The 144179-nt window shown below is 38.7% G+C and overlaps 2 protein-coding genes and 1 pseudogene across 2 annotated transcripts; all 3 read right to left on the bottom strand.

Moving 5' to 3' along the window:
* Positions 1-23786: 23786 nt before the first annotated feature.
* LOC113451726 (vomeronasal type-2 receptor 26-like) lies at positions 23787-125862 on the bottom strand. Its single transcript, XM_087917814.1, has 6 exons — positions 125518-125862; positions 34664-34949; positions 33389-34240; positions 26480-26707; positions 25278-25404; positions 23787-25197 (listed from the first exon to the last, which is right to left on the bottom strand). The coding sequence occupies exons 1-6, from the start codon at positions 125853-125855 to the stop codon at positions 24299-24301; spliced, it is 2730 nt and encodes a 909-aa protein (XP_087773940.1). The 5' UTR covers positions 125856-125862; the 3' UTR covers positions 23787-24298.
* Positions 114523-124821, bottom strand: LOC113451728 (vomeronasal type-2 receptor 116-like; annotated as a pseudogene).
* A 6528-nt stretch (positions 125863-132390) lies between the features above and the next one.
* On the bottom strand, positions 132391-142609 carry LOC113451729 (vomeronasal type-2 receptor 116-like). The gene is made up of 5 exons (XM_087917542.1): positions 142551-142609; positions 140835-141120; positions 133994-134221; positions 133382-133508; positions 132391-133293 (listed from the first exon to the last, which is right to left on the bottom strand). Exons 2-5 carry the CDS (start codon positions 140970-140972, stop codon positions 132395-132397), a joined length of 1392 nt encoding a protein of 463 aa, XP_087773668.1. The 5' UTR covers positions 140973-141120; positions 142551-142609; the 3' UTR covers positions 132391-132394.
* Between the last annotated feature and the right edge of the window lie 1570 nt (positions 142610-144179).

The following is a 144179-nucleotide window of genomic DNA, read 5'->3' as shown; positions in this document are numbered from 1 at the left end:
GTATGGCTCGGAGGGGTTTGGAGTGGGCAGTGGTGAGGTTGCAGGTATTCGTCTGTTCATGAGGGCGGGTTTCCAAATGGCTGGGAGGCGGAGGTGTCATCTCGCTTTGTTCATGCTGTGTGGCGTTTTTCTATTTCTATGGCTTCTCTGATTATTCTGCTGTTGAAGTGTTCGGTTTTGGCAATAGTTCTGGTATTTTTAAAGTTAATTTTATGTCCTGTGGCTTTGAGGTGTTGGACCAGGAAGAGGTCGCTTCTTCTTTTTTGATTGAGTTCTTATGTTCTTCAATGCGTGCACTAATTCTTCTGTTAGTCTGTCCAATGTATGTGGCAGGGCAGGCAGTGCAGGGATTTCGTATACCTCCTTGGTTTTCTAATTCTCGACTCTGTCTTTGGGGTTTCTTAGGATGGTGGATATTTTTCTGTTTGTTCAGAATGCTGTTTTAATATTGTGTTTTTGGAGGATCTTGCTGATTCTGTCTGTAGTGCCTTTTATATATGGGAGGAGGGCTTTGCCGTTTTCTTGTTCTCTGTCTTGGATTTTGGTTGGGGTTTCTTTTGGATTAGGTGGGTAATCTTGTGTCTTTGGAATCCATTGGCTGTAAGTACGTTGGTGAGGGTGTGTAGTTCGGCTTTTTGGTGTTGTTCATCGGCTAAGCATTTTGTTCTGGAGATGAGTGTTTTGGCTACGGAATTGATCTGTGCTGGGTGGTGGTGTGAGAGTGCATGTAGATAGCGGTTTGTATGTGTTTTCTTTTGGTAGATGGTGTGTCCTAGGGAGCCATTGGATCTTTTGTATACCAAGACATCTAGGAAGGGAAGTTGATTGTTGGTTTCTGTTTCCATGGTGAATTGTATCTTGGGGTGTAGGCTGTTGAGGTGTGTGAGGAACTTGTTTAGTTTTTCTTTCCCACGTGGCCAGATTATGAAGGTGTCATCTACGTATCTGAGCCAGAGTTTGGGTTTGTGGTCGTATTTTTCTAGAGCTTGTGTTTCAAAGTGTTCCATGTAGAGGTTTATGCGATGACAGGTGAGAGGGGTGATCCCATGGGTGCTCCTTCTATTTGTTTGTATTTTTGTCCATTGTAGGTGAAGTATGTATTGGATAGGTAGTGGTTGGTCAGATCTAGGATGTGCTTGGGGGTTGTATTTGTTTTGGATGGCTGTCAAGGCTTCTTTTATTGGTATTTGGGTGAAGAGGGATATGACATCGAAGCTTACTAGTAGGTCGCTGGGTTGTAAGTTTTGTTTCTTTATGATTTCGATGAACTGGAATGAGTTTCTTACATGTGAGTTGATGGATTCTGCATAGGGTTGTAGTTGTTTGGCGAGAAATTTGGCCAGGTTTTGTAGAGGTGAGCCTATGGAGCTGACTATTGGTCAGTCAGATACACAAAGAAGTGTCCCTGGGATCCACAGGGTATACCCTTCACTATGATCATCCCTATGGGATGGTTTAGGTTCGTTTGGACTGGCCAGAGGTGAAGATATCGGCTGCAATCTTAGAGCTCGATTGCAAACCGTACCGTCGCAACGCCAGTTCCTCCCCTCTCATAAGGAGAAACTTTCTGACAGTGAGAACAATCAACCCATAGAACAGCTTACACTTGGAAGTTGTGGGAGCGCCATCACTTGAGACTTTCAAGAAGAGATTGGACTGCCATTTGTCAGAAATGCTGTAGGGTCTCCAGCTTGGGTGGGGGGTTGGACTAGATGACCTACAAGGTCCCTTCCAACTCTGATTATCTTTATCTGTCTTTGCAGATTCTGGCTATCTGCTGATATTCTGCTTTAGTTGTATGTCCTTCTTTCCATTTTTTTGTACTTGTCCTTTTTTTCTTTCAATTTGTCAGAGAGATCTTTGTTTAGCCATGCTGGTTTCTTCTTGGATTTCTTGTTTTTCTTTCTCAATGGTATTGTGCTGGTCTGGGCTTCTATGATCATACTTTTTAGAGTTTCCCAAGATTCTTGAGTTGTTTTCCCCTTTAGGATTTTGGTCGATGGAATCTTTCCCAAATTCTCTCTCAGTTTATTAAAATCAGCTCTTTTAAAATCTAAGACTCTGGTGTCATTATGTTCTATTGCTTGTGTTTGTGTTATGTTGAATTCTAATACGACATGGTCATTCTCACCCAAGTTCCTGCAGTTTCAACTCCCTCTATCGCTTCTTCTCTGTTTGTAAGAATTAAGTCCAGTATGGCTGTCCCTCTAGTTTCAACCTCTACCTTTTGGACAACAAAGTTGTCAGCTAGGTTGGTTAGGAATTTATTTGATTTCTCACTTGGTGCAGAATTAGTTTTCCAACTGATATCAGGATAACTGAAGTCTCCCATTACTATTGTTGTGTGTTTCCTGAATATGTTTGTTAGTTGACTGGGAAAAAGGACATCATTTTTTTCTGCTTGATTGAGTGGCCTATAATATACACCTATGAGATTTTAAGCATACTATGTAATGGTAACCTAGATGTTGTTCAGGAACACTTCACTTGGAGGAGTGATATGCATTCAATCATGGCTCAAATACAGAACTGGGCTACCATGTCTGATATCTCCATTCCTGATCAACTAGCAAGAGACAGAGGCAGTCAGGTTCCTTCATGTCCAGCTAATGTTTTGTGAACAGGGAAATATTCACATTTCTAAAGACCATATGAATGGTCCTGAATGACAGGGGGGAGAGGCAACAGTCAAATAAGAAGAGCTTGAATCTTGACCAAGAAATATAAATTGAGAAAACATTTCAGAGAAGCCATACTATATCAAACAAAAAGAATGTAATAGAGGGTTGAGTACATTGCAAGATTCAGTTATTATAGCTCTTGCAATAAAATTAGTCCTGACTTACATGGTGTTGATTTCTCAGTGTGGTCTACCTTTTGGGACTGAAAACATCTTGGAGGTCTCTTCCTATGAGATAACACAGAAATACTTAAGTACAGGTGGTCGCTTGTTCAGCAATCATTTGAAATGCTAATGGTGCAGAATGTATGGTATTTATGACTTTCTTGAAATTCCAGGCATCACAATACCCCGGTGATCACATGATCACACTACCGGGAATTGGCAATTGGATTTCTGACTTTTGCAGCATCCCAAAGTTACATGATTTTGATTTGTAACCTTTCTTGCTGATTTTCCACAAGCAAAGTAAACGTGGAAGCTGTAAGAATGTTGGGATTTGTAATCCAAGAGCTACTTAAAAACCTGGGCAGTCCTTGTTTAACTGGGAACTGCTGGAATGGTCAAATGACAGCATACTTTATAATTGCACCACTTAGCAATGGAAATTCAGGCCCTAATAACCATAGTTAAGTCAGGACAATTTGTACAGTATAATAAAATACAAGACTTACCTTTAGAATGTAAAATCTAAAATTATTTCAAAAATTATTTTTAGAAATGAAATTTTACTACAAAATAAAGAGAATGAAAATACCCCCTTTTTAAGACAAACATAGACAAACAAAACATAAAAACATCAAGCCATCTTCCATATATATACATACAGTGTGTCGGTTGGTTTACAAATTGTTTTGTGCTTCCACTTCGTAGTCTTCAATTACAATTACATTGTATATATCCTCATACTGTCAATCAAATATTCCTAAATACATTAATATTATTATTAATCAATCATTTCACTATACTATTATTCATTCATGTTTTACAAGCTAACCCATATTTTATTTAATTTGTTTTGTGACAGTTCATATTATCATCTCAGATGTATCCTACAATCATTTTGTAGATATAATAAAAAATACATTTTTATATATTCATTATGTTCTAAAAATCTACATATTTCATTACCATGTTTTATTGTCTAACTATTGATAGAATAGATTCCAAATTTTATAAAATTGTTCATCATCTTATTCTCTGATTTCAAATGTCAATCTGCTCATTTCAGCACATTCCAATATTTTCTTAATAATTTCCTCCTGTGATGGTACTTTCTCATTTTTCCAGTTTTTGGCAAATACAATCCTAGCCGCTGTTAATACATTTACAATCAAGTATTTCAATTCTTTACTATATATTTCAGGTAAAATTCCCAGTAAAAATATCTCTCATTTCAAGTCTATATGCTTTTTGGTCATTTTTTCCAACCATGTGTGGATTTTAGTCCAATATTTTTTGGCATCTGCATAAGTCCACCACATATGGAAATATGAGCCAGGTACTTGATGACATTTCCAACATTTTTCAGAATTATTCTTGAACTTTCTTGCTATTCTTGTTGGGGGAAAATGCCATCTATAAACCATCTTATACAAATTTTCTTTATATGCTGTTGACAATGTCATTTTACAGTTTTGAGACCACAATTTTTGCCATTTCTCTGGATCAATCCCATATCCAAAATTCTTCCCCCAAGCAATCATTGTTTCTTTAACTTGTTCTTCTTCTAGTTTAATTTCTAATAGATATCCATACAATTTTTAATCACCTTTTCATCAGTACCTGTCAAAATCTTATCCAAATCAGTCAATTTATCGTAGAAATCTTCTTTTTTAGCATCTTTATCATACCTTGAATATAGATATTGGATTTTTAATACATCTGCCAGTTCTTCCCTTTGTCTTGATAACATATTCTTTGTCAAAATCTTAATTTTGTCTTTGTTTATTTTCAAACCAGCCACCTTCCCATATACCTCTATCTTTTCTATCAATTTTAATAATTCTTTTTTAATTTTCATCCCTTTTATGTCCTTTTCTTCTCTAATATTTTTGTTTCGCACTTCTGAGGTTAACACAAACAACAAAGGTGACAGTGGGCACCCTTGTCTTGTTCATTTTCTCATATCAATAGAGTCTGTTAATTCTCCCTCTATCATTGCCCTTGCTGTTTTGTTATGATATATAGCTTCTATTGCTTGGATGAATTTTTTACCAAAACCTATCTGTTCCAGCTGTAATAACATGAATCATCAATTCACATTGTCAAATGCCTTCTGTGCATCTAAGAATACCAAAGCCATTTGTTTTTCAGGGTGTGCCTCATAGTATTCCAAAGTGTCCAAAATTACTTTCATATTATCTTTAATTTGTCTCTTTGGCAGAAATCCATTTTGGCCAGAGTGAATAAAATTATTTAGGTATTTTTTTTAAGTCTTTCTGCCAATAGTGAATCAAAAATTTTATAATCTGCATTTAGTATGGAAATAGGTCTGTAATTCTTGATTTGTAATGGGTTGGCCTCCTCTTTTTGGAAAAGTGTAATATAAGCTTCTGACCATGATTTAGGTATTGTCTTCTTTGACATAACTTCATTCATAATTTCATCTGGAACGATTCTTGTAGTGTTTTATGAAATTCCACCGGAAGTCCATCTGGGCCTGGTGCCTTTCCATAGTTTTGCTTCTTAAGTGCTTCAGTTAACTCCATCATTATTATATTGCTTTCTAACATTATTTCAATCTCTTTAGGTATCTGAGGTAGGTTAGCATTCTGTAAGTACTGTTTAATTCTTTCATCATCATTCATTCATATTCTCTTGTGTATATAGTTTCCCGTAATAGTCTTGTATAATTTCCTTCTTCTCTTTACTTTCATAGCAAACTTGGCCTTGATCATCTATTAATTGCAATACTTTCCTTGATTCTTTCTGCTTTCTCAGTTTATACGCTAACCATGCAGGAGAGGGAGAGAGAGAAAAAGCAAAAGCCTACTCCCTTAAAAAAAAAAGGAAGGAAAACATTAATACTAAGGCTTTTCCTTTAAAATAGAATGCAAAAGTAAAAATTAGGCTCCAAAAGAAAAAGGAAAGACAAAAGCAGGTTCCAAGAGTCCAGAGATCCAAGTAACTATTACAAATAGTAAGCTGATAAGGAGGGGGTGTGAAGAATAGCCCAACTTAAAAAAAGAGAAAAAGAACACATTGCACCTATTTAGTTATCCAAGGCTTTCATTATTTTTTATATCTCTAGAACCTTATCATCTATTTTCTGTACACTTCTACACCAGACTTCAGGTACTGATAGAAACCCAGAAGAGCACCTGCAATAACACTCTCCCATGCTCTTCCCTCTATCTTATCAGACAGGCTCAGAGTCCTTGAAAAGAAGTCTTGAGTTCTTTCTCAGCTTTGTCTGTTCAAAAGAGAAAAAAAGAGAAACAATATTTCTAAGCCTCTAGTTGGCAGTGTTACAAAGTTTCCTCTGTTTCCACTTTCCCCCTCCTTTTCCAAACAGATTATTATAAAAACAAATTAAAAAGGAAAAAGGGTTTAGAAAAAAAAGGCTAAAGGGGGATCTCTTGCCTAAAATATTGTAAAGACAAAAGGGAGAGGAAACAAAAATGAAAAATAAGATAGAAAAAAAGACCAGTCCAGTTCAAAGTAAAAAATCGTATAGAAAGAGTCCAGCAAAAAAAGGAAAAAATTAATTTGACTTCCCATTTAAAATCGCTGCTTAATTACTTCTGTCTGAGATTTTACAGATTTTATCTTTTCCTTAGGGTGTCCTTTTAAATCTTAGAGTAAAGAAAAACTGGCACACTTCTCTTTCTATCCTCTTCTGTTTTGGAGCTGTCCCAACTTCAGCAGCTTTAATGGCTGCCTCTTTGCCACTGGCAAAAAGAGCTTTTCCTGGATCTACCAGGGGTTTTGCAGTATCCCTGGGATTGACAGGATGTGCTCTTTACATTCACCATCTCTTTGGGGTGGTTTAGATCCATTCGGACCATACAGGAGCAAAGATATCGGCAGCAATCTCAGACCTCCAAGATCGCATGCCGTATCATTGAGACACCAGCTCTGCCCCTCCCAAAAAGCTTTTGATAACTTAAATTGGCAATTTATGCTACAACAATTAAAGTGCAGAGAGTTTGGGTGAAAAATTTACAAATATGATTCAGATGATATATATTCTAAACAAATGGCAAAAATGATTGTGAATGGGGACTTGACAGAGAATTTTAATATAAGAAAGGGTACAAGACAAAGATGTCTACTATTCCCATTACTATTTATATTAATATGGGAAGTGCTAAACAGAAATGTTAGACAAGATTGACCCCTTCCTCTCTGTGGCAGCCCCTCAAATATTGGAACACTGCTATCGTGTCTCCCCTAATCCTTTTCTTCACTATACTAGCCAAATCCAGTTCCTATAACTGTTCTTCATATGTTTTAGTCTCCAGTCCCCTAATCATCCTGGTTGCTCTTCTCTGCACTTTTTCTAGAGTATCAACATCTTTTTATAGTGTGGTGACCAAAACTAGGTGCACTATTCTAGATGTAGTCTTATTAAGGCTTTATAGAGTGATATTAATTATCTTGATTGTATCCCTCTGTTAATGCAATTTAGGATTGCATTGGCTTTTTTGATTGCTGCCACACACTGCTTTAACTGGTTGTCCACTAAGACTCCAAAATCCCTCTCACTTGGTTTCACCCAGTCTATATGTGTCCTTTTGATTTTTCTTGCCTAAATGTAAGACTTTACTTTTCTCTACATTAAATTTTATTTTGTTAGATAGGGCCCAATGTTCAAGTCTGTCAAGATCCATCTGGATCTTGAGCCTATTTTCTAGGAGGTTAGCTATTCCTGCAGCCTAGTATCATCTGAAAATTTGGTAAGCTCCTTTTCTATACCCTCATCTAAGTCATTTATGAAGATATTGAAGAGTACTGGGCCTAAGATGGAATCTTCTGGTACCCCACAGCTTACTTCCCTCCATGTAGATGTAGAGCCATTAAGGATTATTCACTGAGTATGGTTTGTCATCCAGTTATGAATCCTTCTGGTGGTGATGCTGTCCCACATTTTTCTAGCTCACCAAGAAGTAGGATGTGTTCTACTTTGTCAAATGCCTTGCTGAAGTTTAAGTATATTATATCCACAGTATTTTGCTGGTCTATTAATTTAGACACTATGTTGAAAAATGAAATAAGATTGTTTTGGCATGATCTGTCTTTAACAAACCCATGCTAACTGTTAGTTATTACTTTACTTGTCTCTAGATGTTGGAAGATCTGTTTTTTAAATTATTTTTTCCAATATCTTCCCAGATTTTGATGTTAGGCTGATTTGTCTGTAGTTTCCTGGGTCTGTTCCCTCCCCCACATTTTTGAAGATGGAAACCACATCAGCTCTTTTCCAATCCTCTGGTAGTTTCCTGGTGCTCCAGGATTTTTGAAAGATGTGGCACAGTGGTTCGGAGATGACATCTGCCAGCTCTTTATAACTCTGGGATGTAATCCATCAGGTTCTGGTGTTTGCATTTGTCAAGATTAGATAGGGGTTCCTTTGCTATTTTTTTTATTTTAACTTTTATTTCTAGTCTGTCTTTTACAATTATGTTTTTGGTAGGTTTGGCTATAGTTTGTTTTTGCATGAAGATTCATGCAAAGAATGAGTTAAGCAGCTTTGCTTTCCCTTTGTTTCCTGTTACTTCCTTGCCGTATTCTTTGTGGACCAACTGTTTCCTTGATTTTTTTTCTTGTTATTTATATGTTGGAAGAAACTTTTTAAAAAATTATCTTTGACTTTTGTTGCAAGTCTTGGTTCATTCTGAGCCTTTGCTTTCCCTATTTATTGGACTGGAAGGAATATGTGCCTATTTCTTTAAAAAGCTATCCACTGCCATAGCCGAACCTCTAAGCATAACCTTTGAAAAATCTTTCAGGACTAGCTCCTTGCCTAACCTATGGTCACAAGCCATGGTCATCCCCATCTTCAAAAAGGGAGACCCCCAGCCTAGTTGAAAATTACAGACCAATCTCCTTATGCTGCGTCACTTGTAAAGTCATGGAATCAATTTTTAACCAATCCATTATCCTCCACTTAGAGACAAACAACCTACCCTCTAATAAACAATTTGGTTTCAGGAAAAAACTATCCTGTAACCTGCAATTCTTACACTGCAAAACCATATGGACTACACAACTCAATCAGGGCAAAGCAATAGACGCAATCTGCATATACGTCTGTAAAGCCTTTGATTCAGTGGTACATGACAAACTACTCCTAAAACTAAAATCTTATGGTATCTCTGGACACCTTCATAACTGGATAGAAGCATTCCTGTAAAAAAAGACAACAAATGGTCAAAATTGGAAGCATCCTATCAAATCCTGTAGCTGTTAATAGTGGTGTCCACCAAGGCAATGTTCTAGGATCAACTCTCTTCATACTCTACATAAATGACCTCTGTGATCATATTAAGAGCAACTGTGTATTCTTTACTGACAATGTAGAGCTATTCAACACTACCAACAATACTGCAACATTTCAAAAAGACCTCGACTATATATCAGAATGGTCAAACAAATGGCAACTTCAAATCTCAACAAATAAATGCTCTGTCTTACATATTGGCAAAAAAATAAATAAATCAGAAAATAGAATACAGGCTGAATAGTCAAGACCTCGTTAATGATCCAAACTCTGTCAAGGACCTTGGAGTACTCATCTCTAATGATCTAAGTGCTAGAGCCCACTGTAACTACATAGCCAAAAAGGCATTAAGAGTTGTTAACCTAATCCTACATAGCTTTTTCTCTGGTAATATTACACTACTAACTAGAGCATACAAAACATTTGCTAGACCAATTCTTGAATACAGCTCATCAGTCTGGAAAATCTAGAAAATCTAGAACTATGCTGCTTTTGGTCTGATCTAAGTACAGTATATAAAATCATACATTGCAATGTCCTACCTGTCAATGAATACTTCAGCTTCAGCCATAACAATACAAGAGCACACAATAGATACAAACTATAGTTAAACGACACCAAACTTTATTGCAGGAAATATGACTTCAGCAACAGTGTGGTCAATGTCTGGAATACTCTACCTGACTCGATGGTTTCTTCCCCAAACCCCAAAAACTTTAACTTTAGGCTGTCTCCTATTGACCTCACCCCTTTCCTAAGAGGTCTGTAGGGGGCGTGCATAAGCACACCAATGTGCCTACCATCCCTGTCCTATTGTTTCTTTTAATTTTTTATTTTTCTTATATGTATCCATATATTCATAACTATGTTTTTTACTTATACCTATTATCTTGTAAGCAATTTACAAAAATAAATAAATAAAATAAAAAATAAATAAATTCTGCCTCTTTCCATTTGTCCCTCTTTCCATTTTTTGTATGCATCCTTTTGGTCTTTCAATTTGTCAGAGAGATCTTTGTACAGCCATGCTGATTTTTTCTTGGATTTCTTGTTTTTCTTTCTCAGTAGTATTGTGCTGGGCTTTAATGAACATATTTTTCAGAATTTTCCAAGCATCTTGGGTTGTTTTCTCCTTTAGGATTTTCATCCAAGTGACCTTCCCATGTTCTTTCTTGAGTTTTTTAAAATCAGCTCTTTTAAAATTTAAGTCTCGAGTATCTTTATGTTCGTTATGTTCTTTTGCTTATGTTTGGGTTACATTGAATTCTAGTATGACAAGGTCCAGTGGGTCTAAGACCAATGGGTCTAAGCCTACATGGAGGGAAGTAAGCAGTGGAGTGCCACAAGGTTCTGTCTTAGGCACAATAGTCTTCAATATCTTCATTAGATGAGGGATTAGAAGAGTTACTTACCAAATTTGCAGATGAGCTGGCAGATATAGCTAACACCTAAGAAGATAGGCTCAAGATCCAGATAGATCTTGACAGACTAGAACACTGGGTCGTATCTAACAAAATGAAACTCATTGTAGAGAAAAGTAAAGTCTACATTTAGGCAAGAAAAACTGAAAGCACACATATAGACTGGGTGAAACCAGGCTTAATAGCAGTAACTGTGAGAGGAATCTTGGAGTCTTAGTGGACAACCAACTAAATATGAGCCAGCAGTGTGTAGCAGCAGCCAACAACCTAATGCAATCCTAAGTTGCATTAACAGAGGAATACAATCTAATACCACTCTATAAAGCTTTAGTAAGACTACACCTAGAGCAGTGAATCCAGTTTTGTTCACCACATTATAAAAAAGATGTTGAGACTCTAGAAAAAGTACAGAGAAGAACAAGCAGGATGATCAGGGCAAAACAATAGATGCAATCTACATAGACTTCTGTAAAGCCTTTGATTCAGTGGTACATGACAAACTACTACTAAAAATAAAATCCTATGGTATCTCTGGACAACTGCATAACTGGATAGAAGCATTCCTGTCAAACAGACAACAAATGGTCAAAATTGGAAGTGTCCTATCAAATTCTGTACCTGTCAATAGTGGTGTCCCCCAAGGCAGTGTTCTAGAACCAACTCTCTTCATATTCTACATAAATGACCTCTGTGATCATATTAAGAGCAACTGCGTTCTTTTCGCTGATGATGTAAAACTATTCAATACCACAGACAATACTGCTACCCTTCAAAAAGATCTTGACTGTGTATCAGAATGGTCAAACAAATGGCAACTTCAAATCTCAACAAATAAATGCTCTGTCTTACATATTGGCAAAAAAAATCCGAAAATAAAATACAAGCTGAATAGTCAAGATCTTGTTGATGATCCAAGCTCTGTAAAGGACCTTGGAATACTCACCTCTAATGATCTAAGTGCTAGAGCCCACTGCAACTACATAGCCAAAAAGGCATTAAGAGTTGTTAACCTAATCTTACGTAGCTTTTTCTCTGGTAATATCACACTACTAACTAGAGCATACAAAACATTTGCTAGACCAATACTCGAATACAGCTCATCAGTCTGGAACCCTCATTACGTATCTGATATTAGCACAATTGAGAAAGTCCAGAAATATTTCACAAGAAGAGTTCTCCACTCCTCTACTCATTGTAGAATACCTTATGCCACCAGACTTGAAATTCTAGAACTAGAAAACCTTGAATTACGCCGTCTTCGGTCTGATTTAAGCATGGTATATAAAATCATACATTGCAATGTCCTACCTGTCAATGAATACTTCAGCTTCAACCATAACAACACAAGAGCACACAACAGATACAAACTCAAGGTTAACCGCACCAAGCTTGATTGCAGGAAATACGACTTCAGCAACAGAGTGGTCAATGTCTGGAATACTCTACCCGACTCTGTAGTTTCTTCCCCAAACCCCAAAAACTTTAACCTTAGACTGTCTACTATTGACCTCACCCCTTTCCTAAGAGGTCTGTAGGGGGCGTACATAAGTGCACCAACGTGCCTACCGTCCCTGTCCTATTGTTTCTTTTATTTTTCTTTTATTTTTCTTATATGTACCCATTTCATGTATTCATAATTATGTATACACTTATACTTATTATCTTGTAAACAATTGACAAATAAAATAAATAAATAAATAAATAAGGGGACTGGAGGCTCAAACCTACGATGGATGGTTGCAGGAATTGGCTCGGCTAGTCTAGTGAAGAGAAGGACCACAGGAGACAGGAGAGCAGTCTTCCAATATTTGAGGGGCTGCCACAAAGAGGAGGAGGGCTCAAGCTATATTCCAGAGTACTCAAAAGCAGAGAAGGAACAATGGATGGAAACTGACCAAGGAGAGATTCAACCTGGAAATAAGGAGAAACTTTCTGACACTGAGAACAATCAACCAATGGAACAGGTTGCCCTTAGAAGTTCGGGAAGTGTCATCACTGGAGACTTTCAAGAAGAGATTGGATTTTGATTTGTCAAAAATAGTGTAATGTCTCCCACTTGGGCAGGAGGTTGGACTAAATGACCTACAAGGTCTCTTCCAACTTTGATTATCTGTTATCTTTCATTTTCATCCAAGCTTCCTGCAGTTTCTACTTCTTCTATCACTTCTCCTCTGTTTGTAAGAATAATGGCTGTATGGCTGTCCCTCTAGTTTCACCCTCTACCTTTTGGACAACAAAGTTGTCAGCTAGGTTGGTTACGAATTTATTTGATTTCTCCCTTGGTGCAGAATTAGTCTTCCAATTGATGTCAGGGTAATTGAAGTTCCTCATTATTATTGTAGTTTGTTTCCTAATATATTTGTTAGTTGGTTAGCAAATACGACATCTATTTGTTGTGCTTGGTTGGGTGGCTTCTGTACTATTATGCATACAGACTTACTTGCCACCACACTTGATTATGAAACTGATTCCTCCCTTCTTTCACGATGGCTGTTTCTCTGGATTTGTATATATGCAGAGATTGCAAAGCATGTGCCACAGCATGGACTGCATTATAAATATTGTAACTCTGACTACTCATTAGTGTTTCAAGCACAGGTGTGGGAAGAGTCTCAAGCCTCTCCTGTCCACTTCATTTCTTCTCAGTGGTCTCAGTTTTTGAGTTTGGGAAGAAACAATTGAATGCTTGCTCCCAGAAATCTTTTCAAAAATGATCATGCTGATTGTTATTGTTTGATTCAAGTTTTGAATAAAATCTTGGAAATCTTGGATGTGCTTTGTGTGAACTGCGAAGGTTAAAGCATCCTGTAGAAAGTGGATATCCCAAAATTTATGAATGGCAACTGAAGTGTAATCTGTCTGAGCTGTAATAAGCCAGATCTTATTCTTCTTTGGTATATCCTCCACTTCTGAAAAAGACTTCTCAGAACTGATACGGACTGACTTTCACCATATAAGATTATCACATTGGCTGTGCTGTTCATGAGAACATGGTATATATGTAATCCTTCATCTATGGTATCAGTAAAATATAAAGATAAACATATGCAATTGAAACATCTATGTGAGCCTCTGAAAACATATATATTTGTTTGCCAAGTTTTTAAAATTTATATATATTTTGAATATGGTGTATTGTCCTGGCATATCATTTTACAAAAGAAAGAGGAAAAAAGAAATAGTAACATATATACTGTTAGCAATAATAATAGTATAACAAAATTATTCTAACTGTTCCATATCGATTGACTTGAAACCCTGCATTCCTATTGGTTCAAATAACTGCTACCTGATTGGACAACCCGTGTGACTTGTGATTGGCTTGCAAGAGTCTGCCGCTATTGGCCGATACCAAGAGCGGGAGACTCAAAGCAAAGTCATTGGCCACTAAAGCCCCAGAGAGCTCTATAAAAGAGCTGCTGCAGCTGCTATTCTTCCGAACTGAATTGACTGATAAATAAAGAGCTGTTCTTACTGAACCAGAGTCTCTCGTCTTTGTGAGCCCAACCCTTCGAATATAACACTGGCGACGAGGATGGGATTGAGAAGACAACAAGACTAACCAGCACGTGGCAAACGGCGCAGAGCAACCACCAAGATGGCTAGCAACACCATGCCACCCGCACCTTTTAATCCAGCCACAGAGGACTGGGAGTCCTACATCGACTGGTTCCAAATGTTCTTGGAATGCAGCAACCTGAAAGACTCTAATGGCAACCAGAAACGGGCTGTATTCCTAACACACTGAGGACCCACTGTTTTTAAAATGGCCAAAGCTTTGGCAAAACCCGCAGACATCAAGGCGATGGACTGGAATGACCTCGCACCCATCCTCTGAAGCCACTATGCTCCAGCTGTACCCACACTCATTCGCCGGCATGACTTTTACCAAAGAGACCAGCGCGAAGGTGAGAGCATCAGTAAATTCATGGCTGATCTAAGGGACCTAGGAGGGTTGTGCGGATTCACAGACCTAGAAGAGGCCATGCAAGATTGTGTCATCCTCGGCCTAAAAGACCCCACACTACAAAGCAAGCTGATGGCAAAAGGTAGTATCTCCCTTGCTGACGCCGTAGCTGAAGCAACTGCAGCAGAAGCTACCCACAAATCAGCGGCTCGGATGCGATGATCAAATACAACTGACTGCCATCCTGTCAGCGAGACGGCCTCGACACCAGAGAAACACACCACCTCCACCCACCATGGCAACATTGAATCCCCCTCTGACAGTGACTATGAGGACGAAGAAATCCACCGACTTCAATCAGAATGCGATCGACGAGACCGGCGGGGCCGTAAGTTGCGGTTCCAGTGCGCCGGATGTGGAGGCGATCACCCCCACTCTGAATGCCATTTCCTTGATGCCATTTGCCAGCATTTGGAGAAGCGGGGGCACATTGCAAAAGTTTGCCGAAATAAATGCAACCACAGTCCCCGGCGCTGAGGCGGCAACCCTAGACGATGAGACGGCACCCCCCCCCAAAGCATCAGGATCACCAGACTGACAGTCGATGGAGTCAAGACGGCCGGACCAAACATTTCAACTAGGCGCCACAGAAAGAAGAAACCCATCAAATGGTTGTCATTGGCCATTCTTCAACCATAGTCGCCCAAAAAGTATGCATGATGGTATACATCAAAAACCAACCATGCTCCATGGAGGTAGATTCGGGATCCTACCTCTCTATGGTCTCCTGGCACACCATCAAGTGCCTAATACCCAGCATACGCCGACACGAACTAAGTGACCAATATCTCATTCTCAGAGACTACCAGGGAAACTGCATCCCTGTTACCAGCATCGGGCACTTCAAAGTCACATTCAAAGGCCACACCAACATATTGCTGCTCACCATCATGGACAATGACCACCCCAGCTTGCTCGGACTACAATGGTTCGAGCCGCTAGGGATTGAAATGGCTGGCATCCACCACACAAATGAAGAGGACTGGGAAACAGCACTTGCACGGGACTTCCAAGAGGTCTTTGACAACACCTTAGGCAAGTACAAGGGGTCCCCAATCTCCTTCAATCTTAACCCAGATGTCACCTCTATCCGCCTCAAACCGCGGTGAGTGCCATTTGCACTCAAGCCTAAAATAGACAAGCAACTAAATAAGCTCATCGCCCAAGGGGTATTGGAGCCTACTGACCATGTCTGATGGGAAACGCCTATAGTCACCCCAATCAAACCAGATGGCTCCATAAGAATTTGTGGAGACTATAAAGCTACCCTCAACCATGCCCTGCAGCAAAGTGCCTATCCTGTACCAGTAGTCCAGCACCTCCTGCACTCACTGGGAGGAAGCTGGGTATTTGCAAAGCTCGACCTGGCACAAGCCTATCAGCAGCTGCCGGTCGATGCAGTAACCACCGAGGCACAAATGATTGTGACACACCGGGGGACATTTAAATGCAACCGCCTCCAATTCAGCGTCAGCGTAGCGCGTGGGATTTTCCAAAGCCTAATGGAAAGGATGCTGCAAGGCATTAAGGGAGTAGTGCCATACTTTGATGATGTATTAGTGGCAGCAGCTAATAAAAAACAACTAGAAAAACGCCTGAGGGCAATACTCCAAAAATTTAAAGACTCTGACTTGAAAGCCAAAAAAGAAAAATGCCAACTATGCACTGAGAGGGTCGAGTTTTTGGGGTACCTCCTAGACAAACACGGAATTCACCCCACTGAGAAAAAACTCAAAGCCATTTCTCTCCCACAGACCAGCTGTTTTTTTGGTCTCTGCCGCACATACCCACACAAGAAAGACTCCCTGCCCAAGAGGGCAGCCCAGCCCCTGTGGGGAGGTGAATCTCCGGGGCCGCAGCGCAGGATTGGCCCACCTTGGGAGAAGTGCCCAGCTGTCATCGCTGCCTGGTGCCAGGCAGAGCGCGAAGAACTTCACCTGTCAGATGCACCTAGTGCATCTGACAGGTGGGCCTTCCTTCCCGGCAGCAGAGCTCTCACCAAGGCAGTGAATGCCTCCCTGCTGGACCCTCCACTCATCCTGCCAGGGCCGCGCCAGAGCTGTGTGGGCTGGGCAGAGCCAGAAAGCCACAGGTGCGTGCCCACCTGCCAAGCAAATGAGCCGGGCCGACCTCAGCTTGGCTTCCTTCCCAAGTCCCTCCAGTGTGAACCTGAAGGGGCCACCGGGAGAGGCTGCCTGAGGCAGTGATATCTCCCACCCATCTGCAGACAGGGAGGCGAGATGGTGGCAGTGCTGCTTCCCTGGCCGGTGGAGAGAGGTTCAAGCCGCCCATCCTTTCCACCCCTTGCCCAGCCCGTCCCCACCCCCATGCATCTCCAAATGCATCACCAGCTCCAAATGCTGCAGCGGGACAGGCATCAGGCAGAGGTGCTGACTCGGCAGGGCTCAGATCGGAGGAGGACGTAGCGCAGGCCATCACCTTGGCTCCCTGTCCATGGATGGGTGGGCGCTATCACTCCCTTGGGAGGCCTCTCCCGGTGGCCCCTTCGGGTTCGGGCTGGAGGGACTTGGGAAGAAAGCCAAGCTTGGGTTGGCTCAGCTCTTTTGCTTTCCTGGCTCTGCCCAGCCCACACAGCTCTGGTGTGGCCCTGATGGGATGAGCAGAGGGTCCAGCAGGGAGGTGCTTGCTGCCTTGGTGAGAGCTCCGCCGGGCTGGAGGGCCCACCTGTCAGCTGCGCTGGGCACCCCAGGTGAAGCTTTTTGCACTCTGCCTGGCGCCAGGCAGGGATGGCGGCTGGGTGCATCTCCCGGGGTGGGCCGATCCTGTGCTGCAGCCTCAGGAGATTTGCCTCCCATGTAGTGTTGGGCTGCCCTCCCAGGCAGGGGAGGCTTTGACGTACCGGTAGTAGGGTGTCATTTTTAAAAGAATTGGCTTTGCCTTTGAAGGTGAAGGGAAGGTGGCAAGAAGCCGAGGGTCTCCGCTGGCCTCCAGTTGCAGGGAGGAGCCCTGGCTGGCTGTGTGTGGCTGCGCCAAATGTCACGGTGTTGATCTAAATGCTGCAGCAGCAAGGGAGGGGAAAGCAATGGTGGTGGAAGGTCTCCCAATACGAAGTGCCCCACCAATGCCAAAGTCAACGCAGGCAACACCATATCCAGGTATGCAACAAAAGTACTTCCTAATGGCAAGCCCCCCTCCGCCATTCCCCCCCGCTTTGCATGTTTAATATAGGCCTTAATTTGGGGGGAGGGGCTTAATTTCATTTTATGCTGATGAAATATGCTGGGCCTTCCTATTGGTGGAGGCCGTATTGTTGGAGAAACACAGTAGTCTTGCCGGTACCAAATGCCCCCTATGAAACATTTTATAAATACTTTCCTTATTTGCACTATTGTCAGTTTATAATTGCTATCCCAAAGTTTTTTCCATTTATCTAATTCTATAGTATAGTCAAAGTTTTTTGCCCATACTATCATGTTTTTTTGACTTGTTCATCTTCCATTGTAAAGCTTAAAAAATAATTATATATTTTTCTCCTCAGTTTTTCATGTATCCCTAGTAACATCTTATCAAATGTTGTTGGTTCTTTATAAAAAACCCATGCTTTCACATCTTTCTCGTATCTTGATTGTATTTGCAAGTATGGCCACCAAGCTAAATCCACCCCTACATTTTGTAATTCCTGTTTAGTTTTAAGTTCCCTGTTATCATTTAGAATTGCTTTATAAAATGTAATTTTTCCATGTTCATAATATTTGGATGTATCAATGCTTCCATTGTAGAAAGCCAAACTGGTATTTTCCTATAAGTTTTGTGATTTACTTTTTTCATACTAAAAGTAAAGCATTCCTCACATGTCTTTGAAAATATCTATGTGAAGTACTGCTTCCATACCATAAAAAAGCATGCCATCCTAATTGAAGATTGTGTCCCTCCAATAATAGTAATATTCTATGCTTCAAATTTATCCATTCTCTTACTCATGTAAGTACAGATGCCTGGTAATATAGCTTCTAATCCAGTAGCTCCAAACACCCACTGCCTTTAAACTCAAATATTCATTTGAATCTTTGGGTATCATTATATACTGAAACATTATGCAACTAATTGTGTTTATTAGGAAATATCAACCAAGATGTCACTCTTGAAGTTTCAGTAAGTACATTTTTCTGTAAGTAATCTCATTGTGACTATTTCAAATTTGAACCTCAGTTCATTGTCTGGAATTTGGGTATCTTTTGGTATATCAAATAGCCTCAGCATCTGCTCAGACTTATGATTACTCATGCTATTATGCCAACATTATCAAGGAAAAACAATATCTAGGAATCTGAAGGTCTCTCCTTTTTACAGAGAGAAGCAAATAAATATCTGTGGAGCTATGGCAGAATGTTAATGTATATCTTCAGCAAATCTTACCTGAGGAACTTTGTAGATGCACAACACAGTTGCCATGTGAAGAGAGATATCAGGTGCCCCAATGACTGCAGCCAAGGTATTTGGGATCCCACACTTATAGTTAGGGATGAATTTGCCTTGAGTGAAAGGTAGAACCATTGAGGCAAAGTACGTCCAGCTTGGACTAAAATTGAGGTTAAAAATGTGGAAGCCCAGCGTGATGTTGGTTAGGATCTGGGGATTTTCATTAATCTGTTTTATAGTAAATGCTTAGGCCAGGATATGCTGGTAATTCTGAAAAAATATTCTGCAAAACAATTTTAAAAATATCTTTATAATTTTCACCATTGTGCTCTATTTCTGTAGAGATGTAGTTATTTCTTATCTATATGCAACTCTATCTCCTCCTTTATTTCATCTATTTCTTTTAAATAATTTAAATCCCTCTAGCTGTAGGTTTCATTTGTGGGTTTCATCCCACCAAGTTTTCATAATGGCAACAATATCATATCTACCCTCCTTTACTTGAATTTCTAATTTACCCTTTTTATTCCTCATACTCTGTTCATTGGTGCATAGACATTTGAGTGCATTTTGATACTGTCTACATAACCTGTGTTGTGCCTGACTGTCCCTACTTTCTTGCCACCTGTTTGATTAGTGCACATGGTATGGAATTCACTATTAAATGCTTGATTTTGCTTGACAGCAAGGTTGATAATCTTTCCCGCACAAAGACCTATCTTACATGCACTGATAACTCTATTAATTTTAGATTCTGGAGACAGAAATGTTCCGTATCAATTAATTCTCTGTCCCCACTCTTCACTTTAAATGTTTATCCAGAAAATCTGTGAATTTAATGCCAAGTAACTCAGTCCCTGTCTTTGATGGATGCTTTCTTTGATACCTATGTTCTAGTAGAGGGGTGTCAAACTCAAGGCCTGGGGGCTGGATCTTGCCGATGGGGTGCTTATAACTGGCCTGAACCAAAAATGGAGCTTGGAAGGCCACACATGGAATTGCCTCCTGTAGCCCTCTGCCAGTCAAAATGGAGCTCCATTTTCTCTGGCAGAGGCTGCAGTAGGCCATTGTGGCTGAAAACAGGGCCCAGGGGGCACAAATGGCAAACCCGAGCTTGATTTTCACTGGCAGAGGGATGAAAATGGAGCTCAGGAGCCTGTTTTTGCTGGTAGAGTGCTTGGGCCAGCACAGCCCCACTGACATGAATGACATCAATGTGGCCAGGCCCACCAGAGCCGCTGAGGTCAAACACAACCCAGATGTGACACCCATGTTCTAGTATATGAGAATGACCCACTACCAAACCACATCTTTTAAGAATAACTTATATGCAGAAGGAAATTGCTACATTTTGGTACCAGAAATATCAGTGAGAAAACTTATCATGGAAAATGGGTGCTTTCTCTTTCTTAATTGTAGTAACAACGTCATAAATTAAGCCATGCATACCTGTGTATTAATAGATATTTAGATGTGATTTGTTATAAATGGAGATTTGATCTCTATTTCAACTATTTCAACTTTACTAGGAAACTTGAAGTAAAGTATACTTTTACATAAAGTAAACCTAGACATCCTATTTTAGATATTCTTTTCTGGAGTTTTTGTCATTAGAGGAAAATATTTCAAGCTTCATGTGATTTACCAACAAGGTTCAGAATTTGACAATAAATTAATGATGTACTTACATAAGTCCGTCATGAAATGCGTGAGAAGGATCTTGAATGAAAGCAATCGGACTAGAAGATGCAAAGAAGGAATAAATAATGCCAGCAATATTAATGTCTCCAAGCTGATGATACGTGTACCGAAAAGGAAGAGGCTCCTGAAAGTCCCATTGAAGGCTAGGATTCTTGCACTCCACTTCAGGAAATGCTATTAATAATAACTTCATGAATACTAACATCTTCCATGAGTGTCTTCTTTCTGTGTACAAATGCCTCCCTCTACAACAAGATGTTTGAAGTAGATCAGACAGATCTGCCTTCTGGAGATGTTTTTCAGACAAAACTAGAGAGTGCAACCTAGTAACAAATCAGCAGACAGAGCTTTGGGGCTCCCAGCCATGACTTGGAATAGGTTGGAGACAATAAATACCATTTTTCAGTGTGAGTTGGTCCTATTTTCATAGAGTCCCATAGGATTTTGGAGAGATGAATTGGTTAATTTCATAATGATAGTGAGACAGTCACATATATGAACAAGTTCAGAAGAACAAGAAAAAGGCTGGGAAGATGAAGAAGAAGCCATCTTTAATAGACATATGATTTTAAATGAGAAAGAAAAGGGTAAAAAGGAGAAGAAAATGAAGAATTTAAGTTAAAAAAAACAACCAAGAAAGGGAAAAATAAGGTGAAAAATCGATATAATGTCAGAAAGCAACAGAAAAGAGGAATACAACAGAGAGAGGAGACTAAAAGGCTGGAGATTGAGGGGGGGGGGGGAAAAAAGTTAGATTTGACAAGGAAGGAAGGGAAAAAGTGAAGGGAAGTTATAAAGGCTTAAAACAAGATGCTAATAAACAGGTTTTTTTCAGAGATAAAGGGTAAAACAATCTAAAAAGAGATTCTGCAAAAGTACACAATATTGTATTGTAGTATTTGTATTTGAAATATGTGTTAATAGAATATTGTAGGGAATGTGTAATTAATGTGTAATTAGTTTAATTAACTAATTTGTTATGGAACATTATTTTTAATATACTATAAGATCATTATGTTTTATATTTTAAAATGTTATGTAGAATGTACTAAGCAGAATCAGAATAGAAACTATGCATTATTTTAAGTGTTAAATTTGGGGGGGAAATAGAAAGGTGTCATACTTCAACCAGTGATTACAGGAAAAAGTTTGTGTTAAAGAGAAAGATAAATGGATAATTGAAAAAGAACGGACAAAAGATACAAGTATAATGATTTAAATTGAGATTAAATAAATAAAATAGAATTCAGAGAGTGAAAAGAGGGGAGAAGATATATGGAAAATATATAATCTTAAATAAGATGAAATAGTATATAAGGTGAGCATGAATTTGATTTATGTCTGCACAAAAAGTTATAACCCGGGGTTAAGCCGCTTTCTAAAAAGAAGTTTTATGTTTTTATGTTATGTATTTTGTTAGCTTATGTTTGTTTATTGAGGATTAATGATGTTGGATAAGAACATATGAAATAGTAATAATATGAAATATAGTAATATGAAATACATGAAGGTATAAGTTTAATGAATAAAATTGAACAGAAATAAAGGAAGAAACAGTGAGAAGTTGGAAAAGAGTAATAAGATATGAAGTTGAATATATAAGATGCATATTAAATTGTGTGTGGAAACGTGATAATTTAGAACTATGTTGTACTTAAATGAGATGTCTTATTTGTTTTGTTAAGCAGTTTTTGGAAAATATGTTTTATGTTCTTATGCTTTATGTTTTGTTTGTTTGTGTATTCTCTTTGAAAATTAATAAAATTTGTTACAAATTTTTTTTTTTTTTTGATAATTTGAATAGAATAACGACAAATTTTATATGGCAGAAGTAAAAAACCAAAGTTGCTGCAACATGCAGCAATAAAGATGAATATCCTACCCAAATTACTATTTCTTTTTCAAAATGCCCCTATAAAACTAGAAAAATGTTTTTTGATAATTTGAATAGAATAATGACAAATTTTATATGACAGAAGAAAAAATCCAAAGTTGCCGCAAGATGCTACTGAAAGAGAACGATTTGGCCCACCCGACTGGGAGTTGTACTACAGAGCTGCAATACTAACATGTGTGAAAGATTGGATTAACCACAGAAATAAAATAATTTTGATATTAGAAGGCTAAAACTTATAGTCAGGTTGGCACACTTTCCTTTGGCAGGAGAAATCAAAGGGTTATAGTTATGTGCAAAGGCATAAAGTGAGACAGACTCTTTTAAACATATGGTATAAGATAAAAAGACAAATGTATACAGAAACACCTATCTGGCTATCAATATTGGAAGCATTGATGCATCCATCCCTCATGCATCAAGGGAAAATTATCACCTATGAAGAGATATTAAATGAAATAGGAGAACTACAAACTAGACAAGAGTTGAAGAACCAAGGAATTGAGGTGGAATGGTTTACCTATTTGCAACTCCAATCAAAATATTTAAAAGATGAGAATAATATTTAAGACAGACTCCACATTATTTCGTTGCTGTCTTCCTGACAGAAAGCATGCTTGATCTTCATGTATATATGCCTGGAAAATCTTTAGTCTTTCTGCCAAAATGGCAGCAAAGGGTATGTAATCCATGCTTAATAATGCAATTGGTCTATAATGCTTTGTATTTGTAACATTTTGACTCTCCTTTGATAGTAACACAATGTTGGATTCTGTCCACACCTGGGGTATTCCTTCCTTCCCCCATTGTATATCATTTACTCTGTTCTTCAGTGGTTGGAGAAGTTCATCCTCAAAGCACTTATAATATTCGCTCCAATATCCTTTGTGTCTTTTCCTGAGATTCTTTTCTTCTAAAAATGATTGTGCTGTATAAAATAGCCCCTCATTTTTAGATATCAATTCAGCCATGGCTCACTGAGTCACCTCATCAACTGACACTTAGAACCACTGTGTGCTTCTCAATCAAGTGTTGCAAAACTATCTACTCAAACAAACATAGGACCATTGAACCTCCAGTTCAACACAGTTATTCAAGGGTTTCAAAACTCTTATTTACTCAACCAGATTTATAATCATGAAACATGCTGTTCTAATCTGTCATTATACTGTATTGAATCTCCTAAAATGAGACTATTACACAAATTGGATATTAGCATGTATTGGAATTCTGATGGAATTTATTTGAATTTACTAGAATTATTTTTATGCCAGAGATTTCTTTGACCTTTGCTATTGAGAAGAAGGCATATGGCCAGCTTTTGAATTTACTCCATGTTTTGTAGGTGATGACTACAAGTGGTGCGCATGAGGGAATACACTCTGTCTGATTGCTTCAGAAAAAAAAAACCATAGAACTTCCCTGTTTAAACAAATTCTCATTTGTATTTAACTGCACTTCTTTTTATACATTCCAGTGCATATGTATTAAGATGACCAGTAAAGACAAATTTACAATGCACATTTAATCGATACATTTAGTCAGAGCTTTCCATAATATACTAAAATATGTCATTATATCAATAATGTCAATAAATATGTCAGTACATTATTTTGTGCTGTAATTTATATATTTTTATAGACTCCAGTTATAATTGCCTTCCAAAAGGAAAAACTCTTCCAAGGTATCCAAATCTCAGGGCACAAGGAAACACAGAACATCACTGTCTCTGTACATTGTTCTCTGACTTAAATGTCAAAGCGGGGAACTTTTCCAACATGTATATAAAAAGGATATCAGGCAATATTTCTTAAAACTTTTTCTTTATGAGCTGATGTTTATCATTCAGTTCAGGTCTCATCACAATGATAAAGCACTTGGGAAGAAAGATACACATTAATAATCCAGCACTGGAGGAGATCATGGAGAAGATCTCTACTGCCAATGTATATTTTCCCCTTGTGCTTAGATAGGTTGGAATAAAGCACAGCCAAACACTGCAGAAAACCAACATGCTGAAGGTGATGAATTTGGCTTCATTGAAACTGTCAGGTAAATTCCTAGCTAGAAAAGCAGCAGAAAAGCTAATCAGAGCAAGAAAACCCATAAAGCCCAAAACACAGTAGAACATGACTGAGTTTTCATTGCACTCCAGGATGATTTCTTCAGACATTGAAAGCACATCAAAATCTGGAAATGGTGGGGATGTTATCAGCCACACAGCACAAAAACTTAATTGAACAAGGGAACAGGATAGTAGAATGAAACTGACCATCCTTCCCCCCACCCATTTCCTCAATCTGGAACCAGGTTTGGTGGCCAAAAATGCTAGAACCACAACAAAGGTTTTTGCCAATACACAAGAAATTGCCACAGAAAAGATGAGACCAAAAGCTGGTTGTCGAAAGAGACAAACAAACATATTGGGCCTCCCAACAAATAGAAAGACACAAAAGAAAGCGAGGAGAAGAGAAATTAGCAGTGTATAAGTGAGATTCCGGTTGTTGGCTTTGACGATAGGAGTGTCTTTGTGTTTGATGAAGATTGTGATTACCAAAGTTGTCATTAAAGAAAAGCAAAGAGAAAGAACAGTCAGACTGATCCCCAAGGGTTCTTCATAGGACAAAAAAGTGATCCGCTTTGGAATGCACATATTTTTGCCAGGATTTGGATATTGATCTTCAGGACATGGAGAGCAGTCATCCTGGTCTGAAAAAGAACACAGTGCAATTGATACAGTTGATTGTAGACAGTCTATATACATAGGGTTTTATTTGAAGATTTCCTACCCTTTTCCTTTGATATCTTCCCCTCTGGACATAGACGACAATCATAGCAACAAAACCACTGTCCTTCTTTCTTGGCCTTGCTTTGTCCTGTCTTACAAGGATCATTACACAAAGATACAGGTAATGCCTATCAATGAATGCAGAAAAGTATTTTAAGATACAGAGAGGAAAGGAAGAGCTTGGAGAGTTTACGTGATGACCCGTAGTGTCTCAAAAATAACACAAAAACTCAAACAGGAACCAAGGTCTTGTAATGCCTTCAACTTAACTTTGCTGTTTTATTAGTCCCAGTTTAAATTCAGAAAGTAGATAATGAAGCAAAAGGAAACCAAAAACAAATCTCATTGACCAAGAGTTCCAAGGCAAACCAAGATAATTAATCACAAATTCCAGGAAGATAACTGGGGAGAGTCCATTGGAAGAATGCCAACTAAGATAAACCTCATCCAATGAAAGCACTAATTTGACTCCAGTGTCTGTGAACATGCAGTTCCAAACTCTTATACAGAGCTCACAGCTGCAACCTATGAGGAGGATCATTGCCCTCTTCTCCTGAGTAGACCATGTCTTTCCCTGATCCTTTCCTCCCTGCGTGCCCTAGGATGGATAGGGGATGGGCCTGGATCATCCTCTGATTGCTCAGCTGGCTTCTGCCCTTCCCCAGCCTCCTCCATCACTTCTGGAGCGACACTTCCACTCCCTGTTGGCTGTTCCGCCTCTTCCTTAGAGTCAGTCTCCACCAGGGGCATGACGGTTACATGGAATCAACAGATTAAAAAGAAAGTAATGTTATATCATAATTTTAGAAGTAGTTGCTCTGAAATTATAATTAATTAAATATCAACAATAATTGTATTTATGGCCATTGATAATCATGATCACCACTTTTCAAAGACAATTTCTGTGCTGGTTAGTTAAAGTTGGTTTTCACAACTTCTGAATTTTGAAGTCAGCAAACTGATGAAATCTAGCAGCTTTTACTTCAAAACCATGAAAACCATTGTCCATAATTAACAGGGAGCCAGGAAAGGATAAAACATTCAATAGCAATTGCTGGAAATGTTAAAAAAAAATAATCTTACTGATACCTTTCCTTCTCTAGGATATTTGTGCCTAGGTTAGTCAGAGATAATGCTCTGAGACTTTCATCAATACAGATATTTAAATGAAGACAGACATATCTAGATTTAAAAGAAACTAACCCTATTAAAGCCTAACGGCCATGTGATGGAATCCATAGAAATATTGAAGAACTTCTCTGCTGGAGCTGTGGGATCTATCACTCCAACTTTGATCCTAGCAAAAGATTGGTTTGGGAATGTGATCCAGTTGATAATATCAAAACCACCAATGAATTCTCCATTTTTATCAAAGGAGATCTTTTCACCAACACTGTTGTTGAAACTCACTCTTCTCAAAAAAGGATGAACCTGAAACAGAGGCAATCAAAGATGAACAAAGGGTGAAAAAAATTCATAATTGTATGTTTACAAAAACACATTTGAATGTTTTTGTAAACAAAGAAAATATAAGCACTTTTTTATTTTAGTTGTAGGCCAGTATCAAACAATTAACATAACAATCATTAACATAGAATTGCAAAATAAAGAGCCAGCAAAAAAAAAAAAAAAGCTCTGTAGCTTAATTGCGAAAGCTACTTAAGCCAGATCACTTCTAATAAATATATAATAAATACTAGGATGTATAAAACTACCATATACCATAAGCACCCATTTCACACACCACCAAGGTAATATTTTAAAATGCAACAAACTAGGCTTCAGCAGTGTGTGAACTGAGAAATAAGAAGTAGAAATGATTTTTTTGAAAAGGCAGAGAAAGTGCAATCATATTTCCTGCATTTGCTGGATTATGACAAAGCAAAAAGAGTTCCTGGAAAACCATCTACTTCTGTTTCATTCACCATGCTAAAACCTTTGATAATGTGGATCACAACAATCTGTGGCAAGTTCTTTAAAAATAAGGAGTACCAAAACTCCATACCTGTCACCTGAGAAGGCTCATGTCAGCTCTGCCTGATTTGGCTTGGCACCTCACCTGTTTCCTGCCATCAAAGGCCAGAAAGGGGAGGAGAAAGCTGAAAATTCTGTGTGTGTGTCTGTGTGTGTGTGAGAGAGAGAGAGTGTGTGTGTGTGATGGGAAATCAGGAGGGGAAAACAACAAGTGAGAAAGACCTGCCAGATCCTGTTTGTACCAGCATCCCAAGCCCAAGCAACCTGAGTAATATGCGGATTATCCCCCAAATTTTAAATGTTCTCAAAACATGCTGACAAGCTCTGTTTCACTGGAAATGTGTGCATCTGTGTGTGTGTAATTGTGGGTGAACCTTTTTTGTACCTGGCAAATGTGGGTGAATTCAGAGCTGGCTTGATATTGCTACAATCAATACCTCTAGTAAAATAACCAAATGGAGTTAAGGGGCTTTCTTTCCTAAGGGATGAGGTTGGGCCAGGTCCAGTGGTGGGCTGTTGGATGATCAGCGAGGTTTAGGTGAATCCCTAGCTCCACCCACCTACCCATTGTGCTATGCATTCCCTAAATAAGTAACTTCCCCCCAGTCTAGGCTGCCCAGATGATTTCCATGCTGCTCTGCTATACTCATTGGAGCTGCCTGAGTCAATTAGCTGCTGTTTGAAGCTGCATTTCAGCACTAAAGTGGCTCATGACCAGCAAACTCCTTGTCAATAAAAGTGTATCCCCCCCTCTGGGCAGGTCTGACATCTTCATGTTAGCCAAAAATCAACGGTTAGAACTGGACATGGGACAACTGATTGCTTCAAAAGAGAGTAATAAGGACAACAAGGCTATCAGTGGTGGGATTCAAATTATTTTACTACTGGTTCTGTGGGCGTGGCTTGGTGTGCGTGGCAGGGGAATGATACTGTAAAATCTCCAGTCAGAGGTGGTATTTGCCTGTTCTCTGAACTACTCAAGATTTTCGCTACCGGTTCTCCAGAACTGGTCAGAACCTGCTGAATACCAAAGCACATCTTGTGAAATGCTAGGCTGGATGAATCACAAGACAGAATTAGGATTGCTGGTGGAAATATCAACAACCTGAGATATGCAGACGATACCACTTTAATGGTAGAAAGTGAAATGGTTCCCTTTTTTTTTAAATTAAAAAATACTGTTCAATTTTTTAAATTTTTTTTTTAAAATTTTTATTTTTTTGTTAAAATTTTAATCTCTTTTCTATCCTTAAATATCATGTTTAATTTTAAATTCTTTTTTCAATTTTTATATCTTTTTCAATTTCTTTTTTCAACTAAACATTTGAAAAATATAGTTTACTTACTTTAATTCTTTAGAAATTTTTAAATTCTTAATGATCTAAGAGAAAAAAATAAAAAACCACTGAAAAAGAGGAAGACACTTAAAACAGGAAAGATAGTGATGAATTGTTCAAGGGAACAAAGAACTCCTGTAAACTTTTAGCAACAGGGAAAACATTTAATTTTTTGGTTTTTTAGCAAACCAAAAAAAAGTAACTGAAATAGACACTGACATATAGTGACTTGCAAATATGTTTCAGCTTATGCCCACATAGCTCAAATACTTTGACAACCTAATGAGAAGAGAGGACTCATTGGAAAACACCCTGATGTTGTGAATGAGTGAAAGCAAAAGGAGAAGAGGATAGCAAAGAATGCTGTGGTGGGATTCAACTAATTTAACAACTGGTTTTTTCTAATGACCAATCGGGCAAGGCTGGGGGTGGGGTCATGTGACTGAGTGGGCATGGCCAACTCCATGTTATTCATGGCAAGGTGTGGCAGTGTGACAGGCTGAAGCAGTGGTGGTGATCACCGGAACCTTAGACTTACCTTTGTACAGCAACAGCCACAAGTGATTGTCCAATGCCTTTTCTCTTTCTAGGTCTCACTGTGAACAGTCAGGGTTTTCTAAAATATTTTAGCAGCAGGAAATGGTGGGCAGTTACTTATGGCCTTTGTTGGTACAGATGGGCACAACTCCAACTGGAGACTCCTGTCTTTGGCTGCTGCTGCAGCTTTCCTTGCACAAACAGCCTGAAGCCACTGCCTCTTTGCTGGCTCTAACAGCCTGCAGCCACTGCCTGGGGGTTGGACTTAATGATCTATGAGGTCCCTTCCAACTCTGGTATCTGTGCTAATGATCTGGAGACTACAGCCTCTTTTCTGGCACAAACAGCCTGCAGCCTCTGCCTCTTTGCTGAGGTAAAGGGTCTGCAGCTGCTGCCTCTTTGCTGGACTGAACCAAAATGGTTTTGTGCCAACAAAGAGGCAGCGGCTGCCATCTCAGTTTTGGCTGAACAAAGAGGCAGAGGCTGCAGGCAGTTCACACTGGTAAAGAGGTGAAGGAAGGCTCACCACGCAGGCAGATAGCTGAGCCACATGATTGGTAGTGGATAATGGTTAAAGAAGGCTTGGCAGGGAGCTGCACTGTGTGGAAGGCTGGGGTGAAGGCAGCCACGTGGAAGGGGCTGGGCCAGGATTTCAGAATTGATTGCAGCCTTGCAGGCACATCAGGCAGAGATCAGAGCAACTTAGCTGGGCCAGGGGCATCGTATGAGATGCCATGGTGAAGGCAGGCAACCTGTCTGGCCCACAGAGACCATGTGGTGGAGACAAGTGAGGGAGCCAGAAAACAACAGTAGCTATGCTGCAGGAATGATTCTAGGCTCCAACCAAGTTGGGTGGGGTGAGATGAGGAGTGATGGGGCAGGGTGAGGTGGGGCAAGTCAGTGATGTGATTTGCCAGTTCTCCGAACTGCACAAAAGCAACCAGTTTTCTTGAACCTGCAAAAACTGACTGAATCCTACCTCTCAAAGAATGAGATGGCTAAATAGTGTCATCAGCACAATGAACATTAATTTGGGCAAATTTGGGAAGACAGTGGATGACAGGGGGGTGGGATTGGCATGCTATGGTTCATGGGATTTCAAGACTCAGACAAGACTTAGTGACTCGATACCAGTACAATAATTGGGGCAGTACAGCAACCCTTAAGTACAGGTGTTCATTGTTCAGTGACTGCTTGTTCAGAAACCATCTGAAATCGTAACAGTGCAGAACAAGTGGTACTTATGACTTCCTTACTGTGCTCATATGAACACAATCCTGGAAGTTAATAATTGGCCTCGATTTCTGACTGTCATGGCAACCTACAGTTACTTGATTGTGATTTACAACATATCTTACTGGGTTTCTACAAGCAAAGTCAATAGGAAAGCTAGAAGGAAATTGGCAGTAGTGATCACATGAAGTTCATGCTTTAAAAACTATGCAATCCTCACTTAACAATGGTAACTGGGGTCTTCCAGAACTGTTATTGCTAAACCGCATGGTCAAGGGATGTCACAACTTATAACTGCCTCACTTAGCAATGGAAATTGAACTTCCAAAGACCATAATAAAGCAAGGTCTGCCAGTTAAATTTACAACATGATGGAAGATAGATTTACTTTTAGAAATTAAAGTCTAAAATTAATTTTAAAAAGAATTTTAGGAAACTATATTCTATTTCAGAAATAAAGTCTCTAGAAGCCAGGGGTCTGCTACCTTAAACACTCAAAGAGCCATTTGGACCCATTTCCCACAGTAAAGAAAACACTAGGAGCCAATAATTGAACAACTGGTATGATAAGGTGGGAGTAACCCACTCAATGTACTCACTCCCACCCAGTCATGTCTACCCAGCCAGTCAGTAGGCCAGAGAACCAGTTGTTAAAATGCCTCACCTCTCTCCTCCCAGCCATTTCTTGCCACAACCCGCCCTGAGTGTGTTATTCAGCTTTCTCCCTCTCTCTATTTCTCTCTCTCTCTCTCTTTCTCTTGGTCTATCTGTGTCATTCTCAGTGTCTCTCTCTTATTCTGATTCTGGTTCTCCAGCACCTCATCTCTATCTGGGTCTTGCTGTCAGACAGAAAGTAGCAGGAAATGGCAGGCAGCTACTTCTGGACTTTGTTGGTGCTGGAAACACACTGGTCTGACGTGCAACAATTTCAAACCCCGCATGGCTTTGACATCAAAAGCCAGAAAAGGGAGGAGGTGGATCTCCCTCTCTCTCTCTCTCTCTCTCTCTCTCTCTGTCACTGTCTCTGTCTTTCTATCTCTCTCTTTCTCTGTCACTCTTTTTTTTCTTTCTCTCTCTCTCTTTGTTTTTCTCTTTTTCTTTCTCTTTCTCCGTTTCTCTCTCTCTCTTTCTCTGTCTCTCTTTGTCTCTCTCCATGTCTCACCATCTCTTTCTGTCTGTCTAACTCTGTCACTCAGTGTCTCTCTCTGATTCTGATTCTGGTTCTGCATCACCTCATCTCTATCTGGGTCTCGCTGTCACACCGACTGCAGCAGGAAATGACAAGCAGCTACTTCCGGCCTTTGTTGGTGCTGGAAACACACGACCTGCTCTCCACCCCAAGCCACTGGTCTGACCTGCAACAATGTCAAACCCCACATGGCTTTGTCATACCTGGGGGTGAAGGAACCCCTGAACTGGTACTGGGTGGAGGGAATCTAATGTTCAGAGACTGATGAATCAATTAACAGCATGCTGATGATCAACTGGTTGGCAGACAGCTGAAAATCATCTGGCATTGGGGAGGTGGGGCATCACAACACCAGCAGCCTGCTGGCTTGGTATAAAAAGTCAGTGACATCCAAGATGTGAGAACGAGCCACTGCCGCTGCTGTTACCAGGGCCAATGGGGCAGGATCACATTGTGGCTCTGCTTTGTAAAGGGCTCCAGGAGGAGGAGTGGACCCCGTCTCCTCCATTGTGAAGCACACCAAATTTCCTTGTGCTTTACAAGGTGCTGTATGAGCAGCAGGCAGGCCATGGAGGTGGCAACAGGAATTGTGTCAGGAGCTGCAGGGGAGGGCTAAAAGAGCTGCAGGTTGCTGACCCCAGAAATAAGTAGTGGGAATTCAGGACTGAAGGGCAGTGCCATTTCTTTTATTGGATACAGAGTCAGAGTCAACATCTGCAGGAGCTGCTGGAACTTGAAATCCAGCATTGATTGGATACATGATTTAATGGCTTAAATGTCCATCATTTGAAATTTATTATTTTTTCATCTCATGGGAGTTTATATATCTCACAAAAAGTAGGCTCAAAATATTATCCCACCTTGATCTTCTTTTATTAAGTGCACTGAGATATTAAAAAGACCTTCACTCCCTTCCCTTTTCCTCTTAGACCCATGTTCTTGGAAGCATATAAAGTTGCTCTCATTTCATTTGCTCCAAAAATAAGCATGTGTTGTTGTGAATAACTGGGTGTAGAAATGGTCTATGAAGAGGCCAGAACCCTATGCCTCATGAAAAGGGAACATCAGCCATGGTGACACAGTGGTTGGAATGCAGTACTACTTCTGCTGACTTCTGGCTCACTGGATCAAGGGTGACACAGCCTTCCATCCTCCCAAGGTTGGTAAAATGAGGACCCAGATTATTCGAAACAATATGCTGACTCTATAAACTGCTTAGAGAGGGCTTTAAAACACTGTGAAGTGATATATAAGTCTAAGTGCATATACAACAACCACAACAATACTAACAATAACGACAAAAACACAGCTTCAGCAAATGATGTGGAGGCAGTAAATCACCTCCTTCCATTTATTTATAGACTAAATTTATAGAAAAAGAATGGAATGTAGTGAGGAAGTGGAGTCCAAGGAAAAAGAGGATGCATTTCAGAGAAGTAAACGACAATTCAGTTTGGATATTATGTCTGAGAAAAAGAGGAGAAAGACAACCCCTCCCTAATAATTCATTGAGTAAATTTTAGATACAGATAATAGAGTGCTCAGATTGACAAGGTTTTATCTATAGGTATAAAACAAGAAGAAATCATCTTAGAATTATCATCTGTCATTTTTGGATTTGGGCTTGACAGGAAGTATATTCTAAGGAATTTTGTAGAATGCCCTTTACAATTTTAATATCAGCATATGAATATTTTTTTATTACTGAATACATTATTACATCTCACTTTTTGATTTTCAGGCATCAATATTCCTGGAGAATATTGTTTGCTAGAGTTTATGGACACATGATGCACAACTACAGATATATTGGTTTCTGCACTACTCTGATAACAGACTTACCTGCCACCACAATTGATTATGAAAATGTTTCCATCTTTCTTTCATCCTTATTGATACTCTGGATTTGAACAGAGAGAGAGATTGCAAAGCATGTGCCACAGCATAGACTGCATTGTAAATATTGTAACTCTGGCCACTCATTAGTGTTTCAAACACAGATGTGGGAAGATTCTGAAGCCTCTCCAGTCCAGTACATTTCTTCTCAGAGGTCTCCGTTTTTGAGTTTGGAAAGAAACAATTGAATGCCTGTTCCCAAAAATCTTTCCGAAAATGATCATTCTGGTTGTTGTTTGGATTCAAGTTTTGAAGAAATTCTTGGAAGTCTTGGATCTGCTTTGTGTGAACGGCAAAGGATAAAGCACCATGTAGGAAATGTATCTCCCAAGATTTTTGAATGGCAGTTGATGTATAATCTGTCTGAGCATTTATAAGCCAGATCTTATTCTTCTTTGGTATATCCTCCACTTCTGAAAACTGGAGTAAAGTTCTCAGATCTTGTAAGGACCTAATTTCACCATATAAGATTATCACATTGGCTGTGCTGTTCATGAGATCATGATATATATGTAATCCTTCATCTATAATATCAGTAAAATCACTGTTTAAAGCCACATTTGGTAACTCTGCTATGAATTCAGTGCAGATACCGTGCTTGGAAAATGTGGGGAGCACCTCCTGGAGGAATTTTTCTCCTTTTTCATCCTTTACTACAACAATTCCAATCCAGATCCATCTAAAATACAGCAGCAACTTCAGGAGGCCCTTGCTTTGGTGGGATTCATTTGGAAACATTTGTTGGAAGAACACTGCTTGAGTCTCTTTATCTATGACAGGAGCAAATCCATAGGTCAGCTACAAAAAAATAAACATATGAAATTGCAAACATCTATGTGACCTTCTGAAAACTTATACATTCATTTGATTCCTTCAGTATCTTTGACCTTATATACTGCAATTATGCAACCAGCTGGGTTTTTTTAGGAAATATCAACAAGATGTCACCCTTGTGGTATCTGTAAATACATTTTTCTGAAGTAGTCTCATTGTGAATATTTCAAATTTTAACCATAGTTTAGTGTCTGGAATTGGGGGATACCTTGCTGTGTCAGATATCCCCATTTCCTGTTCAGAATTACAATTGTTCATGCTGCTGCAATGATTCTATCAAACAGAAAATATTATCTAGGAATCTGAATGGTCACTCCTCTTTACAAAGAGAAGCATATAGATGTTTGTGGAATATAGATGATAATGTATATCTTCAGTACATCTTACCTGAGGTACTTTGTAGATGCACAATACAGTTGCCATGTGAAGAGAGATGTCAGATGCCCCAATGGCTGCAGTCAACATTTTTGCGATCCCACATTTGTAGTTAGGGATGATTTTTCCCTGAGTGAAAGGCAGCAACATTGAGGCAAAGTAAGTCCAACTTGGACTAAAATTGCTGTTAAAAATGTGGAAGCCCATTGTGACATTGGGTAGAATCTGGAGGTTTTCATTAATCTCTTTTACAGAAAAAGCTAAGGTCAGAATATGCTGGTAACTCTGAAAAACTATTCTGTAAGGCAAAATAAAACAACACAGTAAGAAAGGTTTGTTTCACATTATGTGCCTTGCAATCCTTCAGTAATGCATATTTTGTGGAAAGTATTTAATAATTCTTATTTCTATGTTCTACTATTATATGCAAAAGGAAATTGCTACTTTTTGGTTCCAGAAATATCAGAGAAAACTTATCATGGAAAATATGTGTTTTCCCTTCCTTAACTGCAGTAACAGCTTCATAAATAGAAGCATACATATATGTATATTAATAGATATTAAGATGTGATTTGTTATAAATGGAGGTTTGATCTCTATTTTAACTATTTCAACTTTACTTGGAAATTTGAAGTAAAATATAATTTACATAAAATTATAGACATCCTATTTTAGATATTCTTTTCTGGAGTTTTTGTCATTAGAGGAAAATATTTCAAGCTTCATGTGATTTACCAACAAGGTTCAGAACTTGACAATAAATTAATGATGTACTTACATAAGTCCATCATGAAATGCCTGAGAAGGATCTTGAATGAAAACAATGGGACTAGAAAATGCAAGGAAAGCAGAAATAATGCCAGCAATATTAATGTCTCCAAGCTGATGATAGGTGTACTGAATAGGAAGAGGCTCCTGAAAGTCACATTGAAGGGTAGGAGTCTTACACTCCACTTCAGGCAGTGCTATTAATAGTAATTTCATGAATACTAACATCTTCCATGAGAGTCTTGTTTCTGTGTACAAATGCCTCACTCTACAACAAGATGTTTGAAGTAGATTAGTCAGATCTGCCTTCTGGAGATGTTTTTCAGAAAAAAATTAGAGAGTGCAACATAGTAATAAATCAGCAGACAGAGCTTTGGGGCTCCCAGCCATGAGTTGGAATAAGATGGGGACAATAAATAATATTATTAGGTGGTCCTATTTTCATAGAGTCCCATAGGATTTGGGGGAGATGAATTGGATAATTCCATAATGATAGTGAGACAGTCACATATATGAACAAGTTCAAAACATGTGAGGACTTGGAGAGGCAGGAATGCATGAGCCACAAGACAAAAATAAAATAAAATCGTTAGATCCATAAAGTTAAATGGATATGTAAATATATGTATGTGTAAAGGCATTACTATAATTCTATTCCATTCCATTCCATTCCATTCTATTCTATTCTATTCTATTCTATTCTATTCTATTCTATTCTATTCTATTCTATTCTATTCTATTCTATTCTGCCTGTTACTCATTATGATATTGTAAGCATTCAATAATATTTAAAAGAGTCTTCACATTATTTCGTTGCTGTCTTTTTGACAGAAAGCCTGCTTGATCTTCGTGTATATACCTGTAAAATGTTCTTTAGTCTTTCTACCAAAATGGCAGCTAAGGGTTTGTAATCCATGTTTAATAATGCAATTGGTCTACAATTCTTTGTCTTTCTAACATTTTGACCCTCCTTTGGTAGCAACACAATGTCCACGTCTGGAATATTCCTTCTTTCCCCCATAGCATATCATTTACTCTGTTTGATAGTGGTTGGAGAAGTTCATCCTCAAACACTTATAATATTGGCTCCAATATCCTTTGTGTCTTTTTCTGAGATTCTTTTCTTCTATAAAAGATTGAACTATATAAAATAGCCCCTCCTAAGCATTTTACTAGCATCCCATACTGTCATTAAGCTTTTCGCTTTACCTATATTATTCTCAAAGTATTCTTGCAGTTCCTTTTTATAATCTATTAAAATCCTTTCTTTTTGTAGAATAGCTTCATTTAATCTCCATCTAAAACTCGAATACTTTGCTCTTAGAACCAGAAGTACAGTATTATGATCAGAAAAAGATTTAGGCAGAATGTCTACTTTCAGAATTTTATTTGTGAGATTTTTAGATATCAATTCTGCCATGGCTCACTGAGTTACCTGATCAACTGGCACTTAGAATCACTGTGTGTCTCTCATTCAAGTGTTGCAAAACTATCTATTCAAACAAACATATGACCATTGAACCAACGGTTCTATGCAGTTATTCAAGGGTTTCAAAACTCTTATCTACTCAACCAGATTTATGATCATGAAACATGCTGTTCTACTCAGTCATTATACTGCATTGAATCTTCTAAAAGGAGACTATTACACAAATTGGATATTAGCATGTATTGGAATTCTGATGGAATTTATTTGAATTTACTACAATTATTTTTTGTGCCAGATATTTCTTTCACCTTTCCTATCGAGGAGAAGGTATATGCCAGCTTTTAAATTTACACCATGATTTGTAGGTGATGACTACAAGTGTTGTGCATCAGGGAATACCCTCTGTCTGATTGCTTCAGAAAAAAAAAACATAGACCTTCCCTGTTTAAACAAATTCTTATTGGTATTTAACTGCACTTCTTTTTACACATTCCAGTGCATATGTATTAAGATGACCAGTAAAGACAAATTTGCAATTCACATTTAATCGATATATTTAGTCAGAGCTCTCCATAATATACTAAAATATGTCAGTATATCAATAATGTGAATAAATATTTCACTACTGTTAGGAATGTAAGTCTCCTAACAGTTATTTGGGTTGGAAATATATAAACGAGGATAGAAATTATCTTTAAGAGCATGCTAAAGCTGTAACTGGGTGTGGTTCCGAAAATGGCCGTAAGATGGAGCCAGAAACCTGGGTTGTTTAGAGTGCCTCAGTGAATCTCTGTTTCCTTCTGTTGGAGAGAATATTGCCATTCAGGGTTGCCATCTGGCCATTTTTCCGGCCAAATTCGAGACATGGCCATATAGAAGTCTGCTTGGCCTTGAAAAAAATGATGTCTCTGGCCAAATATATGTTGCTGGAAATTTGGCCGTATGAAAGTTGCTTGGTCGTGAAATGGAAATTTTGGCTGAATACCGGTTTTCAGTTCTGTGCCCACCAGCCCCAATTTGCGGCTATATGGCAGGTCTGACCTCATCCCCGGGGGTGGTGGTAAATCTTGCAGCAGCCTACGGGTGAGGGAAGTCTTCCCTCAGCAGTGACCTGAGGGAGAAAGGAACGTGGGGTGGGGGGAAAGCTCGCCTCAGCGGCTCCGCCATGAAGCGCCTCTTTCCGGCACGCCTCGCCTCACTGCTTTTTATATTTGCGCTTTGTGAAGGAATCCTTAAAATACCCCTCCAAAAAATAATAATAATGAAAAAATAAATAAATCATGGTGCCTTGGCTTGCTTGCCCCTTGGCCGAGGACCATGCCCGGAGCGGCATCAGGGAAGGAAATTCCTGCCCAATTAATCACGCCCGACCCTCCGTGCAAAAGCAAAAAAGCTCCTTTTTTTATTCTTGCAAGCTCCTTTTGTTGTTGTTGTTGTTGTTGTTGTTGTTGTTGAAATTTTCAAGCTCCTTTTATTTATTTTTGCAAGCTTCAGCATTTGTGTGTGTGTGTGTGTGTGTGTGTGTTTTGCAAACCGGGAACCTTTGCATCACTTTCTCCCCATTGCAATTATTCTGATTTTTTATTTTTTATTTTTTAATTTAATTTTTCCCTCGGTCCACCCCTTTCCTTGATTCTTGCATGCTCCCGCCACCTTTGGAAAGCAGCAAAAGCAAAAGATACCCCCATGGCTGGAACCTTGGCGGCTTTTTCTCCCTCTCTCATCTCTTTCGCTCTCTTCTCCTCTTCGGGCAGCATCTGTCTTCACCTCTGCCTGGCGCCTTTTGTCCTGCATCCTTCTTCCTTGGCTGACAGCTCTGCCTCCGCAGCCACTGCTGCAGCTGCCGTCGCCGAGCCATGGCCCCGGTGCCCCTCCGGCGCCCCTCCAGCACCCCAGACAAGCGCAGGACTGCTTTTAGGGGCTCCCGCGAGGGTCTGGTTTGGGATCTGAGCCCCTTCATTCCACCCCACTCCAGCTTTCGGCTCACATGCCTCTCTCTCACTCTTGCTCCTTTTCCCCTCTGCCTGGAGATGCACCTCAGACACGCCCTGCGAGAACCCCACCCCACCCCAACCTTCGTGCAAGGGGCACAACTTGGGGAATGAGAGAGAATGAGCCAGCAAGGAGGAGGAGGAGAGGCAGCTGAGAAGCAGAGCACAGGGAGCGGGAGGTGCTGGAGATGGGTGAGTGCTGCACGTGATCCTAAGCCCCCTGGTTGACTATTTTTTTTATGATTTGATTATTTAAAAACAGTTAAAAAAAACAAAAAAAACAATATATCCTCATGTTACATTGCATAAAAAAATTTGGCTGGAAAATTTGGCCATGAGAGAAAATAATTTGGCCAAGTTTGGCCGTATTTTGACTTGAGTTCAGCTAAAGAGCCAAGCTATGATCTGGCAACCCTGTTGCCATTCCTTCTAATGACTGTTACTGATCATTGATATAAGTCTGTTACGGAATGGTTTTTTGATACTGGACTTTGATATTTGGATTATCCGTGGACTGGACACTGACTGATTTACCCGTGAATGACTTGAACTGCTTATCTTGGACTTTTCTTAACTGTTTACTGGAAGTAAAAACCTACATTTTACTATACAGTGTATCTGTATGCTGGTTGTGTGTTATTCTTCACCACTCTCACTACGTCTCCCTGTATGCGCTCATTCTCCTAATGGGAAATTACCTCAACACTGGTTATTGGCCCAGGCCATACCAGGCCCAGATAAATGAGAGTTGGTGTGAATGCACAGTACTGTATACAGACAGCTGTTTACTGTTTAATTGTGGGTTACTATCCTGGTAAAAGATGGTACAAGACACTTCAACAAGTCTATCACTGATAATCCGGTTGGATCGAACAAACTATGTTTCCTGGTCTATGAAGTGCAGCCTACTTCTGCTTAGAGAAGGGTTATGGACTGTAGTTCAAGATCCAGAAATGCTTGGAAATGCTTGGAAATGCTTGGGATCCAGAAAATGAGGACAATGCTAAGAAGCTTGCTGACTTTAAATGGAACAATGAACGAGTTCTTTGTATAACTGGACTAACACTGAGTGACCAGCAGCTAGTCCATATTTGTGGAGAAGAGTCTGCTGCTATGTGTTGGTTGTATTTGAAGAGGATTTATGTTCGTGACAGTGTAGGTGCACACATACATCTTACACATAAACTGTTTAGAGCACGTCTTCTGAAAGGTGGAGATATGTTAGCTCATTTGAACTTCATGAAAAGAACGTTTCAAGAGCTACATGAAAAGGAACTGATATTTTCAGAGCTGCATCAACTTTCCATCATTCTTTCCTCATTGGATGAAAGTTATGATTACGTATCTTCACTGGAAGTCCTGACCAAAGATAAATTGAAATTGACTGACATAACCAGAAGGTTGTTAGAAGAAGCAAGAAGACGACTGGACAGGGACCAACTGAGGAAGGAACAACCGCAAGAAGAGAATTTGTCTTCAACTGCCTATACAGTTAGGAAATATTTTTTTTGTGGGGCTAGAGGACATATAGCTAGATTGTGTAAGAAGGGAAAACAACAGAATACTGGTAATCACCAGAAGGCCAAGAAGAATGTTAGTTTAGCTATGTCTAGCAATTCAACAGTAAACCATGATTTGTGGGTTGTTGATAGTGAAGCATCTCAATGCATTACTAAAAAAAATAGAGAGAGGTTTGTAAAGATGTCCACGAATAAGCAACATGTATCATTGGCAAATGGTTGGAAGATGAAAGCATCTGGTGAAGGTACTGCATATTGTTCATGTGTAAATGAGAATTTAACCATGTTTTATATACCTAAACTGAAATTTAATTTGTTATCAGTAACGGCTTTAGTTAATCTTGGTTATGTAGTAAACTTTAGGGGAGATAACTGTATAATAGAGAAAGAGGGTGAAAGTGTTACTGCTACTTTAGAGAATGATTTATATGTGATACATGATGATCAGTTGAAGATGGCTAACTCAGTTTATAACAAGGTTAAGCCACATGAAGAATGTATATGCTCACTGCGTAGACGTCTGGGGCACATTAATTTCAAAATGCTCAAACAAACTGTAAAATTGGCAGAGGGAGTAAAATTGAAACTCTGTACCAAGTATTTAAACTGTAATGCTTGTAGCCAGGATAACAGCAAAGTTACTCCAGCAAACAGATTTAATGGTTTTAAGACCAAAGAATCTTTAGAGGTTGTGTTTGGTGACATAATTGGTCCTAAGAAACCTAGTTTAGGAGGTGCCTGCTCTATTTTGAGTACAATGGACCATAACTCAAGATACGGTTTCTGCTATCTCATGAAAAACAAAACAGAAACATCCCAACATTTCTTTAACTGGCTAAGGTTTGCAGAGAGAAAAATGAGGAGTAAAGTAATTACTTTAGTTACTGATAATGGGACTAAGTTTGTTAACAAAAGGTTCCAAACTATGTTGAAACTGGCTGGTGTTGAGCATAAACGTTCTGCACCTTACAGACCACAACATAACTCGTTTGTAGAACGAAGACGGCAAACATTACAAGCCATGGCTCGCACTATGTTATCTGATTCAGGTTTGCCTGAAACACTGTGGGGTGAAGCCATAATACATAGTAATCATGTTTTAAACAATGTAGTTAACAAACTGGTGAATTGCCATTCACTCGTTGGCATGGCAGAAAACCAAATTTAAGTTATCTACACACATTTGGAGCTCCAGCATGGGTGCATATTCCCTTAAAAGTAAGACTGAAAGGGCAACATAGAGCTAAGAAGTTATTTTTTGTAGGTTATGAGGCCAACCATAGATTGCTTAGATGTTGGGATCCAGGCACAGCTCATGTTCACTGTAGTGCTAGTGCAAAATTTCTTGAGCAAGTTGGGTGGGATAAACTGGAACAGGAATCCAGCAATGATATTATTATTTTTATTATTTTGAAAATTTTTATTGATTTTTAAGAACAAACATAAACAAGCAAAACATAAAAAATGAAAACATAAAACATCTTTTTTGAAAGCGGCATGATCCCGGGTTACATCCGTTCGTACAGACTCAAATTCAAGTTCATGCTCATTTTTATATTCCATTTCATATCTTATTACTATTCTACATTTTCTATATAGCTTCTCCCCTCTTTTAACTTCCCTAATTTTATTTTATTTTATTTATTTATTTATTTATTCAAATTGTTATATTTATATTCTCTGTTTCAACTATCTACTATCTTTTCTCATTAAACGAAATTTCTCCTGTAATCACTGATTGGAGTATGATGCCTTTATATCTTTCCCCTAAAATTATAACACTTAATATAATACATAACTTCCATTCGGATTCTGCTTGGTACACTCTAAAGCTACACATTGTATTTTAAAAAAAGAAAAAATTATAAATGTATAATATGATTAAAACAACAACCCATTCCATTTCAATTCTATCATTAATATTAATATTCATTTAAATCTTAACATTTTACACATTACTTTTCAGATAGATATCATGTTCCTACAGGGACACTTATAAACATTCCATAGTTAGTTCCCCCCACTTCACTTATATTTTATAAAACACTGAGTAATTAAAATGTTCCCGTTCCTTCTTAGTTCAATTCTCTCATTTATTTTATTTCATTTATTTTGTTCACAAAAGTTTCACTAATTTACATTGACTATTTTATCCCTCTTTTTAATCATATGTTGTTTCCCAATTTTCTAAGATTATTTCTATTACAAATATAACAATACAATCTTATATACCTTCACAGAATCCCTTTTTCAGTTAATTTTCACTCATTATCCCTGAATAGGTCCTGTTTCTTTACATCTTGCTCCAAACCTTTGTAACTTCTCTTCCTTTCCTTGTTCCCCTTCTTTTCTCTCTCCTTTGTAGCCCCCTGTCTCTCCACCTCCATTTCCCTCTTCTGTATTGCCCTTTTCTGTTGCTTTCCAACATTATATCCACTTTTCAAATTATTTTTCCCTTTTTTGGCTGTTTTTTTAAGTCTTAAATTCTCCATTCTTTTTCCCCCCCTTTCCCCTTTCTTCCCTAGATAAAGTTACTTGTTCATGGCTTCTTCTTTGTCCCAATCTTCTTGTTGCACAGTCTTTTCTTGTAATTTCTTGTAGTTACAGATCACCATTTCTAAGAATTGAAAAACAGAGCCAAAGGAGCCCTTTCCTTCTTGTACCTCTTCTTTATATTTTTTAAATTCCATTTTCAGTTTATCCAAGGTTAATGCCATTGTAGAATTTTTTAAACAACAACCCAATTGTTTTTAGTCATTCAAATATAATATCCAAAAATCCAAAAGTCACCAAGCAATCCAAATACAAACAAATTGTTTCTTTTTACACTTTCTTCTTTTCTCACTTTCTATTCCTGGGGTTACTATTTAGTTACAAAGTTCCAGTTAAAATATATCTTTTAGAAGTCATATTAAGATTTAATTTTAGATTCTTTTTAAGTACAGGCAATCACCTCCTTCCAGATCTTGCCCTTATTCTTTTCCTCCCCCTTCCTGCTTATAAAAAAAGGATTTGTTAGTGTCAAGAAATCTTTGTTGTCCCTTTGGCAATTAATTATATTTTCAGCTTAATGCCTATTAGTGCCAAAGTGGATTTTTCCAAATTCTTGTTCAACTCTCTTTGTTGTCAATGTAAGGAAGGAGAGAGAAGGAAAAAAAAAACTTTCCCTTTTCACTTTCATTCGCTGCTTCCGACTCTTCTTTGGGAGCAATGTTATCTTTTATAAAATTTAAATTCCAGGGTACCTTAGTTGTTGCTTTTTATCCCAGTCAGCCAAAACTTTCATTTCTTAACTTCCTCCTGCACTTTCTTTTACGGTTCAGTCCTTCTTTGAGGCGGCCATCTCTGACCGCCGCTCTACCACCTTCGGGAAAGGGAATTTGACCAGCCAAGGAGGAGAGATGCGGCTCCCCTTGACCCTGCTGGCACTCCACCATCTTCACCACCTCTACGGGGTGGCTTAGCCCTGTAGCCAGCAGGCTTGGGGCACTCCAGCAGTGAGCCCAGGCAGAAACTGCACATGATCGCGGATTCCTGCCTGCCGCCGAAGCCTTGCAAACTGGAACTCCAGCAATGATATTATTATTGACATCCAAATAGTCCCTAAAGTTAAAATAAGTAAACCATGAATAGCCATTAAAGATGAAGCACAGGAGGAAGTAGGAGAACAGGCACAGGAGGAGAGAGAAGAACAGGAGCAGGTGGAACAGGAAAGTCCACGAGTAAGCCCTGTATTACCAAGACGTTCAACCCAAGTAACATGACCACCTGATAGATATCAGGCTAGTGTTGTATGCCAAGTGAATACAGTTCCGAGTAACTATAGTGAAATAAACCTGTTTCTGCTAAGGATCAGACTGCTGGCCGAAAGCAATGGATGAGGAACTGGAATCATTAAAAAAGTTGGAGGTATATGAAAATGTTAAGTTACCACCAGGTAAACATGCCATAGGATGTAAATGGATATATAAGCTTCAGACAGGTGCGGATGGGAAAGTTACCCATAAAGCCAGGTTAGTAGGGTTCAATCAGACAGCAAATGACTATGATGATGAGGTGTTTGCACCTAGTCTGAAGGCTACTACATTAAGGGCAGCATTAGTGTGGGCAGTTAAGGAGGAATACATTTTAAATCATTTGGATGTAGAGGCAGCATATCTGCATGCACCGTTGCAACACACTATTTATTTAAAGAAACCTTTAGGTCTCAAAAATGATAATACAACTGATTGCTGGAGATTGAAAAAGAGTCTTTATGGCTTGAAGCAATCAGGATATGAGTGGAACCAATGTATAGTTAAAGAATTAACTAAGATAGGTTTTGTAGCTGGCATGGCTGATCCATGTTTTTTTTTTAAAGGAAAGTAATGGTGTAATTAAAATGTAAAGTAAAATGGTGTAAATATTGTTTACTGATGACATAGCATTAATCCCCAAAACTGAACAAGAAGCTATTAAAATAATCTCACTGTTAGAGAAGAAATTTAAGATAAAACAGTTAGGAGAAATCAAACAATATCTTGGTTTAAAGATAGGTAAAACTAGGGGAGGATACAAGATCTCACAGGCAGATAAAATTAACCAATTACTAAAAAGTTTTAAAATGGAACTTTGTAAGCTGGCTAAGACACCGATGAGCCAGGAGTTTTACCAAAGTGATATTCAAAGTCCTATTTTTGATAAGAACATTTGTCAGTCCTTCTTTGATAGTTTATCTTATCTGAGTAATTGGCCAAGGCCAGATATTACATTCCGTGTTAACCAATTAGCGACATTTAACACTGAGCCAACTGTAAGGCACTGGCAAGCTGCTAAACATGTGTTAATATATCTGAAGCAAACAATGCCTTATGCATTGTATTTGGAACCAAAAGATGAACTGAGTTTAACTGCATATGCTGATGCAAGTTTCACTACAGACATAAACATATGAAAATCTACATCGGGTACTGTAGTATTATTGGGGAAAGTGTTGATTGGATGGAGGTCTCTAAGACAGAAACATCTAAGTTTGTTAACAATGGAAGCTGAATTCTCATGTTTATCTTTATTATGTACAGATTTAGTTTGTTATAAACAATTATTAATTGACATGGGAATTGATGTAACAGATTCTATTTTTGTTTATGAAGATAACCAATCAGAAATATAGATTTCTCCAAATATTGCTGTTAAAACAAGATCGAAACACACAGATTTTAGATATTTAAATGTGAGACAATGTGTGCAAAGTAAAATGATTAAGCTGTAATACTGTATGTCAGAAAACAATATAGCAGATCATTTTACAAAGGCCCAAGGCTCTATAAGGCATAAGGCTTTCTCCAAGGATTATGGACTTAGAATGTAAGGTTGTATATATTGTCGTACCCAAAAGGGGAGAATGTTAGGAATGTAAGTCTCCTAACAGTTATTTGGGTTGGAAATATATAAACAAGGATAGTCATTTTAATACTGTATCTTTAAGAGCATGCTAAAACTGTAATTGGGTGTGGTTCTGAAAATGGCCATAAGATGGAGCCAGAAACCTGAGTTGTTTGGAGTGCCTCAGTGAATCTCTGTTTCCTTCTGTTGGAGAGTATTGCTGTTCCTTCTAATGACTGTTACTGATCATTGATGTAAGTCTGTTACTGAACTGTTTTTTGATACTGGACTTTGATATCTGGATTATCCCTAGACTGGACACTGACTGATTTAACTGTGAGTAACTTGAACTGCTTATCTTGGACTTTGCTTAAATGTTTATTGGAAGTAAAAACCTACATTTACTGTACGGTGTATCTGTGTGCTGTTTGTGTGTTGTTCTTCACCACTCTCACTATGTCTCCCTGTAGGCGCTCATTCTCCTAAAAGGGGAATTACCTCAATAAATACACCATTTCATGCTGTAATTTATATTTTTATAGACCCCAGTTATAATTGCTTTCCAGAAGGAAAAAAACACTTCCAAGCTATCCAAATCTCAGGGGACAGGAAAAACAGAACATCACTGCCTCTGTACATTTTTCTCCGACTTAAATGTCAAAGTGGGGAAATTCTCCAACATGTACATATAAACAATATCAGACAAACGAAAAGATTTCTTAAAACTTTCTCTTTATGAGCTGATGTTTATCATTCAGTTCAGGTCTCATTACAATGATAAAACACTTGGGAAGAAAGATACACATTAATAATCCAGCACTGGAGGAGATCATGGAGAAGATTTCCACTGCCAATGTACATTTCCCCCTTGTGCTTAGATAGGTTGGAATAAAGCACAGCCAAGCACTGCAGAAGACCAACATGCTGAAGGTGATGAATTTGGCTTCATTGAAACTGTCAGGTAAATTCCTAGCTAGAAAAGCAGCAGAAAAGCTAATCAGAGCAAGAAAACCCATAAAGCCCAAAACACAGTAGAACATGATTGAGTCTTCATTGTACTCCAGGATGACTTCTTCAGACTTTGAAAGCACATCAAAATCTGGATACGGTGGGGATGTTATCAGCCACACAGCACAAAACTTAATTGAACAAGAGAACAGGATAGTAGAATGAAACTGATCATCATTCCCCCTACCCATTTCCTCAGCCTAGAACCAGGTTTGGTGGCCATAAATGCTAGAACCACAACAAAGGTTTTGGCCAATACACAAGAAATTGCCACAGAAAAGATGAGACCAAAAGTTGGTTGTTGAAAGAGACAAACAAACATATTGGACCTCCCGACAAATAGAAAGACACAAAGGAAAGAGAGGAGAAGATAAATTAGCAGAGTATAAGTGAGATTCCGGCTGTTGGCTTTGACGATAGGAGTGTCTTTGTATTTGATGAAGATTGTGATTACCAAAGTTGTCATCAAAGAAAAGCAAAGAGAAAGAACAGTCAGACTGATCCCCAAGGGTTCTTCATAGGACAAAAAAGTGATCCGCTTTGGAATGCACATATTTTTGCCAGGATTTGGATATTGATCTTCAGGACATGGAGAGCACTCATCCTTGTCTGAAAAAGAACACAGTGCAATGGATACAGTTGATTGTAGACAGTGTAGAGTCATAGGGTTGTATGTGAAAATTTCCTACCCTTCTCCTTGATATCTTCCCCTCTGGACATAGATGACAATCATAACAACAACACAACTTTCCTTCTTTCTTGGCCTTGCAGTGTCCTGTCTTACAAGGATCATTACACAAAGATATAAGTAATGCCTATCAATGAATGAAGAAGAGTCTTTGAGATACAGAAAGGAGAGTTACATTTAATCGACTGATTAAAAAGAAAGTAATGTTTTGTCGTAATTTTAGAAGTAACTTCTCTGGAATTATAATTGATTAAATATCAACAATAATTGTATTTATGGCCTTTGATAATTATGATCACCAGTCTTCAAAGACAATTTTTATGCTGGTTAGTTAAAGTTGGTTTTCACAACTTCTGAATTTTAAAGTCAGCAAACTGATGACATCTAGCAGCTTTTACTTCAAAACCATGAAAACCATTGTCCGTAATTAACAGGGAACCAGGAAAGGATAAAACGTTCAATAGCAATTGCTAGAAAAGTTAAAAAAAAAAATTACTGATACCTTTTGTTAGGGATGTACCCTAGCAGAATGTGCACGGCAGTCAGGCAATCAGGCAAAATATGTGAGATAAACGTTTTTGTAGCTTACATTCAGTAAAACAGATACACTGTGCTAGTTAAATAGTTTATTCCAGTAAGAGTTTTAGCATAGTCAAACAGTTCATATATCATTCACTAGTTCAGTCCATCTTTGGATTATTCAGTTGGAAAGTCCAAAGTGTCGAAAAAGAGGTCAGTAAACTTACAAATATCAGTCCAGTAATATATCTCCTCGCAGTAGAGATATGAAGAAGTCAAACCTTTTTTCCTTCGACGTTCAAAAAACTCAGCAGCAGGGAACATGCAGTTAGCAAACCATCAATGCAGCAATCCAGCAATCTAGCAGGTTCTCTTGCTCCCTCTTATGGCAGTTTCACAACCGCACCCAAAATTACATGCTTTGCAGTTTAAAGTGTCACACACTTAAACTTACTATCATAGTTTATATATATTATTTTACCCAAACTATGTTAGGTAACCTTGTTATTCCTAACATATTCCCCTTTTGGGTAATATAATAATATATATATATATCTATTTAAACCTTAACCCATAGTCATCACAACTTTCTTTGTGTTTGACTGAACCTTGGGCTTTCGTAAATTGATCAGCAATATTTTCTTCAGTCATACAATATTCCAGTCTTATTAAACCATTTTTTACAGATTGCCTTACATTCAGATATCTAAGATCTGTATGCTTAGATCTTGTTTTCACAGCAATATTTGTAGCCATCCATATGGCTGCTTGATTGTCCTCATATACTACAATGGAATCATTAACAGTTATTCCCATATCCAACAATAACAACTGTTTATACAGAATTAAATCAGTACATAATAAAGATAGACAGGAAAATTCTGCTTCCATTGTGGACATACTTATGTGTTGCTGTCTAATTGACCTTCAACGAATCAGTGCTTTTCCTAACAGTATAGCCGTATCTGAAGTTGATTTCCTAGTGTTTATGTCTGTTGCAAAACTTGCATCAGCATATGCACTTAAAATCAAATCATCTTTTGGTTCCAAATACAATGCACAGTGCATTGTCCTTTTAAGATATCTTAAGATACGCTTTGTCGCTTGCCAGTGTCGTTCAGTAGGTTCAGCATTGAATCTTGCAATTGATTAACACTATAGGCAATATCTGGCCTTGACCAATTACTAATGTACGATAAACTACCAATTAGCAATTGATAGATAGTCTTATCAAATTTTGGACTTTGAGCATCAGTGTGGCCAAATTCCTGACTCCTTGGAGTTTTTGCCAGTTTATCAAGTTCCATCTTGTATGTTTTTAGTAATTGATAAATCTTATCCTCTTGAGATATCTTATAGCCACCTTTGGTTTTATTTATTGTTAATCCTAGATACTGTTTTATCTCTCCTAATTGCTTAAATTTTATCCTCTTACCTAATAATGATATTATTTCAGTAGCTTCATTATTAGTTTTTGTAATTAAGGCAATATCATCAGTGAACAACAATAACAATGACACTGTTCCATTTGTCTCTTTCTTAAATACACATGGATCAGCTAAACCTGCTTTAAACCCTATATTGTTTAACTCCTTGACAATATATTGGTTCCATTTGTAACCAGATTGTTTTAATCCATAGAGACTCTTTTTAAGTTTCCAACAGTCCTTATTTGTTTTATCATCCTTAATTCCTACAAGTTTCTTTAGGTATATAGTGTGCTGCAATGGTGCATGCAGATAAGCAGTTTCTACATCAAAGTGATTTATGATATAGTTCTTCTTAGCTGCTCACACTAAAGCTGCTCTCAAGGTTGTTGCTTTTAGACTCGGTGCAAATACTTCATCATAATCACATGCAGTTTGATTAAATCCTTGAGCTACCAACCTAGCCTTATGGGTAATAGTCCCATTTTTACCTGTTTTTAATTTAAATATCCATTTACAGCCAATGGACTTTTCACCTGGAGGTAATTTAACATTTTCATAAACTAGGTTAGTCAGAGATGATGCTCTGAGACTTTCATCAAGATAGATATAGATATTTAAATGAAGACAGACAAATCTAGATTAAAAAAACTAATGCTATTAAAGCCTAATTGCTATGTGATGGAATCTACAGAAATATTAAAGAACTTCTCTGCTGGAGCTGTGGGATCTATCACTGCAACTTTGACCCTAGCAAAAGATTGATTCAGTTGATAATATCAAAACCACCAACGAATTCTCCATTTTTATCAAAGGAGATCTTTTCACCAACACTATTGTTGAAACTCACTCTTCTCAAAAAAGGATGAACCTGAAACAGAGACAATCAAAGATGAACAAATGAAGGGTGAGAAATAAATCATAATTCTATGTTTACAAAAACATACATGTGAATGTTTTTGAAACAAAGAAAATATAAACATTTTTTTATTTTAGTTGTAGGCCAGTACCAAACAATTAATATAACAATCATTCTAAAATAGAGGTAGAGGTTACATATCAGATTTTTGAAATAAAATTAACATAGAATTACAAAATAAAGAACCATCAAAAAGAAAAAAAGTTCTATAGCTTAATTGTGAAAGCTACTTAAGCCAGGTCACTCCTAATAAATATATAATAAATACTAGGATGTACAAAACTACCATATAATTGCACTCATTTCACACACTAGCAAGGTTATATTGAAAATGCTACAAGCTAGGTGGCAGCAGTATGTGAACTGAGAATTTAGAAGTAGAAATGATTTTTTTGAAAAGGCAGAGGAAGTAGTGATCATATTTCCTGCATTTGCTAGATTATGAGAAAGCATGAGAGTTCCCGGAAAACCATCTACTTCTGTTTCATTCACCATGCTAACCTCTGAAGGCTATATATTGTCACCTTGATGGTTTAAATTATGTGCAAAGTACATCTTGTGAAATGCCAGGCTGGATGAATCACAACAGAATTAGGATTCCTGGTGGAAATATCAACAACCTCAGATATGCAGATGATACTACTCTAATAGTAGAAAGTGAAATCGGTCCCTTTTTTTAAAAAAAAATCCTGTTCAAATTTTTTAAATTTCTTTTTTCAATTTTTAAATTCTTTGTCCAAATTTGAATCTTTTTTCAATCCTTAAATATCATGTCTAATGTTAAATTCTTTTTTCAATTTTTATATCTTTTTCAATTTCTTTTTTCAACTAAACATTTGAAAAATGTAGTTTAGTTACTTTAATTCTTTTGAAATTTCTAAATTTTAATGATCTAAGAAAAAAAATTAAAAAACACTGAAAAAAGAAGCAGATACTTAAAACAGGAAAGATAGTGATTAATTTTCAAGAGAACAAAGAACTCCTGTAAACTTTTAGCAACAGGGAAAACATTTAATTTTTTGGTTTTTTAGCAAACCAAAGAAAAGTAACTGAAATAGACACTGACATATAGTGACTTGCAAATATGTTTCAGCTTATGCCCACATAGCTCAAATACTTTGACAACCTAATGAGAAGAGAGGACTCATTGGAAAACACCCTGATGTTGTGAAAGAGTGAAAGCAAAAGGAGAAGAGGATAGCAAAGAATGCTGTGGTGGGATTCAACTAATTTAACAACTGGTTTTTTCTAATGACCAATTGGCAGATACTTAAAACAGGAAAGATAGTGATTAATTTTTAAGTGAACAAAGAACTCCTGTAAACTTTTAGCAACAGGGAAAATATTTAAATTTTTAGTTTTTCAGCAAACAAAAAAAAAAAACGTAATTGAAATAGACACTGACATCTACCCACATAGCTCAAATACTTTGGCAACCTAATGAGAAGAGAGGACTCATTGGAAATCACCCTGATGTTGTGAAAGAGTGAAGGCAAAAGGAGAAGAGGAGAAGAGGATAGCAAAGGATGTAATGGTGGGATTGAACTAATTTAACAACTGGTTCTTTCTAATGACTGGTTGGGCATGGCTGGGGGTGGGGTCATGTGACTGAGTGGGCATGGCCAACTCCATGTTACTCATGGCAAGGTCGAGTGGTGTGAAAGGTTGAAGTAGTGGTGGGGATGACCAGAACCTTAGACTTACCTTTGTACAGCAATAGCAACAGTGATTCTCCAAAGCCTTTTCTCCTTCTAGGTTTCGCTGTGAAAAGTCAGGGTTTTCTAAAAGTTTTTTGCAGTAGGAAATGGTGGGCAGTTACTTATGGCCTTTGTTGGTACAGCTGGGCACAACTCCAAGCTGAGACACCTGTCTTTGGCTGCTGCTGCACCTTTCCTTGCACAAACAGCCTGAAGCCACTGCCTCTTTGCTGGCTCTAATAGCCTGCAGCCACTGCCTGAGCATTGGACTAGATGACCTATGAGGTCCTTTCCAACTCTGATTATCTGTTATCTGTGCTAATGATCTGGACACTATAGCCTCTTTTCTGGCTGCAGTCTCTGCCTCTTTGCCGACATAAAGATTCTGCAGCTGCTGCCCCTTTGTTGGACTGAACCAAAATGGTTTTGTACCAACAAAGAGGCAGCGGCTGCCATCTCAGTTTCAGCTGAACAAAGAGGCAGCAGCTGCAGGCAGTTCACAACTGTAAAGAGGTGAAGGAAGGCTCACCAGGCAGGCAGATAGCTGGGAGCCATGGTTGGTGGTGGAGAAAAGTTAAGGATGGTTTTGCATGGAGCTGGACTATGTGGGAGGCTAGGGCGAAGGCAGGCCATGTGGAAGGGGCTGCGCCACAGAGACCATGTGGTTGAGGCAAGCAAGGGAGCCAGAGAACAACAGTAGCTATGCTGCAGGAATGATTCTACGCACTGACCAAAATGGGTGTGGTGAGATGAGGAGTGATGGTGCAGGGTGGGGTGGGGCCAGTCAGTGATGCGATTTATAAGTTCTCCAAACTGCACAAAAACAACCAGTTTGCTTGAACATGTGAGAACTGACTGAATCCCACCTCTGAAAGAATGAGATGGCTAAATAGTGTCATCAGCACAATGAACATTAATTTGGGCAAATTCAGGAAGACAGTGGATGTCAGGGGGTGGGGCTGGCATGCTATGGTTCATGGGGTTTCAAGACTCAGACAAGTCTTAGTGACTGAATACCAACACAATAATTGGGGCAGTACAGCAACACTTAAGTACAGGTGTTCATTGTTTGGTGACGGCTTGTTTAGCAATCATCTGAAATTGTAATAGTGCAGAATAAGTGGTACTTATGACTTCCTTACTGTGCTCATATGATCACAATCCTGGAAGTTAATAATTGGCCTGGATTTCTGACTGTCATGACAACCTACAGTTACTTGATTGTGATTTACAATATATCTTTCTGTCTTTCTACAAGCAAAGTCAATAGGAAAGCTAGAAGGAAATTGAAAGTAGTGATCACATGAAGTTCATGCTTTAAAAACTATGCAATCCTCACTTAACAATGGTTACAGGGGTCTTCCAGAACTGTTATTGCTAAACCTCATGGTCAAGGGATGTCACAACTTATAACTGTATCACTTAGCAATGGAAATCCAATTTCCAATGACCATAATTAAGAAACGTCTGCCTGTTAAATTTAGGACATAATGGAAGATAGATTTACTTTTAGAAAGTAGAGTCTAAAATTAATTTAGAAAATAATTTTAGGAAACTATATTCTACCTAAGAAATAAAGTCTCTAGAAGAGGTTAAGCCAGGGTTCTGCTACCTTAAACACTCTAAGAGCCATTTGGACCCATTTCCCACAGTAAAGAAAACACTGGGAGCCAATAATTGAACAACTGGTATGATAAGGTGGGCATGACCCACTCAATGTACTCACTCCCACCCAGTCACATGTCCCAGCAACGCCTACCCAGCCAGTCAGTAGGGCAGAGAACCAGTTGTTAAATTATTTGCCCCATCTGGGCCTGCCACACCTCTCTCCTCACCGCCACCTCTTGCCACATCCCACCCTGAGTGTGTTGTTCAGCTTTATCCCTCTCTCTATGTCTCTCTCTTTCTTTCTTTCTCTTGGTCTATCTGTGTCACTTTCAGGGTCTCTCTCTTATTCCGATTTTGGTTCTCCAGCACCTCATCGTTATCTGGGTCTCGCTGTCAGACAGACTGCAGCAGGAAATGGCGGGCAGCTACTTCCAGGCTTTGTTGGTGCTGGAAACACATGACCTATTCTCTGCCCCAAGCCACTGATCTGACCTGCAATAATGTCAAACCCCACATGGCTTTGCCATACCTAGGGATGAAGGAATCCCTGAACTGGGATCTGATGCTCGGAGACCAATGAGTCAATGAGCAGCTTGCTGATGATCAGCTGGTTGGCAGAGAGCTGAAAATCAGCTGGCTATTGGGGTGGTGGGGCCTCAAAACATCAGCTGCCTGCCAGCTTGGTATAAAAAGTCAGTGACATCCGTGATGTGAGAACGAGCCACTGCCGCTGCTGTTACCAGGGCCAAGAGGGGCAGGATCGCATTGTGGCTCTGCATTGTAATGGGGTTCAGGAGGAGGAGGGGACCCCGTCTCCTCCATTGTGAAGCAAACTAAATTTCCCTGTGCTTCACAAGGCGCTGTGAGAGCAGCACACAGGCCGTGGAAGTGGCAACAGCAATGGTTTCAGGAGCTGCAGAAGCGGGCTGAAAGAGCTGCAGGTTGCCAACCGCAGAGATAAGTGGGGGAAATTCAGGACTGAAGGGCATTGACATTTCTTTTATTGGATGCATTAAAGTAGAGCCAGAGTCAACATCTGCAGGAGCCTGCTGGAATTTGAAATCCAGCATTAAGTGGATACATGATTTAATGGCTTAATCATCCATCATTTGAAATTTATTATTGTTTCATCCCATGGGAGTTCATATGTCTCACAAAAAGTAGGCTCAAAATAATATCCCACCTTTATCCTCTTTTACTAAGTGCACTGAGATATTAAAAAGACCTTCACTCCCTTCCCTTTTCCTCTTAGACCCATGTTCTTGGAATCATTTTAAGTCGCTCTCATTCTTCTCCATCCATTTGCTCTAAAACTATGCATGTCTTGTTGTGAACAATGGGGTGTAGAAATGGTCTATGAAGAGGCCAGAACCATATGCCTCATAAAAAGGGAACATCAGCCATGGTGGCACAGTGGTTGGAATGCAGAACATGAAGAGGAAATCATCTTAGAATTACCATCTGTCATTTTTGGTTTTGGGTTTGACAGGAAGTAAATTTCATCAAGAGAAGCATATTCTAAGGAATTTTGTAGAATGCCATTTACAATTCTAATTTCAGCATATGAATATTTTTATTACTGAATACATTATTACATCTCACTTTTTGATTTTCAGGCATCAATATTCCTGGAAACTATTGTTTGCTAGAGTTTATGGACACATGATGCACAACTACAGATATATTGGTTTCTGCACTACTCTGATAACAGACTTACCTGCCACCACAATTGATTGTGAAAATGTTTCCATCTTTCTTTCATCTTTGCTGATACTCTAGATTTGAATAGAGAGAGAGATTACAAAGACTGCATTGTAAATATTGTAATTCTGGCTACTCATTAGTGTTTCAAACACAGATGTGGGAAGATTCTGAAACCTCTCCTGTCCAGTACATTTCTTCTCGGAGGTCTCAGTTTTTGAGTTTAGAAAGAAACAATTGAATGCCTGTTCCCAAAAATCTTTTTGAAAATGATCATTCTGGTTGTTGTTATTGTTTGGATTCAAGTTTTGAATAAATTCTTGGAAATCTTCAACCTGCTTTGTGTGAACTGCAAATGATAAAGCACCATGTAGGAAATGGATATCCCAAGATTTATGAAAGGCAACTGAAGTGTAATCTGTCTGAGCCAGATCTTATTCTTCTTTGGTATATCCTCCACTTCTAAAAACTGGAGGAAACTTCTCAGACCTGCTAAGGACTGAATTTCACCATATAAGATTATCACATTGGCTGTGCTATTCATGAAACACGATATACATGCATTCCTTTATCTATAGTATCTATAAAATCACTGTAAAAAGCCACATTTGGTAACTCTGCTATGAATTCAATACAGATGCCATGCTCAGAAAATGTGGGGAGCACCTCCTGGAGGAATTTTTCTCCTTTTTCATCCTTTATTACAAGAATTCCAATCCAGGACCATCTAAAATACAGCAGCAACTGCAGGAGGCCCTTACGTTGGTGGGATTCATTCAGAAACATTTGTTGGAAAAAAACTGCTTGAGTCTCTTTATCCATGATGGGAGCAGATTCATAGGTCAACTACAGATAAATAAACATATGCAATTGCAAACATCTATGTGACCTTCTGAAAACTTATACATTCATTTGATTCCTTCGGTATCTTTGACCTTATATACTGCAATTATGCAACCTGTTGGGTTTTTTAGGAAATATCAACAAGATGTCACCCTTGTGGTATCTGTAAATACATTTTTCTGAAGTAGTCTCTGTTCCATATTAGCAGGCTTGAAACCCTGCATTCCTATTGGTCTAGAAAAGCCAGATCATGATTGGATGGCTTGAATGTTCCTGATTGGCTCATATAGGGTTTGCCGCGATTGGCTGAAACCAAGCATGGCAAACTCAAAGAGTTGTCATTGGCTGCCTAGCCGTGGCCAGCTCTATAAGAAGATCTGCAGCGTGCTAGGGTTTCCCAGTCTCAGAATCTACCTATTAAATAAAGAGCAGTTGTTCACTACTCAAGCCTCGTCTATTCATGGGACCCACAGACTATACTTAACACTGGCGATGAGGATGGGATGCTGAGATAACAAGGCTAACCAGCACGTGGCAAACAGCGCAGAGACAACCAGCAAAATGGCCAGCAGTGCCACACCGCCCGCACCATTTAACCCAGCCAGAGAGGACTGGTAGTCCTACATTGATCGTTTCCAAATGTTTTTGGAATCCAACAACTCGAAAGACGCCACTAGCAGCAAGAAATGGGCAGTATTTTTAACGCACTGAGGATCTGCCATTTTCAAAATGGCCAAGGTGCTAGCAAAGCCTGCAGATGTCAAAACGATGGATTGGGACAACCTAGCTCCCATCCTCTGAAACCACTATGCTCCAGTCGTACCAACTCTTATCCGAAGGCATGATTTTTATCAACGAGACCAGCGCGAGGGCGAGAGCATCGGTGAATTCGTGGCTGACCTGAGGGACCTTGGAGGTTTGTGCGGATTTGCTAAACTGGATGAGGCCATGCGAGACCGGGTCGTTCTCTGCCTGAAAGACCCAGTGCTCCAAAGCAGACTAATGGCCAAGGGTGACATCTCCCTCACTGACGCCATAGCTGAAGCAACCACAACCAAAGTTACCCGCAAATCAGCGGCCCGAATGCGGTGTTCAAATGGAACCAATCGTCAATCAACCAGAGAGGCAACTACCATACCAGAAAAACTCACAGCCACCACCCATCATGGCGACGCCGAATCCCCTTCTGACAGTGAAGAAGAAGAGATTCACCAACTTCAGTTGGAATGTGATCGGCGAGACCAGCAAGGTCATAAGTCAGGGTACCAGTGTGCCGGCTGTGGAGGAAATCACCCACGTTCCGAATGCAAGTTCCTGGACGCTGTTTGCTGACATTGCGAGAAGCAGGGGTATATTGTTAAAGTATGCTGTAATAAAAGAAACTTCAGCCGCCAGCATCGAGGCAACAGCCCAAGAAGACAAGATGGCAACCCCACCAAAAACTGGGACCACCAGACTGACAGCCGGTGGAGCAGGGATGGCTGAAATGGAAGATTCAACGAGGCACCGCAAAGAGAAGAAACACACCAAACAGTCATCATTGCCCATTCTTCACCAATAGATGCACGGAAGATATGCATCGAGGTCGGTATCGAAAACCAACCATGCACCATGGAGATAGATTCTGGCTCCTACCTCTCCATGGTCTCCTGGAGCAACATTAAGCATCTAATATCCAGCATATGCCGCCAAGAACTAAGTGACCAGAAATTGATCCTGAGGGACTACCAAGGGAACCGCATCCCAGTGGCTGGCATCGGGCATTTCACCTACAAAAACTGCACCAATATTTTACCACTTACAATTGTAGATAAAGACCACCCCAGCCTACTCGGATTACAATGGTTCACACCGCTAGGGATCGAGATGGCAGGCATCAATCACACAGATGAAGAAGATTGGGAGGCGATGCTCGTACGAGACTTCCAAGAGGTCTTCGATGACACTTTAGGCAAGTACAAGGGTTCCCCAATCTCCTTCAGTCTTAGCCCAGACATCGCTCCCATCTGCCTCAAGCTGCACCAAGTGCCATTTGCACTCAAGCCTAAGATAGATGAGCAATTAAATAAGCTCATCGCACAAGGGGTTTTAGAACCTATCGACCATGCCCATTGGGAAACACCCATTGTTACCCCCATCAAACCAGATGGCTCCCTGAGAATCTTTGGAGACTACAAGGCCACCCTGAACCATGCCCTGCAGCAGAGTGCCTACCCTGTGCCAGTAGTCCAGCATCTCCTACACCCACTGGGGGTGGCAGAATCTTTGCAAAGCTCGACCTGGCACAAGCCTATCAACAACTGCCGGTTGATGCTGAAACCGCCGAGGCACAAATGATCGTGATACATCGAGGGGCATTTAAATGCAACCAACTCCAATTTGGAGTCAGCGTCGCACCTGGCATTTTCCAAAGCCTAATGGAAAGACTGCTTCAGGGAATTAAAGGAGTCGTACCCTATTTCAACGATGTGCTAGTAGCCGCCCCCAATAAGAAACAATTGGAGAAATGGCTAAGAGCAGTCTTACAAAAATTTAAAGGCTCTGGCCTCAAAGTAAAAAAAGAGAAGTGCCAACTATGTACTGAAAGGGTTGAATTCCTGGGGTACCTCCTAGACAGACAGGGAATTCACCCTACTGACAAAAAACTAAAAGCCATCAAGGAAGCCCCCAGACCAAAAAATAAAATGGAACTCCAAGCATTCCTTGGACTCATTAATTTCTATAATGTTTTCCTATCCCAGAAGGCGACTGTTGCGGAACCTTTGCATAGGGTCCTGGATAAAGCGGCATCCTGGACCCGGGGAAGGCGAGAGGAACATGCCTTCCAACAAATAAAAAATCTTTTAACTTCCGACGCAGTCCTTATTCAATATAATGAAACCCTACCGCTTACTGTCACATGCGACGCATCACCCTTTGGTGTTGGGGCAATCCTAAGCCACACCTTGCCGAATGAGAAAGAGGCTCCCATCACATTCTTCTCAAGAACCCTGTCCAAGATGGAGAGAAACTACAGCCAGCTGGACAAAGAAGCCCTAGCCATTGTCTCGGCAGTGAAAAGATTCCACGAATACATTTATGGTAGGACTTTTTCAATTATTACAGACCACAAACCTCTACTAGGCATTTTGGCTGGGAACAAACCCACTCCAACCATCCTGTCACCTAGGATGACGAGATGGTCTGAATTTCTTGCTGCTTATAATTACCATTTAGCACACCGACCCGGCAAGACAATCTTGCATGCTGACACTTTAAGTTGATCCCCCCCTACCAGACGTGCAAGACGACCCATCTCCCATATTAGCAATTTTACAAATAGAAACAGTACCCACACCGCCATTGATCGCGCAAGACATTGCCCACAAAACAAGAAGGGACAAACGCTTGGTGCGAGTCCTCAGCTGGGTGGAGAGGGTGAAAGCGAAAAAAATGAACTCTTTAAACCATTTAAAAACCAAACTGAACTTTTTTCACAATGGGGGTGCATTCTTTGGGGAGACCGGGTGGTTATACCAGAAACATTACAGAAAAAAGTTCTAGACATGCTGCACGACGGGCACCCGTCGTGCAAATGAAAGCCCTGGCCAAAAGCTACACTTGGTGGCTGGGCATGGACAAACAAATAGAAACTTGGGTCGCCGCTTGCAGCAGATGTCAAGAGACTCGCTCGATTCCCCCTGCAGTTCCACCACTAGAATGGGAAACCCCCAGAGACCCCTGGCCGCGAATCCATATTGACTTCGCGGGGCCAACTAAAGGACATACCTTTTTAATCTCTGTTGATGCTTACTCAAATTGGCTCGAAGTGAGCAAAATGAAAACCACCACAGAAGCCGTCAACAAAAAATTAAACAAACTTTTCACCACGCATGGTCTTCCAGATGTGATAGTATCTGACAATGGACCTCAATTGACCGCATTAGCATTTGAGCAATACTTGGCAGACCGTGGCATCTGACGCCCATTGACATCGCCCACCCACCCGGCGGCGAACGGGCGAGCTGAACGCATGGTTCAGTTCACAAAAAAGACCATCCAAAAGATTGAACACGGCAACATCCATGAAAAAATCAACAAAATGCTCCTAATACAATATATCACACCCAACACCACCACGAACAAATGCCCAGTGGAATTACTCATGGGCAGAAGGCTCCGGTCACCTCTAGACCATTTGCACCCTTCTTACACTCCATAGAAACCCCCTGGATCTACTAGCAGACACTGAGCCTTCAACGTGGGAGATACTGTTTTCGCTAAAAACTTTACTGGGGACCCACTATGGCTACCTGCAAAGATCACCCAAGTCACTGGCCTCTGGTCCTACCGGCTCGAGACCACCGACAGGAGGAGCTGGAAATGGCACATTGACCAGCTACGGTCTAGGCTGGCCACTTTTCCCCTCACAGACTCTAACCAAGAAACCAGAGGGGGGGGGAACCTCAAACTTAGAAAGAGAACCAGTATCTGCACAATCAGAACACCCCCCACACACATTAAATAAAAATCAAACATTTAACCAGCAATACTTACCTGCAAACAGGGAACTGAGGCAGACGGGTGCTTCACCTGGAAGTAGCAGCTGGACAAGCTCAACCAACCCAGAGAATCCAGGTGGCAGCGACAGAGCGAATGACTCGACCAACCCGGATACACCAGGTGGGAGTCACAGCTATAGGTCCAGCTCACCCTCATAGGTTTTGGTCTGGCTGTTTATTTCCTCCCCACAGAGGTCTGATATTTGTTTTCTTAAGTTTTCATGGGTACTTACATGTATGGTATTCAGCGTTGTTCGGGTATTTTCCCACATCATTATAGTTGTGCTTTTAAAGTTGTAGCAACGTTTTGGCAGAATCTCATCTGTCATCATCAGGCTTCTGTATTGTGTTCGTCTGTGAGTCAGATTTTTACAGTTGTTTCAGTTTTAAACTTGGAGCTAGCCTACTGCTGTGCCAGAATGGTTTTTTCTTCATCCTGATTGGTTGGGAGTCTAGGTCTGTGTTTATTGGTCTTGGAGTTTGCTGTGTTCTGCTTGATTGGTGTTTCTAATATTTTCTGTCTGTTTTGTGGCTTATTTTTGTGTCTTGATTGGCTGGCAACATTGCGTTCCTTTATTGGAGGCGTTTAGTGCAGCTTGGCTCCGAGTCAATGGATGGCTATCATTTGTTAGGAAGCTAGGTTTCACATGGGTGCCTGGTTGGGGTGTGTTTAAGCTGAGGGTATCAGGAGGGATCTGTTTGTGCCCAGGTGTTTGCCTGCCTAGTGGTGTGGAGATTTTTTTGTTTGTGAGTGCAGGCTTCCAAAAAATTGACAGTCTGGTGGAATCCTCTTTTCTATTCATGCTTTCAGGTCTTTTTTCAATCTCTATGGCTTCTCTGATAATTCTGTGGCTGGGGTTTTCTACAGTGGCTAGGGTTTTGGTGCCATTGAAGTTGATGCTATGACCTGTGGCTTTCATGTGTTGGAATAGTGATGAAGTGTGTTCAAGCTTTTTTACTGCATTTTTGTGTTCATCCAGGGAGGTACTTATTCTTCTAGTGGTCTGTCCAATGTATGTGGCCAGGCATGATGCAGAGGGGACTTTGTATATACCTTGGTTTTCCAGGTCAATTTTATCTTTGGGGTTTCTAAGGATGGCTGCTATTTTTCTGTCTGTTTTGAAGGCAGTCTTGATGTGATGCCTGTGTAGTATCTTACTGATTTTGTCTGTAGTACCTCTTATGCAGGGCAGGACAGCTGTTCCATAGGTCTGTTCCTCTTCTAGGTCTCCATTATGTCTCAGTATGTTTTGATGGATCAAGCCAGTGATTTTGCTTTTGTGGAAGCCATTGGCTGTCAGTACTTTAGTCAAGGTGCATAGTTCAGTCTTAATGTGTGTCTTGTCTGCCAGGCGTTTGGTTCTAGCAATTAGTGTTTTGGCCACGGAGTTCATCTGTGCTGGGTGGTGGTGGGATTGGGTGTTGAGGTAGCAGTTGGTGTGTGTTTTCTTCTGGTATACAGTGTGTCCTAGTGTGCCATCTGTTTTTTTGTAGATTAGCGAAGATGCACCCCAATATGAGTCCGAATTGCTGGAAATGCAAAAGAAAAAAAAGAGGGAACTTTCTTCATTAAGTGGTGGTCCTGTACAGAAGCTCAAAAATATTGGCAGAAAATTAGAAATTGGTGGAGGAAATGACAAACGAACAGATCGAATTTAAACCAGAGTCCTGTCTATTAGGGATCTTTGATAAATAACTACCAAAAAAAGTGAAATATATAATAATACATATTTTTAAAGCGGCCAGATTGGCTTTTGCACAATGTTGGAAACAGCCTCATGTTCCATCAGAGGAGATGATAATTCAAAAAATTTCAAGTTGTGCAGAAATGGACAAATTAACCTTGGCATTAAAAAATAAAGACACTTTAATATACTACAACAGCTGGAACTGCTGGTACAAATGGATAAACCAAAGATAGATTTCACACTAAAAGGCAAAAGAGGATAAGATAGAACCGTTGTAGTGATATACAGATATATGTAAGGATTAAGTTTGTATATGGCATAAAATAAGGATAAAAATGGGGTCGCAAAAACTGTTGAAGGTGAAAATGTTTTTAATTGTTTTCTATCTTTTTCTTTCTATTTTCTTCTTCCTTTCTTCTGTTCTTTTTCTCTCTTACATTTTTGTATGTGTTGTTGGTCTGTTTTAATCGTAAAATCAATAAAATTTGTTTAAAAAAAAGATAAATTCATAATTCACATTTAATCTATATATTTAGTCAGTATTGTCTACTCTATCATACATCAATTTTTCCTGTTAATTTATTTTTGCATTTTTATGGTCCCCACTTATGACTGACTTCCAGAAGGAAAAAGTTTCAAACTATCCAAATCCTAGGAGACAGTGCATCATAGAAGGCCAATCTAACTCCACATTGCTTTCTGGCTTCAATTTATAAGTGAATAAGTTCCCTTACGTGTATATATAAATGATCTCAGGCAAACAAAGAGATTTGTTATATATTTTTCTTCATGAGCTGATGTTTATTGTTCAGTTCAGGTCTCATCACAACGATAAAACACTTGGGAAGAAAGATACACTTTAAAAAGCACTGGAGGAGATCATGGAGAAGATCTCCACTGCCAATGTATATTTTCCACTTGTGCTTAGATAGGTTGGGATACGGCAAAGCCAAACACTGCAGAAGACCAACATGCTGAAGGTGATGAATTTGGCTTACTGAAACTGTCAGGTAACTTCCTAGCTAGAAAAGCAGCAGAGAAACTAACCAGAACAAGAAAACCCATAAAGCCCAAAATCCAGTAGAACATGACTTAGTCTTCATTTCACTCTATGATTACTTCTTTCAGACATTGACTGTGTATCAAAATCTGGATATGGTGGGGATGTTATCAGCCACACAGCACAAACGCACATTTGAACAAGGGAGCAAGATAGAAGAATAAAACTGATCATTCTTCCCCCAACCCATTTCCTCAATTTGGAACCTGGTTTGGTGGCCATGAATGCTAGAACCATAACAAATGTTTTAGCTAATACCCAAGAAACTGACACAGAAAAGATGAGACCAAAAGCTGGTTGTCAAAGGAGACACACAATCGTATTGGGTCTCCCAACAAATAGAAAGACACAAAGAGAGGAGAAGAGAAACTAGGAGTGTATAAATGAGTTTCCGGTTGTTGGCTTTGACAATGGGAGTGTCTTTGTGATTCATGAAGATTGTGATTACTAAAGTTAAAGGAAAGCAAAGAGAAAGAACAGTCAGACTAATCCCCAAGGGTTCTTCATGGGACAAAAATGTGATCCACTTTGGAATGCACATATTTTTGCCAGGATTTGGATATTGATCTTCAGGACATGGAGAGCAGTCATCCTTGTCTGAAAAAGAATGCAGGTGAATTGCTTAATCGGAATTATCCTGTTGTGTCATCATGGTTTAGTCCCATTATATATTTAAAATTTCCTACCTTTCTCCTTTGAAATTTTTCCCTCTGGACATACATGGCAATCATAGCAACAAAACAACTGCCCTTCTTTCTTGGCCTTGCTGTGTCCTGCCTCACAAGGATCATTACACAAAGATAAAGGAAATGCCTATCATTAAATGAAAAACAATATTTTAAATACAATGAAGACAGGAAGTGCTTAGAGAGATACTGTTACTGTGGAATTAATAGATGAAAAATAAAGTAGTGTGATGACATAAGTTTAGATATAATTCCTCTGAAATAATAATTAATTAAATATCTAGAATTATTGGTATGTATGGCCTTCCATAACATCATCACCACTGTCCAAAGACAATTTCTTTGCTGGTTAATTAAATTTGGTTTTCTCAACTTTGAATTTTGAAGTCAGCAAACTAATAAGAGTTGGCATGCTGGCTCGCAGCTTGTACTTCAAAACCATGAAAACCATTGTCCATAATTATGAGAGAGCCCATAAAGGATACAATATTCAATAGCAATTGCTAGAAAAAAAATAAAAATTGTACTGATATTTTTTCCTTCACCAGGACATTTATACCTGGGTTACTCAGAGATGCTGCTCTGAGACTTTCATCAATAAAAATATTTAAATAAAGGCAGACAAATCTAGATTCAAAAAGCTAACCTGATTAAAACCTACTGGCCATGTGATGGAATCTACAGAAATATTGAAGAACTTCTTTCCTGGAACTGTGGGATCTATCACTCCAACTTTGATCCTCGCAAAGGACTGGTTTGGGAATGTGATCCGGTTGATAATATCAAATCCACCAACGAATTCTCCATTTTTATCAGAGGAGATCTTTTCACCAACACTGTTGTTGAATCTGACATTTCTCAGAAAAGAATGGACCTGAAATACATTGATATGAAAAGGACAGGGGGAGAGAGAGAGAAATATTTCTTTAAACATAGAAAATATAAACACTTTTTTATTTAGGTTGTAGGCCAGTATGAAACAAATAATAATAATTCTAACAAAGAGGTAAAGATCACATATCAGGTTACTGAAATAAAATAAACTTATAATTGCAAAGTAAAATACAGCAAAAAAAATTAAAATGAAGCTCTGTAGTTTAATTGTGAAAGCTACTTAAGCCAGATGACTTATAATAAATATATAATAAATAATAGGATGTATACATCTGTGATATAATTGTGCTCATTTCACACACTAGCAAGGTTGTACTCAAATCCTAAAAGCTAGGCTTCTGGAGTACGTGAACCAGGAATTAAGAATACAAAAGATTTTTTGGAAAAGGAGAGGATGTAGCGATCAAATTGCCAAGATTTGCTGGATTGTGAGAAAGCAAAGTAGCTCCAGAAAACCATCTACTTCTGCTTCAGTGACTTGATTATGTGGATCACAACAATCTGTGGCAAGTTCTTAAAGAGTTGGGATTACCAGACCACCTGCAATGCAGGTTCAAGAAGCAACACTTAGAACCAGACATAGAATAACTGATTGGTTCAAAATAGGGGGAAAAGTACTACAAAGCTGTATATTGTCACCCTGCTCATTTAAGTTATATGCAGAGTTAATTATATGAAATTCCAGGCTGGATAAATTACAAGCCAGAATTAAGATAGCCAGGAGAAATATCAACAACCTCCAATAAGCAGATGATACTACTTTAATGGCAAAAATTGAAGAGGAAAACCATCAATCAAACAGAATAGAGTTGGAAGGGACCTTCAAGGTCTGCTAGCTCAACCCCCCGCTCAAACAAAAGACCATATATCATTTCAGACAAGTGACTTCCCAGTCTCTTCTTCAAAATTTCCAGTGATGAGAAGCCACAACTTCTGTCGGCAAGCTGTTCCATTGGTTAATTGATCTCGCTGCTAGTAAGTTTCTCCTTAATTCCAGGTTGCTTCTCTCCTTGATTAGTTTCCATCCATTGGTTCTTGTCTTGCCTTCCGATGCTTTGGAGAGTAAATTGACCTCCCTCCTCTTTGTGGCAGCCTCTCAAATACTGGAATGTTGCTATCATGCCCCCTCCCAATCCTTCTTTTGTCTAGACTAGCCAAACACTGCAACCATTATTCTTATGTTTTTGTCTCAAAGTCTTTAATCATCTTTTTTGCTCTACTTTGCACTTTTACCTTCATCAAGAACTCCTAAAATGGGAGAGTGAAATGTTGGCTTGAAACTCAACATTAAAAAAACTAAGTTCATGGCATCTAATCCCATCACTTTCTGGCAAATAGAAGGAAAAGTAATGGAAGCAATGACAGAATTATTTTATTATTTATTTCATTGGCTTCCAACAGTGACCACAGCATGATTGACTTTTGTCTCAACATACAACCACACAAAAATCATCACAATGATGTGATCCCCAATTATAACTTCAAAAAAGGCAACTGTGATCTTAGAGACAATGATCTCTCATCCCTTGATTGGCAATTTCTATTCACTGGATGCAATACTGTTGAAGACCACTACAACATATTTTTACTTGAAGTCAAAAGAGTCATCAAACTATATGTACAAATAACAACTCCCCAAACCAGAAAAAACAAATTACCCATAACAATAAGGAAGCTTCAATCCAAAAAGTAATCCCTTTGGTGGAAAAACAAATCTGGTCACGTTGCCAACTTTAAAAGCCAATATAAAAATTTATGCCACCAGATAAAGACTGAACGTAACAAATATCACACTAAAAAAGAGGAAAACCTTCTACGCACCAATTCCACCTGCGCTTTCTACAATTTTGTAAACAACAAACTAAAAGACTCAACGTCCATCCCATCCCTAAAAGAACCAAATGGTAAAGACTGCAATGATGACACCATTAAAGCCAACCTCTTTAACACATCCTTTGGCTCAGTATTTGTAAACAGCAATGGATCATGCCCAGTATTTCCTAGTCGAACCACAGACAACTACAGTGATCTAATACATATCTATTTTACAGTAGACAATGTTGAAAAAGCACTATGCAATCTAAAACCATCTCTATCTATTGGACTGGGTTACCTACTTCTTATAAAAGTTATCCACTGTCATAGCCCATCCTCTAAGCATAATCTTTGAAAAAGCTTTCAGGACCAGCTCCTTGCCAAAACTATGGTCTCAAGCCACAATCATTCCTGTTGAGGTAATTCCCCATTAGGAGAATGAGTGCACAAAGAAAGACGTAGTGAGAGTGGTGAAGAATAACACACAACCAGCACACAGATACACTGTATAGTAAAAATGTAGATTTTTACTTCCAATAAAAGTTTAAACAAAGTCCAAACAAGCAGTCCAAGTCATTCACAATTAAAGCAGTCAGTTTTCAGTCCAGGGATAAGCCAAATAACAAAGTCCAGTATCAGAAACAGTACAGCAACATACTTACATCAAATCCAAGACGAACTATGATCAGTAACATTCAATAGGAACGGCAACACGCTCCAGAACAAGGACAGGAACAGACTAAAAAACCCAGTTTCTGGCTCCATCTTATGGATGTTTGAGGAACCACACCCAATTACAATTTTAGCATTCCCTTAAAGAAACAGTATTGAAATGTCTATCCTGGTTTATATATTTTTGCAACCTAACTTACTGTTAGGTGACTTATATTCCTAACGATTCCCATCTTCAAAAAGGGAAACCCCAGCCTAGTTGAAAATTACAGACTAATCTCTCTATGCTGAGTCACCTGTAAAGTCATGGAATCAATTTTTAACCAATACTTTATCCTCCACTTAGAGACAAACAACCTACTCTCTAATAAACAACTTGGTTTCAGAAAAAAACTATCTTGCAATCTGCAACTCTTACACTGCAAAAACATATGGACTACACAACTCAATCAAAGCAAAGCAATAGTCGCAATCTACATAGACTTCTGTAAAGCCTTTGATTCAGTGGTACATGACAAACTACTCCTAAAACTAAAATCTTATGGTATCTCTGGACACCTGCATAACTGGATAGAAGCATTCCTCTCAAAAATGGGAGTGTCCTATCAAATTCTGTACCTGTCAACAGTGGTGTCCCCCAAGGTAGTGTTCTAGGATCAACTCTCTTCATACTCTACATAAATGAACTCTGTGATCATATTAAGAGCAACTGCTTTCTCTTCGCTGATGATGTCAAGCTATTCAACACCACAGACAATACTGCTTCCTTTCAAAAAGACCTCGACTATGTATCAAAATGGTCAAACAAATGGCAACTTCAAATCTCAACAAATAAATGCTTTGTCTTACATATTGGCAAAAAAATATCAGAAAATAAAATACAGACAAAATAGACAAGACCTTATTGATGACCCAAACTCTGTCAAGGATTTTGGAGTACTCATCTCTAATGATCTAAATGCTAGAGCCCACTGTAACTACATAGCCAAAAATGCATTAAGAGTTGTTAACCTAATCTTACGTAGCTTTTTCTCTGGTAATATTACACTACTAACTAGAGCATACAAAACATTTTTCTTATATGTATCCATGTATTCAAAACAATGTTTTTACTTATACCTATTATCTTGTAAGCAATTTACAAACCAAATAAAATAAAATAAATAAATAGTGGCTGCAGCCCTGAAATTAAGAGACACTTGCTCCTTGGGAGGAAAGCTATAGCAAACCTACACAGCATATTAAATAGCCGAGACATCACCTTGCTAACAAATGTCCATATGGTGAAAGCAATTTTTTTTTGCAGTAGTAATGTATGACTGTTAGAGTTTGACCATAAATCTGAAAAATTAATGCTTTTGAATTGTGATGCTGAAAAAGACTCCTGAGAGTCCCTTGGACTGCAAGGAGAGCAAATCAGTCAATCATAAGGGAAATCAACCCTGACTGTCCTTTGGATACTGAACTAAAGCTCAAATATTTTGGACACCTAATGAGAGAGAAGACTCTTTGGAAAAGACCCTGATGTTGGGAAAGATTGAAGGCAAAAGGAGAAAAGGACAGATAACAGATAAGAAGAGTTGGAAGAGACCTTGTAGGACTTCTAGTCGAACCCCCTGCCCAAGTGGTAGACCCTACAACATTTCTGACAAATGGCAGTCCAATCTCTTCTTGAAGGTCTCAAGTGATGGAGCTCCCACAACTTCCGATGGCAAGCTGTTCCATTGGTTGTTTGTTCTCACTGTCAGAAAGTTTCTCCTTGTTTCCAAGTTGAACATCTCCTTATTCAGTTTCCATCCATTATTCCTTGTCTGTCCTATAGAAACTTTAAAAAATAGCTTGACCCCCTCCTCTCTGTGGCAGCCCCTCAAATATTGGAACACTGCTATCATGTCTCGCCTGGTCCTTCTCTTCACTAGACTTGCCAAGCCCAGTTCCTGCAACCGTTCTTCATATGCCTTAGTCTCCAGTCCCCTAATCATCCTGGTTGCTCTTCTCTGTACTTTTTCTAGAATCTCAACATCTTTTTTATAAGGTGGTGACCAAAACTGGATGCAGTACTCTAGCTGTGGTCTTACTAAGGTTTTTATAGAGCGGTATTAGTACCTCACTTGATCTTGATTGTATCCCTCTGTTAATGCAAATTAGGATTACATTAGCTTTTGGGGTTGCTGTTGCACACTGCTGGTGCATATTTAGCTGGTTGTCCACTAAGACTCCAAGACCTCTCTCACAGTTACTGCTATTGAGACTGGTTTCACCCAGTCTATATGTGTACTGTTGGTTCTTTTTGCCTATGTGTAGGACTTTTCTTTCCTCTACATTGAATTTCATTGTGTTAGATATGGCTCAGTGTTCTATTCTGTCAAGATCCATCTGGATCTTGAGCCTATCTTCTTGGGTGTTAGCTATTCCTGCCAGCTTAGTATCATCTGCAAATTTGGTAAGTTCCCCATCTATTCCCTCATCTAAGTTGTTAATGAAGATATTGAAAAATTCTGGCCTATTTCCCTCCATGTAGACATAGACCCATTAAGGACTACTCATTGAGTATGGTTTGTTAGCCAGTTGCGAGTCCATCTAGTGGTGGTGTTATCTATTCCATTTTTTTTCTAGCTTACCAAAAAGTAGGTTGTGGTCTACTTTGTCGAATGCCTTGCTAAAATCTAAATATATTATGTCCACAGTATTTCACTTGTCTACTAATTTAGTCACTATGTAGAATAATGAAATAAGATTGGTTTGGTGTGATCTGATTTTAACAAACTCATGCTGACTGCTAGTTATTACTTTACTTATTTCTAGATGTTGGCAGATCTGTTTTTTTTATTATATTTTCCAGTATCTTCCCGGGTATTTATGTTAAGTTGATTGGTCTATAGCAGTGGTTCCTAAAGTGGGTGGTACCACCCCCTGGGGGGGTGGGATGCCTTAGGGGGGCACTGAGAGGCAAGGGGGCTGGCAGGGGGCACTAAGAGATGGCAGGATGGCACTGGAGGTGAGTGGCAGGGCACAATTCAGGGGTGAGAAAAAATCCTGCCATGGCCACATTCAAGGCAAGGTCCCACTGACTTGCATGCTCTGGTGCAAGGAGCTCCACCCCAAATGCAGCGTTGGGAAAGGAGAGCAAAGCCAGAGTGACTTTGCTCTTCTTTTCAAACATCCTGCCACCGCCGTGTTCGGGGCAGTGGGGCATTGTCCAAAACACAGCATTGGCAATAGGAGAGCAAACATCCCATTGCCGCTGCATTCCACCCCATTGAGCCCCTTGCACCAGACGTACCTGCCCAAGCAAGTCCAAATGGAGCAGTACACGAAGTCAATGGGGTGAGCCTGAGAGAGGGAAAGAGAGAGAGAGAGAAAGAAGAGGGAAGAACAGAAAGAGAAAAGGGAAAGAAAGAAAAAGGGACAAAGAAAGAGGGGAGAATGGAAGGAAGGGACAGAAAGAAAAAGAAATAAAGGAGGGAAGGAGGGAGGAGAAAGATAATGAGATTTCTATTCTAGTCCAATTACCTGCTCCAGCAGCTTTGGAAGGGAGTGTGTGTATTTGTGTGTGTTCTCCTTGTAATTTACCAATGCATTTTGGTTTTGTCTTCTTCAGAATTGGCACTGTAATACATTGGGGTAAAGTAATCTTTTAGGGTGGAGATCTGGTCCAATGCATCCTGTTTAAAGCTTCAACAAAATGTGAGATCTTCCTGATAGTCTTGGCCATGTTTCGTCTGCAAAACCTTTAATTAATAGAAACCAAAGATGTTTCAATGTGCTGGTAAAGATGCTGGCAAAGATATTTCAATGTGGAAAAGGGCCTGTAAACTAGGCCTCATTTCAATCTGATGCATCTCTCTCTCTCACTCTCTCTTTCCCTCTCTCTCCCACCCCTTCCATCCCTCCATGCCCCTCCTTTCTTTGTCCCTTTTTCTTTCTTTCCCTTTTCTCTTTCTTTTCTTCTTTCTCTCTTTTCTCTCTTTTCTCTCTTTCTCATCCCCTCTCCCAGGCTCACCCCATTGATTTAGTGCACCACTCTGCTCAGACTTGCTTGGGCAGGTCCCTCCAGTGCAGTGGGCTCAATGGGGTGGACCTGCAGGGCCGGCACCTAGTACGTTGCAGTGCCAGAATGTTTGAAAAGTAGAGCAAAGCCAGAGGTCAGTAATTTTTGCTGCAAAGAATCACAAAAGTTTCTGAATTGTGCACAAGAAGGGATACACATGTCAATGCAATTCAGCAACTTAAAATAAAGAAATACAAATAAAACAAATCAACAAGAATTGGCAAAGCATCTCTGATTAGATTTTATTCACTACTAGAATCTAATCAGAAATACTTTGCTGATTCTGGTCCAAGGACCTGCTCCAGCAGGTTTGGAAGGGAGCATGTGTATATGTTTGTGCATGCCTGTCAAAACTCGAAAAGCAGGTCAAGTACTTCTGGGGAGACCAGTCATAAATTAGAACATTTGCTAAGCAACCTGCCATTAAATGAGGACCACTTGTATTTGGTTTGCCAGTCACTAAACCATGCTCACCCAATCACGTTACCAGCAAACCACACCATCAAATTAGGATATGCCCACAGAAATTTGAATCCCACCCCTGGGATGGGGGGCATTGAGGATGAGTTTATAGCACCAAAGGGGCGGTGGACTGAAAAAGTTTGGGAACCACTGGTCTATAGCAGTGATGAACAATGGTGAACCTATGCAATGGTGAACCTAAGGCATGTGTGCCAGAAGTGGCACACAGAGCCATTTCTCTGGGCACACAGACCCATTGCCTGTTGCTCTTCTGGTGTGCTGGCCAGCTGTACTTCATGTGCACATGCACATCAAAAACCAGAAGAGCAGTCACCTGGTGTGCATGATCCTGATTCCAGCATTCACGTGTCCGTTGGCCACATGGTCTTCTGGTTTCTAGTGTGTATGCTAGTGTGCATGCAGCAAGGGGAAGAGTGTCAGACATGCATGCCAAAAGACCCAAAGATGGGCAGAGCTGTGGGCCAGGACAGGCAGGATGAGGCTTCCCTCCCTCTCAGCCCAAGTAGCGTTCTTGCATGGCTCCATCCATGATGCATCCGTGCTCTGGAGTGTCTGGCTGGCTTGGATGCCCCAGAAGAGCTGACCAGCCTCCATGTAGCCCCCCCCCTATACATTTGAATATATAAACTTATATTCAAATCAAAGAGAAAAAAATATCATAATCATACTAAGTTATGGTAACCTAGATCTGGTTCAGGATCACTTCACTCAGAGGAGTGATATGGATTTAATCATAGCTCATATACAGAACTGGGCTACAGCGTCTGATATCTCCATTCCTGGTCAGCTAGCAAGAGACAAAGGTAGTCAGGTAGTCAACTGCAACTAATATGTTGTGAATGGGGAAATATTTACATTTTTAAAGACCATATGAATCACCTTGAATTACATGATGGAGAGCCACTATCAAGACAACAGTCAAACAACAAGAGGTTGAATCTTGACCAAGAAATATTAATTGAGAAAACATTTCAGAGAAGCCATACTATATCAGACAAAGTGAATATAATGGAGGGCTGAGCACGATTCAGTAATTATAGCTCTTGCAATAAAATTAGTCCTGACCTACATTTCATTCTTCTCCATTCATTTTCTCTAAAATTAAGAATGTTTTGTTGTTAATTTCTGTGTATAGAAATACAGATGACTTTCTAATGATCTATGAAGAGGTGAGAACCTGACGCCTGATGGAAAGGGAACATCTCAACATCCTGAATTTTTTCTAAAAGGAATGTCACAATATAATTTTCAGTCCTTCCTCTTCCAGACGTGGATTGTATGGGAAAATCCTTATCAGGAAATGCCTAAAAAGCAGGCATGTTTGTACTTCCAACAATCAAAGAACTGTGTGTTATTAAAAGCAATTATTCCAAAGAAAGCATCTACAAGTAAAAGTAACTACTGCACATCAGGTGAATGGAATAGATCACCTCATTCTATTTAGTAATAGACTGCATTTATGGCAGATTTATAGAATGTAGTGAGGAGGTGAATTCTCAGAAGGGAGGGGGATGTATATCAGACAAGTAAAAGGTAGCTCAGTTCAAAAATTATGTGTGAGAGAAAGAAAATGAAAACATCTCTTCCTGAATAGTTTGCAGATTATGTAGTGGATAATTTACGTTATGTTAAAGTGTTCAGTCTGGCAAGATTTTGTCTGTGGGTATGAAGCAAGAAAGAAACCAGCTTGGAAGAATAGCCATATGCCACTCTAAATGTTGGGCTTCACAGGCAGTTAATTTCATGCACAGAAGTATGTTTCATGAGATATGGTTAAAATTTTGTAGAATACCACTTACAATGTTAACATAAGCATAAAAAGTTTTCAGTTGGTTAAGTGAGTTGTCTAACTCACATTTAAACCTAGTATCAATTCCTCAATAAATTATTGTTCACTAAATTTTATGGACACATTTTGCAATTGCATATATGGTGGTTTCTGTACCACAAACTTAACTGCCACCACATTTGATTATGAATTTATCTGTGCTGGGTGGTGGTGGGATTGGGCATTGAGGTAGTGGTTAGTGTGTGTTTTCTTTAGGTATATGTTGTGTCCTAGTGTGCCATCTGTTTTTTTGTAGATTAGTACATCTAGGAATGGTAGTTGTTTGTTTGTTTCTGTTTCCATGGTGAACTTGATTTTGGGGTGTGCGCTGTTTAGGTGTGTTAGGAAATTGTTTAGGTTTTCTTTTCCATGGGGCCAAATCACAAATGTGTCATCAATGTATCTTAACCATAGTTTGGGTTTGTGGATGGCATTGGCCAGGGCTCTGGATTCGAATTCTTCTATGAACAGGTTTGCAATGACGGGTAACAGTGGTGATCCCATAGGGGCTCCTTCAATTTGTTTGTATCTTTGTCCTTTGTATATGAAATAAGTGTTGGTTAAGCAGTGTTCTGTTAGTTCCATGAGGTGTTTAGCCGGTTGGTATTTATTTTTGATGATTTCAAGGGTCTCTTTTATTAGGACTTGAGTGAATAGTGAAACCACATCGAAACTTACAAACAGATCTTCTTGCTCCACATGTAGATCTTTGATCATTTCCAAGAAGTGGTATGAGTTTTGTACATGTGAAGCTGCTGTTTCAGCATGGGGCTGTAGCTGTTTCGCTAAGTGTTTAGTTAGGTTTTGTAGTGGTGCTCCTCTGGAGCTGACTATGGGTCTGAGAGCTATGCCTTCTTTGTGTATTTTTGAGAGGCCGTATAGTTTGGGGCATCTGGAAGATTTTTCGCTTGGGATGATCGTCTGTTGGATCTCTTTGCTCATGTGCTGGTTATAATTTTCTTCTTGGTTAATTTTTCCAGATATGTGGTTGGGTCCGTGTTTATGGGTTTGTATGTGGAGTCTTGGAGTACGTCTGTCAATTTTGTTTCATAGTCTTTTTTATGCATTACTACTGTGGCATTCCCTTTGTCTGCTGGAAGTATGATTATGCTGCTATCTTTTTTCAGGGCTTGCAGTGCTTTTATTTCTTTTTTCTGCAAGTTGCTTTTGGGTGGTTTGCTTGTGCATAGGATGTTAGTAACTTGGTGTCTTATAATATCAGCTTCATCTGTATTTAATTTAGTTAGGCTGGATTCTACTGCACATATGATGGATTCTGTGGGGATTTTTTTGGGTGCTATAGCATAATTGAATCCTTTGGTTAGGACATCGGTTTCTGTTTTGGTGAGTTCTCTGTTGGAAACGTTATATACTAATTGTTTCGGGTGTTGTTGTGAGTTGTTGGGGGCTTTCTTGTCATGTTCTAATTTTTCTAGTTTCTTCAAGAGTTTGTCATTTTTGTAAGTGGTTTCAGTTTCAGCTCTCCAAATTGTAAGTTGTTTTATCTTGTCCCAAAGTAGAGGGTGGATTTTGCTGCTCAATTCCATATATATATATATATATATATATATATATATATGTTTTCTGAGGTTTTCGCGGGTATTTGTATGTGGATCTTTGGTTGTTCGGATTTTCTCCCGCGTAAGATTCGAAGTACCTAGGCAACGTTTCGATGAAGTCTCATTCATCATCTTCAGGCTTCTTTCTTCGGCTCTGTGCTTCTCAGAGTGATGTGAGATTGCAGCTGCTTCTTCCTTTTAACTGCTAGTGGGGGTGTGACTTGATTGGGTGGGGGCTTGGCCGTGTTCTGATTGGGTGGGGGTGTTCCCATTGGTAGGAGGTTTGGCTGTGTTCTGATTGGTTGGGGGGTTGGCCGTGTTCTGATTGGCTGGAGGTGTGTTCAGTTCAGGTGGGGGGCTTCGTTGTGCTCAGGTTAGTCTTAGTTGCTGGGGGATTTGAGTTGTTGAGCTGTGATCTTGCTGTTTGGCTTCGAGTTCGTGGTCATGCCGCATCTTCATAGTGGGTGTCGGTTTGCTTCATGTTTGGCTCGGAGGGGTTTGAAGTGGGTAGTGATGCAGCTGCAGTGCGGCTTCTGGTCCGTGGTCGTGTCTCATCTTCTGAGTGGGTGTGAATCTGTTTTCTACATGGAAGTGTGGTGGTGGCATCTTGTGTGGCTCTCATGGGTGTGGGTCTGGTGTCATTCTTCATGTTAGGTACTTGTCTGTTCATGAGGGTGGGTTTCCAAATGGCTGGAAGGCGGGAGGTGTCATCTCGTTTATTCATTCTGTGTGGGCGTTTTTCTATCTCTATGGCTTCTCTGATTATTCTGCTGTTGAAGTGTTCGGTTTTGGCGATAGTTCTGGTATTTTTAAAGTCAATCTCATGTCCTGCGGCTTTGAGGTGTTGGACCAGGGAAGAGGTCGGTTCTTCTTTTTTGATCGAGTTCTTATGTTCTTCGATGAGTGCACTTATTCTTCTGTTAGTTTGTCCAATGTATGTGGTGGGGCAGGCAGTGCAAGGGATTTCGTATACTCCTTGGTTTTCTAATTCGATTTTGTCTTTGGGGTTTCTTAGGGTGGTGGATATTTTTCTGTTTGTGCAGAATGCTGTTTTAATGTTGTGTTTTTGGAGGATCTTCTGATTTTGTCTGTAGTGCCTTTTATATATGGGAGGAGGGCTTTGCCGTTCTCTTGTTCTCTGTCTAGGATTTTATATATTATTATTAACATTATATTATTGACATTATATATGGGAGTCTCTGTGGTTAAACCGGGAGAAGAATAAAAGGCAATGTTATTTGAAAATTCCAGTCTGGCTATCGACCATTGAAGCTTTTTCTTATCCTATCATATACAAAAAGGAACAAACAGTTAGATATTCTGAAACATTGAATGAAAAGGGTGAAGTTAAAACTATGCAAATTTAGAGGAACAAGGTATAAAGATGAATTGGTTTTCATATGCGCAAATATATTCAAGGTATGACAAAGATGCTAAAACAGAAGATTTCTATGATAAACTGACTGATTTAGATAAGATTTTGACAGGTACTGATGAAAAGGTGATTTAAAAATTATATGGATATGTATTAGAAATTAAACTAGAAGAAGAACAAGTTAAAGAAACAATGATTGTTTGGGGGAAGAATTTTGGATATGGGATTGATCTAGAGAAATGGCAAAAATTGTGGTCTCAAAACTATAAAATGACATTGTCAACAGCATATAAAGAAAATTTATATAAGATGTTTTACAGATCGCGTTTTCCCCCAACAAGAATAGCAAGAATGTTCAAGAATAATTCTGAAAAATGTTGGAAATGTCATCAAGTAACTGGCTCATAATACCATATGTGGTGGACTTGTGCAGATGCCAAAAAATATTGGACTAAAAGCCACATGTTTTTGGAAAAAATGACAAAAAAGCATATAGACTTGAAATGAGAGATATTTTTACTGAGAATTTTACCTGAAATATATAGTAAAGAATTGAAATACTTGATTGTAAATGTATTAACCCTGGCTAGGATTGTATTTGCCAAAAACTGGAAAAATGAGAAAGTACCATCACAGGAGGAAATTATTAAGAAAATATTGGAATGTCCTGAAATGAGTAGATTGACATTTGAAATCAGAGAACAAGATGATGAACAATTTTATAAAATTTGGAATCTATTCTATCAATAGTTAGACAATAAAACATGGTAATGAAATATGTAGATTTTTAGAACATAATGAATATATAAAAATATATTTTTTATTATATCTACAAAATGATTGTAGGATAGATCTGAGATGATAATATGAACTGTCACAAAACAAATTATATAAAATATGGATTAGCTTGTAAAACATGAATGAATAATTGTATAGTGAAATGATTGATTAATAATAATATTAATGTATTTAGGAATATTTGATTGACAGTATGAGGATATATACAATGTAATTGTAATTGAAGACTACGAAGTGGAAGCCCAAAACAATTTGTAAACCAACCGGCACACTGTATGTATATATATGGAAGATGGCTTGACGTTTTTGTTTTGTTTGTCTTTGCTTGTCTTAAAAAAAAAAAAAACTTTATTTAAGAAAAGTTATCAAAAGCTTTTTGTGCAGCTAAAAAGATCAATGTCATTTTTTTTCTGAGTATGTGTCCTAATATTCCAATGTATCTAAAATAATTCTTACATTATTTTTAATTTGTCTTTTTTGTAAAAATTCATTTTGATATGGATGTATAAATTCATTCAAATACCTGTTAAGTCTTTGTGTTATTATTGAAGCAAATATTTTGTAGCCTACATTTAATAGTGAAATTGACCTATAATTCTTTATTTGTGTTAAATCCAGATTTTCTTTTGGAATTAGCATGATATTACTTCACAAGTCTTTGGTATCTTGGCTTCTAACAGTGCTTCATTGTAAACCTCATTGTATACTTAATACATCTTGTGTTTATAAATTTCTGTTGGCAATCCATCTGGCCCTGGTGTTTTAATATTCTTTTGCCTTTTAATCACCTCTGTCTGTTCCATCATTGTTATTTTTTCATTTAACATAATTTTTACCATTTCAAATAACTTTGGTAATTCTCCTTTTCCCAAATATCGCAATATTTTTTCCTCTAAAACTTTTTCATGATCGTATAATTTTCTGTAAAACTCCTGAACTATTTTCTTTTTACTTTCATTTTGATACTATAAGTCTCCCTTCTCATCTTGCAATTTACTTATCAATTTCCTCTCCTTCTCCTTTTTCAAATTGTAGGCTAACCATCTTCATGGTTTAGTAGCATTTTCAAAAAAAGTTTTGTTTTGTTCTTTTGATTTGTTGTTCCAGTTCTTCTTTTTCCATCAAATTCAGATTGAACACTTTAATCTACGTGTCCACTACATAATTGGTGAACTATTAAGGAAGGGGTATTTTCATTCTCTTTATTTTGTAGTAAAATATCATTTCTAAAAATAATTTTTGAAATAATTTTAGATTTTACATTCTAAAGGTAAGTCTTGTATTTTATTATACTGTACAAATTGTCCTGACTTAACTATGGTTATTAGGGCCTGAATTTTCATTGCTAAGTGGTGCAGTTATAAAGTATGCTGTCATTTGACCATTCCAGCAGTTCCCAATTAAACAAGGACTGCCCAGGTTTTTAAGTAGCTCTTGGATTACAAATCCCAACTTTCTTACAGCTTCCACGTTTACTTTGCTTGTGGAAAATCAGCAAGAAAGGTTACAAATCAAAATCATGTAACTTTGGGATGCTGCAAAAGTCAAAAATCCAATTGCCAATTCCCAGTAGTGTAATCATGTGACCACCGGGGTATTGTGACGCCTGGAATTTCAAGAAAGTCATAAATACCATACATTCTGCACCATTAGCATTTCAAATGATTGCTGAACAAGCGACCACCTGTACTTAAGTATTTCTGTGTTATCTCATAGGAAGAGACCTCCAAGATGTTTTCAGTCCCAAAAGGTAGACCACACTGAGAAATCAACACCATGTAAGTCAGGACTAATTTTATTGCAAGAGCTATAATAACTGAATCTTGCAATGTACTCAGCCCTCCATTACATTCTTTTTGTTTGATATAGTATGGCTTCTCTGAAATGTTTTCTCAATTTATATTTCTTGGTCAAGATTCAAGCTCTTCTTATTTGACTGTTGCCTTGATTGTGCCTTTCCCCCTGTCATTCAAGACCATTCGTATGGTCTTTAGAAATGTGAATATTTCCCTGTTCACAAAACATTAGCTGGACATGAAGGAGCCTGACTGCCTTTGTCTCTTGCTAGTTGACCAAGAATGGAGAAATCAGACATGGTAGCCCAGTTCTGTATTTGAGCCATGATTGAATGTATATCACTCCTCCAAGTGAAGTGATCCTGAACAACATCTAGGTTACCATTACTTAGTATGCTTAAAATCTCATAGGTGTATATTATAGGCCACTCAATCAAGCAGAAAAAAATGATGTCCTTTTTGCCAGCCAACTAACAAATATATTCAGGAAATACACAACAATAGTAATGGGAGACTTCAGTTATCCTGATATCAGTTGGAAAACTAATTCTGCACCAAGTGAGAAATCAAATAAATTCCTAACCAACCTAGCTGACAACTTTGTTGTCCAAAAGGTAGAAGGTGAAACTAGAGGGACAGCCATACTGGACTTAATTCTTACAAACAGAGAAGAAGCGATAGAGGGAGTTGAAACTGCAGGAACCTTCGGTGAGAGTGACCATGTCGTATTAGAATTCAACATAACACAAACACAAGCAATAGAACATAATGACACCAGAGTCTTAGATTTTAAAAGAGCTGATTTTAATAAACTCAAAGAGAACTTGGGAAAGATTCAATGGATGAAAATCCTAAAGGGGAAAACAACTCAAGAATCTTGGGAAACTCTAAAAAGTACGATCATAGAAGCCCAGACCAGCACAATACCTCTGAGAAAGAAAAACAAGAAATCCAAAAAGAAACCAGCATGGCTAAACAAAGGTCTCTCTGGCAAATTGAAAGAAAAAAAGGACAAGTACAAAAAAAATGGAAAGAAGGACATACAACTAAAGCAGAATATCAGTAGATAGCCAGAATCTGCAAAGACAGATACAGATAATCAGAGTTGGAAGGGACCTTGTAGGTCATCTAGTCCAACCCCCCACCCAAGTGGGAGACCCTACACCATTTCTGACAAATGGCAGTCCAATCTCTTCTTGAAAGTCTCAAGTGATGGTGCTCCCACAGCTTCCGAGGGCAAGCTGTTCCATTGGTTGATTGTTCTCACTGTCAGAAAGTTTCTCCTTATTTCCAGGTTAAATCTCTCCTCATCCAGTTTCCATCCATTATTCCTTGTCTGGCCTACAGGTGCTTTAGAAAATAGCTTGACCCCTTCCTCCCTGTGGCAGCCCCTCAAATATTGGAAGACCACTATCATGTCTCCCCTGGTCCTTCTCATTACTAGACTAGCCAAGCCCAGTTCCAAGCCCAGAATAGAATAGAATAGAATAGAATAGAATAGAATAGAATAGAATAGAATAGAATAGAATAGAATAGAATAGAATACCTTGTCATTTCATTCTACAAATACAATGAAATTTGAAAGCTACTCCAGCACAGTGTCCCAAAACCCACACCACAATCACACTACAGAGTATTTAAAAATTAAAATAATAATTAAAAACCTAGTCTAAAACCTGTCTAAATCATATAGTAAGTTAAATAGTTTAAAAATGTCACTATATACATAGGGCTAAATCACATATGCATTGTTTGATTCAAAACAATTATTGCCTTGGAAAAGAAACTGTTTCTCAGTCTATTAGTCTTCATTTTAAGACACCTATAACGCCTCCCTGATGGTAACAGTTCAAAATATGAATGTCCAGGATAAGAATGGTCTGTGGAGATTTTTAGTGCTCTAGAGATGAATCTGGTCTTTGCAATCTCTTCCAAAGAAGAAAGAGAGCAACCAATGATTTTTGTGCTGTGTTTGTAACTCTCTGGAGCATCTTCTTATCCACTACAGAGCATCCAGCATAGAACACTGTTACACAGTATGCCAAAATGCTCTCGAGGTAAAAAGTAACCAGCAACCTCTCACCCAGACCACTCTTTTTCAGCAGCCTCAGAAAGTGCAGGCACTGTTGGGCCTTCTTTGCAGTGGCCATAGTGTGGACTGACCAAGGAAGGTTGTCAGAAATATGAGTTCCTAAAAATTGAAAACTATGAACTCTTTCCACACAGTCTCCATTGATATATAGTGGGAAAGGCTCTGCTTTGCATCTTCTGAAGTCTATAATCAATTCTTTGGTCTGTTTGATGTTCAGGGTGAGGTTATGTCTCTTGCACCACAAGACCAGTCTGAGAACCTCTGACCTATAGGCTGTCTTGTCTTCTTCTGATATGAGTCCCACCAGTGTGGTGTCATCTGCAAATTTTATTATAGAGTTAGTGGGACAAGAGGGAGTGCAGTCGTAGCTGTAGAGTGAATACAAAAGGGGGCTCAGCACACAACCCTGTGGAGAGCCAGTGCTGAGAGCAAGAGTGGAGGAAAAAGATCTGCCAATCCTAACAGTTTGGGGTCTGTTAGTAAGAAAGTCCTTTATCTAACAGCAGATGTGAGAGGAGAGGCCCATTTCTAGCAACTTCTTAATCAGTATATCTGGAATGATGGTATTAAAAGCTGTAATCAACAAAAAACATCCTTACATAGCTCCCCCTATGCTTCAGATGTTTCAGTGCAAGGTGGAGAGCCATGGCAGTAGCATCCTCTGTGGATCTGCTATTCCAATAGGAAAACTGCTATGGGACAAGGTTTGACGGGAGGTAATCCTGTATATACTTTAAGATCAGTCTTTCAAAACACTTCATAATTATGTGTGTGAGAGTTACTGGTCTATAATCATTTAAAGTATAGGAGAGGGCTTTTGGGGAACTGGAATAATAATAGAAGTTTTGAGACAAGATGGAATAATGGCTTGTGTAAGAGAAAGGTAAAAAAAAAAATGCAAACACACCTGCAAGATGGTCAGCACATGCTTTGAGTACCTTCCCAGGTATCCCATCAGGGCCAGCAGCCTTTTTCACATTCACTGCTAGAAGCACCTGCTTCACAACATACTCTTCTACTGTGAACAGTTGAGTACAGGTGGTTTGTAGAGGCAGTGTGTTCAAAGACCTATTCAGTTCGTATCGGGCAAAGAAGCAGTTCAAATCTTCTGTAAGGGATGCGTCCTTATTGATCGATATGGGATTGCTGCCCCTGTAATTAGTGATGTGTTTAATTCCCTGCTAAGCCAGACGTGGATCATTATTTGTGAAGTAGTCCTCAGTCTTCCTTTTATAGTCCTCTTTTGCCTCATTGATGCCCCACCTCAGTTCCGCTCTTGCTTTGTTATACCAAACCCTGCCCTGAGAACTGAATGCCATATCATGTGTCTTGAGAAATAATTGCAAGTCCTTGTTCATCCAGGGCTTCTGGTTTGGAAAAATCCGGATGCGATTATTTACAGGAACCATACCCATACAAGTCAAGATGTAAAACAGTACAGTTTTTGTATATTCCTCCAAATCCTCTTCTTCAAATAAATTCCAATTAGTATTTGAGGAACAATTCTGCAGCTGATCAAGTGCTCCCTCCAGCCAGATCTTGATGAGTTTGATCATCATCCTGATTGTTCTTCTCTGCACTTTTTTTAGAGTCTCAACATCTTTTTTACAATGTGGTGAACAAAACTGGATGCAGTACTCTAGGTGTGGTCTTATTAAGGCTTTATAGAGTGGTATTAGTACTTCCCTTGACCTTGACTGTATCCCTCTGTTAATACAATTTAAGATTGCATTAGCTTTTTTGGCTGCTGCTGCACACTGCTGGCTCATATTTAGCTAGTTGTCCACTAAGACTCCGAGATCCCTCTCACAGTTTCTGCTATTAAGCTTGGTTTCACCCAGTCTATATGTGTACTTTGGGTTTTTCTTGCCTAAGTGTAGGATTTTACTTTTCTCAACATTGAATTTCATTTTGTTAGATATGGCCCAGTGTTCTAGTCTGTCAAGAAACATCTGGATCTTGAGCCTATATTCTTGGGTGTTAGCTATTCCTGCCAGCTTAGTATAAACTGCAAATTTGGTAAATTCACCTTCTATTCCCTCATCTAAGTCGTTAATAAAAACAATGAACAGTACTGGGCCTAAAACAGAACCTTTGGACTAAGACATAATGGCACAACACTATAATTCCTATTAAGCCATTTACCTGCATTCTTTTTCAGAAAATGATGACTGCTCTCCATGTCCAGAAGATCAATATCCAAATCCTGCCAAAAATATGCACATTCCAAAATGGATCCCATTTTTGTCCTATGAAGAACCCTTGGGGATCAGTCTGATTGTTCTTTCTCTTTGCTTTCCTTTAATGACAACTTTGGTAATTACAATCTTCATGAAACACAAAGACACTCCCATCGTCAAAGCCAACAACCGGAATCTCACTTATACACTTCTAGTTTCTCTTCTCATCTCCTTCCTTTGTGTCTTTCTATTTGTTGGGAGGCCCAATATGTCTGTCTGTCTTTTTCGACAACCAGCTTTTGGCCTCATCTTTTCTGTGGCAGTTTCTTGTGTATTGGTCAAAACCTTTGTTGTGGTTCTAGAATTCATGGCCACCAAACCTGGTTCCAAATTGAGGAAATGGTTGGGGGGAAGTATGGTCAGTTACATTCTTCTATCCTGCTCTCTTGTTCAAATATGTTTGTTTTTGTGCTGTGTGGCTGATAACATCCCCACCGTATCCAGATTTTGATATGGTTTGAATGTCTGAAATAGTCATGCTAGAGTGCAATGAAGACTCAGTCATTTTCTACTGTGTTTTGGGCTTCATGCGTTTTCTTGCTTTGGATAGTTTCTTTGCTCCTTTTCTAGCTAGGAATTTACCTGACAGTTTCAATGAAGCCAAATTAATCACCTTCAGCATGTTGGTCTTCTGCAGTGTTTGGTTGTGCTTTATTCCAATCTATCTAAGCACAAGGGGAAAATATGTGTTGGCTGTGGAGATCTTCTCCACAATCTCATCCATCTTTCTTCCCAAGTGTTTTATCATTGTGATGAGACCTGAGCTGAATGATAAATACCAGCTCATGAAAAGAAAGCTTTAAGCTTCTGTTTGCCTCATGTTCTTTATACATCCATGTTGGAGAGCTTCCTCACTTTGACATTTAAGTCAACAAACAATGCACAGAGACAGTGGCCTTCAATCATGCCCTGTTCCCTGTGTATTGGATAGATAGGAAGTTTTCTTTTTTCTCCTCCTGGGAGGGAATTATGAACGTAATATGTTATGGTGAACATAATATGTATGAATTAAATGTGAATTGTAAATTTGTCTTTACTGGTCATCTTAATTCATGAGCAGTAGAATCAGTAAAAAGAAGAGTGGTTAAGTACAAATGAGAATTTGTTTAAACAGTGAAGGCCTATGTTTTTTTTCTAAAGCAATCAGAGTGTGTATTCCCTGATGCGCACCGCTTGTAGTCATCACCTACAAAACATGGAGTAAATTCAAAAGCTGGCCATATGCCTTCTTATCAATAGCAAAGATCACAGAAATCTCTAGCACAAAAATAATTCTAGTAAATTCAAATAAATTCCATCAGAAATCCAATAAATGCTAGTATCCAATTTGTGTAATAGTCTTCTTTTAGGAGAGTCAATGCAATATAACAACTATGTAGAAGAGCATGTTTCATGATCATAAGTCTGTTTGAGTAGATAAGAGTTTTGCAACACTTGAATAACTGTGTAGAACTGGAGGTTCAATGATCATAAGTCTGTTTGAGTTGATACTTTTGCAACACTTGAATGAGAGGCACACCGTGATTCTTATTTGACAGTTGATGAGGTGACTCAGTGAGCACTGGCTGAAATTTGCCAAGAATTTGAAACCAAGTTATCTGAGAAACCATCTCACTCCAATAGGTTTAACTCCAATGTGTTTAACATGCATTCTGGCAAAAGAGGTATGCTGCGGATCCCATTGGTCAAGGAATTTTGGCTGACAGGGTACAGGGGAAGTGTCTTTTCTGCTGTGACTCCTGTACTTTAGAACAGTGGTTGCCAACTAGTGGGCTGGGGACCATTAGTAGTCCACGAGAAAATGTTGGTGGTCCACAGAGAAATGTCACCCCCAAAGCACCCTCCAAAGCAGGCTGCACGGGAACATAAGGCTGCACCAACCATGTGGCTCGCAGGAACACAAGGTTTATGTCAATTGCATTGTGAACAACACGAGGTAGTGAGGGAGTGGGGAACTTGCCCTACTCTCCCCACATGCCTGGCCTGGCCCCTGGGCTGCTTCTTTCCTCTTCTTTCTTCTTCTGCTTTTTGTATGCATGCAAGGAAAGCAGCAAAGTCCACCAGAAATGAGTCTTTGGGACGCTGCAAGGCATCCTGCTCCAAGAGCAGGCCTAACAAGTCTTACAAGACTCCTTTCTGGTGAAGTTTGGGGAGAGAAAGAAAGACTTCTGCTGCTTCTGCTGCTTTCCTTGCATGAAGCCGAAGTCTGTCTGTCTGTAGGTCTGTCTGTCTGTCTGTCTGTCTGTCTGTCCGTCTCTCTCCATCCCTCCCTCCCTCCCTCTGTCTCTCTCCCTGAAACAGAGCTGGAGATGGTATCCTAAATATAGAATGATCGATTGGTAGGAAAACAGGGTGGGGAATTTTCCTGCAGACTTTTTTTCTTCGTTTCCCCAGGGTCTCTGGTCCCCAGGATTTAAAATTATGAGTTTGGTGGTCCCTGAGGTCCAAAAGGTTGATAACCTTTAGAATATCATGTGTGTTGAGATCCTACATCCTTCTTGTACATATTTTTTTTCCCCTCTCCTTCCTTGGTTAATGAATTTTAACTGAATTTTAAATATGTACATTTCTTTTGCTTCAGGATTTTTTATCATATTTTAATCATATGAATATAAACTGTTTAGGATTATATTGGCAAGATGGATGGCACAGACATTTAGTAATATATAAATCTCATCTTGCTAATCTTATTTTCCAGCCTGATGTTTCATTTTGGTGACACACTGTTTGGTTTTTACTTCCTAACTGTGCTGTACAATAGTTGGTTTGTTTCTTGCAGTGATCTGGTGCTTATATTTGTTTGATATTACAAATATTACTTTTGACATTATTGGAGTTTTTCAATACTTGTGCTAGTTGTTTCTTTGGAAGCTTCATCACAGGGAACCTTAAGTCCTGGTCAGATGGTGGGTTTCCTCCCGTATATTTGTTTTCTGAGGTTTCTCAAGGGTATTTATATGTGATCTTTGGTTGTTCGGGTTTTCTCCCGCGTAAGATTCAAGTATCTAGGCAACGTTTCGATGAAGTCTCATTCATCATCTTCAGGCTTCTGTCTCCGGCTCTGTGCTTCATCTGGAGGCTCTTTGGACTTCAAGTTTTTCATAAGTCCTGGTCAGATGGTGGGTTTCTCCCGTAGAGGTGCAATATTTGTTTTCTGAGGTTCTCATGGGTATTTATATGTGGATCTTTGGTTGTTCGGGTTTTCTCCGCGTAAGATTCAAGTATCTAGGCAACGTTTCGATGAAGTCTCATTCATCATCTTCAGGCTTCTGTCTCCGGCTCTGTGCTTCACATAAAATGGAGGCTCTTTGGACTTCAAGTTTTTCATAAGTCCTGGTCAGATGGTGGGTTTCTCCCGTAGAGGTGCAATATTTGTTTTCTGAGGTTCTCGGGTATTTATATGTGGATCTTTGGTTGTTCGGGTTTTCTCCCGCGTAAGATTCAAGTATCTAGGCAACGTTTCGATGAAGTCTCATTCATCATCTTCAGGCTTCTGTCTCCGGCTCTGTGCTTCACATAAAATGGAGGCTCTTTGGACTTCAAGTTTTTCATAAGTCCTGGTCAGATGGTGGGTTTCCTCCCGTAGAGGTGCAATATTTGTTTTCTGAGGTTCTCGCGGGTATTTATATGTGGATCTTTGGTTGTTCGGGTTTTCTCCCGCGTAAGATTCGAAGTATCTAGGCAACATTTCGGCTGAAGTCTCATTCATCATCTTCAGGCTTCTGTCTCCGGCTCTGTGCTTCACATAAAATGGAGGCTCTTTGGACTTCAAGTTTTTCATAAGTCCTGGTCAGATGGTGGGTTTCCTCCCGTAGAGGTGCAATATTTGTTTTCTGAGGTTCTCACGGGTATTTATATGTGGATCTTTGGTTGTTCGGGTTTTCTCCCGCGTAAGATTCGAAGTATCTAGGCAACGCGTTTCGATGAAGTCTCATTCATCATCTTCAGGCTTCTGTCTCCGGCTCTGTGCTTCACATAAAATGGAGGCTCTTTGGACTTCAAGTTTTTCATAAGTCCTGGTCAGATGGTGGGTTTCCTCCCGTAGAGGTGCAATATTTGTTTTCTGAGGTTCTCAAGCGGTATTTATATGTGGATCTTTGGTTGTTCGGGTTTTCTCCCGCGTAAGATTCAAGTATCTAGGCAACGTTTCGATGAAGTCTCATTCATCATCTTCAGGCTTCTGTCTCCGGCTCTGTGCTTCACATAAAATGGAGGCTCTTTGGACTTCAAGTTTTTCATAAGTCCTGGTCAGATGGTGGGTTTCCTCCCCGTAGAGGTGCAATATTTGTTTTCTGAGGTTCTCGCGGGTATTTATATGTGGATCTTTGGTTGTTCGGGTTTTCTCCCGCGTAAGATTCGAAGTATCTAGGCAACGTTTCGATGAAGTCTCATTCATCATCTTCAGGCTTCTGTCTCCGGCTCTGTGCTTCACATAAAATGGAGGCTCTTTGGACTTCAAGTTTTTCATAAGTCCTGGTCAGATGGTGGGTTTCCTCCCCGTAGAGGTGCAATATTTGTTTTCTGAGGTTCTCGCGGGTATTTATATGTGGATCTTTGGTTGTTCGGGTTTTCTCCCGCGTAAGATTCAAGTATCTAGGCAACGTTTCGATGAAGTCTCATTCATCATCTTCAGGCTTCTGTCTCCGGCTCTGTGCTTCACATAAAATGGAGGCTCTTTGGACTTCAAGTTTTTCATAAGTCCTGGTCAGATGGTGGGTTTCCTCCCGTAGAGGTGCAATATTTGTTTTCTGAGGTTCTCGCGGGTATTTATATGTGGATCTTTGGTTGTTCGGGTTTTCTCCCGCGTAAGATTCGAAGTATCTAGGCAACGTTTCGATGAAGTCTCATTCATCATCTTCAGGCTTCTGTCTCCGGCTCTGTGCTTCACATAAAATGGAGGCTCTTTGGACTTCAAGTTTTTCATAAGTCCTGGTCAGATGGTGGGTTTCCTCCCCGTAGAGGTGCAATATTTGTTTTCTGAGGTTCTCATGGGTATTTATATGTGGATCTTTGGTTGTTCGGGTTTTCTCCCGCGTAAGATTCGAAGTATCTAGGCAACGTTTCGATGAAGTCTCATTCATCATCTTCAGGCTTCTGTCTCCGGCTCTGTGCTTCACATAAAATGGAGGCTCTTTGGACTTCAAGTTTTTCATAAGTCCTGGTCAGATGGTGGGTTTCCTCCCGTAGAGGTGCAATATTTGTTTTCTGAGGTTCTCACGGTATTTATATGTGGATCTTTGGTTGTTGGGTTTTCTCCCGCGTAAGATTCGAGTATCTAGGCAACGTTTCGATGAAGTCTCATTCATCATCTTCAGGCTTCTGTCTCCGGCTCATGTGCTTCACATAAAATGGAGGCTCTTTGGTCACTGAAGATGATGAATGAGACTTCATCGAAACGTTGCCTCAGATACTTCGAATCTTACGCGGGAGAAAACCCGAACAACCAAAGATCCACATATAAATACCATGAGAACCTCAGAAAACAAATATTGCACCTCTACGGGAGGAAACCCACCATCTGACCAGGACTTATGAAAAACTTGAAGTCCAAAGAGCTCTCCATTTTATGTGAAGCACAGAGCCGGAGACATGAAGCCTGAAGATGATGAATGAGACTTCATCGTAAACGCTGCTCTAGATACTTCGAATCTTACGCGGGAGAAAACCCAACAACCAAAGATCCACATATAAATACCCGCGAGAACCTCAGAAAACAAATATTGCACCCCACGGGAGAAACCCACCATCTGACCAGGACTTATGAAAACTTGAAGTCCAAAGAGCCTCCATTTTATGTGAAGCACAGAGCCGGAGACAGAAGCCTGAAGATGATGAATGAGACTTCATCGAAACGCTGTCAGATACTTCAATCTTACGCGGAGAAAACCCAACAACCAAAGATCCACATATAAATACCCGCAGAACCTCAGAAAACAAATATTGCACCCCTACGGGAGGAAACCCACCATCTGACTACAGGACTTATGAAAAACTTGAAGTCCAAAGAGCTCCATTTTATGTGAAGCATGACAGAGCCGAGACAGAAGCCTGAAGATGATGAATGAGACTTCATCGAAACGCCGTCAGATATCAATCTTACGCGGGAGAAACTCCTTAACAACCAAAGATCCATATATATATATATATATATATATATATATATATATATATATATATATATATATATATATATATATATGTTTTCTGAGGTTCTCATGGTATTTGTATGTGGATCTTTGGTTGTTGGGTTTTCTCCCGCGTAAGATTCAAAGTATCTAGGCAACGTTTCGATGAAGTCTCATTCATCATCTTCAGGCTTCTGTCTTCGGCTCTGCAGCTTCTCAGAGAAGCACAAAGCCGAAGACAGAAGCCTGAAGATGATGAATAAGACTTCATCGAAATGTTGCCTAGATACTTTGAATCTTATGCGAGAAAACCCAACAACCAAAGATACATACATACATACATACACACACACACACACACACACACACACACACACACACACACACACATATATATATATATATATATATATATATATATATATATATATATATATAAAACACTCATTCCATTCCAATTTAATTCTATCATTAATATTAGTTAGAATCTTAACATCTTTAACACTTCATTTCAATTGAATATCATACTTCCTTGGGAACATTAATAAACTTTCCATAATTAATTCTTTTTTCCCCCCATATTTCTCTTCACTTATATTTTTCTAAATCATTAATAATAATTAAAATGTTCCAATACTTTCCTAATTTCATTCTCTCATTCACTTTATTTCATTTATTTATTAACAAACATTCCACTGCATAACAATAAGTAGTTTATCCATCATTTTAATCATACATTGTTTCATATTTCTAAAATTATTTCTATTTCTAATATAACAATACTGTCTTATGTACCTTTGCAGAATCCCTTTTTCAATTAAATTTTCACCCATTATCTCTAAATAGGCTTATACTTTGAATCTTTGTACATTTTCCCTGCTTCTCTATATCTTGTTTTTGTCTTTTATAACTTCTTTTCCTTTCCTTCTTTCCCCTCTTCTTCTCCCCCCCCTTTTGCCCCTTGTCTCTCTACTTCTAATGCTCTCTTCTGTGATCCTCTTCTGTTGCTTCCTAATATTGTAATTATTTTTCAAACTAATCTTTTTTGTTGTTGTTTTTTCAAATCTTAAAATTTTCACTCTCTTTACCCCCTTTTCCTTTTTTCCCCCGCATAAAATTACTTGATCATTAAAGATGACGTCTTCTTTGTCCCAACCTTGTTTTACAAGTGTTTCTTTTTGTTTCTCATAGTTCCAGATCTCCATTTCTCCTTCTTGTGCATCTTCTTTCTGTTTTTTAAATTCCATTTTCAGTTTTTCTAAAAGTGATGCCATTTTAAACACTTTTAAACAACTACCCAATTGATTTTAGTCATTTAAATCCAATAGCCAAAAAACCAAAAAATCACCAAGTAATCCAAATAATCCAAAGTTCTTTCTTCTTACTTCTTTTTTCCACTTTCTCTTCCTGGAGTTCTATTATTTTGTTACAAAGTTTCAGTTAGAATGTATCTTTTAGGAATCTTGTTAAGGTTTCACTGTAAATTCATTTTAGTTCCAGGCAGTCTCCTCCATTTTTCGAAATCCCACCCTTTTATTCTTTCCTTTTCTCTCCTTCCTGCTTTTAAAGGTTTTTGAGTATCCAAAAGTCTTTATTATCCCTTTGACATTTTATTTTCAGCTTAAATGCCTAGTGATGTCAAAGTGAATTTTTGTCAATTTCTTACTTAAATCTCTTAGCTGTCAGTATAAGGAAGGGAAGGGGAAAAAAAGCCAAATCCTTTCTCATCCCTCTCTCCTTTACTGCTTCAAAGTCTTCTTTGGGAACAATGTTATTTTTTATAGTTCAAATTCCAAGGTACCTTATGTTGTTGCTTTTTCAGTTTAACCCAGTCAACCAAAACTTTCTCTTCTTATCTTCTTCCTGCACATTCCTTTCCGGTTTAGTTCTTCTTTGAGGTGGCCATTTCTGACCACTGCTGCAACCACCTTTGGGAAAGGGAGTAATGGACAGCTGAGGAGGAGAGATGCAGCTCTCCTTGACCCTGCTGGCAGTCTCCCCCCTCTTCACGACCTCTACGGGATGGCTTAGCCCCAGATCCAGCCAGCTCAGTTCGTTCCAGCAGCGAGCAAGGATTGAAACTGCACATGATCATGGATTTTGGTCAGTCACCAAAGAAAATTTGGTTATTACACCTAAGAATATAAAGAGCTGAACTGAAGCCATTTTGTGTTCACAGTCTGAACTTTTCAAGTTCAGAACATTTATGTAATGTGTTTTCTGCTAGGAATAATACAATATTGCAAAACTATGTACTTGGCATAAGTTAGAGGTGTGTGCTGGGGTACTCTGATATTAAATGCCACATTAAGAGATATTAATGTTTTTTTATAACCTTCTGGAATTTGAATAACAGGAAATCTGAATATAATGAGAATGTTGGAAGTTTTCCAAGAAAGGTTCGAACTTCCTATGAAAATATTATATAATGTCCATATATGGAAAACAGGAAGTGTTATGTAACCATGTGATTTGATAAACCTATATAAGCTGTATTCGCTAAATGGGAGTGTCTCCTTCCTCCTAGAAAATGTTTTTTTTTCCTGGAGTAGAGGAGTCCATACTGCAGTATTTTCCCTAATAAGGCATCCTATGGATCAGTTTATCAAAAGTCTGTTGATTCATTTTTATGTACTTCTCAAAATTTGGGTGAGCTGCCAGCCAGGAGATAGACTTTTTTTCTTCCTTTGAACAGATGATTTTTCAGGACTGCAATGGTGCCTCTCTGCTGGGTTTGTGGAGGCAGTTGCTGGGCCTTTTGCCCAAGAGAGGGGAAATCGCTCTTAAGGCCTTGACTTGATAATCTGATCATAGGAGCTTGGAATGGCCGAAGTATGGTGCACCAGGGGCTCAGGTGAGCTGAATTTAATTAGTAACTTTTCAAATCGTGTTGCAGCATTTCCTAAATTGCTTTGGGGTTGTTTAGAGGTCTAAAAATGACTTCTGTTTGATGTGGGTGTGTGAGTCTACACGGTTTTTTCTTTTTCTTTTCTCCCTGTCATATTTTGTGTTAGACATTTTTTTTTTTAAATGAGAACAAGATGTTTGTAAAGTTCCAGAGCTCTCTCTCCTCTTGGAGAGCTGGTTCAGCTTTTGGCTGCTGGTATTTAAATATTAACCCGTTGATGAGTGATACAGATTGTACTTTGTATGGCTGGAATGGCTGAATTATGTTTGAAACAGTTCAAATTTATTGTGTGTATTGAAATGTGTATTGGTTTGAATGCCTTAAAAGCTGTGTGAAACAGTTAACTGTTGACTTTTTGTATTGTCTCTTTTAATACTGTATTGAAGAGTTAAAGAGGTTAGATGCCCAGGTGATTTATGTTGATCTGTGATATGTGGGAGGGTCTTTTCCCCTCATAGTAAGAGATTTTATTAAGGAATATGTTAGCTGTTTATGCTTGCCTCTTTTCCTATAATTGTTTCTAGCTGTTTTAGATACAACTGAGAAGAGGAGAATTAAGGGGGGGTGAGTGCTGTTTCACAGTGCAGAGAGCTGAAACATGAGCTAATTTTGTGAGAGAGAGTTGCGAGGATTTTATGTTTGGAATAGTTATAAAATTTAAGGCAAAGGAATTTTATTCATAGTGTGAAATGCCTAATAGTCTTACAGTTGTGTTACTTACTTCCTCTGTTTTGAGGAATTATAGGCTTTCTATGCTGTTATTGCAAAGTGTTCCAGTAAGGATTTGTTCTCTGGTTTCAGCATTTATATTTTTGTGGAGTTGCAGCATATTTTGGATTATTTGCTTACTCCAGAAGGGATATAAATACTATACTCTACTAGTATAGTCTACTGCAGGAAATACCTGGTGATATACTGGCTGGAATAGTCAGGGCAGTTTAGTACAAGGTATTAAAACTGATGTGCCACGAGGGCGGAATCTGGTTAGAGTTTTTTTTTTCTTAGATAGGTCAGTTAAGAGATGAATTGCCAGCTAAATTCTTGAATAGAATTAGGGATAGTTTAAATAAGTGTTCTGTTTTTGCTTCAGAGATGCCAGAATACTAAGTGTTAAATGAAATTGTAGTTTGTGACAGAAGCCATGAAAGTTTTTTTTTTTAAAGTTGTGATGAAATGAAGTCTTGTCAGTTAATTAATTATGTTTTCTGTATTTGAAGCTGTTAAAAAGCTAGAGAGAGAGAGAGAGCAGAGAAAATAAGTCAGATAGATTTGGACTTGTAATAGTTAATAATAATAATAACAAGATTGGAGCTTCATATTCATATTTATCTACTGGAAGTAGATGGAAGTGTCAGGAGAAGGGGAGAGAATAGAATTTCTTTTCTGGAACAAAAATAGCTGTTAAAGTGTAAGCAGTGTTTCGCTTGTCGTATTTTGTGAGAAGTTTGTCCAGACAACCAGAGAATGCAGCAGAGGCTGTATACCCTAATTGGAGATTAGTGGGGTAAAAGGCTTGTATCACTTGCATCTCATCGGGAGTCTTTAGTAAATATAAAGATGAGACTTGAGGAAGCAGTTGTGTTTTCCTAATAGATGCTGTAGTCAGATTTTTTTTTTGACCAGGTATGATGTATCTGGTGTTAAGGGAGAGCCTTTTAATGTTGCTATCGTTGAAAATGTTTCTCTAATAGGAGGACACTCTGAGAAAACAGTGGATGTTATGTATATACCTGAAGCAGGTATGAAGCTTTTAGGACAGGATGCTTTGTTCTTATTTAGGTTGTGTGCTTATTTTTCTGAAAATAAGTACTCCTCATTTTTTGACTGATGAACACGAGAGATTGATAGATCCCCTAGTGTGGGAAGTGAAAGGGAATAGAGATGTTTTGAAAATTGCACCTGTGGAGGTGATATTGAGCCAGTGAGGCAGAAGCAATGTGATATTTCCCTGGAAGGGAGATGTGGCTTGATGCCAGTGATAGAGTCCCTGTTAGGGGATGGGCTAATTGAGCCTGCGATGTCACCATACAATATATTTATATTACCTGTAGAGAAACCTGATGGTTTTTGATGTCTAGTAGTTGGTTTCATGTAATCACTTAGTGATTATTATGCAAAATCCCTATACGTTGTTAGGGGGAATTCCATATGAATACAGGTATTTTAGTGTGATAGATTTGAAAGATGCTTGGACTTGCCCAATAGTGAGGGCTAATCAAGATACACATTGAACTTGATAGTATTGATGGTGTGTTTTACCAGAAAGGGGTTCTTAGAAAGCCCTACTTTGTTTGGACAAGCGTAGAGCAGGTCCTTGGGGGTTTTGAACCATGTGTGGGTATAAAGATGTTACAGTATGTGCATGATGTATTGGCATTAGGTGAGAAAAAGAGAGATGTTGAGAAAGGTATAAATGCTTTGTTAGATTTCTTAGGACAATAGGGCCTGAGAGTTTTAAAGAAGGAATTGTCAAATGTGGAGTCTGACTTAGGACATTTAATTAGGTATGGAGAATCAATCCAGAGAGAATTGTGTGAAAGGAAAGACTACAGTTACAGACATCATGTCTACTTGTTTTATAGAGGTTCCAGTGCCAGGAAGATTTTTTTTTTATATAGTAGAGTTTACAGTTATTATACACCCTGATGCTGATGTTTTGTATTATTTGTCAAAGATGGTACTTTGTTTGGATTTCCTGTGAAGCCAACAAAATGGACCAATCAGAACAAACTGACAGTTTTTTTTCAGCTTATGATTGTATCAAGTATAAACATCCAGGTGACAAAATAATTTATACTTATTTGCTGACTGAAGAAGTTGTTTTTATTCTATGGAGGTTGAAGATGTAGGTGGAATAACACATGTGTTGTATTTACCTAGAGGTTGGTTTATGTTTGGGGGAACATATGCATATACATTGATACCAGTTAATACAATGGGTGGGCAATTGCACTGCTTTGCTTATTCACTCAAGTGGTAGACTGGACTTGAAGCCACCATGGAATGACAGCTTACTCTTTTGCGCCGGGCTCGAGAGCTCCCCTCTTCACTGTTGGGGGGTTGCCTTCCCCACTCTGCAGCTCAAGGTTCTCCACGTTGACACGAACCTCTCCGGGGTTCGTGTATCCCTGGGGGATTGCTCCTGGTGCCAGAAAAGGTGTTCAAAGACTGCGACAGTCTTCTTCACCTCCGTTCGCCCTGTCCTGCCACCGGAAGCTCCAATCTCTTCTTTCTGTGACCTGGATTTTTAATACATCCTCCAGTTCTTCCTTTTGTCTTGATAACATATTCTTTGTCAAAATCTTAGTTTTGTCTTTGTTTATTTTCAAACCAGCCACCTTCCCATATACCTCTATCTTTTCTATCAATTTTAATAATTCTTTTTTAAATTTTCATCCCTTTTATGTCCTATTCTTCTCTAATATTTCTGTTTAGCACTTCCAAGGTTAACACAAACAACAAAGATGACAGTGGGCACCCTTGTCTTGTTCATCTTCTCATATCAATAGAGTCCATTAATTCTCCCTCTATCATTACCCTTGCTGTTTGGTTATGATATATAGTTTCTATTGCTTGGATGAATTTTTTACCAAAACCTATCTGTTCCAGCTGTAATAATATGAGTCGTCAATTCACATTGCCAAATGCCTTCTGTGCATCTAAGAATACCAAAGCCATTTGTTTTTCAGGGTGTGCCTCATAGTATTCCAAGGTGTCCAAAATTACTTTCATATTATCTTTAATTTGTCTCTTTGGCAGAAATCCATTTTGGCCAGAGTGAATAAAATTATTTAGGTATTTTTTTAAGTCTTTCTGCCAATTGTGAAGCAAAAATTTTATAATCTGCATTTGGTATGGAAATAGGTCTGTAATTCTTGATTTGTAATGGGTTGGCCTCCTCTTTTGGGATAAGTGTAATATAAGCTTCTGACCATGATTTAGGTATCTTCTTCTTTGACATAACTTCATTCATAATTTTGTCTGGAACGATTCTTGTAGTGTTTTATGAAATTCCGCCGGAAGTCCATCTGGGCCTGGTGCCTTTCCATTGTTTTGCTTCCTAAGTGCTTCAGTTAACTCCATCATTATTATATTGCTTTCTAACATTATTTCAATCTCTTTAGGTATCTGGGGTAGGTTAGCATTCTGTAAGTACTGTTTAACTCTTTCATCATCAATATTCTCTTGTGTATATAGTTTTCCGTAATAGTCTCGTATAATTTCCTTCCTCTCTTTACTTCCATAGCAAACTTGGCCTTGAACATCTATTAATTGCAACACTTTCTTTGATTCTTTCTGCTTTCTTAGTTTCTATGCTAACCATGCAGGAGAGGGAGAGAGAGAAAAAGAAAAAGCCTACTCCCGTAAAAAAAAAAAGGAAGGAAAACATTAATACTAAGGCTTTTCCTTTAAAATAGAATGCAAAAGTAAAAATTAGGCTCCAAAAGCAAAAGGAAAGACAAAAGCAGGTTCCAAGAGTCCAGAGATCCAAATAACTATTACAAATAATAAGCTGATAAGGAGGGGTGTGAGGAATAGCCCAACTTAAAAAAGAGAAAAAGAACACATTGCACCTATTTAGTTATCCAAGGCTTTCATTAATTTTTATATCTTTCTTCTCTAGAATCTTATCATCTATTTTCTGTACACTTCTACACCAGACTTCAGGTACTGATAGAAACCCAGAAGAGCACCTGCAATAACACTCTCCCATGCTCTTCCCTCTATCTTATCAGACAGGCTCAGAGTCCTTGTAAAGAAGTTTTGAGTTCTTTCTCAGCTTTGTCTGTTCGAAAGAGAAAAAAAGAGAAACAATATTTCTAAGCCTCTAGTTGGCAGTGTTACAAAGTTTCCTCTGTTTTCACTTTCCCCCTCCTTTTCAAAACAGCATTATTTTAAAAACAAATTAAAAAGGGAAAAGGGTTTAGAAAAAAAAGGCTAAAAGGGGATCTCTAGCCTAAAATATTGTAAAGACAAAAAGGAGAAGAAACAAAAATGAAAAATAAGATAGAAAAAAAGACCAGTCCAGTACAAAGTAAAAAATTGTATAGAAAGAGTCCAGCAATAAAAGGGAAAAAATTAGTTTGACTTCCCGTTTAAAATCGCTGCTTAATTACTTCTGTCTGAGATTTTACAGATTCTTTCTCTTTCTTAGGGTGTCCTTTTAAATCTTAGAGTAAAGAAAAACTTCTCACCAAACTGGCATACTTTCTCTTTCTATCCTCTTCTGTTTCGGAACTATCCCAACTTCAGCAGGTTTAATGGCTGCATCTTTGCTACTGGCAAAAAAGCTTCTACTGGATCTACCAGGGGTTTTGCAGTATCCCTGGGATCGACAGGATGTGCTCTTTACATTCACCATCTCTTTGGGATGGTTTAGATCCGTTCGGTCCATCCAGGAGCCAAGATATCGGCAGCAATCTCAGACCTCCAAGATCGCATGCCGTATTATTGAGACGCCAGTTCCGCCCCTCCCCAAAAGCTTTTGATAACTTAAATTGGCAATTAAACAACAATTAAACAACAATTAAAGTGCAGAGAGTTTTGGTGAAATATTTACAAATATGATTCAGATGATATATATTCTAAACAAATGGCAAAAATGATTGTGAATGGGGACTTGACAGAGAATTTTAATATAAGAAAGGGTACAAGACAAAGATGTCTACTATTCCCATTACTATTTATATTAATATGGGAAGTGCTAAACAGAAATGTTAGACAAGATTGATCCCTTCCTCTCTGTGGCAGCCCCTCAAATATTGGAAAACTGCTATCATGTCTCCCTTGGTCCTTTTCTTCACTATACTAGCCAATTCCAGTTCCTATAACTGTTCTTCATATGTTTTAGTCTCCAGTCCCCTAATCATCCTGGTTGCTCTTCTCTGCACTTTTTCTAGAGTATCAACATCTTTTTATAGTGTGGTGACCAAAACTAGGTGCACTATTCTAGATTTGGTCTTATTAAGGCTTTATAGAGTGATATTAATTATCTTGATTGTATCCCTCTGTTAATGCAATTTAGGATTGCATTGGCTTTTTTGATTGCTGCCACACACTGCTTTAACTGGTTGTCCACTAAGACTCCAAAATCCCTCTCACAGTTACTGCTATTAAGCTTGGTTTCACCCAGTCTATATGTGTACTCTTGATTTTTCTTGCCTAAGTATAAGACTTTACTTTTCTCTACATTAAATTTTATTTTGTTAGATAGGGCCCAGTGTTCAAGTCTGTCAAGATCCATCTGGATCTTGAGCTTATTTTCTAAGAGATTAGCTATTCCTGCAGCCTAGTATCATCTGAAAATTTGGTAAGCTCCCTTTCTATACTAATCTAAGTCGTTTATGAAGATATTGAAGAGTATTGGGCCTAAGATGGAATCTTCTGGTACCCCACAGCTTACTTCCCTCCATGTAGACGTAGACCCATTAAGGATTATTCACTGAGTATGGTTTTTCATCCACTTATGAATCCTTCTGGTGGTGATGCTTTCCCACATTTTTCTAGCTCACCAAGAAGTAGGATGTGTTCTACTTTGTCAAATGCTGAAGTTTAAGTATATTATATCCACAGTATTTCACTGGTCTATGAATTTAGACACTATGTTGAAGAATGAAATAAGATTGTTTTGGCATGATCTGTTTTTAACAAACCCATGCTAACTGTTAGTTATTACTTTACTTGTCTCTAGATGTTGGCAAATCTGTTTTTTAAATTATTTTTTCCAATATCTTCCCAGATTTTGATGTTAGGCTGATTTGTCTGTAGTTTCCTGGGTCTGGTCCCTCCCCCACATTTTTGAAGATGGAAACCACATCAGTTCTTTTCCAATCCTCTGGTAGTTTCCTGGTGCTCCAGGATTTTTGAAAGATGTGGTACAGTGGTTCTGAGGTGACATCTGCCAGCTCTTTATAACTCTGGGATGTAATCCATCAGGTCCTGGTATTTGCATTTGTCAAGATTAGACAGGGGTTCCCTTGCTATTTTTTGTTGTTTTTTATTTTAACTTTTATTTCTAGTCTGTCTTTTACAATTATGTTTTTGGTAGGTTGGGCTATAGTTTGTTTTTTCATGAAGACTCATGCAAAGAATGAGTTAAGCAGCTTTGATTTCCCTTTGTTTCCTGTTACTTCCTTACCGTATTCTTAATGGACCTACTGTTTCCTTGATTTTTTTTCTTGTTATTTATATGTTGGAAGAAACTTTTTAAAAAATTAACTTTGACTTTTGTTGCAAGTCTTGGTTCATTCTGAGCCTTTGCTTTCCCTATTTATTGGACTGGAAGGAATATGTGCCTACTTCTTAAAAAAGGCTATCCACTGCCATAGCCGAACCTCTAAGCATAATCTTTGAAAAATCTTTCAGGACCAGCTCCTTGCCTAACCTATGGTCACAAGCCATGGTCATCCCCATCTTCAAAAAGGAGACCCCAGCCTAGTTGAAAATTACAGACCAATCTCCTTATGCTGCATCACTTGTAAAGTCATGGAATCAATTATTAAGCAACCCATTATCCTCCACTTAGAGACAAACAACCTACTCTCTAATAAAATATTTGGTTTCAGGAAAAAACTATCCTGTAACCTGCAATTCTTACACTGCAAAACCATATGGACTACACAACTCGATCAGGGCAAAGCAATAGACCCAATCTGCATAGACGTCTGTAAAGCCTTTGATTCAGTGGTACATGACAAACTACTCCTAAAACTAAAATCTTATGGTATCTCTGGACACCTTCATAACTGGATAGAAGCATTCCTATAAAAAAGACAACAAATGGTCAAAATTGGAAGCATCCTATCAAATCCTGTAGCTGTCAATAGTGGTGTCCCACAAGGCAGTGTTCAAGGACCAACTCTCTTCATACTCTACATAAATGATCTCTTTGATCATATTAAGAGCAACTGTGTATTCTTTACTGACAATGTAAAGCTATTCAACACTACTGACAATACTGCAACACTTTAAAAAGACCTCGACTATATATCAGAATGGTCAAACAAATGGCAACTTCAAATCTCAACAAATAAATGCTCTGTCTTACATATTGGCAAAAAAATATCAGAAAATAGAATACAGGCTGAATAGTCAAGACCTCGTTAATGATCCAAACACTGTCAAGGACCTTGGAGTACTCATTTCTAATGATCTAAGTGCTAGAGCCCACTGTAACTACATAGCCAAAAAGGCATTAAGAGTTGTTAACCTAATCCTACATAGCTTTTTCTCTGGTAATATTACATTACTAACTAGAGCATACAAAACATTTGCTAGACCAATTCTTGAATACAGCTCATCAGTCTGGAACCCGCATTACGTATCTGATATTAATACAGTTGAGAAAGTCCAGAAATATTTCACAAGAAGAGTTCTCCACTCCTCTACCCATTGTAGAATATCTTATGCCACCAGATTTGAAATTCTAGACCTAGAAAACCTAGAACTATGCTGCTTTTGGTCTGATCTAAGTACAGTATATAAAATCATACATTGCAATGTCCTACCTGTCAATGAATACTTCAGCTTCAACCATAACAACACAAGAGCACACAATAGATACAAACTCAAGGTTAATCACACCAAACTTGATTGCAGGAAATACGACTTCAGCAAGAGAGTGGTCAAAGTCTGGAATACTCTACCTGACTCTGTGGTTTCTTCCCCAAACCCAAAAAACTTTAACCTTAGGCTGTCTCCTGTTAACCTTACCCCTTTCCTAAGAGGTCTGTAGGGGGCGTGCATAAGCGCACCAACATGCCTACCATCCCTGTCCTATTGTTTCTTTTAATTTTTTATTTTTCTTATATGTATCCATGTATTCATAACTATGTTTTTTACTTATACCTATTATCTTGTAAGCAATTGACAAAAATAAATAAATAAAATAAAATAAAAAATAAATGAATTCTGCCTCTTTCCATTTGTCCTTCTTTCCATTTTTTGTATGTATCCTTTTTGTCTTTCAATTTGTCAGAGGGATCTTTGTACAGCCTCGCTGATTTCTTCTTGGATTTCTTGTTTTTCTTTCTCAGTGGTATTGTGCTGGTCTGGGCTTTCATGAACATATTTTTCAGAATTTTCCAAGCTTCTTGAGTTGTTTCCTCCTTTAGGATTTTCATCCAAGTGACCTTCCCATGTTCTTTCTTGAGTTTATTAAAATCAGCTCTTTTAAAAATTTAAGTCTAGAGTATTTTTATGTTCTTTATGTTCTTTTGCTTATGTTTGGGTTACATTGAATTCTAGTATGACAAGGTCCAGTGGGCCTAAGACCAATGGGTCTAAGTCTACATGGAGGGAAGTAAGCAGTAGAGTGCCACAAGGTTCTGTCTTAGGCACAATAGTCTTCAATATCTTCATTAACAAATTAGATGAGGGAATAGAAGAGTTACTTACCAAATTTGCAGATGAGCTGGCAAATATAGCTAACACCTAAGAAGATAGGCTCAAGATCCAGATAGATCTTGACAGACTAGAACACTGGGTCATATCTAACAAAATGAAACTCATTGTAGAGAAAAGTAAAGTCTACATTTAGGGAAGAAAAACCAAAAATACACATATAGTCTGGGTGAAACCAGGCTTAATAGCAGTAACTGTGAGAGGAATCTTGGAGTCTTAGTGGACAACCAACTAAATATGAGCCAGCAGTGTGCAGCAGCAGCCAAAAAAGCTAATGCAATCCTAAGTTGCATTAACAGAGGGATACAACCTAATACCACTCTATAAAGCCTTAGTAAGACCATACCTAGAGCACTGAATCCAGTTTTGTTCACCACATTATAAAAAAGATGTTGAGACTCTAGAAAAAGTGCAGAGAAGAACAACCAGGATGATGAGGCGACTGGAGGCTAAAACCTATGATTGATAGTTGCAGGAATTGGCTCGGCTAGTCTAGCAAAGAGAAGGACCACAGGAGACAGGAGAGCAGTCTTCCAATATTTGAGGGGCTGCCACAAAGAGGAGGAGGGCTCAAGCTATATTCCAAAGTACTCAAAGACAGACAAGGAACAATGGATGGAAACTGATCAAGGAGAGATTCAACCTGGAAATAAGGAGAAACTTTCTGACACTGAGAACAATCAACCAATGGAACAGGTTGCCCTTAGAAGTTCGGGAAGTGTTATCACTTGAGACTTTTAAGAAGAGATTGGAATGTGATTTGTCAAAAATAGTGTAGTGTCTCCCACTTGGGCAGGAGGTTGGGCTAGATGACCTACAAGGGGCCTTCCAACTTTGATTATCTGTTATCTTTCATTTTCATCCAAGCTTCCTGCAGTTTCTACTTCTTCTATCACTTCTCTGTTTGTAAGAATAATGGCTGTATGGCTGTCCCTCTAGTTTCACCCTCTACCTTTTGGATAACAAAGTTGTCAGCTAGGTTGGTTACGAACTTATTTGATTTCTCCCTTGGTGCAGAATTGGAAGAATTAGTCTTCCAATTGATGTCAGGGTAATTGAAGTTCCTCATTATTACTGTAGTTTGTTTCCTAATATATTTGTTAGTTGGTTAGCAAATGCGACATCTATTTGTTGTGCTTGATTGGGTGGTTTCTGCACTATTATGCATACAGACTTACTTGCCACCACACTTGATTATGAAACTGATTCCTCCCTTCTTTCACGATGGCTGTTTCTCTGGATTTGTATATATGCAGAGATTGCAAAGCATGTGCCACAGCATGGACTGCATTATAAATATTGTAACTCTGACTATTCATTAATGTTTCAAGCACAGATGTGGGAAGAGTCTCAAGCATCTCCTGTCCATTACATTTCTTTTCAGTGGTCTCAATTTTTGAGTTTTGGAAGAAACAATTGAATGTTTGCTCCCAGAAATCTTTTCAAAAATGATCATGCTGATTGTTATTGTTTGGATTCAAGTTTTGAATAAAATCTTGGAAATCTTGGATGTGCTTTGTGTGAACTGCGAAGGTTAAACACCCTGTAGAAAGTGGATATCACAAAATTTATGAATGGCAACTGAAGTGTAATCTGTCTGAGCTGTAATAAGCCAGATCTTATTCTTCTTTGATATATCCTCCACTTCTGAAGAAGACTTCTCAGAACTAATATGGACTGACTTTCACCATATAAGATTATCACATTGGATGTGCTGTTCATGAAAACATGGTATATATGTAATCCTTCATCTATGGTATCAGTAAAATATAAAATAAACATATGCAATTGAAACATCTATGTGAGCCTCTGAAAACATATATATTTGTTTGCCAAGTTTTTTAAATTTATATATAAGTATTTTAAATATGGTGTATTGTCCTGGCATACCATTTTACAAAAGAAAGGGGAAAAAAGAAATAGTAACATATATACTGATAGCAATAATAATAGTATAACAAAATTATTCTAACCATATTTATAATCACAATAATGACCACAATTGTGGAAACCTTTTGGGAAAAGTTTATTTTTATGCCATTACTACCAAACAGGGAGATCTTGGTCTCATCACTCCAAAAAGCACTGTCCCATTGTTCCTCTATCCAGATAACATGAGTTTTGTCCAGTTTAGTCTTTTCAACCTTTGTTTGAGAGATAAAAGTGGCTTTTTCTCTCAATTCTAGAGTGAAATATAATTCTAGATTTTAGTCCAAATTCCTGCAGTCTGCGTCGAACAGTCCTTTCACTCAACTTCACATTGCATTGCAACATTTCATCTTGTAAACACCCAGATGATTTTCTTCTGTCACATGCCATGTCTTCATTCTATCATCACTTGCTGTTGTGCACCTTTTCCTGCCTTTACCAGTGTGGTTTTGTAGAGACTGAGTCTCCACCTTCAAAAACTTAGAAATGCCACGTTTGATTAAGTTTCCACCAATTTTTCTTCTAATTTCTTTATAACTATAGCCTTGTTCACTTAATAATAATTTTTTACATCACTTTCTGGGTGACCAATCAACTCTTTGCACCATTACTTTAATGTTATTATGTTTCACCAGCTCATTAAATAAATAAAAGAGCACAAGAAACCCAACCAACTTATTAGTGATCACATAACACACTGACAAATGTCTTCCTCTCAGCTTCAATACATGACATCCCTAACTGAATCCTACTGTGATCTGACTGGCTCATTGCCAAAACAAGATAACACCTCATTGATTCTCTAAGCACTCATGCTGATTGGCTACAATCAGATGAAGGAAAGCTACCTAAGCAAGTTGTGCTTCCTTTTTCTTATTATTTGGCTATAACCTTTCATAGAATACAGATAATTGAACCAACTTTGTTGCACTGTACTCTTGATTAAATTATATTTCCATTGATACATAATTTTATACTACTCCCCCCAAAAAGTAATTAGCCATCAAACCTCAGAAATACACTTTTCCCAAATGTTTTCACAATTTTGACCACTACTGTATATTAACTTATATGTAATCCTATTGATTATATTATCATACTTGTAGTTATAAACAGCGTTCAAGTTTATTTTACACATAACAATACTCTTTCTTTATCTAATGTCCACCTCTTATCTCTAACCATTGATAAGATCTATTCCACATTAAATAATACTCTGTATCTCCTATCTTTTATTTTCAATGTCAATCTATCCATCTCTGCACAACCCAATATTTTCCAAATTGTATTTTCATTGGAGGGAATATTCTCATTTTTCCAATATTGTGCAAATACAATTCTCACTGCAGTCAGTACTTGTAATATTAAATTTATAGTCCCTTTGTTAAAGCTTTCTGGTATTATAACAAAAATATTTCGGGTTTCAAAACTATACGCTGCTTAATCATCCAACTGTGTATTTTAGCCCAACATTTTCTTGCTTTCATACACGTCCACCACATATGATTGTAATGGCAAACCTATGGCATGAATGCCAAAGGTGGCATGTAGAGCCTGCTCTGCAGGCATGCAAATGGTCAACCCACATCAGCTTTGATGCACATAAGCCTGTCTCTCCCACAGGCCAACTGGTATTTGGTCTCTGCTGCACATACTAGCACAACAAAGACTCCCCTGCCCAAGAGGGCAGCCCAACCCCCGTGGGGAGGTGAATCTCCCAGGCCCGCAGTGCAGGATTGGCCCATTTGGGGAGAAGTGCCCAGCCATGATCCTTGCCTGGTGCCAGGCAGAGCGTGAAGAACTTCGCCTGGGGTGTCCAGCGTATCTGACAGGTGGGCCTTCCTTCCCAGCAGCAGAGCTCTCACCAAGGCAGTGAGTGCCTCCCCACCAGACCCTCCACTCATCCTGCCAGGGCTGCACCAGAGCTGTGTGGGCTTGGCAGAGCCAGAAAAGTGAGCCACAGGTACGCGCCCACCTGCCAAGCAAAAGAGCCGGTCCGACCTCAGCTTGGCTTCCTTCCCAAGTCTCTCCAGTGCGAACCTAAAGGGGCCACCAAGAGAGGCTGCCCGAGGCAGTGATAGCGCCCACCCATCCATGGACAGGGAGGCGAGGTGATGGCAGTGCTGCTTCCCTGGCCGGCAGAGAGAGGCTCAAGCTTCCCATCCTTTCCACCCCTCGCCCAGCCCATCCCCACCCCCATGCATCTCCAAATGCGGTGGCAGCTCCAAATGCTGCAGCGGAACAGGCATCAGACAGAGGTGCTGACTCGGCAGGGCTCAGCTCGGAGGAGGACGCAGCAGAGGCCATCGCCTTGGCTGCCTGTCCATGGATGGGTGGGCGCTATCACTCCCTTGGGAGGCCTCTCCCAGTGGCCCCTTCAGGTTCAGGCTGGAGGGATTTGGGAAGAAAGCCAAGCTTGGGTTGGCCAGGTTCTTTGCTTTCCTGGCTCTGCCCAGCCCCTGGCGTGGCCCTGATGGGATGAGCAGAGGGTCCAGCAGGGAGGAACTTGCTGCCTTGGTGAGAGCTCCACCAGGCAGGAGGGCCCAACTGTCAGCTGTGCTGGGCACCCCAGGTGAAGCTCTTCACACTCTGTCTGGTGCCAGGCAGGGATGGCGGCTGGGTGTGTCTCCCGGGGTGGACCGATCCTGTGCTGCAGCCCTGGGAGATTCACCTCCCCATGTGGGGTTGGGCTGCCCTCTTGGGCAGGGGAGGCTTTGACATACCGGTAGTAGGGTGTCATTTTTAAAAGAATTGGCTTTGCCTTTGAAGGTGAAGGGAAGGCGGTGACAGGAGTGCCTGAAGCCGAGTGTTTCCACCGGGCTCCGGTTGCAGGGAGGAGCCCTGGCTGGCTGCGCATGGCTGTGCCAAATGCCGCGGTGTTGATCTAAATGCCACGGCAGCAAGGGAGAAGGGAAAGCAATGATGGTGGAAGGTTTCCCAATATGAAGTGCTCCACCAATGCCAAAGTCAATGCAGGCAGCACCATATCTGGGTATGTAACAAAAGTACTTCCTAACGGCAACCCCCCCCCACCATTCCCCCCCCATTTTCCATGTTTAATATAGGCCTTAATTTGGGGGGAGGGGCTTAATTTCATTTTATGCTGATAAAACATGCTGGGCCTTCCTATTGGTGGAGGCCGTATTGTTGGAGAAACACGGTAGTCTTGCCGGTAGCAAATCCCCCTTATGAAACCCTTTATAAATACTTTGTTTATTTGCACTATTGTCAGTTTATAATTCCTATCCCAAAGTTTTTGCCATTTATCTAATTCTATAGTATAGTCAAAGTTTTTTGCCTATACTATCATGTTTCTTTGACTTGTTCATCTTCCATTTTAAAGCTTAAAAAATAATTATATATTTTTCTCCTCAGTTTTTCATGTATCCCTAGCAACATCTTATTAAATGTTGTTGGTTCTTTATAAAAACCCCACGTTTTCACATCTTTCTCGTATCTTGATTGTACTTGCAAGTATGGCCACCAAGCTAAATCCACCCCTACATTTTGTAATTCCTGTTTAGTTTTAAGTTCCCTGTTGTCATTATAATGGCTTTATAAAATGTATTTTTTCCATGTTCATAATATTTGGATGTATCAATGCTTCCACTGTAGAAAGCCAGACTGTTATTTTCCTATAAGTTTTGTGATTTATTATTTCCCATACTAAAGGTAAAGCATTCCTCACATGTCTTTGAAAATATCTATGTGAAGTACTGCTCCCATACCATAAAAAAGCTTGCCATCCTAATTGAAGATTGTGTCCCTCCAATAATAGTAATCTTTTATGCTTCAAATTTATCCATTCTCTTACCCATGTAAGTACAGATGCCTGGTAATATAGCTTCTAATCCAGTAGCCCCAAACACCCATTGCCTTTAAACTCAAATATGCATTTGAATCTTTGGGTATCATTATATACTGAAACATTATGCAACTAGTTGTGTTTATTAGGAAATATCAACCAAGATGTCACTCTTGAAGTTTCAGTAAGTACATTTTTCTGTAAGTAATCTCACTGTGACTATTTCAAATGTGAACCTCAGTTCATTGTCTGGAATTTGGATATCCTTTGGTATATCAAATAGCCTCAGCATCTGTTCAGACTTATGATTACTCATGCTATTATGCCAACATTATCAAAACAATATCTAGGAATCTGAAAGGTCTTTCCTTTTTACAGAGAGAAGCAAATAAATGTCTGTAGAGCTATGGCAGAATGTTAATGTATATCTTCAGCAAATCTTACCTGAGGAACTTTGTAGATGCACAACACAGTTGCCATGTGAAGAGAGATATCAGGTGCCACAATGACTGCAGCCAAGGAATTTGGGATCCCACACTTATAGTTAGGGATGAATTTGCCTTGAGTGACAGGCAGAACCATTGAGGCAAAGTACATCCAGCTTGGAGTAAAATTGATGTTAAAAATGTGGAAGCCCAGCGTGATGTTGGTTAGGATCTGGGGATTTTTATTAATCTGTTTTATAGTAAATGTTTAGGCCAGGATATGCTGGTAATTCTGAAAAAATATTCTGCAAAACAATTTTAAAAATGTCTTTATAATTTTCATCATTGTGCTCTATTTCTGTAGAGATGTACTTATTTCTTATCTATATGCAACTCTATCTCCTCTTTTATTTCATCTATTTCTTTTAAATAATTTAAATCCCTCTAGCTATAGGTTTCATTTGTGGGTTTCATCCCACCAAGTTTTCATAATGGCAACAATATCATATCTACCCTCCTTTACTTGAATTTCTAATTTATCCTTTTTATTCCTCATATTCTGTGCATTGGTGCATAGACATTTGAGTGCATTTTGATACTGTCTACATAACCTGTGTTGTGCCTGACTGCCCCTACTTTCTTGCCACTTGTTTGATTAGTGCACATGGTATGGAGTTCACTATTAAATGCTTGGTTTTGCTTGACAGCAAGGTTGATATCTTACATGCATTGATAACTCTATTAATTTTAGATTGTGGAGACAGAAATGTTCCGTATCAATTAATTCTCTGTCCCCATTGTTCACTTTAAATGTTTATCCAGAAAATCAGTGAATTTAATGCCAAGTAACTCAGTCCCTGTTTTTGATGGATGCTTTCTTTGATGTCTATGTTCTAGTAGAGGGGTGTCAAACTCAAGGCCCGGGGACTGGATCTGGCCCATGGGGTGCTTATAACTGGCCTGCACCAAAAATGGAGCTTGGAAGGCCACACATGGAATTGCCTCCTGTAGCCCTCTGCCAGTCAAAATGGAGCTCCATTTTCTCTGGCAGAGGCTGCAATAGGCCATTGTGCCTGAAAACAGGGCCCAGGGGGCACAAATGGCAAACCTGAGCTTGATTTTCACTGGCAGAGGGCTGAAAATGGAACTCAGGAGCCTGTTTTTGCTGGTAGAGTGCTTGGGCCACCACAGCCCCACTGACATGAATGACATCAATGCGGCCAGGCCCCACCAGAGCCCCTGAGGTCAAACACAACCCAGATGTTACACCCATGTTCTAGTATATGAGAATGACCCACTACCAAACCACTTCTTTTAAGAATAACTAATATGCAGAAGGAAATTGCTACATTTTGGTACCAGAAATATCAATGAGAAAACTTATCATGGGAAATAGGTGCTTTCTCTTTCTTAATTGTAATAACAACTTCATAAATTAAGCCATGCATACCTGTGTATTAATAGATATTTAGATGTGATTTGTTATAAATGGAGATTTGATCTCTATTTCAACTATTTCAACTTTACTAGGAAACTTGAAGTAAAGTATACTTTTACATACAATTATAGACATCCTATTTTAGATATTCTTTTCTGGAGTTTTTGTCATTAGAGGAAAATATTTCAAGCTTCATGTGATTTACCAACAAGGTTCAGAATTTGACAACAAATTAATGATGTACTTACATAAGTCCATCATGAAATGCCTGAGAAGGATCTTGAATGAAAACAGTGGGACTAGAAGATGCAAAGAAGGCCGAAATAATGCCAGCAATATTAATGTCTCCAAGCTGATGATAGGTGTACCAAAAAGGAAGAGGCTCCTGAAAGTCACATTGAAGGATAGGAGTCTTACACTCCACTTCAAGCAATGCTATTAATAATAACTTCATGAATACTAACATCTTCCATGACTGTCTTCTTTCTGTGTACAAATGCCTCACTCTACAACAAGATGTTTGTAGTAGATCAGACAGATCTGCCTTCTGGAGATATTTTTCAAAGAAAACTAGAGAGTGCAACATAGTAACAAATCAGCAGATAGAGCTTTGGGGCTCCCAGCCATGAGTTGGAATAAGATGGGGACAATAAATAATATTATTCAGTGTTAGTTGGTCCTATTTTCATAGAGCCCCATTGGATTTGAGGGATATGAATTGGATAATTCCATAATGATAGTGAGACAGTCACATATATGAACAAGTTCAAAACATGTGAGGACTTGCAGAGGCAGGAATGCATGAGCCACAAGACAAAGATAAAATAAAATCATCAGATCCATAAAGTGAAATGGATATGTAAATATATGTATGTGTAAAGGTATTACTATAATTCTATTCTATTCTATTCTATTCTATTCTATTCTATTCTATTCTGTTCTGTTCTGTTCTATTCTATTCTATTCTATTCTATTCTATTCTATTCTATTCTATTCTATTCTGCCTGTTTCTTATTATGATATTGTAAGCGTTCTATAATATTTAAGACAGATGCATGGAGAGCAAGAAATTTTTGGAAAAAACAATATACATACTATTCTAACCAGCATCAATCATGGTTGAGACTCGACATGACGTGGATGACCAACAAATTAAATTCGGAATTATTAGAAATCAGTATTGAGCCAAATTTCTTAGCATATCATAGTATGATTAGTTTTAGCTGGAAGGGACAAAAGCAAAGTATAGGATGGACACTTCAAAGGTCGATTCTGATAGAGGAAATATTCAACACAACATTAAAAAAAGAACTAGAATTTTTCTTTGATGAAAATAAAGAGGAAGATACCTCCCTGCAAAATAATTGGGATACAGTTAAAGCAATGATAAGAGGAGTAGCCATAAAATATATGGCAAAAAAATAAATAGAAAAAACAACAAAAGAAAATATTTGAACAGGAATATAAAGATTTGAGAAGAAATTACAAGAGACACCTCAGAAAAAACAACTCAAGTTACAAATGGAACTATTAAAACATAAAATAAATTTAATAGAGAAAGAAGAGTTAGGCCACCAATTAAAAATGACCAAACAATATCAATTTGAAAATGCGAACAAAACAGGGCGCTGGTTTGCGTACAAAGTGAAAAAACAGAAAGAAAAAGGTAGATTACCAAACTAAGAAATGACCAAGGAGAGACTTGCTATTAAGAGGAAGAAAAAAGAGTGATAATCCAAAAATACTATGAGAAATTATATAGAGAAGAGGAGTATCCAACAGATGTTAAAATAAAAGAATATCTAAAGAAAGCAGGACTTACAAGAATTTCAAATGAAGATAAAAATATCCTGAATCAGGAAATATCAATAGAAGAAGTCCACTGGGCAATAAATAAGCAGAAAAATGACAAAGCTCTGGGCCCAGATCGCCTCCCAGTGGAAATTTATAAATTGCAACAGGATATGTTAAGTAGTAAAATGCTCAGAATATTTAACCAAGTGTTAGAAGAAGCTAAAATCCCTAAATCTTGGAAAGAAGCAAGGATAACAATTATACCTAAAGATGGAAGTGATATTATGGACCCTGGAATCTATAGACTAATATCCCTACTTAGTCTGGATTATAACATTTTCATGTCCATTATTGTAGAAAGATTCAAAAAATGTTTAAATAAATGTAAATAAATATAAAAAATTAATAAATTTATTAAATAATTTATAAAAAAAATTATAAACTTATCTCTTTAGACCAAAATGGATTTCTTCCCTATAGACAAACTAAAAACAATATCAGGACAACTCTAGACATTATAGAATATTATGAGGACCACAGTGGTGATCAAGTTGCAATAATGTTTTTAGATGCCAAAAAGGCCTTTGATAATGTTAAATGGCAGTTCATCTTGCAGCAAATTAGAGATATGGATCTAGGACAAAAATTCTTAAATGTAATTTCAGCAGTATATGAAAAAGAAGAAGCCAGAATTCTGGTGAATGGGGGGATAACAGACAAATTTCAAATTCAAAAAGGAACTAGGCAGGGATGCCCATTATCACCGTTTCTCTTTATTATGTCATTGGAAGTCTTAGCAAGAATAATTAGAAATGAAACAGAAATTAAAGGTCTAAAAATAAAAATAAAATGAAGAATTTAAATTACAAGTCTTTGTGGATGATTTACTCTTTATATTAGAGGAACCACAAAATTCTGGACCAAAATTATTAGGTAACTTAGAAGAATTTGGAGAAGTCGTGAGGCTAAAGATTAACAAGGATAAAACAAAAATTATTGCTAAAATATGACAAATAAACAGAAAGAATTATTAGCAATGAGAATGGGCATCCACATTGTATAAAAGGTTAAATATTAGGGAATCACAATTTTGGCAAGATATACAACACTGAAAAGAGATAATTATGACCCACTAATAAAATGAATAACCAAATATTTAGAAAAATGGGACAAATTAAGGCTATCCTTCTTGGGAAAGATAGCAGCAATAAAGATGAATATCCTACCCAAATTACTATTACTTTTTCAAAATGCCCCTATAAAACTAGAAAAAATGTTTTTTGATAATTTGAATGGAATAATGACAAATTTTATATGGCAGAAGAAAAAAACCAAAGTTGCTGCAAGATGCTACTGAAAGAGAATGATTTGGCCCACTAACTGGGAGTTGTACTACAGAGCCACAATACTAACATGGGTGAAAGATTGGATTAACCATAGAAATAAAATAATTTTGATATTAGAAGGCTACAACTTATAGTCAAGTTGGCACACTTTCCTTTGGCAGGAGAAATCAAAGGGTTATAGTTATGTGCAAAGGCATAAACTGAGACAGACTCTTTTAAACATATGGTATAAGATAAAAAGACAAATATATACAGAAACACCTATCTGGCTATCAATATTGGAAGCATTGAGGCATCCACACCTCATGCATCAAGGGAAAATTATCACCTATGAAGAGATATTAAATGAAATAGGAGAACTACAAACTAGACAAGAGTTGAAGAACCAAGGAACTGAGGTGGAATGGTTTGCCTATTTGCAACTCCAATCAAATATTTAAAAGATGAGAATAATATTTAAGACAGACTCCACATTATTTCGTTGCTGTCTTCCTGACAGAAAGCATGCTTGATCTTCATGTATATAGGCCTGGAAAATCTTCTTTTGTGTTTCTGCCAAAATGACAGCAAAGGGTATGTAATCCATGTTTAATAATGCAATTGGTCTATAATGCTTTGTATTTGTAACATTTTGACTCTCCTTTGATAGTAACACAATGTTGGATGTTGTCCATGCCTGGGGTATTCCTCCCTTCCCCCGTTTTATATCATTTACTCTGTTCTTCAGTGGTTGGAGAAGTTCATCCTCAAAGCACTTATAATATTCGCTCCAATATCCTTTGTGTCTTTTCCTGAGATTCTTTTCTTCTATAAATGATTGTGCTGTATAAAACAGCCCCTCATTTTCAGTTATCAATTCAGCCATGGCTCACTGAGTCACCTCATCAACTGGCACTTAGAATCACTGTGTGCCTCTCATTCAAGTGTTGCAAAACTACCTACTCAAATAAACATATGACCATTGAATCAACGGTTCTATGCAGTTATTCAGGGGTTTCAAAACTCTTATCTACTGAACCAGATTTATGATCATGAAACATGCTGTTCTAATCTGTCATTATACTGCATTGAATCTCCTAAAAGGAGACTATTACGCAAATTGGATATTAGCATGTATTGGAATTCTGATGGAATTTATTTGAATTCACTAGAATTATATTTGTGCCAGATATTTCTTTGACCTTTGCTATTGAGAAGAAGGCATATGGCCAACTTTTGAATTTACTCCATGCTTTGTAGGTGATGACTACAAGCGGTGCACATCAGGGAATACACTCTGTCTGATTGCTTCAGAAAAAAAAAAGAGACCTTCCCTGTTTAAACAAATTCTCATTTGTATTTAACTGCACTGCTTTTTACACATTCCAGTGCATATGTATTAAGATGACCGGTAAAGACAAATTTACAATGCACATTTAATCGATACATTTAGTCAGAGCTATCCATAATAGACTAAAATATGTCAGTATATCAATAATGTCAATAAATATGTCAATACATTATTTTGTGCTGTAATTTATATTTTTTTTATAGACTGCAGTTATAATTGCCTTCCAAAAGGAAAAACTCTTCCAAGCTATCCAAATAACAGGGGACAAGGAAACACAGAACATCACTGTCTCTGTACATTGTTCTCTGACTAAAATGTCAAAGCGGGGAACTTCTCCAACATGTACATAAAAAGGATATCAGGGAATATTTCTTTAAACTTTCTCTTTATGAGCTGATGTTTATCATTCAGTTCAGGTCTCATCACAATGATAAAACACTTGGGAAGAAAGATACACATTAGTAAGCCAGCACTGGAGGAGATCACGGATCCACTGCCAATGTATATTTTCCCTTTGTGCTTATATAGGTTGGAATAAAGCACAGCCAAACACGGCAGAAGACCAACATGCTGAAGGTGATGAATTTGGCTTCATTGAAACTGTCAGGTAAATTCCTAGCTAGAAAAGCAGCAGAAAAGCTAATCAGAGCAAGAAAACCCATAAAGCCCAAAACACAGTAGAACATGACTGAGTCTTCATTGCACTCCAGGATGATTTCTTTAGACATTGAAGGCACATCAAAATCTGGAAACAGTGGGGAAGTTATCAGCCACACAGCAAAAAAACTTAATTGAACAAGGGAACAGGATAGTAGAATGACCATCCTTCCCCCCACCCATTTCCTCAATCTGGAACCAGGTTTGGTGGCCATAAATGCTAGAACCACAACAAAGGTTTTGGCCAATACACAAGAAATTGCCACAGAAAAATGAGACGAAAAGCTGGTTGTCGAAAGAGACAAACTAATGTATTTGGCCTCCCAACAAATAGAAAGACACAAAGGAAAGACAAAAGAAGAGAAACTAGAAGTGTATAATGAGATTCTGGTTGTTGGCTTTGATGATAGGAGTGTCTTTGTGTTTGATGAAGATTGTGATTACCAAAGTTGTCATTAAAGAAAAGCAAAGAGAAAGAACAGTCAGACTGATCCCTAAGGGTTCTTCATAGGACAAAACAGTGATCCACTTTGGAATGCACATATTTTTGCCAGGATTTGGATATTGATCTTCAGGACATGGAGAGTGTTAATCCTGGTCTGAAAAAGAACACAGTGCAATTGATACAGTTGATTGTAGACAGTCAATATACATAGGGTTGTATTTGAAAATTTCCTACCCTTCTCCTTTGATATCTTCCCCTATGGACATAGACGGCAATCATAGCAACAAAACAACTTTCCTTCTTTCTTGGCCTTGCTGTGTCCTGTCTTACAAGGATCATTACACAAAGATACAAGTAATGCCTAACAATGAATGAAGAAAAGTATTTTAAGATACAGAGAGGAAAGGAAGAGCTTGGAGAGTTTACGTGATGACCTGTAGTGTCTCAAAAATAACACAAAAACTCAAACATGAATCAAGGTCTTGTAATGCCTTCAACTTAACTTCGCTGTTTTATTAGTCACAGTTTAAATTCAAAAAGTAGATCATGAAGCAAAAGGAAACCAAAAAACAAACTGCATTGACCAAGAGTTCCAAGGTAAACCAAGATAATTAATCACACATTCCAGGAAGATAACTGGGGAGAGTCCATTGGAAGAATGCCAACAAAGATAAACCTCACCCAATGAAAGCACTAATTTGACTTCAGTGTCTGTGAACACGCAGTTCCAAACTCTTATACAGAGCTCACAGCTGCAACCCATGAGGAGGATCATTGCCCTCTTCTTCCGAGTAGACCATGTCTTTCCTTGATCCTTTCCTCCCTGCTTGCCCTAGGATGGATAGGGGATGGGCCTGGATCCTCCTCTGATTGCTCAGCTGGCTTCTGCCCTTCCCCAGCCTCCTCCACCACTTCTGGATCCACACTTCCACTCCCTGTTGGTTGTTCCACCTCTTCCTTAGAGTCAGTCTCCAACAGGGGCATGACGGTTACATGGAATCAACAGATTAAAAAGAAAGTAATGTTATGTCATAATTTTAGAAGTAATTGCTCTGAAATTATAATTAATTAAATATCAACAATAATTGTATTTATGGCCATTGATAATCATAATCACCACTCTTCAAAGACAATTTCTGTGCTGGTTAGTTAAAGTTGGTTTTCACAACTTCTGAATTTTGAAGTCAGCAAACTGATGAAATCTAGCAGCTTTTACTTCAAAACCATGAAAACCATTGTCCATAATTAACAGGGAGCCAGAAAAGGATAAAACATTCAATAGCAATTGCTGGAAATGTTAAAAAAAAAAAATCTTACTGATACCTTTCCTTCTCCAGGATATTTGTGCCTAGGTTAGTCAGAGATAATGCTCTGAGACTTTCATCAATACAGATAATTAAATGAAGACAGACATATCTAGATTTAAAAAAAAACTAACCCTATTAAAGCCTAACGGCCATGAGATGGAATCTACAGAAATATTGAACAACTTCTTTGCTGGAGCTGTGGGATCTATCACTCCAACTTTGATCCTAGCAAAAGATTGATTCGGGAATGTGATCCAGTTGATAATATCAAAACCACCAATGAATTCTCCATTTTTATCAAAGGAGATCTTTTCACCAACACTGTTGTTGAAACTCATTCTTCTCAAAAAGGATGAATCTGAAACAGAGGCAATCAAAGATGAACAAGGGTGAGAAATAATTCATAATCGTATGTTTACAAAAACACATGTGAATGTTTTAGTTGTAGGACAGTATCAAACAATTAACATAACAATCATTCTAAAATAGAGGTAGAGGTTACATATCAGAGTTTTGAAATAAAACTAACATAGAATTGAAAAATAAAGAGCCAGCAAAAAAAAAAAAAGCTCTGTAGCTTAACTGTGAAAGCTACTTAAGCCAGATCACTTCTAATAAATATATAATAAATACTAGGATGTATAAAACTACCATATACCATAAACACCCATTTCACACACTAGCAAGGTTATATTTTAAAATGCAACAAACTAGGCTTCAGTAGTGTTTCAACCAAGAAATAAGAAGTAGAAATTATGTTTTTGAAAAGGCAGAGGAAGTGCAATTATATTTCCTGCATTTGCTGGATTATGAGAAAGCAAGAGAGTTCCCGAAAAACCATCTATTTCTGTTTCATTTACCATGCTAAAACCTTTGATAATGTGGATCACAGCAATCTGTGGCAAGTTCTTAAAGAAAAGGGAGTACCCAAACTCCATACCTGTCACCTGAGAAGGCTCATGTCAGCTCTGCCTAATTTGGCTTGGCACCTCACCTGTTTCCTGCCATCACAGGCCAGAAAGGGGAGGAGGAAGATGAAAACTCTGTGTGTGTGTGTCTGTGTCTGTCTGTGTGTGTGTGTGTGTGTGTGTGTGTGTGTGTGTGTGATGGGAAATCAGGAGGGGGAAACAACATGTGAAAAAGACCTGTCAGGTCCTGTTTGTACCAGCATCGCAAGCCCAAGCAATCTGAGTAATATGCGGATTATCCCCAAAATTTTAAATGTTCTCAAAACATGATGGCGAGCTCTGCTTCACTGGAAATGTATGTCTCTCTGTGTGTGTAATTGTGAGTGAACCTTTTTTGTACCTGGTAAATGTGGGTGAATTCAGAGCTGGCTTGACATTGCTACAATCAACACCTTTAGTAAAATAACCCATTGCTTTAACCAAATGGGGTTGAGGGGCTTTCTTTCCTAAGGGATGAGATTGGGCCAGGTCCAGTGGTGGGCTGCTGGATGGTCAGCGAGGTATATATGAATCCCTAGCTCCACCCACCCACCCATTGTGCTATGCTTTCCCTAAATGAGCAACTTCCCCCCAGTCTAGGCTGCCCACGTGATTCCCATGCTGCTCTGCTATACTCACTGGGGCTGCCTGAGTCAATTAGTTGCTGTTTGAAGCTGCATTTCAGCACCAAAGTGACTCATGACCATCACACCCCTTGTCAGTAAAAGTGTATCCCCACTCTGGGCAGGTCTGACATCTTCATGTCAGCCAAAAATCGAAAGTTAGAACTGGACATGGGACAACTGATTGCTTCAAAATAGGGTAATAGGCTATCGGTGGTGGGATTCAAATTATTTTACTACTGGTCCTGTGGGAGTGGCTTGGTGTATGTGGCAGAGGAAGGATACTGTAAAATCTCCAGTCAGAGGTGGTATTTGCCTGTTCTCTGAACTACTCAAGATTTCCGCTACCGGTTCTCCGGGACTGGTCAGAACCTACTGAATACCAAAGCACATCTTGTGAAATGCTAGGCTATATGAATCACACGACAGAATTAGGATTGGTGGTGGAAATATCAACAACCTGAGATATGCAGATGATACCACTCTAATGGTAGAAAGTGAAATGGTTCCCTTTTTTAAAAGAAAAAAAATCCTGTTTTTAATTTTTTTTTCAATTTATTAAATTCTTTGTTAAAATTTTAATCTCTTTTCAATCCTTAAATATCATGTTTAATTTTAAATTCTTTTTTCAATTTTTATATCTTTTTCAATTTCTTTTTTCAACTAAACATTTGAAAATATAGTTTATTTACTTTAATTCTTTAGAAATTTTTAAATTCTTAATGGTCTAAGAGAAAAAAATAGAAAACCACTGAAAAAGAGGAAGACACTTAAAACAGGAAAGATAGTGATGAATTTTCAAGGGAACAAAGAACTCCTGTAAACTTTTAGCAACAGGAAAAACATTTATTTTTTTAGTTTTTTAGCAAAAAAAAAAGTAATTGAAATAGACACTGACATATAGTGACTTGCAAATATGTTTCAGCTTATGCCCACATAGCTCAAATACTTTGGCAACCTAATGAGAAGAGAAGACTCATTGGAAAACACCCTGATGTTGTGAAAGAGTGAAAGCAAAAGGAGAAGAGGATAGCAAAAGATGCTGTGGTGGGATTCAACTAATTTAACAATTGTTTTTTTCTAATGACCAATCGGGCAAGGCTGGGGGTGGGGTCATGTGACGGAGTGAGCATGGCCAACTCCATGTTATTCATGGCAAGGTGTGGCAGTGTGACAGGCTGAAGCAGTGGTGGTGATGACCAGAACCTTAGACTTACCTTTGTACAGCAACAGCCACAAGTGATTGTCCAATGCCTTTTCTCTTTCTAGGTCTCACTATGAACAGTCAGGGTTTTCTAAAATATTTTAGCAGCAGGAAATGGTGGGCAGTTACTTATGGCCTTTGTTGGTACAGCTGGGTACAACTCCAAGCTGAGACACCTGTCTTTGGCTGCTGCTGCACCTTTCCTTGCACAAACAGCCTGAAGCCACTGTCTCTTTGCTGGCTCTAACAGCCTGCAGCCACTGCCTGGGGGTTGGACTTGATGACCTATGAGGTCCTTTCCAACTCTGCTATCTGTGCTAATGATCTGGAGACTACAGCCTCTTTTCTGGCACAAACAGCCTGCAGCCTGTGCCTCTTTGCCGAAGTAACGGCTGCCATCTCAGTTTTGGCTGAACAAAGAGGCAGAGGCTGAAGGCAGTTCACACTGGTAAAGAGGTGAAGGAAGGCTCACCACACAGGCAGATAGCTGAGCCACATGATTGGTAGTGGAGAATGGTTAAAGAAGGCTTGGCAGGGAGCTGCACAGTGTGGGAGTCTGGGGTGAAGGCAGGCCACGTGGAAGGGGCTGGGCCTGGATTTCAGAATTGATTGCCCTGCAGGCACATCAGGCAGAGATCAGAGCAACTTAGCTGGGCCATGGGCATCGTGTGGGATGCCATGGTGAAGGCAGGCAACCTGTCTGGCCCACAGAGACCATGTGGTTAAGACAAATGAGGGAGCCATAAAACAGCAGTAGCTATGCTGCAGGAATGATTCTAGGCACCAACCAAGGTGGGTGGGGTGAGATGAGGAATGATGGGGCAGGGTGGGTGGGGCCAGTCAGTGGTGAGATTTGCCAGTTCTCTGAACTGCACAAAAGCAACCAGTTTGCTTGAACCTCTGCGAATTGACTGAATCCCACCTCTCAAAAAATGAGATGGCTAAATAGTGTCATCAGCACAATTTGCATTAATTTGGGCAAATTTGGGAAGACAGTGGATGACAGGGGGTGGGGTTGGCATGCTATGGTTCATGGGGTTTCAAGACTCAGACAGGACTTAGTTGACTGAATACCAACACAATAATTGGGGCAGTACAACAACCCTTAAGTACAGGTGTTCGTTGTTCAGTGACTGCTTGTTCAGCAACCATCTGAAATTGTAACAGTGCAGAACAAGTGGTACTTATGACTTCCTTACTGTGCTCATATGATCACAATCCTGGAAGTTAATAATTGGCCTGGATTTCTCACTGTCATGGCAACCTACAGTTACTTGACTGTGATTTACAATATATCTTTCTGGTTTTCTACAAGCAAAGTCAATAGGAAAGCTAGAAGGAAATTGGAAATAGTGATCACATGAAGTTCATGCTTTAAAAACTATGCAATCCTCACTTAACAATGGTTACAGGGGTCTTCCAGAACTGTTATTGCTAAACCTCATGGTCAAGGGATGTCACAACTATAACTGCATCACTTAGCAATGGAAATCCAATTTCCAATGACCATAATAAAGCAAGGTCTGCCAGTTAAATTTACAACATAATGGAAGATAGATTTACTTTTAGAAAGTAAAGTCTAAAATTAATTTAGAAAATAATTTTAGCAAACTATATTCTACCTCAGAAATAAAGTCTCTAGAAGAGGTTCAGCCAGGGGTCTGCTACCTTAAACACTCAAAGAGCCATTTGGACCCATTTCCCACAGTAAAGAAAACACTAGGAGCCAATAATTCAACAACTGGTATGATTAGGTGGGAGTAACCGACTCAACGTACTCACTCCCACTCAGTCACGTGACCCTACCCACACCTACCCAGCCAGTCAGTAGGTCAGAGAACCAGTTGTTAAAATGCCCCACTCTCTCATCCCAGCCACCTCTTGCCACACTCCCACCCTGAGTATGTTGTTCATATCTCTCTCTCTCTCTCTCTCTCTCTCTCTCTCTCTCTCTCTCTCTCTCTCTCTCTCTCTCTCTCTCTCTGTGTGTGTGTGTGTGTGTGTGTGTAACTGTCTCTGTCTTTCTATCTTTCTCTTTCTCTGTCGCTCTCTCTGTTTTTCTTTCTCTCTATCTCTTTGTTTTTCTTTTTTTCTTTCTCTTTCTCTCTTTCTCTCTCTTTCTCTCTCTTTCTCTCTCTTTCTCTCTCTCTCTCTCTCTCTCTCTGTGTGTGTGTGTGTGTCACTATCTCTGTCTTTCTATCTCTCTCTTTCTCTGTCGCTCTCTCTGTTTTTCTTTCTATCTCTTTGTTTTTCTTTTTCTCTTTCTCTTTCTCTTTCTCGCTTTCTCTCTCTCTCTCTCTCTCTCTCTCTCTTTCTCACCATCTCTTTCTCTCTGTCTAACTCTGTTTCTCAGTGTCTCTCTCTGATTCTGGTTCTGCAGAACCTCATATCTATCTGTGTCTCGCTGTCACACTGACTGCAGCAGGAAATGGCGAACAACTACTTTCGGCCTTTCTGGGTGCTGGAAACACACGACCTGCTCTCCATCCCAAGTCACTGGTCTGACCTGCAACAATGTCAAACCCCACATGGCTTTACCATACCTGGGGGTGAAGGAACCCCTGAACTGGTTCTGGGTGGAGGGAATCTAATGTTCGGAGACCAACAAATCAATTAGCATCATGCTGATGATCAACTGGTTGGCAGACAGCTGAAAATCAGCTGGCAATTGGGGAGGTGGGGCATCACAACACCAGCAGCCTGCTGGCTTGGTACAAAAAGTCAGTGACATCCAAGATGTGAGTACAAGTCGCTGCCGCTGTTGTTACCATGACCAAGTGGGGCAGGATCACATTGTGGCTCTGCTTTGTAAAGAGCTCCAGGAGGAGGAGTGGAGCCTATCTCCTCCATTGTGAAGCACACTAAATTTCCCTGTGCTTTACAAGGTGCTGCGTGAGCAGCAGGCAGGCCATGGAGGTGGCAAAAGGAATTGTGTCAGGAGCTGCAGCAGAGGGCTGAAAGAGCCGCAGGTTGCCGACCCCAGAGATAAGTGGTGGGAATTAAGGACTGCAGGGCAGTGACATTTCTTTTATTGGATGCATTAAAGCAAAGTCAGAGTCAACATCTGCAGGCCTTGATCTTCTTTTATTAAGTGCACTGAGATATTAAAAAGACCTTCACTCCCTTCCCTTCTCCTCTTAGACCCATGTTCTTGGAAGCATATAAAGTCACTCTCATTCTTCTCCATCCATGTTCTAAAACTATGCACGTCTTGTTGTGAATAACTGGGTGTAGAAATGGTCTATGAAGAGGCCAGAACCCTATGCCTCATAAAAAGGGAACATCAGCCATGGTGGCACAGTGGTTGGAATGCAGTACTGCAGGCTACTTCTGCTGACTTCTGGATCACTGGATCAAGGGTGACACAGCCTTCCATCCTCCCAAGGTTGGTAAAACGAGGACCCAGATTATTCGAGACAATATGTTGACTCTATAAACTGCTTAGAGAGGGCTTTATAACACTGTGACGTGATATATAAGTCTAAGTGCATATACAACAACCACAACAATACTAACCATAACAACAAAAACATAGCTTCGGCAAATGATGTGGAGGCAGTAAATCACCTCCTTCCATTTATTTATAGACTAAACTTATAGAAAAAGAATGGAATGTAGTGAGGAAGTGGAATCCAAGGAAAAAGAGGATGCATTTCAGAGAAGTAAACGACAATTCAGTTTGGATATTATGTCTGAGAAAAAGAGGAGGAAGATAACCCCTCCCTAATAATGCATTGAGTAAATTTTAGATACAGATAATAGAGTGCTCAGATTGACAAGGTTTTATCTATAGGTGTAAAACAAGAAGAAATCATCTTAGAATTATCATCTGTCATTTTTGGATTTGGGCTTGACAGGAAGTATATTCTAAGTAAATTTTGTAGAATGTCCTTTACAATTTTAATATCAGCATATGAATATTTTTATTACTAATACATTATTACATCTCACTTTTTGATTTTCAGGCATCAATATTCCTGGAGAATATTGTTTGCTAGAGTTTATGGACACATGATGCACAACTACAGATATGTTGGTTTCTGCACTACTCTGTTAACAGACTTACCTGCCACCACAATTGATTGTGAAAATTTTTCCGTCTTTCTTTCATCCTTGTTGACATTCTGGATTTGAACAGAGAGAGAGATTGCAAAGCATGTGCTACAGCATAGACTGCATTGTAAATATTGTAACTCTGGCCACTCATTAGTGTTTCAAACACAGATGTGGGAAAATTCTGAAGCCTCTCCTGTCCAGTACATTTCTTCTCAGAGGCCTCAGTTTTTGAGTTTGGAAAGAAACAATTGAATGCCTGTTCCCAAAAATCTTTTTGAAAATGATCATTCAGGTTGTGGTTGTTGTTTGGATTCAAGTTTTGAATAAATTCTTGGAACTCTTGGATTTGCTTTGTGTGAACTGCAAAGGATAAAGCACCATGTAGGAAATTGATACCCCAAGAGTTTTGAATGGCAATTTATGTGTAATCTGTCTGAGCATTTATAAGCCAGATCTTATTCTTCTTTGGTATATCCTCCACTTCTGAAAACTGGAGGAAAGTTCTCAGAACTGATATGGACTGAGTTTCACCATATAGGATTATCACATTGGCTGTGCTGTTCATGAGAACAGGATATATATGTAATCCTCCATCCATAGCATCAGTAAAATCAGTGTAAAAAGCCACATTTGATAACTCTGATATGAATTCAAGGCAGATACCATGCTCAAAAGATATGGGGAGCACCTCCTGGAGGAATTTTTCTCCTTTTTCATCCTTTACTACAAGAATTCCAATCCAGATCCATCTAAAATACAGCAGCAACTTCAGGAGGCCCTTATGTTGCTGGGATTCATTTGGAAACATTTGTTGGAAGAAAATTGCTTGAGTCTCTTTATCTATGACTGGAGCAGATCTATAGGTCAGCTACAGAAAAATAAACATATGAAAATGCAAACATCTATGTGACCTTCTGAAAACATATACATTTATTTGACTCCTTCGGTATCTTTGACCTTATATACTGCAATTATGCAACCAGCTGGGTTTTTTTAGGAAATATCAACAAGATGTCACCCCTGTGGTATACGTAAATACATTTTTCTGAAGTAGTCTCAATGTGAATATTTCAAATTTTAACCATAGTTCAGTGTCTGGAATTGGGGCGTGTTTTGCTGTGTCAAATATCTCCATTTTCTATTCAGAGTTACAACTGTTCATGCTGCTGTGATGACTCTATCAAACAGAAAATATTATCTAGGAATCTGAAAGGTCACTCCTCTTTACAAAGAGAAGCATATATATGTTTGTGGAATATAGATGATAATCTATATCTTCAGCACATCTTACCTGAGGTACTGTGTAGATGCACAATACAGTTGCCATGTGAAGAGAGATATCAGATGCCCCGATGACTGCAGTCAACATTTTTGTGATCCCACACTTATAGTTAGGGATGAATTTTCCCTGCGTGAAAGGCAGCAAAATTGAGGCAAAGTAAGTCCAACATGGACTAAAATTGCTGTTAAAAATGTGGAAGCCCATTGTGACATTGGGTAGAATCTGGAGGTTTTCTCTTTTACAGAAAAAGGTAAGGTCAGAATATGCTGGTAATTCTGAAAAACTATTCTGTAAGGCAAAATAAAACAATACAGTAAGAAAGGTTTGTTTCACATTATGTGCCTTGCAATCCTTCAGTACAGCATATTTCGTGGAATGTGTTTAATAATTTTTATTTCGATGTTCTACTATTATATGCAAAAGGAAATTGCTAGTTTTTGATTCCAGAAATATCAGAGAAAACTTATCATGGGAAATAGGTTTTTCCCTTCCTTAACTCCAGTAACAGCTTCATAAATAGAAGCATATATGTATGTATAGATACATATATAGATATTAATAGATATTAATATGTGCTATGTTATAAATAGAGATTTGACCTCTATTTTAACTATTTCAACTTTACTTGGAAATTTGAAGTAAAATATAATTTACATAAAATTATAGACATCCTATTTTAGATATTCTTTTCTTTAGTTTTTGTCATTAGAATAAAATATTTCAACCTTCATGTGATTTACCAACAAGGTTCAGAACTTGACAATAAATTAATGATGTACTTACATAAGTCCATCATGAAATGTCTGAGAAGGATCTTGAATGAAAGCAATGGGACTAGAAGATGCAAAGAAGGCAGAAATAATGCCAGCAATATTAATGTCTCCAAGCTTATGATAGGTGTGCCGAATAGGAAGAGGCTCCTGAAAGTCAAATTGAAGGGTAGGAGTCTTACACTCCACTTCAGGCAGTGCTATTAACAGTAATTTCATGAATACTAACATCTTCCATAAGTGCCTTCTTTCTGTGTACAAATGCCTCACTCTATAACAAGATGTTTGAAATAGATCAGACAGATCTGCCTTCTGGAGATATTTTTCAGACAAAACTAGATAGTGCAACATAGTAACAAATCAGCAACAGAGCTTTGGGGCTCCCAGCCATGAGTTGGAATAAGATGGGTACAATAAATAATATTATTCAGTGTTAGTTGGTCCTATTTTCATAGAGTCCCATAGAATTTGGGGGATATGAATTGGATAATTCCATAATGATAGTGAGACAGTCACATATATGAACAAGTTCAAAACATGTGAGGACTTGCAGAGGCAGGAATGCATGAGCCACAAGACAAAAATAAAATAAAATCGTTAGATCCATAAAGTGAAATGGATATGTAAATATATGTATGTGTAAAGGCATTACTATAATTCTATTCTATTCTATTCCATTCCATTCCATTCCATTCCATTCCATTCCATTCCATTCTATTCCATTCCATTCCATTCTATTCTATTCTATTCTATTCTATTCTATTCTATTCTATTCTATTCTGCCAGTTACTCATTATGATATTGTAAACATTCAATAATATTTAAAAGAGTCTTTACATTATTTCTTTTTGACAGAAAGCCTGCGTGATCTCCATGTATATACGTGTAAAATCTTCTTTAGACTTTCTACCAAAATGGCAGCAGAGGGTTTGTAATCCATGTTTAATAATGCAATGGGTCTACAATTCTTTGTCTTTCTAACATTTTGACCCTCCTTTGGTAGCAACACAATGTCCACGTCTGGGATTTTCCTCCCCTCACCCATAGTATATCATTTACTCTGTTCGATAGTGGTTGGAGAACTTCATCCTCAAACACTTATAATATTGGCTCCAATATCCTTTGTGTCTTTTCCTGAGATTCTTTTCTTCTATAAAAGATTGTGCTGTATAAAATAGCCCCTCATAAGCATTTTACTAGCATCCCATACGGTCATTAAGCTTTTCGTTTTACCTATATTATTCTCAAAGTACTCTTGCAGTTCCTTTTTATAATCTATTTCAATCCTTTCTTTTTGTAGAATAGCTTCATTTAATCTCCATCTAAAACTCAAGCACTTTGCTCTTAAAACCAGAAGTACAGTATTATGATCAGAAAAAGATTTAGCCAGAATGTCTACTTTCAGAATTTTATTTGTGAGATTTTTAGATATCAATTCTGCCATGGCTCAATGAGTTACCTAATCAACTGGCACTTAGAATCACTGTGTGTCTCTCATTCAAGTGTTGCAAAACTATTCAAACAAACGTATGACCATTGAACCAATGGTTCTATGCAGTTATTCAAGGGTTTCAAAACTCTTATCTACTCAACCAGACTTATGATCATGAAACATGCTGTTCTACTCAGTCATTATACTGCATTGAATCTTCTAAAAGGAGACTATTACACAAATTGGATATTAGCATGTATTGGAATTCTGATGGAATTTATTTGAATTTACTACAATTATTTTTGTGCCAGATATTTCTTTGACCTTTGCTATTGAGAAGAAAGCATATGGCCAGCTTTTAAATTTACACCATGATTTGTAGTTGATGACTACAAGTGGTGTGCATCAGGGAATACCCTCTGTCTGGTTGCTTCAGAAAAAAAAAACATAGACCTTCCCTGTTTAAACAAATTCTCATTTATATTTAACTGCACTTCTTTTTACACATTCCAGTGCATATGTATTAATTTGTAAAGACAAATTTAAAATGCACATTTAATCAATATATTTAGTTAGAGCTCTCCATAATATACTAAAAAATGTCAGTTTATCAATAATGTGAATAAATATGTCAGGACTGTTAGGAATGTAAGTCTCCTAACAGTTATTTGGGTTGGAAATATATAAATGAGGATAGACATTATCTTTAAGAGCATGCTAAAACTGTAACTGGGTGTGGTTCCGAAAATGGCCATAAGATAGAGCCAGAAACCTGGGTTGTTTAGAGTGCCTCAATGAATTTTTGTTTCCTTCTGTTGGAGAGATTATTGCCAATCCTTCTAGTGACTGTTACTGATCATTGATGTAAGTCTGTTACTGAACTGTTTGTTGATACTGGACTTTGATATTTGGATTATCCGTGGACTGGACACTGACTGATTTACCCGTGAATGATTTGAATTGCTTATCTTGGACTTTTCTTAACCATTTACTGGAAGTAAAAACCTACATTTTACTATACAGTGTATCTGTGGGCTGGTTGTGTGTTATTCTTTACCACTCTCACTACATCTCCCTGTATGTGCTCCTTCTCCTAATGGGAAATTACCTCAACACTGGTTATTGGCCCAGGCCATACCAAGCCCAGATAACTGAGAGTTGGTGTGAATGCACAGTACTGTATACAGACAGCTGTTTACTGTTTAATTGTGGGTTACTATCCTGGTAAAAGATGGTACAAGACACTTCAACAAGTCTATCACTGATAATCCGGTTGGATGGAACAAACTATGTTTCCTGGTCTATGAAGTGCAGTCCACTTCTGCATAGAGAAGGGTTATGTACTGTAGTTCAAGATCCACCAAATGGAAATGCTTGGGATCCAGAAAATGAGGACAATGCCAAGAAGCTTGCTGACTTTAAATTGAACAACGAATGAGCTCTTTGTATAACTGGTCTAACACTGAGTGACCAGCATCTAGTCCATATTCGTGGACAAGAGTCTGCTGCTATGTGTTGGTTGAATTTGAAGAGGATTTATGTTTGTGACAGTGTAGGTGCACACATACATCTTACATGTAAACTGTTTAGAGCACATCTTCTGAAAGGTGGAGATATGTTAGCTCATTTAAACTCCATGAAAATAACTTTTCAAGAGCTACATGAAAAAGAACTAATATTTTAAGAGCTGCATCAAGTTTATATCATTCTTTCCTCATTGGATGAAAGTTATGATGATTATGTATCTTCACTGGAAGTCCTGCCCAGAGATAAACTGACATTGACTGACATAACTGGAAGATTGTTAAAAGAAGCAAGAAGATGGCTGGATAGGGACCAACTGAGGAAGGAACAACCACAAGAAGAGAATTTGTCTTCAACTGCCTATACTGTTAGGAAATGTTTTTCTTGTGGGGCTAGAGGTCATATAGCTAGATTGTGTAAGAAGGGAAAACAACAGAATACTGGTAATCACCAGAAGGCAAAGAAGAATGTTAGTTTAGCTATGTTTAGCAATTCAACGGTAAACCATGATTTGTGAGTTGTTGATAATGAAGCATCGCAATGCATTACTAAAAAAAATAGAGAGAAGTTTGTAAAGATATCCACAAATAAGCAACATGTATCATTGGCAAGTGGTTGGAAGATGAAAGCATCTGGTGAAGGTACTGCATATTGTTCATGTGTAAATGAGCATTTAACCATGTTTTATGTACCTAAACTGAAATTTAATTTGTTATCAGTAAGGGCTTTAGTTAATATTGGTTATGTAGTAACCTTTAGGGGAGATAACTGAATAATAGAGAAAGAGGATGAAAGTGTTACTATTAATTTAGAGAATGATTTATATGTGATACATGATGATCAGCTGAAGATGGCTAACTCAGTTTATAATAATGTTAAGCCACATGATGAATATATATGCTTACTGCATAGACGCCTGGGGCACATTAATTGCAAAATGCTCAAAGAAACTGTTAAATTGGCAGAGGGAGTAAAATTGAAACTCTGTACCAAGTATTTAAACTGTAATGCTTGTAGCCAGGATAAAAGCAAGGTTACTCCAGCAAACAGACTTAAAGGTTTTAAGACCAAAGAACCTTTAGAGGTTGTGTTTGCTGACATAATTGATCCTAAGAAACCTAGTTTAGGAGGTGCCTGGTGTATTTTGAGTACAATGGACCATTACTCACGATACGGTTTCTGCTACCTCATGAAAAACAAAACAGAAACATCCCAACATTTCTTTAACTGGCTAAGGTTTGCTGAGAAGAAAATGAGGAGTAAAGTAACTACTTTAGTTACTGATAATGGGACTGAGTTTGTTAACAAAAGATTCCAAACTATGTTGAACCTGGCTGGTGTTGAGCATAAATGTTCTGCACCTTACAGACCACAACATAACTGTCTTAAGCTTATATATCCATTTACACACTATGGCATGTTTACCTGGTGGTAAACTTAACATTTTCATATACCTCCAACTTTTTTAATGATTACAGTTCCTCATCCATTGCTTTCTGCCAGCAGTCTGATCCTTAGCAGAAAACAGGTTTAGTTCACTATAGTTACTTGGAACTGTATTCACTTGGCATACAGCACTAGCCTGATATCTATCAGGTGGTCATGTTACTCGGGTTGAACGTCTTGGTAATACAGAGCTTAATTGTGGACTTTCCTGTTCCACCTGCTCCTGTTTTTCTCTCTCCTCCTGTGCCTGTTCTCCTACTTCCTCCTTTGCTTCCTCTTTAATGGCTATTCATGGTTTACTTATTTTATCTTTAGGGACTATTTGGATGTCAATAATAATATCATTGCTGGATTCCTGTTCCAGTTTATCCCATCCAACTTGCTCAAGAAATTTTACACTAGCACTACAATGAACACGAGCTATGCCTGGATCCCAAAATCTAAGCTATCTATGATTGGCCTCATAACCTACAAAAAACAACTTCTTAGCTCTATGTTGCCCTTTCAGTCTTTTAAGGGAATATGCACCCATGCTGGAGCTCCAAATGTGTGTAGATAACTTAAATTTGGTTTTCTGCCATGCCAATGAGTGAATGGCAATTCACCAGTTGTTGTGTTAACTACATTGTTTAAAACATGATTACTACACATTATGGTTTCATCCCACAGTGTTTGAGGCAAACATGAATTAGATAACATAGTGTGAGCCATGGCTTGTAAAGTTTGTCCTCTTTGTTCTACAAACGAGTTATGTTGTGGTCTGTAAGGTGCAGAACATTTATGCTCAACACCAGCCAGGTTCAACATAGTTTGGAATCTTTTGTTAACAAACTCAGTCCCATTATCAGTAACTAAAGTAGTTACTTTACTCCTCATTTTCTTCTCAGCAAACCTTAGCCAGTTAAAGAAATGTTGGGATGTTTCTGTTTTGTTTTTCATGAGGTAGCAGAAACCGTATCGTGAGTAATGGTCCATTATACTCAAAATACAGCAGGCACCTCCTAAACTGTTTCCTACTACTGAGCTGCTGAATGTTGAAGGAAGAAAGGAGGTTTGACTTCTTCATATCTCTACTGCGAGAAGATATATTACTGGACTGATATTTGTAAGTTTACTGTCCTCTTTTTTGACACTGGACATTGCATCTGATTAATCCCTAGACGGACTGAATTAGTGAATGATATATGGACTGTTTTTGACTATGCTAAAACTCTTACTGGAATAAACTATTTAACTAGCCCAGTGTATCTGTTTTACTGAGTGTAAGCTACAAAAACGTTTATCTCACATATTTTGCCTGCCTGCCTGACTGCCATGCAGATTCTGCTAGGGTGTATCCCTAACAATCGGGTACTGTAGTATTATTGGGAAAATGTTAATTGGATAGAGGTCTATAAGACAGAAACATCTAAGTTTGTTAACAATGGAAGCTGAATTTTCATGTTTATCTTTATTATATACAGATTTAGTTTGTTATAAACAATTACTAATTGACATGGGAATTGATGTAACAGATTCTATTGTTGTTTATGAAGATAACCAATCAGCAATATAGATTGCTCCAAATATTGCTGTTAAAACAAGATCGAAACACACAGATTTTAGATATTTAAATGTGAGACAATGTGTGCAAAGTAAAATGATTAAGCTGGAATACTGTATGTCAGAAAACAATATAGCAGATTATTTTACAAAGGCCGAAGGCTCTATAAATTATAAGGCTTTCTTCAAGGATTATGGACTTAGAATGTAAGACTGTATATATTGTCCTACCCAAAAGGGGAGAATGTTAGGAATGTAAATCACCTAACAGTTATTTGGGTTGGAAATATATAAACGAGGATAGACATTTTAATACTGTACCTTTAAGAGCATGCTAAAACTGTAATTGGGTGTGGTTCTGAAAATGGCCATAAAATGGAGCCAGAAATCTGGGTTGTTTGGAGTGCCTCAGTGAATCTCTCTTTTCTTTGGTTGGAGAGTATTGCCGTTCCTTCTAATGACTGTTACTGATCGTAGATGTAAGTTTGTTACTGAACTGTGTTTTGATACTGGACTTTGATATCTGGATTAACGTTGGACTGGACACTGACTGATTTGAACTGCTGAGTGACTTGGACTGGTTATCTTGGACTTTGCTTAAATGTTTATTGGAAGTAAAAACCTTCATTTACTGTAAAGGGTATCTGTGTGCTGTTTGTGTGTTGTTCTTCAACACTCTCACTACGTCTCCCTGTATGCGCTCATTCTCCTCATGGGGAATTACCTCAACAAATACATCACATTCTGCTGTAATTTATATTTTTATAGACCCCAGTTATATTTGCCTTCCAGATGGTAAAAAACACTTCCAAGCTATCCAAATCTCAGGAGACAGGAAAACACAGAACATCATTGCCTCTGTATATTGTTCTCCAACTTAAATGTCAAAGTGGGGAAGTTCTCCAACATGTACATATAAACAATATCAGACAAACATAAAGATTTCTTAAAACTTTCTCTTTATGAGTTGATGTTTATCATTCAGTTCAGGTCTGATTACAATGATAAAACACTTGGGAAGAAAGATGCACATTAATAATCCAGCACTGGAGGAGATCATGGAGAAGATCTCTACTGCCAATGTATATTTTCCCCTTGTGCTTAAATAGGTTGGAATAAAGCACAGCCAAACACTGCAGAAGACCAACATGCTGAAGGTGATGAATTTGGCTTCGTTGAAACTGTCAGGTAAATTCCTAGCTAGAAAAGCAGCAGAAAAGCTAATCAGAGCAAGAAAACCCATAAAGCCCAAAACACAGTAGAACATGACTGAGTCTTCATTGCACTCCAGGATGACTTCTTCAGACATTGAAAGCACATCAAAATCTGGATACGGTGGGGATGTTATCAGCCACACAGCACAAAAACTTAATTGAACAAGGGAACAGGATAGTAGAATGAAACCGACCATCCTTCTCCCCACCCATTTCCTCAATCTGGAACCAGGTTTGGTGGCCATGAAAGCTAGAACCACAACAAAGGTTTTGGCCAAGACACAAGAAACTGCCACAGAAAAGATGAGACCAAAAGCTGGTTGTCGAAGGAGACACACAATCGTATTGGGCCTCCCAACAAATAGAAAGTCACAAAGGAAGGAGATGAGAAGAGAAACTAGAAGTGCATAAGTGAGATTCCGGTTGTTGGCTTTGACGATGGGAGTATCTTTGTGTTTCATGAAGATTGTGATTACCAAAATGGTTATTAAAGAAAAGCACATAGACAGAACAGTCAAACTGATCCCCAAGGGTTCTTCATAGGACAAAAATGTGATCCGCTTTGGAATGCATGTATTTTTTGTGGGATTTGGATATTGATCTTCTGGACAAGGAGAGCAGTCATCTATGTCTGAAAAAGAATGCAGGTGAATTAATTAATAGAAATTATAGTGTTGTGTCATCATGGTTTAGTCCCATTATATTTGGGGATTTCCTACCCTTCTCCTTTGATATTTTCCCCTCTGGACATACATGGCAATCATAGCAACAAAACAACTGCCCTTCTTTCTTGACCTTGCTGTATCCTGTCTCACAAGGATCATTACACAAAGATAGAGGTAATGCCTGTCAATAAAAAATATTTTAAGATACAGAGAGAAAAGGATGTAATAAGAGAGTTACTGCAGAATTAACAGATTAAAAATATAGATTACATAATTTTAGATGCAATTTTTGAGAAATAATAAATTAAATATTTACAATTATTGTATTTAAGGCCTGTGATAAATATCATCACCACTCTTGAAAGACAATTTCTGTGCTGGTTAGTTAAAGTTGGTTTTCTCAACTTCTGAATTTTGAAGTCAGCAGACTAATGAAATCTAACAGCATTTACTTCAAAACCATAACAACCATTTTTCATAATTAATAGAGGACCCATAAATGATACAGTATTCAATAGCAATTGCTAAAAAAAGTAAATAAATCTTACTGGTATCTTTCCTTTTCCAGGAAATTTCTACCTATATTGGTTAAAGATGATGCTCTGGGACTTCCATCAATAACAATATTTAAATGAAGGCAAACAAATATAGATTCAAAACACTAACCTGATTAAAACCTACTGGCCATGTGATGGAATCTATAGAAATATTGAAGAACTTGTCTGCTGGACCTTTGGGATCTATCACTCCAACTTTGACCCTAAGAAATGACTGGTTCGGGAATGTGATCCAGTTGATAATATCAAATCCACCAATGAATTCTCCATTTTCATCGAAGGAGATCTTTTCACCAACACTATTGTTGAATCTGATACTTCTCAGAAAAGAATGAAGCTGAAACATAGAGACAATCAGAGAGGAACAAATCAAGGGAGAGAGAAATAATTCATATATTCAAAACATACAAATTAATGTTTCTGAAAACCAAGAAAATATAAACACTTATTTTAGTTGTAGGCCAGTATCAAAGAAATAACATGACAATCATTCTAACAAAGAGGTAGAGATTATATATCAGATTACTGAAATAACATTAATATAAAATTGCAAAATAAAGAAGCAGCAAAAAAATAAAATTAAGCTCTGCAGTTTAATTGAGAAAGCTATTCAGATCACTTCTAATAAATATATAATAAATGCTAGGATGTATAAAACTACCACATAATTGTGCTAATTTTACTCACTAGCAAGATGATACCCAAAATACTACAAACTAGGCATTAGCAGTAAGTGAAGTGACAACTTCCAGCAGTACAAATTGTGTTTTGAAGAGTAGATTTGAACTGTAGATCAAATTGCCAACATTTCCTGGATTATGGAAAAATCAAGGGAGTTACAGAAAAAAACATCTACTTTTATTTCATTGACTATGCTAAAGCCTTTGATTATGTGCATCACAACAATCTGTGGTGAGTTCTTAAAGAGTTGGGAGTTCCCAACCACCATTAGAAAGCTAAATCAGCTCTGTGTGATTCAGCTTGGTACCTCACAGACTTCCTGCCAGCAAAGGCTGGAAGAGGGGGGATGAAAGAAGCTGTGTGTGTATGTGATGGGAAATCAGAAAAGGGAATGACAGGTGATAAAGACCAGAGCAGCCAAATCCTGTTTGTACCAACATCCCAAGGCCAAACAACCAGAGAAAAAGCAGATTACTCCCAAACATCTCAGTTTTCTCAAAACATCTTGGTGAGCTTTGGTTGGCTGGAAACAGACTGGTCATGGAGGTGGGGAAAGAATGAATTATCAATGAACCTTGTTAGAGTGGGAGAATTCAGAGCTGGGTGACATTACTGCAACCAACAATTTTAGTAGAAGAATTCTTTGCTTTAACCAAATGGAGTTGAGGTTCTTCCTTTTCTAAAGGATCAGATTGGGGCAGGCCTTACACCTTAACGTGGGCCAAGAAGCAACAGAACCGGATATGGAAAAACTGATTGGTTCAAAATATGGTAATAAGTACAACAAGGTTATATATTATTACCTTGCTTATTTCAATTATATGCAAATTACATCATGTGAAATGCCTGGCTGCATGAATCAAAGCCAGAATTAGTATTGCTGAGGGAAGTATCAACAGCCTCATATATGCAGACAATATCACTCTCATGGCAAAAATTGAAAAGGATCTAAAGAGTCTCTTGGTGAGTTCAAAAAGAAGAGTGCAAAAGTTGGCTTGAAATGCAATATTAAAAATAAATAAGATTATGGCATCTGGTCCTATCACTTCATAGCAAATACAAGTGGAAAAAATGGAACCAGCAACAAATTTTATTTTCATGGCTCCAAGATCTGACGCTGCAGACGCTGATTGATTTGATTTAAAAGAATCTTGCTGCTTTGGATGAAACTATGATAAACTTAGACAGCATATTAAAAAGCAGAGACATCATCTTGTCAACAAAGGCTCATATAGCTATGGTTTTCCCAGTAGAAATGTACAATTGTGAGATTTAATCTATAAGGAAGGCTGAGCAATTAAGAATGTACGCTTTCAATTTGTGGTGATGGAGAAGAATTTTTAGAGTTCCTTGGAGTACAAAGAGGTGAAATCAGTCAATCCAGCTAAGCAGAGTGCCCAACATCAGCATATCATACCTGAAAACCCTAGCAGTGGCCAGGCAACCAAGGGCCAAAAACACAGGGAATAAACGATAAGTACAAAACACTTGAGGAAAAAAGGAAGGCAGGGAGTAGATGGTTAAGAGCAAAGCATCTCCTAGAAAAAAGCTTGAGATTTCCAAAAAATGAGAGACGTACATATTATTTCATAAAGAGCCAAAAACTCTTGTAAATTCTTAAAATTTTAAAATTTTGAAATTTCTTTTTTAAAAGAAAAATCATTTTCCTATTTTTAAAATTTCTTTTTCAATTTTTTTTTTTTTCAATTTCTTTTTCAACTAAAAATTTAAAAACAGTAAAACTTTATTTACAACTTGAAATAAATAAATAATTAAAAAAACACAGAAAAAGAGACAGACTCTTAAAATAGGGAAGATAGTGATGAATTTTTCAAGAGAGAGAACAAAAGGTCAAGAACTCTTGGATACTATTGCAAACTGACACTTCACAACAGGGAAAATATTTATATTTTTAGACATTTTAATTTTTTTAAAAAAGTCATGGAAATAGACACTGACACTATAGTGACTAGCAAAGTGTGCCATATGTTTCAGCTTATGCCCACATAAGTCAAATACTTTGGCCACCTAATGAGAAGAGAGGACTTATTGGAAAAGATTCTGGTTTTTTAAAGATTGAAGGCAAAAGGAGAAGAAGATAACAAAGGATGAGATGGTTAGATAGTGCGATCAGCACAATGAACATTAATTTGGGCAAATTCTGGGACAGTGGAGGACAGCGGGGGCTGGGTTCATGTGGTTGCAAAGATTCATTGGTGACTGAATACCAACAATAACTGTGGTAGCTATTTGAATTTTGAGGCAGTACAGGAACACTTAAGTCCAGGTGTTCCTTTTTTAATGACTGCCTGTTCAGCAACCATCTGAAATTGCAACAGTGCAGAACAAGTGGTACTTATGACTTCCTTACTGTGCTTATTATTATCACAATCCTGGAAGTCAACAATTGACCTGGATTTCTGACTGTTGTGGCATCCCACACTTACTTGATTGTGATTTGCCATCTATCTTGCTGGCTTTCCATAAGCAAAATCAATGGGGAAGCTAAAAGGAAATTGAAAGTTGTGATCACATGAAGTCCATGTTTAAAAACCTATACCTGTAAAATTTACAATAAAATTGAAAGTAGACTTACTTTTAGAAAGTAAAATCTATAATTAATTAAGAAAATAATTTTAGGAAATCATGTTTTCCCCAAAAATATGACCTACCCCAAAAATATGACCTAGTGTGATTTATCATGCTGCTCACAATATAACCGTACCCCTTTCAAAGTAAGCCCTAGATCAGAGCATCAGCAGCAGGGCTGAGGTGGTGGGTACAGCCAGCATAGGAGGTGGCGAGCATATGTGTGGGGCCAGAGGGTGTCCACAAGCAGCTGCAACCTGCGTATGGCCAGTGAGGAAGGGGCATGATCTGTCCCACCACCTGTCTTTGCTTGCAGAGTGTGCAGCAGAACTGGAGGACCAGGTTGGACGGTGGGGGCAGAGAAGGCAGGGACTACGCCATGGCACCATCCACACCCCCTCCATGTGACAGCTGTGTGAGCTCCACCAGCAATGGGGGGGGGCTGCTTCAAGGGCCATAGATCTGGGATTATTCACCTCACATTAGACAGGAGCAGTCTAGCAGGATGACTGATAGAAGTGCTATCTATTCCACCACCTGTCTTTGCTTGCAGAGTGTGCAGCAGAGCTGGAGGACCAGGTTGGACGGTGGGAGCCAAGAAGGCAGGGACTACGCCATGGCACCATCCACACCCCCTCCATGTGACAGCTGTGTGAGCTCCACCAGCAATGGGGCGGGGGGTGCTGGTTCAAGGGACATAGATCTGGGATTATTCACCTCACATTAGACAGGAGCAGTCTAGCAGGATGGCTGATAGAAGTGCTATCAGGAGGGTGAAGAGCCCCCATGAGGCAATCAGCAGCACTGGCAGCTGCTTGGTGGCCAGCAGCTGAGAAATGTCCCAGTAGCAGCAGGGCCAGTAAGCAGGACATGCAGAGACCAGGATGTGCCAAGAGGTTGGGCCATTTTGGCCATAGGTAAGCAAGCATTTGGGCAGAGAGGGCATGTCTGGCGGGTTCATCACCTTCTGGATGTGAAAAAAATGAGATACTCCTCCCCCAAAATAAGCCTGCTTGTTTTGGGGCCTAAAAATAAATAAGACTACCTATGGAAGAAAGTCTCAGTAGGAGAGGTTAGGCACTGGGAATTGAGGACCAAAGGGCATATTTATTTTATAGGATGTGTTAAAGTAGAGCCAGAGTCAACATCAGCAGGAGCTGCTGGAATTTAAAATCCGGCATTAAGCAATGCTGAATTTGATGACTGAAATGTCCATCATTTGAAATCTATGTTTCATCCCATGGAAGTATATATATCTTTAAAAAGTAGGCTCAAAGTAATATCCCACCTTGGCCGTCTTTTATTAAGTGCCTGAGATATTTAAAACATTTTCATTCCTTTCTCTTCTTCTCCTAAGAGCCTTCCTTGTTCCAGGAAGCATATAATGCTTCCCATTTGCTCTAAAACTATGTATGTGTTGTTGTTAATAGCTGGGTGTAGAAATGAATGTGGCTCTCAAATTATCTATGAAGATGTCAGAATTTATGCCTCATAGAAAGGGAACATTACAACATACTGAATCTTCTTTGAGTACGAAAATCACAATATATCAGTCCTTTCTGTTCCACCCATGGATTGTATGACGAAGATCCCATAAGATCTTACCTTATATTATGTTATCTTATATTGCTTGACAAAATAAATAAATAAAATAAATATAAATAAATAAATAAAAAATAAATGAATGAATGAATGAACGAATAAATGATTAGATGAATGAATAAAATAAAAAGATCAATAAACTGTAACTGATTCAATGCAAACATTCCAAATTAACTATGTATAAATGACTTCCTTCCATTTATTTATAGCAGGTGTCTTTAAACTTGACAGTTGACAGTTTGAAGACTTGTAGACTTCAACACCCAGAATTCCTTTCCAGTCATGTTAGGTCAGGAATTCTGGGAGTTGAAGTCCATAAATCTTAAATTTGTCAAGTTTGAACATTCTTGATGAATAGACTGAATTTATGGAACAGTGATGGAATATAGTAAGGAAGTGGCTTCCCAGGATGGATGGGATGAATTTCAGAGAAGTAAAGGGCAATTCAGGTGGGATATTATGTCTGTGAAGCCCCTTGCTAATAATTAACAGAGTAAATTACAGATACAGATAGTAGAGTGCTCAGATTGACAAGGTTTTATCTATAGATGTAAAACAAGAAGAAATCAGTTTAGAAGAATTTCAATCTGTCACTTTGGTTTTGGGCTTCATGGGAAGTTAATTTCATGGAGAAAAGCATATTCTAAAGAATTTTGTAGAATGCCATTTACAATTTTAATATCAGCATATGAATATTTTGATTCGTTAATCCATTATTAGATCTCACTTTTGGATTTTCAGGCATCAATATTCCTGGAGAATATTGTTTGCTAGAGTTTATGGGCACATGTTGCAACTTCAGATATGTTGGTTTCTGTACTACTCTGCTAACAGACTTACCTGCCACCACTCTTGAGTGTGAAAAGGTTTCCTTCTTTCTCTCATCATTGTTGATTCTCTAGTTTTCGACATAGAAAGAGATTGTAAAGCGTGTGCCACAGCATAGACTGCATTGTAAATATTGTAACTCTGTCCACTCATGTGTGTTTCAAACACAGATGTAGGAAGGTTTTCAAGTTTCTCCTGTCCAGTACACTTTTTCTCAAACTCCTCCTTTTCTGAGTTTGAGAAGAAACAGCTGAATGCCTGCTCCCAAAAATCTTTTTGAAAATTATCGTTCTGATTGTTGCTTAGATTTAGATTTTGAAGAAATTCCTGGAAGTTTTGGACTTCTTTTGTGTGAACTGCAAAGGATAAAGCACCATGTAGGAAATGGATATCCCAAGATTTTTGAAAGGAAGTAGAAGTATAATCTGTCTCAGCTGTTATTAGCCAAATCTTTTTCTTCCTTGGTATATCCTCCACTGCTGAAAATTGGAGGAAAGTTCTCAGAAATGCTAAGGACTGAATTTCACCATATAAGATTATCACATTGGCTGTGCTTTTCATGAGAATATGGTATACATCTACCCCTTCAGCTACGGTTTCACTAAAATCACTGTAAAAAGCTACATTTGGGAACTCTGCTATGAATTCAACGCAGATGCCATCCTCAGAAAATGTGGGGATCACCTCCTGGAGAAATTTCTCTCCTTTCTCATCCTTTACCACAAGAATTCCAATCCAGATCCATCTAAAATACAGCAATAACTGCAGGAGGCCCCTACGTTGGTGGGATTCATTCGGAAACATTTGTTGAAAGAAAACTGCTTGAGTCGCTTTATCCATGATTGGAGCAGAGCCATAGGTCAACTACAGAAAGGTAAATATATGCAATTGCAAATGTCTATGTGAGCTTCTGAAAATATATTTATTAATTTGAATCCTTGGGTATCTTTGACTTTATATACTATAATTATGCAATCAGTTGTGTTGTTTATAAAATATCAGCCAGGATGTCACTCTTAAGCTTTCAATAAATACATTTTTCTGGAAGTAATCTCATTGTGAACATTTCAAATTTGAACGTTCAACATCTGGAATTGAGGCACATTTGGGGGTCTGTTCAGAATAAGAATTATTTATGCTGCTGTGATGATTCTATCAAGCAGAAAAGTCTCTCCTTTTTACAAAGAGAAGCATATAAGTGTCTGTGGAGGTATGGCAAAATGATAATGTATATCTTCAGGACATCTTACCTGAGGGACTTTGTAGATACCCAATACAGTCACCATGTGAAGAGAGATATCAGGTGCCCCAATGACTGCAGCCAAGATATTTGTGATTCCACACTTGTAGTTAGGGATGAATTTGCCCTGAGTGAAAGGCAGAACCATTGAGGCAAAGTAGGTCCAACTTGGACTAAAATTGCTGTTAAAAATGTGGAAGCCCAGCGTGGTGTTGGGAAGGATCTGGGGGGTTTCATTGATCTGTTTTATAGTAAATGCTAAGGCCAGGATATGCTGGTAATTCTGAAAAAATATCCTGTAAAACAGAATTAAAAATAGCACATTAAGAAAGGTCTGCTTCACATTATGGCACTTACAATCCTTTAATACAACACATTTTGTGGAATGTGTGAAATAATTCTTATTTCTGTGTTTCTGTATGTGAGAATGGCCCACTATTAAACTGCAGCTTTTAAGAATGGTTTATAGGCAAAAGGAAATTGTGACCTTTTGGTACCAGAAATAGAAAATGATAAAACTTATGGGAAATATATGCTTTACCTTCATTAATTGTAGTAACAGCTTCATAAATTAAGCTATATATACCTGTATATTAATAGATATTGATATGTGATTTCTTATAAATGGAGATTTGATCTCCATTTCAACTTTATCTGGAAACTGAAGTAAAATATAATATCAGATAAGATAAACTTTGGCATCCTATTTTAGATGTTTCTATGAGGAGATTTTGCCATTAGAGGAAAATATCTCAAGCATCATGTGATATACTAGCAAAGTGCAGAGCTTGACAATAAATTAATGATGTACTTACAAAAGTCCCTCATGAAATGCCTGAGAAGGATGTTGCCTGAAATCAATGGGGTCAGAAAATATCAAGCATACAGAAATAATGCCAGCAATGTTAATGTCTCCAAGCTGATGATAGATATGACGAATAGGAAGAGGCTCCTGAAAATTGCATTGAAGGCTAGGATTTTTAAACATCACTTCAGATAATCCTATTAATAGTAACTCCATGAATACTGACATCTTCCATGAGTGTCTTTTTCTGTTGATAAAATATCTTTGTCTGCAACAAGATCTTTGAAATAGATCAGACAGATTGGCCTTCCGGAAATGTTTTTCAGATAAAACTAGGGACTGCAACATACTATCAAAGCTTTGAGGCTCCCAGAAATGGGATGGAATAGGATGGGGAAAATGAATGCCATTATTCAGTGTCAGTTGCTCCTATTTTCATGGAGTGCCGTAGGACTGGAAGAGACAAACTGACCAATTTCTTAATGATAGTGAGACACACACATGTGAACAACTTCAAAACATGAGGGCATTCAGAGGCAGGAACATATGAATTGCAAGACAAAAATATAACCATTAGATCCATAAATCAAAATAGAAATGTAAATTCTCTCTGTCTCTGTCTCTCTCTCTCTCTCTCTCTCTCTCTCTCTCTGTGTGTGTGTGTGTGTGTGTGTGTGAAGGTTACAGGTAGTTCTCAAGTTAAGTATTTAATCGAGTCTGCCAATTACATTCATAAACCGAGGATTTGTAGGAATGAATAACAAAATTTAAATGTGATCACTCCCTGCTTTTGCCTGCTAAGTGCATATGAGGTATCTCAGGGTAGGAAAGTCCAGGGGTGGGTGGGTGGGGGCTAGTGCTCTTCCCATCCCACTTAGATATGCTTCTCCCTCCTCCATCCTGCCTGACTTGGTCACTTACCTTAGGTAGATCTCAATGATCAATGGAGCTGTCTCCCCTCCAGCTTCTGTGTCACAGTTTCACCCGGAGTAAATGTTTGTCAAGGACAACAGGGATGAGAGATTGTGACAGGATGGGACAGTCACATGCATCCCTCACATGCATGGGACAGATGTGGAGGATGGGACAGTCACATGCATCCCTCGAGTCCTCTGTTCCCATTGGCAAAGGGCCTGAGGAATAACCTCATTTGTTCCATTTGCTAATTATAAATTCTCAGCTGCTAGAACACCCAAAGCTACTTTTTCCAGAGGGAACTAGACTCTCTTTGTTTTTCCTTGAAGACGTTTCACAGTCAAGAAGCTTCTTCAATTGTGACTGAATTATGGGGAATGGAAGAACTTACATTCCTTGCAAACTTCTGGTTGTTAGCATTCTTTCTAAGAATTGTTGAGGCCATTTGGAGGTCTTTTTGTGTCCTCAGGGTCAATTTTAGTAGGGCAAATGGGTGTGGAACATTTTTAGAATTGCTGAAAGAACTGTGTTATAAAAAGGTGATAGAGGTATTATATTCCTCACCCTCTGTTGCTAGAGAGCTGCTTGTTTCATGTTGCTGGTTTCTTTGACCCTTCTTTCAAACCAGTGTGTGTTTGCCTGTTTTCATGACTAAAAATGGCCTGAAAAATGGCCTAAAATGCCCCTATATGTGTTCCGGACTAGCAGGCTCATAGCCTGCAAATCTGATTGGCCCGCTGAAAACCGATCGTGATTGGTCGCTATAGACTGATGCCATTGGCCAGTAAACGGGCTTCTGCGATTGGCCCTGCCAAGAGCGGCAAACTCAAATCGCCTTCATTGGCTGCCTAGCCACAGCCAGCCCTATATAAGGGGCTGCTGCGGCTGGGGTTGGTTGCTCAGATCTGAAGTCACAAATAAAGAGCTTTAGTTACTATCTGAGTCTTGCCTCCGTTCTTGAACCGTCCTCCCAGATATAACACTGGCGATGAAGATGGGATACGGAGGCAACAGAAGCTATTGAATTGAGCTAGCCGAAGGAGCCCGTGGCTGGCAGAGCGCAACAACGGCGACATGGCCAGCAGCGCTATACCACCCGCACCATTTGATCCAGCTAGCGAAGACTGGGACTCATACATGGACAGAATTCAAATGTTCTTGGAGTCCAACAACCTCAAAGATGCCACGCCCAGCAAGAAACGAGCCGTTTTTCTAACCCATTGTGGACCAGCCATTTTTAAGATGGCTAAAGCCTTAGCCAAGCCAGCTGAAGTTAAAACCATGGATTGGGACAGCCTTGCTCCCATCCTGCGCAACCATTACGCCCCAGCTGTGCCAACTCTCATTCACAGGCATGAGTTCTACCAGAGGGACCAACGTGAAGGTGAGAGCGTTGGGGATTTTGTGGCAGACCTGAGGAACCTGGGTGGTCTGTGTGGCTTCACCAACCTCGAAGAAGCCATGAGAGATCGCATCGTCCTTGGCCTCAGAGACCCAACCATCCAGAGCAAGATCATGGCCAAGGGAGACATCTTGCTTGCAGATGCCATAGCAGATGCCACAGCAGCCGAAGCCACTCATAAATCGGCAGCACGAATGCGTCGAACCAGCGGGACCAACCGCCAACCCACCAAC

The sequence above is a fragment of the Pseudonaja textilis genome, chromosome Z, assembly GCF_049901715.1.
Source record: "Pseudonaja textilis isolate UNSWEBS1 chromosome Z, rPseTex1.2, whole genome shotgun sequence".
In the NCBI taxonomy this organism is placed as follows: Eukaryota; Metazoa; Chordata; class Lepidosauria; order Squamata; family Elapidae; genus Pseudonaja; species Pseudonaja textilis.
Note: the sequence above shows the minus strand (reverse complement) of the source record. Positions and strands in the feature narration are given on the sequence as shown.

What these genes read in the sequence shown, in the direction of transcription:
- LOC113451726 (XM_087917814.1), bottom strand. Translation starts at nt 125,855, where the DNA reads ATGTTGCACTATCTAGTTTTGTCTGAAAAATATCTCCAGAAGGCAGAT. An exon ending in GCATCTACAAAGTACCTCAG is followed by an intron (nt 34,241 to 34,663) that starts GTAAGATGTACT and finishes ATTTTTTTGTAG; the next exon opens with CTGACCTATGGATTTGCTCC. An exon ending in GGCCGTTAGGCTTTAATAGG is followed by an intron (nt 25,405 to 26,479) that starts GTTAGTTTCTTT and finishes ATTCATTGATAG; the next exon opens with GCATTACCTGTATCTTTGTG.
- LOC113451729 (XM_087917542.1), bottom strand. Translation starts at nt 140,972, where the DNA reads ATGGTTCTGCCTTTCACTCAGGGCAAATTCATCCCTAACTACAAGTGT. An exon ending in GTATCTACAAAGTCCCTCAG is followed by an intron (nt 134,222 to 140,834) that starts GTAAGATGTCCT and finishes TCTATGTTTCAG; the next exon opens with CTTCATTCTTTTCTGAGAAG. An exon ending in GGCCAGTAGGTTTTAATCAG is followed by an intron (nt 133,509 to 133,993) that starts GTTAGTGTTTTG and finishes TTTTATTGACAG; the next exon opens with GCATTACCTCTATCTTTGTG.